Source organism: Microtus pennsylvanicus, chromosome 14 (assembly GCF_037038515.1).
Source record: "Microtus pennsylvanicus isolate mMicPen1 chromosome 14, mMicPen1.hap1, whole genome shotgun sequence".
NCBI classification, from domain to species: Eukaryota; Metazoa; Chordata; class Mammalia; order Rodentia; family Cricetidae; genus Microtus; species Microtus pennsylvanicus.
The window spans coordinates 33943384-34045255 of record NC_134592.1 but is presented as its reverse complement, the minus strand read 5'-3'; the positions used below and the strand labels follow the sequence as shown (position 1 = coordinate 34045255).

General features: G+C 47.0%; 1 protein-coding gene across 2 annotated transcripts; it reads right to left on the bottom strand.

Moving 5' to 3' along the window:
- Positions 1 to 30392: 30392 nt before the first annotated feature.
- On the bottom strand, positions 30393 to 101334 carry Map3k9 (mitogen-activated protein kinase kinase kinase 9). 2 transcript variants are annotated; one of them, XM_075948763.1, is made up of 12 exons: positions 100864 to 101334; positions 93798 to 94211; positions 61730 to 61910; positions 50606 to 50754; positions 49782 to 49957; positions 47600 to 47840; positions 45822 to 45944; positions 45021 to 45174; positions 42570 to 42638; positions 41190 to 41302; positions 39516 to 40328; positions 30393 to 38142 (listed from the first exon to the last, which is right to left on the bottom strand). In XM_075948763.1, the coding sequence occupies exons 1-12, from the start codon at positions 101249 to 101251 to the stop codon at positions 37658 to 37660; spliced, it is 3306 nt and encodes a 1101-aa protein (XP_075804878.1). In that variant the 5' UTR covers positions 101252 to 101334; the 3' UTR covers positions 30393 to 37657. The 2 variants fall into 2 exon arrangements, with proteins under 2 accessions (XP_075804878.1, XP_075804879.1); XM_075948764.1 differs by lacking the exon at positions 42570 to 42638.
- Between the last annotated feature and the right edge of the window lie 538 nt (positions 101335 to 101872).

The following is a 101872-nucleotide window of genomic DNA, read 5'->3' as shown; positions in this document are numbered from 1 at the left end:
CCGTACCCCCAACCTATCACTTAGTTCTTCCTCTCCCTCCCTCCAGGGTAATCCAATCCTAGCATAGGAAACAGCTGCAGCTGTCCTGTGCCAGCCTGCGGTTTGATCGTCTCAGTCGGCCTGTAAATACCGACGTATGAAGTAGTTATTATTTTAGCCTCCGTGTGGGTTAAATGTATTGCCTAAAGCTATGTGATGAAGTAAAAATGCCAAGAGGTGAATCCAGGCTGTTCTCCTCCAAAGTCCAAGTTCTTGACCCACCGCAATATAGAAAGTTGGGTCCTAGAATGTACCTTTTGTGCTCTCTCTCTCTCTCTCTCTCTCTCTCTCTCTCTCTCTCTCTCTCTCTCTCTCTCTGATGACAAAGGGTCTCACTTCCTCTCCTCAACCTAAATTAGATCTGCTCCTAACTCACTCTGGCTGCTTTTCTCTCCCCTTAACCTGGACTAAAACTGCATTAAACTTCAGACATCTGCATAACATGTAAGACTTTTACTTGGAACATCTTCAGCACTTGAGGGGTTGACCAAACCAGCCTCTGAGATTTCCACCCTCTCCTTCCCAAAACTTCCAGGCAAACCCCTCGGGGCTGCCTTGCCACTTCCTCCCATCTGTGGCCTTCCTTTGCTCTCTAAAACTCAAAGGTATTTTTCAGAGAATGCTATGAAACCATTTATTAGTGTCTTCCCATGCACACGGGGCTTTAGGAAGTTGGCATTGTACACCTTATCTCAGGAGCTGTGGTCTGAGAGATAAATGTCTGTTCAGGAAAGGAAGCAGCAGCGATGGGGGTGGAGGTGGGGGATGGGCGTGTTCTGATAGTCTGAAAGAATATCAGAGTTACTCAGTAAATGTTTGCTGATGAGCCAATGAGAGAACGGTACATAGGAGTCCACTAGGGACCCGTGAGAGAGCTCCTGCAGAAGAGCTGGCCTATTCTACTGCCTTCCATGCAACTCTAAGAAAAGACAGTTGAAGGTTTTTTTTAAAAAAAAAAAATAAATGATTCATTTATGGTGTTGTCCTTCCTCTCTTAGCCAGATGGGTTGGTTTTACCTTTGGTTAGATATTTTTTAAAAAAAACAAAATACTCACTCAACCAGATGCCACTTAAAAAGAAATCTATAGGGCAGTGGTGACACACACCTTTAATCTCAGCACTCTGAGTTCAAGGCTCACTTGGCCTACAGAGAGGATTTCAGAAACAGCAAGGCCTGTACAGAGAAACCCTGTCTCAGAGAGAGAGAGAGAGAGAGAGAGAGAGAGAGAGAGAGAGAGAGAGAGGAAGAAGAAGAAGAAGAAGAAGAAGAAGAAGAAGAAGAGGAGGAGGAGGAGGAGGAGGAGGAGGAGGAGGAGGAGGAGGAGGAGAGGAGAAGAGAAGAAGGGAAGGAAGGAAGGAAGGAAGGAAGGAAGGAAGGAAGGAAGGAAAGAAGAAACTTATGGTTGAAGTAACATAGCTAACTGCTTATTCAGACTTGCACAGAGTTCAGAGTTCATCCTTCTGGCACTACTGTGTCATCCTTAGGATCTGGCCTCTGATTCCTGGAGCACAAACAGGAATGGGAACTAGGACCCAGATAACTTATTTTATTGAGACAAAGTCTCTCTGTATATCCCAAGGTCTCCTCAAATGCTGGTGTGACAGGTATGTGCCACCATGCTCAGAAAAACCTAGAATTTTTGATGGTGGGTCGCACCGCCTTATGTGTGTCATGATGTGCCCACAGCTGTCTGTGTAGCTCATTTTCCTGTCTCCACTCTGAAGGTCTTCACTGGTCTGGATTATGGGAACTATGACTTGCTCTTCTAGATGTGAGCAAGCAAGGTAACAGCAAAGGAACTTTTTATACCCTGGGGAAGTCTAAAATTTGAACAGAAGTGAGAATAGAATAGAACAGAACAGAATAGAATAATGTAGGAGAACTCCTTGCAAAGCCAGTGAATGGGGCCAAGTAGCCAATTTTTTCTCATCCATTGAAACATCTCAGTATCTCCTGGAGTGGGAACCAGAGCTTCTTGACTATGAAGTATCTGATTATACACAGAAAGAGCAAGATAGAGGAGCTAGCATGGGTGTGTAGTAGGAAATGTTTGAGCTTTCATACAATAAAATGTGGAATAAGTATGGTAAATGCTCAAGCCCAGTCATTTAACCCGTAGAGCATCATAGGTCAGAGATGTAGCCCAGCTGGTAGCATGCTTGCTAATATGCACCTGGGGTTTAATCCCTGGCACCACACAAGCATGGTGGCACACACTCACAGTCCCAGCATTTGGGAGGTAGAGACAAGAGCATATAAGGAGTTCAGGGTTATCTGTGACCCTGTAGTGAGACTGAGGCCAGCCTTGGGGTATCTGTCTCAAGTAAAACACAATATGGAATTGGGCTAGAAAAAGGGGTTCTTATTTACAGAACATTTTTAAAGTGATCTGGATACAATCTAGGACTCTTTATTTAATAAAATCTCCAGCTGTTCAGTGCTGTGTTGAATATGCAGCTGTTAGTACACGTCTGTGCCCTCAAAGGCTGAGGTTGTATGTGTCTTGCTTACTTTTGCATTCTGGGTGATGAGTCAGTAAAAACCCACGGGCTCTCATCAGTTAGGAGTAAGCATTTGTTTATTTCTTAACGATTTTTTTTATGTGTACGGATGTATATCTGTGTACTACAAGTGTATCTGGTACTGATGGAGGCCAGAAGAAGGTGTCAGATTCCCTAAGACTGGAGTTACAGACAGTCATGAGCTGCCATGTGAGTGTTGGGACTCAAACCTCAGTCCTTTTGAAGAGCAGCCAGTGCTCTTAACCACTCCAGTCCCATAAGCATCTGTAATAAATATGCATCTGTAATAAAGATGAATAAATATGTAATAAAGATGAATAAAGATGTAATAAAGATGAAGGGCAAGAAGTTGGACAGCTAAAACTGTTTCTACAAATCACCTGCCCTAAGTGGCTCCAACGAAAGCCCAGCCTTCCAGGAGCCCACTGATCTGCCTATGCAGAGTTCTACCATCTAAGCCACTAGCTCTACCATCTAAGCGGCTAGCTCCACCATCTAAGCGGCTAGCTCTACCATCTAAGCGGCTAGCTCTATCATCTAAGCGGCTAGCTCTATCATCTAAGCAGCTAGCTCCACCATCTAAGCGGCTAGCTCTATCATCTAAGCGGCTAGCTCCACCATCTAAGCTGCTAGCTCTATCATCTAAGCTGCTAGCTCCACCATCTAAGCGGCTAGCTCTATCATCTAAGCGGCTAGCTCTATCATCTAAGCGGCTAGCTCTATCATCTAAGCGGCTAGCTCTACCATCTAAGCGGCTAGCTCCACCATCTAAGCCGCTAGCTCTACCATCTAAGTGGCTAGCTCTACCATCTAAGTGGCTAGCTCTATCATCTAAGCAGCTAGCTCTACCATCTAAGCGGCTAGCTCCACCATCTAAGCGGCTAGCTCTGTCATCTAAGAGGCTAGCTCTACCATCTAAGCGGCTAGCTCTATCATCTAAGCAGCTAGCTCTACCATCTAAGCAGCTAGTTCTACTGTTGGGACCATTTGGAGTCCTGGCCTCCGGCTGCTCTTCCCTGCTAGTGATTTTTATTTTCCTTCTGATTTGAGCTACTGAAAGCTGTGTAAAAGTTGTTTACCAGCTCTGCTTCCTGAGCACGTGTTGCCTTGGCCTTGGGGATCAGAGGATAAGGTTTTCACCTCCTGGCCCACCTGACTGTGTTGGGTATATAAGCCTCCATGGTGCTATTGAATAAAGGGCTTCTTACCAGTGACTAGAGGTCCGTGTCTCTGTGTGCCTTTGTGTGTCTCAATCTCCAGCCCCTTGCCTGAAGCTCGCAATCTGTATTACGGTAGCGCATAGAGCGCAGACAGGCGTCGTGCGCTGCACTCTCCCATCTAAGCGTCAAGCTTTTGCATCCAAAAGCCAGTGTCCAAGTAGTCACTAATCCTGGAGCTGTAATTCTGGCATAGTTTGTTCACTGACTCTCAGTTGGGGGAAATTAAAACAGAAACAGTATATATGATATTCCCACTGATGACCCCAGAAAGAGTAGCTGGAATAAAATCATCTCCAATGCCTGGGGTCACTCAGAACAAACGGTGTTAAGAACATGGTTCCTGCTCAGTTCAGGAGGCCTGAAGGGGAGCTGGGAACTGCCCCATCTTTGACTCGCAGGGAACAGCTACTGGGCTCTGTGTGACCACAGCAAGGAACCCACAGCTCAGGTCATATTGTTTCTCCACAGGCCCTTCAACCAGGCTAATAGTCCAAAAGGTATAAGTGGGGGGACCTGCTGATGCCCTCAAAATGGGCATGCCCATTTCTTCCCAAATAAAAGCAACACCTTTCCCCAGTCACACATATAGTCCTTCAGCTGACAGAGAAAGTCAAATGGGAACTCTGCAGGTGCCAACTTCCGGCCTCTCGGCTGCTGACTCACTCCCAGCCTTCCAGATCAGTGTCTTTGCTCAGGCTCCGAACTTAGGCCTGGTGACAGGAGAGTGATGGATTCGCAAGCCTTTCCTAGGAATCTAGCTCAAAAGCATCCTGTCCATCATCGTGACATCTCAGGGAAATGCAAGTCATCTATCTTTCTGGATGCATAGGAGACCAAAGCAAAAAGAATGAGGGACACGAAGACTCTGAAGCCCAGGTAACAAAACATGGGGAAGGGGAGGTTTCCAGCAGCTCATAAAGTGTCATGGCCCTTGAATCAACCGGGAGAAACCAAGACTTAGACTCAATTCAAATTTAGACTCAATAAATTTATTATTGTTTGTTTGTTTTGATTTTCAAGACAGGGTTTCTCTGTGCATCCCTGACATTCCTGGAACTCACTCTGTAGATCAGACTGACCTCAAACTCCCAGAGATCCACCTGCCTCTGCCTCCCCAAGTGCTGGGATTAAAGGCATGCACCACCACCGCTCTGCCAAATGAATTTATTTACTGCTGGCAGAAAGGCGACATCCTTCGAGCCGATACAGCTTCTTCCATGTGGAAGGGGGGTTACCGTGACAGGTTTTAAGACGGACATCAGAAAGGCACGTGTTCCAGCTGTCCATGGAACCCACAGCTGGGCAGGAACAGTGTTTTACTCCCCTCAGCTGTTCCCCGCTATAGAGTGACAAAAAGCCCATTTCATCCCCTTTTCATAGCTGCAAGCAGGTTTTACAGAACCAAAGGCAGCTGACAATACCTCACAGCCCATTATCCTATTCTTAGCTCACCTGCAGGCTACTAGGATCTCCAGTCTTTCCAGAGCAAAAGGTCAATGACCCTTCAGGGATGCCTGGCTCCATATTAAGTCTCTTCAGGCATCACAGGACCTGTGTAAATTATTACTTTGGTTTGAGCACTCTACTGACTGGTATAGAGGTGCTCATTTCTGGGCAGGTGAAAACACAGTGCCAGCAGGTTAGGGCTGACTGTCACATCTGCTTGTAAACCCACTGAGGTCCCCGAGGTCAGGGCTGGGAATCCAACTTCAGTGCTCACCTCTGGATCAGAAGCACACTTCTCAATGGGACAGCTCCCTCCTGGCTGGGCTCCTTGTGGGAAGAGACTTTGGAGCTTCCCTGTCTGGGTCAGTCCCATGGGACCTGCAGCCACATCCCTCCCTGCCTGTTCCTTACAGAACTGGCCACAGAGCCTCCTGACCTCAGTAGCCAAGGCTGTGACTCCAAGCAAGTTCTCTCCACAGACACAGGATGGCCCCTGAGCAAATTGACAAAGGCATGCTCTGGGGTTGGGGGTAGCAGGAGGAAGCCAGTGTGTGCGTGAAGTTGTATCTCTGCACCCGGAGTCAAAATTGATGTCACTGCCAACAGGCCAGGGACAAATTCTATCAGTTCTACTTTCAAAATTTATCTAAAATCTGACCTCTAGACAGACTCCTTGACTTCCACAGGTTTCCAAAGTGAACCCATTAAAACTCAATTCAGGCCAGGCAGTGGTGGCACACGCCTTTAATCCCAGCACTTGGGAGGCAGAGGCAGATGAATCTCTGTGAGTTCAAAGCCAGCCTGGTCTACAGAGCTAGTTCTAGGACAGCCAAGGCCACACAAAGAGGCCTTGTCTTGAAAAACCAAAAAAATAAAAAAAATAAATTAATAAAATAATAATCTCAATTCAGCTCATGTCCCTCTTCATAAACCTTCAAATGACATCCTCCTCTCTCAGAGCAAAAGCTGAGTTCCCTACAATTTCACTGCTACAGTGTTCAACATAAGCACCAGGACAGTGTGTGGCCAGCAGATACTCAACAGACACGTGTTCAAAGAAAGAATAAATAAAAAAACCACTTAGGTGCTTAGGTCTGTAACACAGTAGCCCTGACTTGCTCCTAGCTGGGAACTGGGGTTCAGGCCCCAGTCAGTGACATCTCTGTCACCCCAAATGAACCATGAACAGAGTCATTCCCATTACTCACTTCCCTTTGCCCTATCCCTTCTGAGACAATCCCTTACCCACAATGCCCTGCTGCAACCCAGTGAAGCTTGTTTTGAACACAGCAATCGTTCAACAGACGGCAGCACTGGCTGCGTTTCAGCCTCTGTGGAGTTTTTATCTGCTCATATGAGCTAATGTGCACGTGGACGGTACATATATGTGCAGATGCGCTCCCCCAGAGGTAATATTGGGATAGCTTTCTCAATCATCTATTTTTCTACCTTGATTTTTGAGACAGGTTCTCTCCCTGAACTTGGATCTCACCATTTAGGCCAGGCTGACTGGCCCGGAGAGCCTCTGGATTATTCCTGTCTCTACCCACTAGAACCGGAGTGATAGGGAGCTATCACCCACAGGCTTGGATGTGGGCGCTGGGATTTGAACTCAGATCCTCGCATTTGCACAGCACACATTCTCCCCACTGAGCCATCCCCTGGTTTGCTACATTATCCTGTTTTCACATGATCATGTGAACCTAGAGACCACATTGAACATTCAAGTGTCTGTTTTCACTTCTTTGAGGCTCTTCCCTCTGTGCATAAAGAGGGCTCTGCTGGAATGCAGGTACTTGGGATACCTCACCCTCCACTCAGCAGGCCACTTCTGACTGGTCAGGCCAAGGCAAAAACTGGACCTAGTGGATTTGGTCTGTTCCTTTTTACTAGAAAGACAGATCTGAATGCAGATATATGTCCTTGTCTACGACCATACCACCCGGAATATGCCCAATCTCGTCAGATACGTGTCCTCTCCACAAGGTGGGACAGAAGCCCCAATATCTGGCCACAGGTACCCGGGCCAATGGGTAAGAAATTCTCCGGTTTCTGGGAAGACCAGAAGCATCACCTCACAATGCCAGAGAAGACACAACTGTGGCTCACAGCGGCACACCCACCCCAGATCTTAGTCCTTAAGGCCCAGCTGAACAGCCAAGCCCCAGGTTTTATGTGGCCATCTCTTATTCCTCCAGTGAGATGTTCCATTCTGATTCTGATTCTCTTTTGCAAGCTACAGATCAGTCCCAAACCTGCTAATGGGTGTGTTTTACCCCTGAGCTACATCCCCAGCCTGTTTTGAATAAGAAAAGTCAAGTTGCTTTCAATTACTTGTAACTGAAGGAGCTTGACTCAGAGAAGTGAGGTTCTAGCCTAAGACGTGCAGGTGGAGAAGCCTGAAGCTGGGGCTCCTTCATTTCTGTGGGTGCCATTTCTCTAGGGCTTCTCCCACCGCCACACCCGTGGGCTCACTTCCACTTTTTCCACACAGGACATTTTCCTACAGAAAATGAGGTCTTGCTAACATTCACAGCAGCTGGGAAGCTAAGGATGAGGACGGGGGTAAGCCGAGAGAGGCTGGCACCAAGGTTCAGAGTGTCAGAATGAAGCATCACGGGTGAATGCAAATTTTCACTGCGGTCTCCATAGTAACATGGAGACAGGTTGTGACAGACAGGTAAAGGGGAGAGTGAATCGCTTAGTTTTTTAAGCAGGGCTTTATCCACAAGATTCCCAGATCCACATCATGCCCCTTAGCAAGGGCACTATGCCTCTCAGGCTTGGCCCAGCAATGCCATCCAGCCAGGGTGAAGCCCATAGAAAACTGGGTCAAAGGTTTCTCTGCTCAGCTCCGTTTGCCGCAGCTGCTCCCTTGGAACCACTTGCAGGCTGCCGTTCCCGAAGCCCTGGCTACTGAGTCTGTTTATTTCTCTCATTTGTCAAGGACTGTCTGCATACTCCGGCCTGCCTCCTAAGCGCCCAGCTTCTGTTTCACGTCGCAGCCTTCACCAATTCAATTAGCACATTTTATACTCAATCTTTGGAGTCATTAATGAAAATACGCCTGAATGCTGAGTAGAAGCCAGGTCCCTGGGGCCTCCCCTCCGCCGCTTCATCCTCTAGCCTAGCTAACAAGCCTCATTTCTGATCATCTTCACTTTCTGTTCCAGGATTTCCCCCCTCTCTTCTCATCCACTCATTAATTCAATCATTCGTTTGTTCAGTTGCTAGGATGGAGACTTCGCTTGGGATGTCATGGGCGAAAGACTTAACTACTGCCAGCTACTACTATGGTGAGGTGCCTTGGGGAAGCGAAGAAGTACTTGCTGGACAGACTCTGGCCCTCGGCAATAAAAATGGAAGTAAGAATAGCAGAAGCCACGTACAGAGTGCTCTCCAGGTACCTGGCTAATACTGTACAGAGAGATGCAGGCCGTGTTGGACATGACCCACACTAACGAGGCAGCTGTTGGTCAGGACTACAACTGCCAATTCTAAACTCCAAGTGCTTATTGTAGCTCTCTCCCTGGCTTCTCTGCCTTAAGTGGCCCTTTGTAAAGATGCCCTTACCTCATAGGGTTGCTGTGGGGATTTAAATTATTCAATAAGATAATGGAGAACAGATATTTGAAGTACTGCCCGGTACAGAATATGCATTCCATAAATGATGGCGATTATTATTTAATGTAATACAACTGTCCCGAATCAGGAATTACAATCTGTGTTCTGCCAGCGAAAAGGTTGATTCATAGGGTAATTTACTCAAAGTTCTGCAGATGATAATGAGATAATGAAACCACTCTACCAACGCAAGACTGTTTGATTCCATTCTGCTTTGTTTTATGTTGCAATCTGGGAAAAATGAAAACAAGCATCAGTAATTCTTTCCCAAGCTAGAAAAGCAAAGAGGACTGCAAAGCACGGGACATTCTCACCGCACAAAGCAGATGCTCGGCAGAGTACCAGGTGGTAGTGATGAAGATGAGGAGGAGGAAGACAGAACAGTCGTGATGATGATGACAGTGGTAGCGGCGGTGGCGGCAGCAATGATGATGATAAAAGCTTGTCGTATTAAAGTTCAAAAAAAGTTAGGAGTTCTTTATTGTGTGTATAGACAGGGGCTCACTCTCTGGCACAGGCTCAGAAGTGCTGGGATTGCAGGTATGCACCGCCACACTGAGCTCAAGAGGGCTCCCTCCCGAGCAGAGGAATAAGGGAGACTTTCATACAGACAGCAGCATTTGAATAGATTGAAAGAATGGATGGGAGTTAGACACAGCAAGAAAAGAGAGATCCCTACGGAGAGAAAAAAATTCTTGAGCAGAGGTATGCAGACAGGAATGCATAGGGTGTTTAGAAATTTCGTTTTGGATCCAATGTGGCAGGTGAAAGGAAATAGTGAAGAAGAAGACAAAGCTACATTAGTAAATGAAGCCTTGGAAAACACGTTTGGTCAAGGCATAGATATTTCTCCCAGTTTTGAGTCTTCTGGAACTTTCGCTGCCGGAAGAAGGAGGGACAGGGAGACAAGGAATGGGATTTAAGCAAGGCAGCCATGCAGCCGACTCCTGTATAAACTGCAAATGGTTAAAAATACTAAAGAGGGTTTTTTCCAGGCTAGTAAATGGCACTTCCTTGAGCCACCTGAGGCCTCTTGCTCTGACTACAGGACCTTCTTGACAGCCTGCCATAAATGATTAATGTCTGGCACTATTAATGATACTTTTAATTAATGATAATAGTACTTTTGCTAGTATTTTACTCAAGAGTGAAAACATGAATGGGGGGCGGAGCAGGTAGGGCGTTGCTGAGTGTGGAAAAGTCGAGTCGGCCAGTACACACCAGCCTTGGCTAGTGGCTGGGCGAGCTCCCTGCCAACAACTCTCTTCCTGCTTAGTCACTGGGGCTGCAGTCTGCTGACCACACGTCTGACCTGTTGTGTGGAGTCTGTTTCCCTCCTGGGTCAATGGAGAAAGGGTCTACAAGGGGACATGGACATTGCCACCACTTTAGGTACACATCTGACTGTTCTTTTGAGTTCCTCGTTTGTCTGTGGCTCCTGGCATCTGATTGACCTGTTCTTGTCATTGGCCTGGCAATACTGTAGAAGATGCCAGAATACAGGGAAGCTTTTGCTCAGGCATACCTCCTGGTACCTCTGCTCCTCTCAGCACAGCACCCTTGGGCATGAGCTCAGGTGATAGAGAGGGTGCTTCGGGGCTGCTCTAGCCTCCGCTATATTTAACTTCCTGTTCTAAGCAACAGACTTCATCAACCCTGCAGTTGAGCTTGGTGGCTCCCAGTCCCCCTTTACCTTCTCCAGCCCACCCTTCACAAAAGAGAACCATAAGCAGGGAGGGAAGGGTCCCCAAGGCAGAGCAGTGTCTCTGAGGAGAGCAGGGCCCACGGCCACTCTGCACCTATGTGACTCTGGAGACTACAAACATGAGAGATGTCCCAGGATGAATGGCACTCATGAACCCTTAGGTGTGGGCCCTGGGTACCATCTAGTACTCCGCCCTTGGAGAGACAGTCCTACTCTTGAGGAAGGATGTCTGGATCGGCAAATTGGCTCACTTGCAGGGTGAAGATATTTCTTTTTCAAATTATTTTTAAAATTAGACTTATTCGTTTTATTTCACGTACAAATGTTTTGCCTGCATGTAGGTTTGTGCACCCTGTAAGTGCTTGGTTCCCTCAGAGGTCAGACAAAGGCATCGTATCCCCTTCATATAGGTTCCGATTCCACCTGCACACCCTCACACGGGTTCCAGCTCTGCACCCTTGTACACATTCCCAGGGCACCCCATTTCCTTCGCGTCCAGACAGCTGCGCAAGCTCTCGGCTCCCCTAGGTCAGTAGCCTACTGCTCATCCCGCAGCTCCATTTAGACAGGACTTCCTACCTCAGCTGCACTCCCATTCTGACAGTGCCCCCAAGTACCAGCCGCTGTGCTAAGGAGCCATCTGGTCAGCCTTCCTTCCTGGTCACCACTCATCACTACCCGACGGCTGCTAACTCAGCCTGTTGCGGCATACTTGAACGCCCCATGAAGTGTAGTCACCATGGAGCTGTTGAGAGGTCCGCCCGTCTTTCTAAGTCAGGACATCTTCCCTTCTTTTCCACCTTCTAGAGCTACAGCAGACCAACTAATTTTCATGTAGAATTTTCAATTCCCAAAACTTCTCAAGGGCTAGGCCAGTGGTTCTCAACCTTCCTAATGCTGCAACCCTTTAATACAGTTCCTCGTGCTGTGGCGAGCCCCAGCCATAAAATTATTTTCATCGCTACTTCATAACTGTAATTTTGCTACTGTTATGAATTGTGATGTAAACATCTGATAGGCAGGATATCTGATATGTGACCCCATGAAGGGGTCATTTGACCCCAAAGGGATCGTGGCCCACAGATTGTGAAGAGCTGGTCTAAGTCCTTATCCAAACTTTTATTTGCTTCATTCACATAATCCTCTCAGTAGCGCCTAGTGCTCAACTCTGTGAAGTAGACTTTTAGTGCCAATGTATAGGCAGAGGAAACTTGAGTTTGAAGGAGTTTAAGGATGTAGCCAGAGCTTCATGTAGGGAGGAAGGTCCAGATTCCAGCCCAGACTGTTGAAGTCTGGAGTGCTTTGTCTCCCAGAACACCATGTCACCAGGCAACCACAGGTACACAGGACTGATGTCCAATCTTCTCCCCAAAACAGCCAAGAACAGGTCATGTACCAAGCGTGCGTGCGTGCATGCGTACATGTGCGTGTGTGTATGTGAAGGAAAGAAGGTGAGGCATGCGGGTTGGAGGAAAGGAACACCGAAAGGCTAGTTGGAGAGAAGAGGAGGAATGGGTCCACGGGGAAGATGGATGGGAGGGGCTGGCTGCAGGGCTGGCAGGTGGTTCAGAGGTGCACAGCTCCCTCTGGATGGCTGTTCAGATCCACTGTGACAGCTGCAGGTTAAGCTATAAATGACAATAGCAACTGGCTCATGTTTGCAGCCTTCTTCGTTTATTTTTATTATTATTTTAACATAGGGTCTCACGGATCCCAGGCTGGCCTTGAACTCACTATGTTGCCAAGACCTTGAGCTGTTGATCCTCCTGCCTTGGCCTCTGGGGTGCTGGGATTACTGGGGTGTTCCATCACACCTGGTTTATTTGGTGCTGGGATCAAACCCAAGGCTCCTTGCATGCTAGGTAAACACTCTACCAACTGGGCTACATCCGCAGTCCCACTGGCTTCTTTCTGACCCGTTTTTCCTAAAGCCTTGAGACACCAGTGCCCTCTCAACAAGGCTACCCATGCCCTGGGATTTGCAAGGGGGGCCACGCTCCTGCCAACAGGACTCAGGCCTGACTACAGTGCTGGTTCTCTGGCAGATGACAGAACTGGCACCAGGGAAGGCTCAGGGAAGGAGTGTCTTGTCAACAGGCAGTGAGTGCCCTTTAGAAACTGCTCCAGAGAAAACAGAGACAAAGGGTTTCCTTCCCCTCCCTCACATTAGCAATTCCCCTGGGGTTCTCTCAGGAGCCATGGGTCTGCCTTTACCATCCTCAGCATTGGTCTAAGTTCTTAAACTGTAAACAGGAAATAAAGAGGGAAGCAAGTCTAAAAAATATGTGTGAATGTCTGTTGTTGCTGGGGTCTGGGGAGGGGAAGGGGGGCTGGTTTATGACACTGTGGATAAAGTAGAGGAAACGCAGATTTTTCCGTGTTGCATTTGATGGATTTGGGAGCTTGGACCAAAAGCCTGGAGCCCTGTCTCCCTCTGGGAGAGTGGGAAGGGAAGGGAGGAGGGGGAACTTGGAAAATTGGAGTCATCCTGACTTGTCTGCACTTCCCCCTGCCTCTCCCTTCCTCTGCAATCTCCTAGTCAGCAAGTTCTTCCCCATCGCACTTAGGTCTCTCCATTTCCTGAATCCCCACCACCACCAGCATTCCAAATCCTTCCTGCCTCTCCTGGGGCCCATGACTCAGAGTTAAAGTTAGGGTGGTCTTTGTAGCTTCGGTTTCTCCTTCTCCAGCTCACCTTTCTCATCAGCACTTGTAATCCAGCCTCCTAGACGACCCTGCTTAGCTTCACTGTTTACTTTGGTGTAATAAAAAGAGATGAACACTGTTTGGGTGGAAGTGTCACCCCAGTCCCTGGCATCCATATGCCCATAGAATCTGGAATGTTTGGGTTCAGGCTTTACCCCAGCCCCTGGCATCCGTAGGAGCCTGGAATGTTCCAGTGAAAGTTCCATCACAAGCCCCCTCCTCTGGGAGTTGCCTCAGTCCAGACTCTACCTCTGAGAAAGCCCACCAAACGATGACCCCTCCCCAGAGATGCTCAAGACCACTCCCACAGGGTTTTTAAACTGCACCCCAGAGAACAAACATATGGTTTTGGGGTCTTCCTTCCCCGGTTCGCTCTGGGGTGTTGGAAGGCCACCAGGGAGCGTTGGTATCCATTAAACCTGGGCCTTTTCTAATTCAGTTTGATTTGGTTTGAATTGGATTATTGTGTTGGCAGAGAGGCATATCGGGGTGCAGAAACTTTTCAAACTCTTAATAGACTAGATCTCAGTACCTCAGAACAACTGATACTGGAGATAGATACGTAGTTAACACACAGATTAGCTGGCATCACCCCGTGCTTAGGAGCCTTTACCCCTCCCCACCACTTTCACTGTCACAACCCCAAGCTCCTCTAGACATTGGCAAATGTCTCCTAGGGGCACAGATTGCAACTCTGTCACTGACTGAGTTCCCTGAGCTACATGATATAAGTTCCCTGAGCTTTAATTTCTTTACAATTAATACAAGGTTAAATAACACCTACCTTAGGAACCATTGTGGGAAATGAATAAAAGAATTCCTAAATAATTAAATAAATTATATATATAAAAGAATCCCTAGCCTGTAATAAATCATCAAACACAACATGGAAAAAAATCCGTGCTTCCTCAGCTTTACTTACAGTGACTCAGGCCGTGCAAGAGTCTAGCACACACAGGATGAATGAGTGGACGAATGTGTTCGCCTGGAATCTCCAGCTCACTCTGGCTTGAACTGGAAAGCCCCATGCTTCTCTCTCCAAGCCCTGCCCTGTCAGAGAATCTCCAACAAAGAAAAGGCACCAAAAAGCAGCCCAGTTCTGCATTCTCAGCAGCTCCTTCCCTGAAGTTGCTAGTCACCCAAGACCCTGCTTAAACCAGTCAGTTTTTGGCCATCTTTGGGCACAAACCCAGCTTGTGGAGGACACATAATCACCCCCTACCACCACCACCTACAGGGTATCTAAGCTCCCTGCTTTAGTTCGGGCATGTGACCTCTCCTGTTTCAATTTCTGGGACTGGAGAACTCATCTGGGAGTTGCTTTGCTCAAATAAACCCTGTTCTTTTACTTTTTCAGTTTGGCTTGATCTGGCTTACTGTGTCGGTGGAGAAACCTTTACTGGGGTACAGAAAACTATTAGAATGAACAAAGTATAGAATAAATAACCCAATACCAAACCAAAGAAAATGAACATATCATATCTTTTTGTTCATTTTTTTCCCCCTCAGACAGGTTCTCATTTATAGCCCTGGCTGACCTTGAATTTGGAATCCTTGTACCTCCTCTTCCTGAGTTTCGGGGTCCCTCCTTGCCTCCACCCACCACACCCGGCCTCTTCCTGAGTTGTGGGGTCCCTCCTTGCCTCCACCCACCACACCCGGAACAATATTTACTACTTTTCCTACTCTATTCTTTCATCCAAAAGGCCTGGTCACTGTCACTTTGTGTGGTACAAACCAGAGGCTCCACCATGACGTCACCTCACCCTGGGTGTACTCTGTCTACCTGTTATTATAAGAGATAAAACAATGGTACACTGATAAGCTAGGGATTACCAAAGGGAAAGAGACATCCAGTCAGAGGAAACTAGACAGTACTGGGCTTTTTTTTTCCCCCCAAGAATTCACTTCCCCAGGAATGACATAAATCTATTCTGGGGGCTGGGATACTCCTAGGCTTATCATCTATCAACAAACTGACCTCTTAATCACAAGGACAATTAAACTTCAGTGGGTGCTTTGGGGAGGGACACTCATATAGAGAACTTCATCTGAGCTTCTGAAAGTAACCAGGGGCATTGCCCTGCCCGTAACAAGCACAGTGGGGGATACTGAGAAAACATTTATGTAAAAGGCACAGAAAGAGATAGAATAGCCACACTGAACTCAGTGCTGTCCATGGGATCTCTCGGGAACATTCTGACACGCATATTCCTCTTGCCTCTTTTTAGTTCTTTGGATTCTGTATTAGGTACTTTTTTTGTTGACCAGAGCAACTTAAAGGAAGAAAGAGTTTATTTTGGCCTATGGTTCCAGAGGGATGAGTCCATCATGGGGTTGGCGGGGTGGGGTAGGCAAGGCATGGGGACAGGAGGGAGGAAGCTGACTGATCCCGTTTTTGTTGTTGTTTTTTCTCACACACACAGGAAACAGAGAGAGCAAACAGCAGGGTAAGGCTAAACCCAAAACCTGTTTCCATTAAAGTACTTCCTCCAACAAGACTCCACCTCCTCATGCCTTTAATCCCAGGCAGAGGCTGATGGACCTCTGTGAGTTTGAGGCCAGCCTTGACTACAGAGCCAGTTCCAGGACAGCCAGAACTACACAGAGAAATCCTGTCTAGAATAACAAACAAAAAGACTCTACCTCCTGAAGGTTCCATAACCCCCCAAAACAGCACCACTGACTTGGGAACAAGTATTCAAATATATGAGGCTGGGGCAGGGGTGGCAGTGGTGGTGGTAGTGTGTGTGTGTGTGTGTCTGCACTTCTTATTTAAACCACAATAGCTTCTACGACTCCATTCTCCCTTAGTTCTGTTCTCTGTTCTGAGGACTCCCCTCTCTCTCCCTCCACCCGTGGCCCTCCTGTAAAAAGTCAGCATTCCTCAGTGAGCTCCTTAGCCAAAGTGAAATTACCTGGTGCAAGTGAGAAGGAAGCAAGAAACACACAACAAACCCGCTTAGGAGTTCATTAAAGCAGACGGGCACAGGCTTGATGATGTCGGTGTACAGAGAGGGAGGGCTGAAGATGGCGCATCCAGCTTTTAAAGGCCGCCTAGCGCATGCGCACAGGGGGGATGACGTAGCTCACGCATGCACGCAAGGGCTTACATAGCTGCGTCATGCATAGGTGATGCAACCATGCCGCACGTGGGTCACACAGTCCCTGGGGTGGCTAGGTATTTTTGTCTGAGGGATTGTCTGCACATGCGTGGCCCTGGAACCCGGAAGTGCCAGCCAGGTTGGTTGGCTAGAATCATGACACAAAGTTCCTTCCATCGTGACCCATGTACAACCGCAGCTGGTGCTCACCTTCTACCTGAGTCTTTGCTTCTGGATTCTGGGAATTTCCTATGATGCCCTCAGCCAAGTTCGGTGCCATTGCCCAGGTCTCTTGCCCTAGGATTCGGCACTCCTCCCTGTTTTCCTATACTCTGCTCTAGCCCGGAGAGTGATCTCTCAAAGACTCTCTTTACAAATATCATTTCCCTGAGATCACGAACTTTTCTTCCCCAGCAGTCACTGCTCACATTTTCGAGTCAGGACTTTTCTGTTTCTTTCAGTTGCTAGCCAGAGCCTCATTCTGCTTTCTCTGGTACGTTGGGCTCTTTTACCCTTTCTCCGAAGCTGTCTCCCAGTTGCCATTTGACTATTTGCTGATCCCCCCAATACCTATCTCCAAAAGGCCTACGTTTCTCTTCCTTTCCTCCATTTCCCTCCAGGCAGCTTCCAGGTGCTATGGCTTGCCTGCCGTGTGCTGTGACTTTTCTTTTAAATTCTAATATAATTGTTCTCAAGCTTTAAAAAATAAATAAGCTCTCCTCACACTACCAATCGCTCAATTTAAACTGTCAGGACCTAGCTAGTTATGGCAGAGTCTAGCCATAGATGTTGAACAGACAGATGAATGAACACATGAATGGAGGAAAACCCCCCAAGCCTCTAGGCTCGTTTGGTTTATTCAAGGCCTTCCAGCGGAGAACTTGCAACAGAAGTGAACCGACTCCAGGCCCAATAGATAAGTTGGTCGTTAGGACCCTTAGCAGAAGGGTCATCACAGGAATTGGAAAGGGACCAGTGGGCACAGGTCCTTCTAACACAGACCCCTGAGGCTCTTGGGAGACTGGGTTCCCTCCTGGAAGGGTGGGAAAGGTTCCTTATCTTATTCACTCCCTTGGTGTCACTTTAGACGAGATTAGACACGCCTCCTTCATCCTCCCACTCCTGTCCACAGCTGGAAAGTCTAGCTCAAGAGGTGTGGGAGGGGAAAGCCCGGCAGTCCTCCAATCAGGCTGGACAGAGCAGAGTGGTCAAAAGCACAGCCCGGGGTCCGCTGTGAGGCGTCTTGTGGCAGTGTTGGAGCTTGTCGATAGCTCATTGCTGAGTAACACAGAGTACTGCGGGCGGGGGAACAATTGCCCAGATAACAATTCAGGCACGAAAAGCCTTTCTAACAAGCTTCGCATCTCTTCGCCTCTGCACACTGCCTCCTGAGGCAAGGGATGCTTCCAAGATGTTGTCAGTGGAGGGATGGGCTCAAAAGGGGGGAGGGGCAGACAGACCCTGCAGATCTGTTACGGAGATGACTTAAAGAGGCTAGTTACCATGGGTTAAGCTGTCTGTTTTGAGGATTAAGAGTCCTGGGTTTGAACTCAAACAAAAACGGACCTGAATCCTGTGTGACCTTGGGAGGCAATCCAGTTTTCTAATCCTTAACTTCCTTGTTTGCAAAATGGTGATAAAAGGCCATAGAATAAAGTACTCCGCTCGAAGCACCCACTACATTTTGAAACAGACACGGAAGCCCTGGGTTTACAGTAGAGATCATTTTTCTCTGCAGCAGCTTTCCTGGCTGATGTTCACGCCTCCTTTTTAAGCAAAGGACGATATGAACTCAGTTATTTGTGCAAATCTATCTCCATTCACATTTGATCACCTCCTTCCAAGGAGCCCATCACAGTTCTGAACTCTGGGGATGCCACAGCAAATAACGTCAAAAAACCTCTGCTCTCGGCGCTGGAGGGAGGTTAACAGCACATGCCGTTCTTACAAGGGACCTGAGTTCGGTTCCCAGCACCCACATCTGGCAGCACATAACTCCTGCAAAAGCTCTGGGGGATCTGATAACCTTTTCTGGCCACCGTGGACACTGCATGCAACACATAACTAAAAGTAAAAATAAAAAAAAAACTTAAAAAAAGGGAGGGGTAGGGGGACTGGAGAGATGGCTCAGCAGTTAAGAGCACTGACTGCTCTTTCAAAGGACCCAGGTTCAATTCCCAGCACCCATATGGGCTCACAGCTGTCTATAACTTCAGTTCCAGGGGATCTAATGCCTTCATATAAGACATACATGCAGGCAAAACACCAATGCGTATGAAATAAAGATAGATAAATCATTTTTTTTTAAAAAAAACACAAACCCTGCCCTTGTTCAGCTTACCCCAAATTTGGGGGAGCCAGGCGATGAACAGAAAGTCTAAGCAATCATGAGATGCTAGAAAAAAAATGTCTTGAGAGAGCCTCAGAGAGCCATAGGCAACGGAGAGGATGCTTTGCTAGGGGATGCCTGCAGTCCAAGGAAAAACGGTCACGAGAAGACTGAGCCAAGGCCCAAAAAGGCTATGGCACCAGCACATAAATCTTCCAGAGAAAGAACATTCCAGAGAAAGGGAGGCATACGTGCAAAGGCCCAGAGGCATGCACCAAGTGCAGTTAACCTCCATGTTGGGGAGGAAGGGTTCTGCACCCTCAACTGTGGATTCCAACAAGCTCAAATCAAAATCACATGAGGGGGAAAAATGTGACTGTACTGAACTTGTATAGAATTGTTTTCTCCTCATATTCCCTCTGCAGCACAGGTTAACAGCTATCTACACAGCATTTCCCCTGCATTAGGTATTATAAACGAGCAAGGTGATTTAATATACAGGAAGATGCTGTAGGCTGTGTGCAAACGCTGCACCACTGGATGCTGGGACTCGAACATCTGCAGGTTTAGGAATCTTCAGGATGGTCTCTTGTAGATACAGAGGGATGGCCGTGCCGGGACAGAGCCCTGCCAGATGAAGAGCACAGGGAGGGCCAAGGAAGGAAAGTAACACTGCACATTATGGTGTTAAAAGCTGTGATCTGAGCTGGGCATAGTGGCACACGCCTTTAATCCCAGCACTAGGGAGGCAGAGGCAGGCGGATCTCTGTGAGTTCGAGGCCAGCCTGGTCTACAAGAGCTAGTTCCAGGACAGCCAGAAACCCTATATTGGAAAAAACAAAACAAACCAGCCAACCAAAAGCTGTGCTCTGACTCCAGTTCTGCCTCATCACAGCACCCAGCCGACAGGTTCCAGTGTCTGGATGGGCCGTCCAAGAAGGGCTTTGAAGGACCAAAGTTAGACACCCAGAAGGGGCCAAAGAATCCCATTTGTGAATAATTACGGTCGGGCTTATTTCAGACCCCGAGTCAGAATGTAAGCTTGAAAAATATAGGATCAGGTGGACGAGATGATGTGGCGAGTGAAGATGCTTGCCCCCAAGCTTTACAACCCGAGTTCAAGCCCCAGGACTAACTTGGTGGGAGGAGAGAACCAGCGCCTGCAAGCTGTCCCCTGACCTACTGGGGTGGGGGGAGACAGAAGAGAGGGGGGGGAGTAAATAAAATGCAATTTAAGACAAACTCAAGTACATGGTCAAATAAAGTGGACTAAGAGCCAGATGTGCGACACATCTGCACCCCAGAACTGGGAAAGTAGACGCAAGAGACTGTTAAATCCCCAGCCAGCCTGGGTTACGTAACAAGACTAATTCCATACAAAACAGAAAGGGGCGGGTGGGGGCAGTGCTGGCAAATGGAGTATTTGAAACCAAGGCACCTGAGGAACCCAGGATAAATACTTCTTGTCCCCCCCCCCACCAGAGAGTGTCTGTTTAGCTGACTCTGATAGGTCCCTCACTGGCCTGGGGCGGGGGGAGGAGGAGGGAACTGGCCTTCTTGAAAATTCACTACCTGCTAGGGCAGCAACAAAGTCCAAATTGACAGAACGCAGGGTCAGGAGGTGGCCAGGAAGCTCCAGAGACAAGTCCCCATTTCAGGCCAATTTTGCCACCTGCCGTGTGCCTCAAGACTGTCTGTCTCTGTTTCCCTCCTCTGGGAAGAGACCCTCCATCTGGTCGTCCACCCTTGAGGGTGTTCTAGGACTGGATCAAAGAACCTCTTGAAAGGGCTGGCTGCTACTCCGGATAATTACAAGGTAAACACACAGGGTCGTTCTGACGTCATGGGCCTGTGCAGGCAGAGCTGAAGGAGGAAATTGCTCACTTTTGGGGAGGGGCAGACCCGTCCAGGCTATTAGAGTCCACTGGGTGTCTTTGCCAGGGTAAAATGCTTTCCCTATGACTTGAAAAGTGAACTGTCACTTGCCCTTTCACAAGGCATTCGGTTACCTGGGTTACAGTATTACCCCCCCCCCCCCACACACACACACAGTCCATGAGACATGCAGAGCAGGGTCACGGTTCTGACAGAAAGACTGGGGAAAACAGCAAAGGATCACAAGAGCTTGGGGTGCTTTGTTGAAGAGGGAAGGGGTACAGTGTGGCGCTAGAGAAGAAGCCAAATAAGGGGGCTGGAGTTATTCCGGAAAGAGCTGTGGCCGTGGCTTCAGTGCCTCTCATATCTCAACACTCCCCAGCAGCCGAGTACCTGGAGAAGTTCAGCTGATGGCACCTGTCCCCAGATACTGTTGTCTTGTTTGAGTCAGGGTCTTGCTATGCAGTCCTGACTGATCTCAGACTCACAATGTAGCTCAAGCTGGCCTTCAATTCTCCACAGCTATGAGCCACCACTCCCAGCTTGTCCTCAGCAGGTCTTCTACAGAGAGAAGAACATAGTTGCTGTATCCACGCTTGGGGTTAGAATACTACGACTTTAACTAAAAGAGTTTGCAGGGGCCTCAGGAGAGATGGGGAGGACTGCTGATGGAGGTGAACCGAGGGGCCTATGTTTAGCATCAAGAAAATGCTCTTAAACATCTCAGTAGCAAATGCCTTTGAACCCCAGACAGGGTCGCTCCTACACACAGCAGAAACACACTCTAAGGGGCCAGTTTTTGTGCCTGGAACTTGGAGGTCTAGAGGTAAAATACATAAATAGAGTTAGGGACAGAGACAGCTCAGCACCTGAAGGCTAACACCGGAAGACTACTCTCACGAGCTGCAGCAACAGCTTGGGTCCCAGCTGGTCCTATAGAGCCTTCTCATTTAATCACACGTTCACAGACCTACGATTTAAAATCCTGGCAGCCACATTCCGTGCAAAACTAACAAACAGGCTTTCCTCGTGCCCCTAATACTCGGTCAGAGATGGCTTTACTCATGCCCCTAAAGGTCAGAGATTTTCATGACTCTTCACCCAGTTCCCTCTAACATTTAAGGCTCTTACTACGGTGCTCAGTTCCCTTCCCAGATGCCTGTTAGTTACTGTCCAACTTGCGGCATTGTCAGGAGCCATTGGTCACTCGTGGTCAGCTGTTATTCAAAGCAATAAACTGTCTTGTTTCTTCTTTGGTTGTGGGTAACTATCCCATCCCCCCCCCCAACCTCTCACTGAGGATCTTGGGATTCTGGACAGAAGTGGGGGTGCTGACTAAATTTTGTTTGTTTATGTGCTATTGGGCATCACATGCTTGCAGTACCTGTGGAGGCCAGAAGGGGGTGCTGAGTTCCCAGAGACTAGAGCTACCAGTGGCTGTGAACAGCCAGTTGGGGGCTGGGAATTGAACCATGGTCCTCTGCAGGGCGCACCTTTCAGCTTTGAGGATGCTTAGTAAGCAACAGTGGAAAAGAGACAGCAGAGGGGAAACAGAAAGAGTAACCATGGTTAAACAGCATCCCAACATCACTCTCTGTCAGCTTCTACAGCTACAATTCCCAGCCCCATTTGATGTGGAAGGTCAGTCAGCACCGTTTGTGACATCTTAGAGAAAAAGCTGAGTGCACTTTGAAAACTTTAAAAGCTGGGCATGGGAAGCTTGGCATGAAGTCACATATCAGGATAGGCATTGTTTCTGCCAACTTAGGACACAAGGCCGAGGAAAGTCGTGTCTATTTCCGTGGCGGCTGCAGCCTCAGCATCTTGCATAGCGCCTCGCAAAAGTGGTTGTGAATGAGTGCGTGAATAAATATCAGAGAACACAAACTCCAGCTTGCGGGTGCAGCGGTACGCGATGCTCACTTCTCTGGCAGCCTAGAAACTCACTTATTCAGCCAGTCCCCAGTTTCAATTCTCGCTCCTATTACCCATGCCCCCATTTGAAGTTCCTCACACAAAACTGAAGGTAGCTCTGCTATTCTGTCCCCCGAAGGCCTCGCCGATGATCTCAAAGTTAACCTAGCTACTTCCTAGGGCTCCCAGCTTACTGCTGCAGAGCTTTGGGCTGCAGCCGCGGGGCTTCTAAAACGCACTCCTTCCAGGAATGGTTGCTCGCATTTTGCCTTTAAGCCCCAGACATCCATATTATCTTATTAGAACACGGTGGATGAGCTCTTTCCAGCACCTTCCGCTTAATCTGCTTTGTTGCTTGGGTTGCAGGAAGCGTCTTTGTGGAATATGCATAGCGTTTGACAGAAGAAATTAAGAAGAGAGTCCCAAGTCCAATATACCACTTGGCATAAATCACCTAACTTCTCTAGGTTCTGAAAAAGCTATTGAGTAAGTCTCATGTTTATGAGTTTTTTGTTCCCTATGGAATCTACAAATAACATTGCTATTAAGAAATCGACTATAAATGTACCACTTCAAATCCCCCTCTCCCTTACTCCACTTTGACTCTTCTCTGCCCCCCCATCTGCTCTTTAGTCTCGTCAGCTCCATCTAGTGGCATGTCTCATATTTTACTACGTCTAAAAATCAAATGTACCTGCGTTAATCATATGTAAATAGCCTATTATAAAATAAATAAAAATACCAATTCATCTCAAAATGATGATAATATGCCCATTAAACGTTTAAAATATTATTATCAATTACTACTATTGTTATTAATGTAGGGTAAAAGGACCAGTCAAAGAAACCCATCCTAGCCCTGAATCCAAAGCTAGTGAAATAAACACATCCTGGATCTAAAACCAGAGCCAGTGAAAGAAACACTCTAGCCCTGAACCCCTGAATCCAGTGTAAATTTTTTTTCGGCCTGATAAGCCTCTCCACCTATGCAATAATCCAAATCAGACCAAATCAATCTGAATTAGAAAAAGACCAGGTTTAATGGATGCCAGTGCTCCCCGGTGGCCCTCTGGGAAAACATGGAGGAGGGCTTGGGGTGGAACTTCCAGCCAAACACCCAGAACCAAAGAAACACACCCTGACTCTGAAACCAGAGCCAAAGAAACATACTTTGCCCTGGAACCAGAGTCAGTGAAAGAAATATGCCCTGGTCCTAAAACCAGAGTCAAAAAGCTAAAAAGGGCCAGTGAAAGAAACACAGTTGGGCCCTCAAACCAGAGCCAACTCTACCCCGACCAACTAAACCAACCAATCCCTGAGCAGAAAATCTTCTCCCTGGGAAAAGTGCTCCCCTACGAAGCCCTATATAAGCCCCTCTATCTGTTCAGTAGTGGGGTGTCCTCTCCCATGCTGACAGAGGCAGCCACTCTCCGGACTCCTTCCCAAATAAATCTGGGGTGAAGATCTTTCACCAGTGCAGAGTAGAACCTTTGCTGAGACTTCCCGTTAAGGGGGCTGAACAGAAAAAAACCAAGAAGAAACAGTTACATCTGCCGGGAAACTCCCTTGGGAGTGGAGCAGAAAAAGTAAATTTTCATTGTAGCCAGAGGAGATTGCTACATTTCTACAGGGGTTCCCCCTTTAACAGAGTGAAGCAGAAGTAACATCTTGGGCCAGAGCAAAGCTGAAGAAATAGCTAGCTAGCTCTTCTAGGACAAGTTCCCTTAGGGGAACAGAGCAGAGTTCAGCTGTAGTGGCTCTCTCTAGGACAGGAGTAGGATCGCTACCTCCTACGGGGAGACCATCCCCCACTGCACCCCAACTTCAGGTATATTCTGACTTCCTGACGAGTCAGGATAATTTTCCCTCCATAGCTGTCCCTTCACAGCTTCAGGCATTGCCTGATTTCTGGATGAGACAGGATACATTTTCCCCAGTCAAGTCCCCTTGCAGTTTCAGGTATCACCTGACTTCTTAATGAGTCAGGATACCTTTCTCTCCAGAGCTGTCTGTCCCTTGGCATCTTCAGGTATAGCCTAACTTCCAGACAGACAAGTCAGGATATCTTTCCCTCCAGAGCTGCAACACCGGTAATTATCATGGTTGGTTTTTTGAGATGAGGTTTCTCTGTGTAGCCCTGGCTGTCCTAGAACTTGCTCTGTAGACCAGGCTGGTCTCGAACTCACAGAGATCTGCCTGCCTCTGCCTCCCGAGTGCTGGGATTAAAGGCATGCACCACCACCGCCCGGCTATGTGGTGGGATTTGTTGGGGAGGAGGCAAGGAATTGCTATACAGGAGAAAGAAGGAAGAAAAACCCAGACTGATGTTTACCAAACACCCTGGGACAGTCTCAAGGGTCATAATTAGAGAAAGGTGGGTGGTTAAGAAACAGAGTTCCAGCCGGGCGGTGGTGGCACACGCCTTTAATCCCATCACTCGGGAAGCAGAGGCGGGTGAATTTCTGGCTAGGTGATGGCTAGTTCCAGGACAGGCTCCAAAACCACAGAGAAACCCTGTCTCGAAAACAACAACAACAACAACAACAAAAAACAAATCCCACCACTTAATTTGGGGACTGTTGAACTGGGCTCTAGTCTGCTCAGACACCTAGGTAGATAGCAGAAAGCGTGGTTACAAGAAAGACAACACTTTTGGGTATCAGGGACTTGGAGAAGTGAAGCTTTTGCTTTGCAAGCACGAGGGACTGAGTTTAATTCCTGGCATCTATGCACGAGATAGTCAAGCATGCACAAAAGTTGTATATGCTTTGCAATAGCAGGGATGGGAAAGCAGAGACAGGAGAGCTGCTGGGGCTTGTTGGCCAGTCAGTCTATCCTAACTGATGAACTCTGGATTCACTTGAGACCCTGTCTCAAAGGAGGTGGACTGTGTGGAGAGAGTGAAGTCCCGCGTGAATGTGTACTGCTAACATGGCCAAGGATCCAATGCCTCAGATCTAAGGGAACGGCTAAGACTCACTTCCAGCAGCTTTTGAAAATCATTAAGAGTTCATAATTTTTGTGCTTTCTGTGATTGAATGTTTTGTAAACCTATCTTATATTCTAGGTAATTAGTAGAATCTCTGCTTTGTAGTTTTTCAGGAGCAATTTGTAATCCCCAACAAGGCAAAATTTTCTTTACTTCTTCAAACACTTTTTTACTAAGGTATCTGCATGTGAATCAGCTAGTAAAATATCATTCATATAATGGTAAATTATAGATTGAGGAATAGTTTATGGATTATTTCTAATGGCTGTTGTACAAAATGTCGGCACAGGGTAGGGGTATTTAAACGCCTTTGTGGAAGAATTTTCCACTAATACCTTTTAACAGGCTGAGACTTATATGCACTGTAGGCACTGTGAAGACAAATATTTCTCTATCCTGTTCTTTAAAAGGTATAGTAAAAAAGCAGTCTTTTAGGTTAATCACTATAATAGACCATCCTTTAGGTAATAAGGTAGAGGAATTCTGGGCTGTAAAGAGCCCACTGGCAGTATCTCCTTGTTAATAGCTGTTAGATTTGTTACCATTCTCCATTTTCCAGATTTCTTTTCAATGACAAATATAGGAGAATTCTAAGGACTAGTTGATTCTTCAATATGTTGAACATTTAGCAGCTCCTGTACCAGCTGTTCTAGTGTTTGATATCTAGTGATATCAAAGACCATTGTTCCTCCAGACAGGTTTGTCAGTTAACCATTTCAAAGGTAGGGATATTGGTACCTTTGAAAGATCACCAGCTTCCGTCTCCTTATGTAATCTGAATGGTCTGTGGCTGGTCCTGATAATACCTTTTCATATTTTCTCAGAGGCATTTTTTATTTTATGGCTTGTTTCTGAGATTGGAGGAATGTTAATTTGTTTTTCATTATTGTAACAACTCACACCCCATAAATTACTTGTTATGTTAGCCACATATAGTATTAATTTCCCTGTCTGTCCTTCTGGCCCTGTACAATTGACCCACCTTGGAGTTTGTTTTACCTGAGATTAAGTTCCAACTCCTAGAAACTGAATATTTACCTTCTGAAGATGCCAATCTGGATGCCAAGCTTTTGGTGAAATTATTGTTACATCCATACCTGTGTCTAGCAAACCTTTAATTAAAATGCCATTTATTCATATCTTTAGTTTTGGTCTTTGAGCATTTATAGACGTTTGCCAAAAATACTTGTTTTATGGCCTCTTCTGAAATTTTTGTTTTATTTATTGAGGTTTTTTATCATCCAGAGCAGTGTGGTTTTTAACAACAGGCATTAAGTCTTTGAATTGCTCTGTAGAGGAGTTTCCCCAATGTCAACGGTAATGATTGAACCGAATTTGACATTGGGGTCTGTCAGAGAATCTCCCCCTAAGATATTTATCAGTGGCAAAATGCTACCTTGCCTGTTCCTTGTTCTGCATTCATTAGCTCAATGCTGGCCTTTGCTGGGCCTTCTGTTTGGATCTTCTCTAGAATAAATATTGTTTCTAGGAATGCCTGCCTACAATCCCTTTTCAGATGACCTTGTTTACCACAATTAAAACATCTGATGTTTTCATTTGTCTTGAAATTTTTAGAAATTATCTCTCCTATTAAATTAGCATCATAAATATGAGACCTAATATCAGTCATGTTTCTAATCCACCTATGGGTGCTAATCTTGCCTTTAAAAACATAGTCATCCTTTTAAATTCTGAATTAGCATCTTTAAAGGCCAAAGATTCAATTAATATTCATCTGACTTCTGGATCCGATACTATTTTATTTGTAGCTGAAGTCAATCATTGTAAAAAAAAAAAGTCAATGGCCAGGTGGGGGTGGTATACACCTCTAATCCCAGCACTAGGAAGGCAGAGGCAGGCAGATCTCTGTGAGTTCGAGGCCAGACTGGTCTACAGAGCTAGTTCTAGGACAGCTAGGGCTGTTGCACAGAGAAACCCTGTTTCAAAACAACAACAACAACAAAACCCACCACCACTATCAACAACAACAACAAGGTCAGTGAAGGCTTCTTTTTGGCCTTGTATAATTTTAATAAATGAATCAGACTTCTTCCCTGATTCGTCAACCTTGTCCCAAGCATTTAAAGTTGCTGCATCAAGTGATGGGGATAAGCCAGTGGCATTGGTGGCTCTGCATCACTTTGGCATGATCTAAAACCAGGCTTTGGATGCCAGATACTGTGGATTCTTATTTAACTTAATAAATAAACTCTATTTATTAAGCTATATTAAGTTATTAACCCGATAGGTCCACAGAGCGATGGAGAAAAGGATCAGGTGCCCTTTCTCCACCTCAAGCTGAAAAAGACCATGAATCTTTTCAAGTACCTTCTTATGCCTCTCTATCTATCTTCCTCTGAGTCCTCCAGAAAACTCTATGGTTCATTCCAGTCAACTGAATGTGGATTCTTTCTACCCTCTGATTCAAGACCCAACTCCATTGGCGGTCTCAGAGCGATAATACAAACAAGTCTCCTGCAACAGATATGACCTGTTCCATTTCTCCTAGGGCTGATCTCATGTCCCACTCCTCTCTTCCAAAGAAGAACCCAATGCCTCCCACAACAGGTCGTCCTGGTTGGACGACAGAGGGTGACCTGGGTAGAGCAGCAGATACCTACGGTGCATGCCACTTCAGTCCCCTGTGCCAAAACACGTTCTTAACTTCACTTCCCTGTGCCAAAAACATGTTCCCCAACTTCAGCTAGTTAAACTAGACTGGGTGGGGACAGAGGGCTCATCAGATTAGAATGTGTTTCATTCATTCTTGAATGAAACACATTCCATTGTCAGGTAAACAGGGAGGGTGTGGTAGAGGTGGACCCAGCCCAGCTTCTTTCCAGAGGGCTGAGCTCTGTTGTAAGAACTTGCTGTCTACCCGTCCAGTCCCTGGCATTCCTACCCAGCAGAGGCCCCTAGACTGGCCCAGCACCTCTCTTCCTGGAACTTTCTCTGCTCACGTATCCTCTCCAATTCCTGCTTGTAGTTTGTGGGTGACTCACATTCTGGTCACCCCTCCTCTGGGAGGAAGGAATAAAGAAGAGGGGTGGGAGGAATTTCTGCTAGGATTGAGGGCACTCTTGCAAAGCTCCAGTTCTACCTCCTATGAGTTGGGTTTTATCAGTCACCAGCTTACTATTTAGGGCAAGAGGAAGCTTCGAATCAAGAAGTCTGGGTCTCTGGAATATCTGGAGAAGAAGTTAGTTTCAGAGAAATTATCTCCCAGCTACTTTTTTTGTAACTGCTCTACTAAATATAAAAATAACCTATATTTATTGCAAAAAATAAGTTTAGAAAATTCTAAGAGCATTCTAAAATTATCCATGTTACGTTTCCACAAACATCAAAATTGGTTCTTTCCCAGTTTTTCTGGTTTGCCTATAAAAGTGTGTTTTAAAAAAGATCTGAACATGTGTGTATGTACGTGTGTGTGTGTATACATACATACATATACATATGTATAAAAAAGGCATCTTTTTCTTTTTTGTTTTTTTTTTCCCAAGACAATGGTTTCTGTGTAGCCCTGGCTGCCCTGGAACTCACTTTGCAGATCAGGCTGGTCTTGAATTCAGAGATCTACCTGCCTCTGCCTCCGAGTGCTGGAATTAGAGGTGTGCACTATCATCGCTCTGTGGGGCCAATTTTTTTTTAAAACTATTGTTTTCATTTCAATTATTTGAGGCAGAGTTTTATTGTGCAGCTCAGGTTAGCCTCAAACTTGTGAGCCTCCTGCCTAAGCTCCCTTGGCTGGGATATAGCCGTGCACTGCCACACTGGCTTCTGTCCTTGACAGTTTTTATGCCTTGCCTTTTAACTTCCCGTGGACACTTCCCTGTTTCCTCGATTACTCTTGAACAATCTTAATGGGTCTATAACAATCCAGTCAATGATAAAGTAGACTTCTGAGCCAGGGGTGAAGCAGGGTTTGCTTTCAGAACAAAGGGAGGCATGAGCAGGATGCTGTATAATCACTATAATCCTAGTGCTTAAGAGGCTGGGGCAGGAGTCTGAGGCAGCTTGGACTACACAGGAGACTGTCTCAAAAAACCAAAAGAAACAGAGATTGATATGAGAGGGTGCCATTTCATCATTTCCTCCCTCCCTCCTTCCCCCATCCTCACCTTTCTCTCCCTCCCCGCTTCATGTGTGTGTTCATGTACACATATGTACGTGGAGGTCAGAGGACCCTGGGTATTATTTTTCAGGTGCCATCTGCCTGCCCCCTTTTGAGACAGACTTTCTCACTGGTTGGATCTGTGGCTCTCATTGTAGGCTAGCCTGACTGCCCAGGGAGCCCTGCTTACTCCTGCCTTCGTACCACTGGCATTACATGCACACACCACCACGTTCACCTTATGTGGGTTCTGGGGATCAAACTAAGGTCTAATGCTTGCAAGGCACCAACTGAGCTATTTTGTCAGCTTCTCTTCCATCCTTCAGGACTCTTAAGGACATCTCTATGAAACTGTGAGGCCCAAGTCCAGGTTCCATCCGGTCCATAGTACCCCCACAGCATCCCATCATCCCACTATATTTTATTAAATAGATTTCTTTGGACTGGCAAGATGGCTCAGATAATACGGGCACTTGCTGCCAAACCTGATGACCTACGTTTGCTTCCCCAGAACCCCCGATAGAAGGAGCAGATGGAAGCTTTTCTGTTCCCCTGCAATGTGAGCTCCGCAGCCTCTGCCCGACCCTGCCATCCATCGGCATCCCTCTTTTAGGCTCCTGTGGTCAGTCTGGAGTCTCAAGGACCCACAGAGGCCTCTCACCTGTGCCTTTTTTTCTACAGCATCTTCCTTCTCTCCATACTCTTTTCTTATGGGTAATACTTCCCTGGGAACAGCCTGGTTACTTAGGCACGTGGTTTAATTAAAGAGAGTGGGTTACAACAAGTTACACAGGACCAGCAAACCAGGAGTAACCACTATGACAGTTTTATTCAAGTCTCTGAGAGCCCTGGTGTTGGACCAGGCCAAGATCAGCATCACACTGTGATACAGTGGGAGGCTTGGCCACAAAACCAAGCCTGCTTGGCATCCCTCGTCAGCAATGTACAGTACCTCGAAAGAAATGAAAAGAAAAAGCCAAAGGAAAGAACCTGATAATAAGCTTCCTTCAGGACATTTCCATCTTTAAATATTTCTGGCAACACACAATAATTTAAATTCCAAAGGAAATGGGGGCTCAAGGAGGGACTCTGGGTACATAGAGATGGGGAAGACAGACACAGGAGACTTGTAGTTAAGATACCGGAGGACAAAACAAACAGAACTTTCTCTTTCCTTTCTAGACTCAAGGGCCCTAAGGGGAGAAAGCCCTGAGAAAGCTTTTTCAGAAAACCAGGACCCAACCAATGCCTCCCCCGAGACTTTGGACAGAGTCTCAGACCTCTGTGTGTGGAGTTGTGGCTGTGGACAAAGGAGAATGGGGGGCGGGGGAGCAGAAAGTCAGTGAGTTCACCTCTCTGGTTAGCAAGGCTCCAGGTGACAAAGGGGCGGCAGCAGCACTTCCCTAGAGGACAGGAGCTGGAGCAGGCTCTGGGAACAAAGGAAAGTGGAGCTGCAATGACATCAGGGAAGCAATGAACGGGAGTCAGGAAAGAGAAGCCAAGCCTTAGGTGGTGCTGGGAGGGAGGCGAGCTAGACATCCCAGTGAGCTCAGAATCCCCGCAGAACTGAGAGAAAGGTGAAGGAAGAAAGAGCCACCATCAGCAAAAAATGAAGTTTGCTGAGCTCTGGGGAGATCACAGGTCAGCCAGGGGACACAATTCCTTAGGAAGAAGGTGATTTCAGAAGCTACACAGGTCCAAGCTGGGCGAATTTCACCTCAAGGCTTTTCAACAGTGGTCTAGAAATGTGCCCACAGGCTAGAATCATGTCTTAAACAGAGCAGATCAGCAACTTGCTCCCCAGCTCTGTGACTCCAGGATGAACAGCCCGTGTCTGTTCACACATCCAACTGTGGGGCACACTGCAAGAAGACACAAACGTCTGTGCATGTGTCCAGAGCCTCCTGCGTGGAAGATTTAGTGCTTTCTTAAGATTTGCCATTCAACTCCAGATCTGGCCAGGATAAATCCATGTCTCTGACAATAAAAAAGAAAACAAAGGCATACGCCTGTCCTATCAGCAGTTGGGAAGTGGAGGCAGAAGGATCAGAAGTACAAGGTCATCCCGGGCTATGCAGCAAGTTTGAAGCCTGTCTGGGCTACATGAGACCCTGTCCGAAGTAATAATAATAATACTAATAATAAAAAAATAAAAGCCATGGCAGACATGGCCTTCAGTGGAGGTAGAGCAAATGACTCGAGTGAAATGACGACGGGGCAGGGGAACAAAGGCCGTGAACCCGACACTGGTGGGGCTGTGAAGGTATTATTTAGAAGGCTGGCTGGATAGGGACAATGACGACAGAAAAGCGCCCATTCACTCGCTTCTGAGATCTTGGATGAATGAGGTCTATTCACTTCTAGAATTCCCAGAGACGCTGAAGTTAAAGATTCACAGGCTTCTCTCTCTATGACCACTTTCCCTCTCCTGGAACACACAGACACCCAGAAAGCTGCTTCCAAGAGCCTGAAAGATAGCCAGAGAACATGAAGGAAGGAAAAGACCCCCAGCTACAGTGCCAATGTTGAGAACTGAAGGCTTCACTCTTGTATTTGAATGCAAGTAAGTGCTCCCGGGGGTGGCGGACTGCACTGTGCTGTGTGGATTAGCAATGAGAATAAACATAAAGCCTATGTCAAATGCCACAGTCCGATCTGGAGATCCAGGAGAGGCAGGCAGGGCCCATCCCAGGTGGAGGTGAGTGAGGCACTTGTATTAGATACAAACCCCAAAGGCATGTTAAAAAAATAAAATTAAAAAAAAATCAATAATCAAAGGCTAAACCATACTTCAATGTAACTGAATTTTCTAAAATGCCAAAACTAATAAAAAAGCATCCATGATGAGACCAGTGCTCAGCCTAAAGGCTGCCTGTGCGGGTGGCAAGGTGTGAAGGGGTTCAGGAATGAGGGTAACACAGAACTTTTGAAACCTGCCTGGTCTCAAGCGACTACAAAGCACACCATACCCCTCCCATAGGGTCTTCACATCTCAGGGCTTCCACCTGTCCTGTCCCATAGGAAAGGCTGGTCTCTGAATGCTCGATTTGTATTGGGATTTCCCACCCGGAGACACCACCTAGCTGTCATGTCCATACCTGACAATCAAATGTAAGAGCAATCAGAAGGGAATTCAGGGGCAAGGAAACTGGAGCAGTGTGGAGCTCCCACTCAGACAGCCTCATTCAACCCCCAGGATCTTCTTTTTCCAACACAAGACTCAAGGGAACGCAGGGACCAAGGCAGTAAGAAATCAAGAAGGAGCAGTCAGTCCCAGGGCAAAGGCAAAGCTCAAGAGAATCCAGTATCCTAAAAAGGCGGTCTATGACTTCCCAGGAGCTTAAGGAGGCCTGGGTAGAAACGGCCAGATAAGACAATGAAAAGTAAAAGAAACTCACCTGGTCTGCAGAGCCAAGCAGGAACCCGGGTCTGGGTTAGACTAGTTAGACCCATATTAATTAGCCTCAATCAAACAAGATTCCAGCTCCTGGTTCCTGTCCTCCAACTCAGTACCAGAGATGCTGAACCTCCATGCAGCAATGCCAGGAAGAGTCCAAGGAGAAGGGCATTTCCCCTTTTATGTGCAGATTTTATTATAATTTGTGAACTAGGAAAATATTGTATTGCCATCGGGAAATGTTTCCAACAACAGCTGTGTCTTGACAAGAAGTCATTCTCAGGTCGAGGACAATGACAAGTGATACATGATTGAGCCATATGGCCAGTGTTGGCCTTTGACCTCCAATCATACATCCATTCACACTTTTCTCCACCAAGGAAAGCAATCTTGCATGATGGAGCTATCTACGCTGGACTTGGAGCTCTGACACCACACACTGAAGAGACCGGCTCTTGCTGTGCTGCCCCAGGCTGGCATCACACCCGAGGCTGAAGCAAGTGCCTGCCTCGGTCTCAAGTAGCTGGGTTTCCAAGGGTGCATCACTAGCTGAACCTAGCTTTTACAGTTAGAAGGGTTTTTAATACGATAGTGAGCATCACCCGCAGCTCACAGGAGGGCTTCTGAGGGCCAGATATTGGCAAATTTGCAACTTAAAAATGGACAGCTTAAGCCGCCAGGTTCTTGCCACCCACAACTCCCTGAGGGTCACTCTTACCACTGCCCCTGAATCCAGTCTGGACAAGTCCTTAAGACAAAGTCCAGTACTTCACCAACAAGTAGGACCTGCCTCTCTTCCCAGGTCTTCTAAAGGCAATGAGATGGGTGCTTCTGAACCGTCACACCGTACCATTCCCCCAAACCAATCCAAAGGTACATGATCAAATAAACACATGATCAAATGGTCAGGGTTCTGCATCCATGTCCACAGGTGGACACTTACACCCTGAGGTGTCCACCCACAGCCACCCAGGCTTCAGAGCCCACTGTTCTTTTCTCTGCTAAAAGGAAGCTTGATATTGGTTGGTCTTTGCCTAGCATATGGGAGGCCCAGCTATGGGGTTGGTGTGTAGCAGAGGAAAGAAGAACAGAAGAGATGAATTTCATGAAGTAAGAATAACCCTTCTCAGCCGGGCAGTAATGGCACACATCTTTAATCCCAGTACTCAGGAGGCAGAGACAGGTGGATCTCTGTGAGTCCAAGGCCAATCTGGTCTACAGAGTGAGTTCCAGGACAGTCTACAAAGCTACAGAGAAACCCTGTCTCAAACAAAAATAAAAACAAAAGAAAAAAACAAAAAGAAAAAAGAATGGCCCTTCTCATGGGGCAATTAGTGTCTACAACATGGGGGTGGGTGGAGGCAAAAGCTTGGAGAAAGGGGCAAGTCTACACAGCCAGCAATGTCTGTGTCCCTGAGCAACAGCCTGAGGGTCAAGGGGCTTTGTGAGGCGCATCATACTTTGGCACATGATGTCCCATGGACTAGGAGCCACTTTCCCAAAGATTCTTCCAGATCTGGTTTGATTTCAGACTCTTATCAAATCTGACCCTAGGGATGAGCCTAAAAAAGCAGAGACAGCAAGCTGCCACCAAGCTCCCATCTCCTCAATAAAACACAAACGGTAAGGACACCCAGATGACCAGGTTAAGAGGAGAAGGGAATTGGAAAATAAATGATGCTATTGTCACCTGGGCTACATAATCTGGTGGAAGAGCATATGCCGTGCTAAGCCAACCCCAAATCACTCCTCTTCCAGAAGCCAAAGGCTAAAGCTAAGGGAAGACGCCCTGAGGCGAAGGTGGTGAGAACCACACTGCTGGCTTCAGCATTCAGCTGGCAAGGGAAGAAGCTGTTGGCAGGGAGCCACAGCATATCACACCCTCACAAGGGAAGGATATGGTGAAGGGTTTTACAAGGAAACCTGACAGGGGTCAAGACACTGGACTGAAGTCATGCAAGAAAAGCAGAACAGGGGAGTAGGGCCAACTTGTGCTGTCTCAGAGCCTGGGGGCCAGACTCAATCATTCAGAGTCTGTCTGTGTTTTTGAGACAAATGTATCGAATGTGAAGGAAAACGATGTCATTCTGTAAATGTCAGAAGAACAAGCTAGCCCTGTTCTGAGCTGTCCAAAGGCAGGCTATTGTTACTACGATGCCTACCCAATCACAGGATGTCAGGAGCATCCACTACACTTCCTAGAAATAGCGGTAAGGGTAACGCAGGCATCTACTCAGTTCTTAGCCATACAGATTCCCCAAGGGTAAGCTCTGGGAAGTGAAGACCTGAGGAGGAGACACAGCAAAGAACAGTCCCTGATGCTGTTAGCAGCCCCAAGATAACGATTCTGCTCTAAGTAGAAGGCAAGTCTTTGAGGAAAGGGTGGTGAAAGAAAAGGGAGAAGCTGGCTAATGTCACTCAAGTGGGTTTATTCACAGCTACCAGGCCTGTTCCTAACCATGACCACAGATGGAGGGAACCTAAGTCACATAAACTGTGACTTCCTTAACGTGCATCCCATCTCTAGGCTCGCACGGAGCTGAAGAGGAAATCACCCTCACCACGCACACATCTTAATGCATACTCCCAGCCCCGCCTTCTCTTCTCTCAGGTACAATCATTTCTTCTGTCTGAATGTTGGGTGGACAAGTAAGAACTAGAATCCACCTGCCACTCAATGGCAGGTCATTGTCATGCAGTGTACACTGCATCTGTAACACCATGTCTTTCCCAGAAAGCTGGCCACAATCAAACACGGACAGGAAAAAAACCCTGCCTGGGGCTGGAGCATGGGCTGGAGTCGGGTGCAGTCTGCGTCAAAGCCTTAGTGCGTCCAAGATGGGTAGATGTATTTGTAGCTTAGGAACAGGGGTTTTGAAAGATCCAGGGAAGGGCACACAACAGACTATCTAGTCCTCAAGAACGAAGCATCATCACCGGGTTGGGAGGCACTGCTGAGAGGGTTCACAAGCTCTCCTCTCCTAGCTGAGGAGTCAGAGCACAGGGGTAAGGGGAATCACTTACATTCTCATTTCACGGAACCAAGAGGAAAGAGGAGATAGTCAGCAAAACACTGGCTGACACCACCAGCACCGCTTCCTTGTCGGAGACTAGGGGGCTGCAGGGTCAGGCCAAAGGGCAAAAGGGCTCATAAAGAACTTGTGGAAACCAATGTCCTCTCTTAGGTGCTCCCCAGGGCAGGATTTCTATCAGTTACAGAGAAGAGCAGTGATAAAATCTGCCACCTGTCCCATGTGCACCTAGTCCTTCTGGGCATCTAGGCAGCAAAGACAGACTCCAACACCACTGGGGACTGGCTGTTACTGTCACCTAAGGGCCACAGTGCACATACAACACAGGGGGCTCAGAGGAAGTGGACAATGAAGGAAATACATGAGAAATCTTTAGATGAAGCTTAGTATTCAAGTTCAAGAAACAAATACTAAACAAGTCAGCACTAGCCTCATCCGGCTGGTCTCTGCTATCTAGCTCACAGTGCAGGCCCAGCACACACAAGGGCTGTCTGTGCTGAGACAAAGGTGGCCTCAATCAGGTGCCCACCAATGGACCACTGAGGGCCTGAAGAACTGTATCATGCTACTGCCTCCAAACACCCAAAGGTTATTACTAAGGGATCCCTTTTACTTCAAGGGCATCACAAAATGCACAAGTCCAGTGAAGAAATCCCTACAGTTCCACATCCCAAGGTCCGGGACCCACCCCCATATGTTTTCCTGACACACTTCAGCTGTGTCTGTGAATCACCTATGACCTAAAGGCCACTGATTCCGGAACTAGAGGAAAGAACAGAGTCTCAACTAGACAGGTACATGTAGGCACTGTGTCTGACCTCAGACCTGGCATCAGTGAGTGTGTCTCCCAAAGAGCTGTTCCTGAGATGAACATTCTTATATTCAAATCTGGTGTAGCCATGGCCTGAACCCAGGGCGTAGACAGAGCCATTCAATAAGTGTTGATTTCTGCCTTTGTTTCTAAAACCCAAACCCAACCCAAACCAAGGAGTGATTCGAGCACCTTTCCACCCACCCTGACCGCTTCCCTTGACCACCTCCTCGATCCTCCTACCCTGCACTCTCAGCTCTCAGAGATTTGCACAGGTAGGCAGTTCCAGGTCTGTCAAGCCCTCTGGCCCTCATAAGGCCAACCTGTCCCCGTCAGCTGGCACAAAAGGACTTAGGACACAAGACACTCATCGATACCAAAGGAGACACCGAGTCATGGGAAGAGCGGAAGACAAGCCAAATGAACCAATCATAGCGCATCAGTACCAGTGTGTGGACAGTAGAACTCATGGCTGACAAAGGGACCCCAGGACAGCTCTGGCTGAGGAGAAGAGGCAGTGGACAGATTTGGCTGATGACTGCAGTGTCACCCTAAAGATGAGGAAGACTGGAGGGTGGGGACAAGCCCTCCCTCTCCTACACAGCCAGAGCTGACACAGCCCCTCCAGTGAACATGGGGAAAAGATCCTGCAGGGCAGGAGACCCTCTGCAGTGGCTGGCCCTGTCTCCATCCCTTCCATCTTCAAAGTGCATTCTCAGTGCAAGGAGGAGGTCTGGATCCCAGGGGGCCCAACCGAGACAGGGCTGTGCCAGCCAGCTCCCTCCATCTCCTCCGGCGTCCCCCTTGCCCACCCTGACCCTTCTGACACTAAGACCAGAACTCCTGCTGGATCTCGTAGGGGGAAGGCCCATGCGTGTTCAGTTCTGCTCTGCACAGGGGCACCGTGCTATCCTGGCTCTGCCCCTCTGCATCCAGGTCCAGAAGCGTCCGCTCAGCGGGGGGCAGTGGCCCTGCTTGTAGAGGGAGCAGAGCTGGGAGTCCAGGCCGCTCTTCTACGGTGCTGCTGCTGCTGGCAAAGCAGGAGTCCAGGTTGCTGGGCGTCTCCGTGCTGGAGCTGTTGGCTGGGGAGGCGCTGCGGGCATGGCTGGGGGACACAAACCACCAAGGGTCCAGCCGCTGCCGGTTGGCAGAAGGACGTGGCCGAGGCAGAAACTCCAAGGTCTTGGGTCTCTCTAAGGTGGAGTCCCCTTGTGTGTTCCAGCGCCTTGGAGTTGGGGGGAAGACCACATTGGGGTCAGGGAGACGGGGGAATTCACCTGGGTCTCGGCTGGGACTGGGAGTTTTCAACATTCCTGGTCAGGGAGACAACGGGGAAAGACATCAGATGATGGCATTGTATTTCCAGGCAAGATGTGCACCTCCCCCATATGCCTAGGCACGTGGGTCAAAGGAATTAAATGTTTAAAGAACACCTACTGTGTGTCATGCAGTGTGCTGCAAGGGGCTAGGGATCTGGCAGTGAACTAGAAACCACCTTGTCTTGGGTCTAGTAACATATAGGGGGTCACGTGTATAATGAACTAATTTAAAACAGATGCTGGGAAGGACTCTTAAGATGGTCCCCTGTGTTTGTGAATAAAGTTTTACTGGGACATATTTTCGATGTACTCTAGCTGCTTTCCATTTACAGTAGTATGGCTGAGTAGGTTTTATTTTTTTTTTAAACTACTTAACTTTTTAAGAAACTTATCCAAATCCACAAAATCCAAAATATTTACCATCTGGTCCTTTTCCAAAATAGTTTGGGGGCCCCTATTTAATAGAATGCCTGTCGGTCATGTATGTAATGATCACATGGCAGGGAAAGAGCTAGCAAAAAACATAAAGGTGATTTATGCTGTCCTTATTTCTAAAGGGGTCACACACCCAGGTACAACAGACCTAAGGAGCAAGAGTCAGACACACAGTGGGGTAACGACTGTCGTGCACACTTAAGTCTCACCAAAAGGAAGTGACCACGTCTGCTTCTCTGACTAGACTAGGGGCTGCTTCTTAGCCAGACTTGGGTCTTTAAGGGAGCAAGAGATGGGGACAGCAAAGTCCTAGGTTGAAAGTATGAATTCATTGGAGTCTCAGGGGTCAGATGCAAGGCAAGCGTGTGCGCATGGACAGCCACCCACTGGACATGTCTCCAGACCTGAAGGGGCAGGCGTGACTCAAGGATTGGCAATGGAGAACATAATGGGTGGGTGGCAGCTGACCTTAGGTGTGTGTCTGAACTAATGCTGTAATGGCACAGGCCCAAGTATGTAGCAGAAAACACCCTTCCTAGGTGTGGCAAAGATCCCTTCCTTGTAGCTGAGAATCTTCCGGGAACAATAAGCTTGCCTGCTGTCCCTGGATGATGGAATCACTGCCCTGTGCCAGAGTGGATTCTCAGCATGCCTCGGGCCCGCGTCTGGCTCTTTCTACAACCAGCCTGTCTCCTTTCAAGATCAGGAGAAGATGCCCATGGTGCAGGGCAGAGAGAAGTCAGCCAGCTCTGGACACCCTGCCAATCCCAGGTCATATCTCTTGCATGGTTGAGCAAGAGAAGAAATTCAAATTTCTTTGGGGTTATCCAAATCCAGAAGTAGAAAGAGGAAATGAGTCACCTACAAACATCTTTACTCCCTGAGGAGCCACAAAAGAAGCAAAGAGAAAAGAGGAAGTGGCCAGAACTCACCTGTCCCAGGACTGGGGCTCATTCCATTGCTGGAGGGGCTCCGGCTCGCTAGTGCTGGGGGGGCTCCTGTTGGCTTAAGCGCCCCATCAGAAGGAGTCCGCCTGTGACCACTTGACTGTGTAGGGGCTGTGAGGGTGACATGGGTGGGAGTCAGGGACTGATTAGGGTCTCGCTTGAAGCGCTCCACTCGGACATTAACGAGAGGGTTGTGGGTGCACGAGGTGAGGGGTGGAGCTTCAACTGGACTGACTGGCATTTCATACACAACGATCTCATCACTGTCAGAGCGCAGCAAAGAGCGGGTAGAGTTGCATTCGGAGATGGAAGAGAGAGAGAGCAGTGTCAAGGAGGCGGACGGGTCTCCTAGCAACATCATTGGCTCTTCCTTCTTGAAGAGCTTTCGGGAAGGGGGGCTGGTACTCCGACGAGGGCGGCTGGCCCTTTGGAAAAGACCCTCGCGCTTTTTCTTCTCTTCTCGGGCTGGTGGCTCAGGCTCCTCTGGGGGAAGCAATTGGCACTTGCCAGCTTCCAACAAGTCAAACCCTAGGCCTGTGGCTGCCAGAACAGCTCCACAGCCAAGCAGAGCCACTTCGCAGCGCCGGTGGTGGGTCCCACTGCGTTTGAGGCTGTTGGTTGGCGTCAGCTGAGGGGTACTGGTGGCTGAGTTGACTGGGGTGAGCTCCTCATGAACTCCATCACTGGAAGGACCATCCCCATCCTCCCCACGAGGAAATGGGATACAGAGGTAGGACTGGTTGGGCGAATGCTGGAGATGACTCTCTCCATTTCCTGGGCCTTCACCATCTTCATCCTCTGAAAACAAGAGAAACAGCAGAGAAATACGGAATGAAGAATCTGATCCTTCTCCCAGCTCTGGCTTTCCCGACTCTGCCAGAAACTGAGCATGGAGCCAACGGGACCTGTTTTCTGCCACTCAACTGAGACCAGCATGGGAAACTCATCTGCATTCCAGAGCCCATTTCCCTATCTGCAGAAAAGCAGATCTGCTAATTTGCGGCCTCCTTCATAGGGACTCCTCCTTTGAGTGCGGACGTAATGCCAGAGACAATCTCACATACCTTTAGCCCCATGGGTACTCTTACAAGAACATGCAGTATGCATTCCCAGAACACTAGATAAAAGAAACATTTCTAATATTTTTGTATCATAAAACTGGAAGGGCTTTGAATTTCTAGCACAATGCTTAGCAACATGTCTTGAAGTTGGTCTGCACAAGAAGTCAGAATCCTCTACATGGGTGAAGGGCAATCTTTTCAACAGATGGGCCTATTATGACTTGGAAATCTACAGAGAAAAGAAAACTGGAGGAGCTTCTAGAGAACTCAGCCACCATTCATAGCCAGAGAGCCACACTGGAAAGGCTTGGAAAAGGGAAATGTCTGGTTCAAGTCCTCAACCTTGCACACTGCCCTAGGGAAATGACTGCTGAACTCTTGGGGCAGGAAGCCAAAGATAGGTTCCATGGCTATAATACAAGGGAACTGGTTTAGGAAGAGCTAGTAAAATGGGAGCGACAGAGTAGGCGATCAGAGGCAAGGAACAAAAATAAGATAAACCCTACACATAATACTAGGAATCCTTAAACAATCCTGGAAGTCTGGCCATGAATTCTCTAAGAAAACGGAAAAAAACAAAACAAAACAAAACACTTACCTATTTCCATAAGACTGGTGAACCCAGGTAGAGCAGGGCTATTCCTTGGGCCCTTCCCCAAGTTGGGAGCACTGGATGACCACTGTTTGTATCCATCTACCAGGGACTTAAGGCTGGAGGGATGAGGAGGAGACATGTCAACACTGGCTATTCTCTTACTCTAGCCTCCATGGGCATTTGGGAAATGTCTGTCTACTTAATCACACTGAAAAGCCGTGGGGACCAGACAACTCGTCCCGAGCCCACCTATTTCACAAACAAGTGCGCATGCTCTAGGAGATGAAAAGCGGTGGTTTAGCGCAGTCCTCACATGCTGTGGAGCCATGGAAAGATCGAGTGAGCAGGCGGGCAAGCAGAGTTAAGGACTGAGCTTGTGGAAGATCTTGTATGAGCCATTCTTAAGGGAAAAGCATTCAACCCCTAGGCTCTGAACACAATACACTCATAACATTACAAGTATTTCAATGCAAACACCTGCAGTGCAAGGCAAGCATGGTGCAGATGAACCAGCAGAAATGGCCCGGGCCACTCCACTCATAATGTTTCTCAGGTTCTCCTTCCACGCTTCTATCTCGCATGCTTAAGCTTCCAAAGCCATTCACTCTTCAAAAGGAAAAAAAAAAATCAAGCAATAAAGTGGCACCAACCCAGTGACTTGGGACAGAACTACACAGGGAGGACACTATGTGGCATTCAAGCCAGCCATTTGTCTGGGCATGGAGACAAAGAAACCCTGCCGTCAGCCACTGGACAAGCCTGGTAAACCTCCAGAGACAGAATGGATCCCCATCAGCTCCCTTACAAAGAGGGATCTGAGGTCTGGAAGCACTGGTCTTTGCCCTAGAGGGCAACAAAAGGAAGCACTGAGGACTCTTGAATGCTATGGTGGCATTGAAAGCCTAGCATGTCAATCACTGGGGACCCTACCCGTCCACCTGAAGCCTGTCTCTCAGAGTCCCAAGCCACCAAAGGGAGGGAGAAGGATCCCTTTTGCCCCAGTCTCAGAACTCTATTTTAAGTGCTGTCAGAAAGGTGAGGTCAAATAAGACACAGCCCAGACTTGGCTGGTTTCAAATAGAACACAGGGCTGGAGAGAAACAAGCTGCTAAATCCACTGTTTGGGACTCCTATCTGCACGGTTATAACATTTCCTCTAGCAATTGGGGCCCAAAGAAGCCCAGATTAGCAAATAAAAGCCAGTATTCAAGGATATATAGCCAAGTGGCCTTCTCTAGAAACAGCAACTGGGGTGGGTCAACAGAGGGACTGTCCCAAGGTGCACAAAGGTACCGCTCTTAAGAACATAATCAGCTCCTCCCTTGCAGTGATGAGAAATGAACAAATGAAGGGAAGGGCAGCTGCTAACAAGAACAGACTCACCCCAAGTGGAAATGTGCAGACTCTGACGGGGTACTTAAGCCATTAGTTTTTTCCCGTCTCTGAGGGGATCTTCAATGAATAAAGACAATCAGCAACAGGCAGTGCAGACCGTCAGCTCACCCTCTCCCATCCTCAGACTGCCCAGGCTGGACCAGTTAAGTGGTCTGTCCAATCAGCAAACCCACCCCAGGAAAAGAGTGCCATATTGGAGCTGTTTCAGGCCCATGCCCTTCCAATGTAAGGGACAAAAGCCCCCGATGGTCAAAGGGCAACTGTTAGGGGTCGTGAATCATAAATACCCCAGCTGCCTACAGTGAACTATTTTTCTACAGATATACACTGTTGGATAAAAGGGGAGACAGGAATCTTCTTTTCTGAACTCAAGGTTTGTCATTATAAATTTTCTTCAGTCACCAGGCACTAAAGTTAGAAATACTATTAAAGAGAAATCACTAACATTTCTGATATCAAAGACATCTGGACTCAAGTGTGCTAGAAAACACTTTCGTTTCTTCAATAAGAAGTGAGAATAATTAAAAATCAAAGCACATGCTCCCTAATTGTCTCAAAAGTCTGCAAGGACAAATCTACATAAGGAGAAAGAAAAGTGAAAAGTTAGCATTTAGTAGTGTAAAAAAGAAGACTGATCTACTATTAAGACAAAAACCAAACAAAAACCAAAATAACAACAAAAACTTTACATGAAACAGAACCAAAAAATTCACTAGACTCCTATCTGATAAGAGGAAGGGTCTTGTAAGAAAGGGTGGAGTGGGAAGGGGAGAGGGGGAAAGTGGTGAGGGAGTAAGAAAAACTATAATGATCTATCTATATGAAAATGCTACAAAAATCCATCACTTTGTATGTTCAGTGGAAAAAATTAGTTGAAAAAATTCAATTACCAGAATCCATAGCTGGTATGGTTAACCTGAGAATTATACTAATGTCAGAAATAGCAAATGATTCAGGGTGACTGAGTTTCTCTGAACCAAGCCATAAAGGACAGACTGCAAGGTTCTTGCCCCTCCTCTGCTCTCCTGAGTTCTGTAGATTTGCTGGCCTTAAGTTCTGCATTCACACACGGCACACACAGATGGCTTACCCCACAAGTGTCCCTCTTCTATTCAAAGAAACTCCGTGGTGGTTTCAAAGCCTTACTTGGCAGAGTTAGTTCTTTATAAATCAAATTGCTATGTTTTCCCCTCGAGCTCAGACACAGGAAGAGTTTGGACGTGAAATGTTAGTATTCAAATGATTACCAAAGTCAGTTTGACAGGTTTAGAGGCTCCACCCAGTGGCTCATGGGAGGCCACTGAAAGCTGACAGGACTACTGCCGTAACAGATAGAATAGCCAGGGGTATTCTAAAAGAAGTACAAACTATGATGTCCACACTGTGGGTATTGAGTAGATGGCATGAAAGGCAGAGAACCGTCATCCCGACTGATAACTAGGTACATTCACCATGGGCCAGCTAAAGTGATGCACTTCACAAAGAACCCTAACATCCACGCCACACTGTAGGTGAGAAAACATGAGCTCCCACGGTTAGTTATGGGGCTGAGTCTCATGGCCAGAAGTCTCCCTGGCCTGTGGGAAACTGATGCAGAGAATCTGCACCCTGGCCTCAAGCCTACAAGTGAGGACACAGCGCAGTTAAGACACCAAGACCCTTTGCCTGGCAGGGTACTGCACATGTGGTTATGGGTAAGGTACGAAAGAAGGTCAGTGGCCCCACAGTCAGGGCCGATTAATGGTGCCCACCTCCTCTAACAGGTTAACAGGAGAAAGCCCTGCTAACCCTGCTCTTCCTCCCTTTCCGCTCAACAGATGTCTTACGGGTGAAGATTCAGGCGTGAGCAAACCACTTAGGCCAACATCCTACATTTCCTTCCTATCTGGGATAGTTGCTGCTTTGAGAACACCTGCAGGGGGCAGCAGACCAGCAGACTGAGTCCAATCCTGCCTGCCGCTTGTCTTTGTAAGGTCTGATTGTTCTCATTCATTTATGTGTTACCCAAAGTCTAGGGCAGCTTTTAGATGTCTCTGTCACTATGCAGACCCAAGAGCCTAAAATGTTATCTGGCCTTTTGGGGAAAGAGCTTGACAATTCCTGCGCCAAGAGGGAACCCAGGACCTAGGAGGCTGGAAAACTCTAGAAAGGTCAGGAAGAGCTTTGTGGTAAAGCATATTTGTAATTCCAGCACTCGGGAAGGTAGGAAGATAGAGAGCTTGAGGACAGCTGGGGCTAGCCTACCATAAATAAAATAAATAAATAAATAAATAAATAAATAAATAAATAAACAAACAAACAAACAAACCAAAAAAAACCCTGTATTTTCCCAGAACATATTAAAATATACACAAGAGAAACGAAAGTGTTTCCTATCACATTTTAAACTGTTGTGACAGTCTTTCAAGGAGAGAGAATTTCACATCAGCCGGCTCTTACCCTTCATCTCCTGAGGTGAGCTCTTTCTGCCCAAGTGTTCCTGGTCCCCATGTCCGGCCCTTCTTCTTTGGGAGCCTCTTGTCCTCCTCCTCCCCTTCCTCTTTTGGGACAACTGAGCTCCGGCCCCAGGTTTTACTGCTTTCACCTGGTGTCACTGTGAATAACAAAGGTTGAATGAGATAAGTCTCTCCAAAACTGGCAGATGGACCACACAGACACAGATACACACACACACACACACACACACACACACACACACACACACACACACACGCAGACACACACACACACATACAGACACACATACACAGACACACACACAGACACATGCACACACAGACACACGCACACACAGATACACACACACACACACTTATTTTTAAGCAAATACTACAGTAAAAATATAAACAGTCCGGGCCTGGCACATGCTAAAGCTGTGGCAAGCTTTCTTAGGCCCTAGGCTTTAAAAGTACAGACAGAAGAAAGACAGTGAGGCCCAGCAGGGCAGACAGTATGGAGGTCCTCAAGGTGGGTACCAATCTGCATCTACATCATTCCAGTTTGCACATTGCTTTGCAATTCACTAAGGAGCTTCCTCTACCCACGAGCCCCTGTTGAAGGTGGAGAGACAGCAGTGAAGTTAACGGGGACAAGGAGCAGGAAGTCTGCCATGCACATGCATGTATGTACACACTGTTGAGGAAGATGGCAGAAGTTATGGCTGGAACAAGCCTGAATTAGTCAGTGGCTGAGCAGAGCAGGGGACAAGTGTCCCTGGTGTGTTCTGAAAACCTGTCTCACACTGGATGGCTCGAAGGCGAGGGATGATGGTGGGGCTAGCAGGAGGGCTCGATCGGCTGCTGAGGAGACTCTTCCTTTTATCCATGGTTGGGGAGGCTTGCACCGTGAACTTGTGCTGGAAATCTGCTTGGGAAGAGACAAATGTGTGTATTAGGATTGTCACACAGTCAGTTTCATTCAAGAATCTGATGTCTGCCGGCAGGCCTGACGGGTAAGCCTTGGTTTTCTGAAAAGCTTTGTTTATCTGAGAAACGTTTTCTTCAGAGTCATCTTTTTCCCCCCAAAGGGACACATCACAGGATAAACACATAACAAAACGAACACACAGATGGCAGACTTCATAAAGCTCTCATTTAATGGACACAGGTGGAGCAACTGCAAACTGAGAGTTGCTTCTCAGTACACGTCACCTGATGGATTATTCTAGCAAATGTTATTTGAAAGTATGTTTCAGATGATCAGTCACCATCCATGTCCTTTTCAGGTGCCAAACAGGAAGCATTTGGTGCTGCTCCCAAGGTGCAGGCAGAGAGGGTATTAAAACCGGCCCATGGTGAGAATGCGGGAATTCAACAGAAATGAGGAAATGACTCTAATTCTCACACACCTCAAAGGCAGTTTTGGTACTTTTGAAGAACACGAAACTTTCAGCTCTTAGGTTCTGAATTTCAGCCTCTTCATCTAACAGAAGCACTGGGGTCTGCCCACTAGGCTAAACTCTCCCTGCAGATGGGAATGATAGCTTCATATCTGCATTGCTAGTGTACAGCAGTGTCCCAGCACACCCTGGAGGTTCCAGAGGTTCCTAACTACTTGCAAAACCAAAAAACAAAACTGCAATAACAAAACAAAAACACAACGACAGCAGTGTACACTCCCATGAGCATATTCTCTCAATCCGATGACAATTCCCTTGGTCTGTATTTAAATCATCATTCCAAAGCTTAAACACCACCCAGAGCCCCTCGGACTATGCCATTTTTCTTTGCTTCCTTACAGTTCTAATAAACTTGCTACCCAAGGCCTTACAGACTTAGCACACAGAGAACTGTTTTGTTTTTTTTTTTTTTTTATTCTTTTTTGGTTTTTCGAGACAGGTTTTCTCTGTGCTTTTGGAGCCTGTCCTGGAACTAGCTCTTGTAGACCAGGCTGGTCTCGAACTCACAGAGATCCGCCTGCCTCTGCCTCCCAAGTGCTGGGATTAAAGGCGTGCGCCACCACCGCCCGGCCAGAGAACTGTTTTAATCTATAGAAATACTCACCTGCCCCCTTGGGCACATTACACTCCACCAAGACTCTAATCTAGTTTCCTATTCCTTTGCATTTCCCCCAGGTAACATTACCAAATGTATACCTTTATGAATGTACTTCTGAGAAGCTATACACAAATCTTATAATATGCATTTTTACGTTTTAGCCTAATGTTAAGTGCACTGAGGACTAATTATGAAAAGAAACCTGAGATGAGCAGCTTTGCAGGATTAAGATATGTGCATACCCAGAATTCCCTCACCCTTCTCTAGCTTTTGCCTACAGTGAAGTGTGCTTTTGTGATCCGCCATGCTTTGAATGGCTTGGGTCTAGTGTGTCTGTCATCGCTATATGCTCTGCAGTCACTCACAATGAACAGTTCCCCAGGAAACCTGTCCTCCACTGAGCAAGACGGCTAGTTCCAACAGGTTCTACTGAGAGTCATGGTCTATGCTTCAAGCACAGTCTAACTCCCACAAACCCCTGCCACACACACCCCCGACCCCCACTCTCTGGCTGCCACCCACCGGAGGGGAGGCTGATGCGGTTTCCATCCTTGAGCTTCAGTCGGCTCTTCCTGAACTTGCCCTTGCGTTTCTTCACCCGGGGCTTCTCCTGGCACAATTGGTGGATGATGATGTTGAGCTCTCGTTCCAGGATGTCAATCTCCCGCTCAGCCAGCTCCTGCTCCCTGCGTCGCAGCAGCTCCTCCTGGTTCTTCTGCTGGAGCGCAGCCCGGGTCAGCTCCTCCTCCCAGGTGCGGAGCTCCTACCAAGGGGAACCAGCAGGGAGAAGAGTGCGTCTCAGGGAGTGAGACACCAGAGAGCCCAGGGGAGAGGGCGCATGCAAGCCCTAGTGAAAGGAAAGTGCAGCACAGCCATACTGAATACACTGAAGAGCCCTGTGAATACAGCCAGAGAGGCTAATGCCACGGAGCAAGCCTGGCGGGCTGCCCCTTCCTTGAACAGCAGTGCCTCCTTATCCCTGGGGTGTATGTCCAAGACCACAGGGAACGCTTGAAACCACAGATTCTTCTCAACTCTGTATGTTCTATGTGTCTTCCTCTAAAATAAATACCTCCATCATAAAATTTAACCTATAAATTAGGCATCGTTAAGAGATTGGCAGCTAATATTAATAGAGTATAATGATAACAACATATTACACTAAAATCACCACTGTTACTACTCTTGTCTTTTGAAACAATTATTAAGTAAAACCAGGGCTGCCTGAACTCAAAACGTCCATATCACAATAACCGACAAGAAACCCAAGACTACTGTGCTATCTAGCTCGGGCAGTGTGCAGTGTCAGGAGGATGACCGTTCCCAGGAAGGGCAGAGCAAGACTGGATCGTGACGCTTAGAAAAGAATGCGATTTAAAACAAGAAACTGTTTACCTCTGGAATGTTCTATTTAATACTTTGGACAGTGGCTGACAGAAAGCAAAACCACAAATGGTTTGAGGCAGGGAGGATTATTGTAACTACTTATTGACAATTTTCATGTTTCCTATTGGCGCGTGTCACTTATAGATTGTGTTATGATTTTATCAATCCAAAAACAGACAGAGGTGGCCATGACTCGGGGATTCAGCAATCCAACAAAAGGTAATCTCTTCAACTCAGATGCAGAAATTATTTTTCAGTAATTTGCGTAGGGGGATACAATGGTATTACAAAGAACACAGGGCTTACAGTCAGATGGCCCAGGGTCAAGGACCTGCTTCCTCACTTACTAGCTCCATGAAGGTGGAAGCCACAGGCCCTCAGCTGTGAGATAGAAACACCTGCCCCACATACCATGACACTAGCCGGACAAAGAGGTCTCATAAAACTTTTCAAGCGAAAACAAAGTGAGAAAAAAAATTAGATTCTATTATTACCACATTGCTATTTAGTTATTCATTTAGTCCCTGAAACCAAGTTTTAGCCTAGGCTAGTCTTGAAATCACTTGATAGCCCTGGCTGGTCTAGAACTTACAATGTATTACAGTTTGGTCTCAAACTTACAACCCTCCTTTCTCAGCCTCCTAAGGGTTGAGATTATAGGCATGTGCCAACTTATCACAACGCTATTAACTCCCCCAAATTTCCACAGTACAGAGTGAGCAGGAAAAAAAGGAAATTAGCCAAGACTATAACACAACCACCTTCAGGCCTCTGAATTCAGCCCCTTCCAGACAGCACAGGACATACAATTACACACAACCAGTCTCAGCCGTGTGGATACTGACTGCTAGGGTCATACCACAAGAAAAGAGAGGGGCCACTGGAGGAATGACCACCAAACCCAGAAGCAGACTCCAGCAATCAAGAGGTGCCAAAGTCCCCGAGATCATTTCAGCTTGGAACCCTTTCCAGAAAAAACAAAAAATTCTAGTTTCAGGCTCCTATCCTCTTTCTGACTGACTCCAAAAGACAACAGCAAGATGTTCTACTAGCGACTTGAAGTGCTGATGTACCCTTCTATGAAACGGTCCTCCCTCTAGAAGTCCCCTGTGGAACCTGGATACCCTTCCAGAACTGTCCATTTTGAGGTGGCAGGAGGAAACACTTGCTGGCAGCTGCCCACAGCTGCTCCTGGGCTGTGGAAAATCAAGCCGACCCCGAGGAGGCAGGGATTGGTGTCAGTGGTTGGATACACTGAGTCCAGAACCCTCAGGAAGCATCTCTGCTAAGACAAGGCATGCCTTTTCTTCTTCTCTACCTTTTCTTTGGCCCTGAGTTGGTCAAACATTTCCTGAATCTCCTGTTTCCAGTCGTCCTGCAGGCAGTGGAAGGAGTCCTTGGGCATCTCGAAGAAACCAGACTCTTCTATGGTCGTGAGCTGGTCCAGGATACTGGTGAAAGATGGACGTGAGTGGGGGTCAGGATTCCAGCAGTCTGCATAAAAGAGGGGAAAGTGGAGGTCAAAGGCGCTATGCTGTACACTCTGCTGAGTAAGCACATGGAAAGCGAGACAAAGCTTCTGGTGCCTGACACTGACGCTAGCTCACCACTTACAAGTGAATTGGGATAACTATGCCCCAATCTCCCACACATACACAAGCTACCAGCCCCGAGAAAAGCATCAAGGTGAGTCAGAAGAGTGAACTCCACCCAGTAGCTGCCTGGCCACCAGCACGATAGGCCTTTCCCTCTGCAGTTTGCTTGGCTCTGCATTTCTCACAGAGTTATGTTTCTCTCAGTGATTTTTGAGTCCCTTTCTTCCCAGATGACCTTCCGGTCTACACACAAGAGACTCGGGTCTGGGAACAAATGCCACTGTAGCTTACTTGGTATTACATAATAAGATACTGGAATGCAAGATAGCAGGTTTGAGTTACTAATTTCTATAGTCACGGCAGAAATGAACCTGCTTTGGCGGGGCGAGGCCGCTGTCTAGAAACAGCGCTCCCCACTTTTCCCCAGGGTGGCTAATATTTCATCTCCCCTTCTGCAGCAGACCTCGTGGCATTAGGAAACATCATCTTCGTGCCGTGTAAAGAAGGTACACAGTCACCGATTTTCCTCGGGCCAGGAGTTACTTACCTTCCATGAGTTTGGCAAAGGGTTCTGGACATGTAGAAGGGATAGGAAGGGCGAGTTTATTCATGGCCACTCCATAGGCCACTGCTAAGCCATCAATGCCTCGAAAGGGCACCTCGCCAGTCAGCAGTTCCCAAAGCAGCACTCCATAGCTGGGGAAAAAGAACAAGGCAGAAACTATGTAAGAAATAACAGCTACTGCCTCACCAAAATAGCTACAAAGGTTTTTTGCAGGCATCCCACGTCACCCTCAACCCATAGGAAGATGAATGAAATAGAAACACTAACATAAAGGGAAGTCACAAAGCCTACTAGGTAGAAGTAAAGACTCTGGAGCCAGGTATACCTGGTTTAAAGTGTTGTTCCATCTCCCTGCCTATGAATCCACCGGGCAAATCACTACATTGCTCTGAGCCTCTAATCCCTCCTCTGTAGAGATCAAATAACACTATTAGTCTCACAAGGTGTCATAAAATCAAATGCATTTTTTTAGACCTTAAATAAATACTCAATGGCTACAGAAATTTTATTGTTTTAAAACAAGGTCTCACTATGTAGCTTAGCCTTGGCCTGGAACTCCTAATCCTCCTGTCTCAGCCTCCTGAGGGCTAAGATTATAGGCGTGCACCACTATAACAGACTGTTTAGAAGAGACTCTCCCAGATAGAACCTTTCTGTTTTTAGACAACTTCTGTTACAGATACAGTTTTTAAGCTTTAGAAAACCAATGAGCATCTATTTAACATGGATTTTTTTTTTGCTCCTGCAAAAGATTTCTTTGGATGTTATAACCACTAGGTTATACACATTTCTGACTCTAGAGCAGTATAAGTAGGATCTTCACGGAAGCCTCTGTCTAGTTCTGGGGATAAAGTTCCACAGGGTAGACTGGGTCAGCAGGGCAGAGCAGCACAGTAGCTGTGAGAACTTCAGTGTCTCCTGACCTAGTAAGTTCACAGGAATGTGGAGACAGGCACAAGGGAAGGATTAGTGGATAGATCCCCAACCAAAACCAGGCAAAACCACACAGCAGCACTCAGTCCTTCCAAGAATAAGTGAGGACAAGAAAATAAGGCTATGGACACCCAGAAGGCAGGCTCCACTTGCCACTCCAACCTCACACATATTATAACGCTCCTCAGTAGTATGCAGCTGCCACAAAGGCCGCATTAATTAAACCATGATGATTATGATGGATCTAGAGGGATTTCTTGTTACTCTTGCATAGGATTCAGATTCAGTGCCATCACCTATATGGTGGCTAATAACCATCCTTAACTCTAGTTCCAGAGGATCCGACACCCCCTTCTCAATTCAATAGCACCAGGCATGCACATAGTACACACATATACATACATACATACAAAACACTCACACATATAAAATAAGTCTAACTTAAAATTTTTGTAAAGGCAAAATGATAATGAGGACAACTATCAACCCAGTATGCATTTATCAGGACACCTTGTTTGTTTAAAGGACCTTGCTACGTAGGCTGTTTCACACTTTCTATCCTGCCCAGCCTTCCGAGTCCTAGGTTTACAGGTGTGTGCAACACACTAGACTCTTATTTTCCTTCATATTTTCATGCACATGCTAGACAAGTACTCTGACACTGTGCCCCTCCGCCAAACCTACCATACTTTGTTTTTTGTTTGTTGCTTCTTTGCTTGTTTTCTCTGTGTAGCCCTGGATTTTCCGGAACTTGCTCTGTAGGCCAGGCTGGCCTCAGACTCAGAGATCTGCCTGCCTCTGCCTCCCGAGTGCTGGGATTAAGGGCGTGAGACCCCGTGCCCGGCGCCCTCACGACACTTTGTGTGTGCAGGTAGTGTGGCATTTTACAGATCATCCTGAATCTGTGGGAGGACGCAGGCAAGTGAAGACAGTGAAGTCTTGGATGGGCTTAGTGGTTTCTACAAATGCCCAGCTCCAGACACTAAAAAACAGGGTAAAAGACATAGATCTTCCACACAGAAACTAGTAAGAGGCACAGAAAAAACAAAGTCAGGATAGGAGACAGAGATAAGCCACAACAGATATACGAGGGCACAAAGAAGAAACCCTTACATCAGATCAGTGTGGGAAAAGCAAAGGACCTTTGAGCTAATTCCTGGTGGCTAAGTGAAAGAGGAAAGTCAGCGCTCCGAGCATAAGAAGGGGCAGCCGTGAAGACGACTGTGCACAGTTTGCTCACAATCACTCCCCATTGTCTAGCATGACTCCAACAACGCAGCAGCCTATGTACCAGGGCCTACAAACGGCTCCTTGGGGTGGTCCAGCCATCCTGGCTTTACTCTGTTAAGACTTCCAGATACTGCCACTCTCGTTACAAATCTCGACAGGAAATGGCCAGTTGAAAGACTTGTCTCTACAGGAGTTAAATTTTAGTTGGCAGCTCATGAGAACATCAGATACTTATCAAGTCTACCACGGCATCCTATGTTCTAACCGCCAAGCAGTGTAGCTGTTTGTTTGCCGGTCTACGATTCCTAAAGAGTGGGAATACTATGAATAGCGTTTAATCCTTGAATTCTCAGGGCCTCTGGCTCAGGCACAGGTGTCTATAGACACAGAACTGCAGCTCTCACCTCTCAGCACAGAATCTTCTTTTTGCAATAGATGGTGACTATTACAGACAGCTGGTCAAAATACAGAGAAAGTGACTATGGGGTGTCCAACCCCAAGGGGCACATCTCCAGCACAACCCCTACACCTAAGACACACAGAAAATTGTGAAAGAAGAAGCAGAAAATTCTAAATTCAGAGGGCCAGGACACCTGCTGCTAGATGGTACATTCTAAACATAGCAGGGAAGTCACAGCTGTGAAATCTCAGCAATATGGTTGCCTAAACAAGACATACATAATAATATAGTTGACGTGTCAAAGTGGGTGGGAAAACCTCCTGGGTCCCCACTCCTAGATGAAGAGCTACAGACAATGTCCACTGAACAAGGGAGAATAGGTTTTCTTCAGGGACAAGCCCCCAGACAGGTTTTCCAAACTATCAGTCCTAAAAACGTGTATATATAAGCAACATTAAATGGATTCAGGAGGCTGTGTGTGTATAAAACAATAATTTAAAAAGAGGTCATAAATTTGAGAGGGAGGAGGAGGGACGGGGGAGGAGTGAAAGGGGAGAGAGGGAGGAGTGAAAATGATGTAACATAGTTCTTGTGTGCCGGGCAGTGGTGGCGCATGCCTTTAATCCCAGCACTCGGGAGGCAGAGGCAGGTGGATCTCTGTGAGTTCGAGGCCAGCCTGGTCTACAAGAGCTAGTTCCAGGACAGGCTCCAAAACTGCAGAGAAACACTGTCTCGAAAAACCAAAAAAAAAAAAACAAAAACAAAAACCATAGTTCTTGTGTATGAAATTCTCAAAAAAAAAAGCCATATGAGTTGTTAGGCAGATGTGGGAATGAGTGCAAGCATGGTGGGTGTGCTACCACAACCCCTGAACACCATCAAGAATTACACTACTAGAGCTGAGGATGTGGTTCAGTGGTAGAGTATCTGTCTAATATATAGACCACAGCTTCCAGCCTTAGCATGGAGACAGGGAATGAAGGAGGAACAGGATGGGGTGGGAAATAAAGAAAAACTAAACGTCTACCAAACCTTGAGTATGACTTGTAGTCACACTTGGAAGCTTTTAGCAAGCAACCTCAAAGAGCCCTTAGCAGCCTTGGCCAGATTCCTAGGTTAGAGTTATTCCCACCCTCAGTTTAAATGCCCATTTTAGTATAAATACCCATTTCTACACACACACACACACACACACAAAACAATTTTTAAACAAAAAACAATGACCATATACCCATTGACCCGTCCTCCATCCAGGCAAAGATGATTAGTGTCTGAGCCCTACATACAGAGTGTTTCAAAGGCATAAGCATGCCTGGTTTGTGTCCTGGCATCCCTCCTCTGGTGGTTTCCCACTAGGCCTTCTAGGTAGCCTATGAAGAAGTCCAGGCCACCTGTAAGAGGGAGGGAGAAGTCAGGGTTCTACCCTCCGCAGCATCAGTGAGGGATGTCTACTCTATGGGGCTATCGCCTGTGAGCTGTTCCACCTGGAGGCTTAAGAGCTGAGGAGAGGGAGGATGGTGCACAGTAAAAATTCAATAAATGGCACTTGTAAAAGAATCACAAATCAGTTTAGAACCAGCTTTCTACAAGTTCTTCCATGTCCATCCTCACTGGGACCGACCCCTGCTGGATCTGAGCCGCGGTAGGCCAATCAATATGGAAGAGGTTGCTCAAAGCACAGGAGCAAGAGTGCAGAGTTTGTGACCTGCTTCAAGTACCTAAGTGTGGCTGTACAGTGACATGCTTCCAGTACCTAAGGGTTGCTGCTGTATGGTGACATGCTCCCAGTATCTAAGTGTTGCTGTATGGTGACATGTTTCCAGTATCTAAGTGTTGCTGTATGGTGACATGCTCCCAGTATCTAAGTGTTGCTGTATGGTGACATGTTTCCAGTATCTAAGTGTTGCTGTATGGTGACATGCTCCCAGTATCTAAGTGTTGCTGTATGGTGACATGTTTCCAGTATCTAAGTGTTGCTGTATGGTGACATGCTCCCAGTATCTAAGTGTTGCTGTATGGTGACATGCTCCCAGTATCTAAGCGTTGCTGTGTGAATAGCGATGAACAGGTATTTCCTCTGGTAAACATGAGAGATTGTCTGGAGTCATTCAGAGTATGCTTGAGGGGAGAGGGGTGAAGGCCCATATAAAGGAGTCAGTAGGCCATATCTTTAAGAAACTCCCACAGCAGAGGAGAATGCTGGGAAGAAGCAGGCATACTCTGTTTCCATGCAGTCATCCAGACTGGAACAAGGGCTTATGTCCTAGGTAAATTTTTAAAAATTTACTTAATTATTTTTTAATTATGGGGAAAGCATAGGTACACTTGTGAGTGCAGGTGCCTCCAGAGTTCCGGAGAGCCCTGGATCCTCTCCAGGTAGTTACTGGCAGTTGTAAGTTGTGTGCTGTAAACTAAACTTGGATCTTCTGCAAGAATAGTATGTACTTTTTTTTTTTTAAGTTTTTTCAAGACAGGGTTTCTCTGTATAGACTTGGCCATCCTGGAACTAGCTCTGTAGACCAGGCTGGCCTCGAACTCACAGAGATGAGATCCATCTACCTCTGCTTTCCAAATGCTGGGACTAAAGGTGTGCTCCACTATGCCTGGCCAGTATGTACTCTTAACTACTGAGACATTTCTCCAGCCTCCCTGAGAACAATCTAAACTAGAGTCACTGGTTGTGCTGGCTAGTTTTATGTCAACTTGACACAAGTTAGAATTATGTGCAGGAAGAAACCTCAATCGAGAAAGTACCTCCATAAGATCAGGTTATAGGGAAGCCTATAGGGCATTTCTTAATTAGTAACTGATGGGGACGGGCCCAGCCCATTGTGGGTGGCGCCACCCTTGGGCAGGTGGTCCTGGGTTCTATCTGAGCAAGCCGTGAGGAGCAAGTCAATGAGCAGCACTCCTCCATGGCCTCCGTATCAGTTCCTGCCTCCAGGTTCCTACCCTGTTTGAATTCCTGTCCTGGTTCCCCTTCCACAATGGATAGTGTTGAGGAAGCATAAGCCGAACAAACCCGTTCCTCTCCAAGTTGCTCTTTGCTTCATTGCGGCAACAGAAACCCAGCCGAGACACTGGCAGACCATGTGACAATACTCAAGGTATTTTCCCTAGAGATGTTTTCCGCTTATCTGCAGTTCACCGCTAAGCTGGTCCTGTTAGGGAACTGAACGATTTCACCGGATGCCTCTCACAACAGCTCCTGCAAGTGGCTTTCAACAGCAGTGATGTTAGGAACAAGGCTCAAATCCTGTAACAGGGGGTTTGGGTAAAAGTTGAAAGAGTTTGGCCTATTCCCCCATGAAACACAATCCCCTGCGGTAGCCCTGTCTACTGACTGTCACTATAAGACCCTTAGTTAGGTGTTCACACTCCCTTTCCACTAAGAACAGGCACAGAAGCTGGTAAGAAGCTGTCCACATCACAGCAGCAGAAGCGACTGAGTAAAGAACAAACCCCAAGAGAAGTGAGACAGGAGAATAGCACGTTATCCTGTGAAGGGGTAAGGGAAAGAGAGCGTGCCCAGTGGCTGGGACTGAGGGGTCCCTGTTCCTGAGAGAGCTTTAGCTGGACACACAGAAGCCGAAGGTGCGTTTGGTCTCTTCATAGCCAGCCAGGTAAGAGAGCACAGGCAACGGGACACAGAGGCTGTGTGCAAGAGAGCGTAGGCAATGGGAGGAAGGGCTGTGTACAGAGAGCACAGGCAACGGGACACAGGGGTTGTGTACAGAGAGCACAGGCAACGGGACACAGAGGCTGTGTGCAAGAGAGCGTAGGCAATGGGAGGAAGGGCTGTGTACAGAGAGCACAGGCAATGGGACACAGGGGCTGTGTACAGAGAGCACAGGCAATGGGACACAGAGGCTGTGTGCAAGAGAGCGTAGGCAATGGGAGGAAGGGCTGTGTACAAGAGAGCACAGGCAACGGGACACAGGGGCTGTGTGCAAGAGAGCGTAGGCAATGGGAGGAAGGGCTGTGTACAGAGAGCACAGGCAATGGGACACAGGGGTTGTGTACAGAGCGCTGGCAATGGGACGGACGGGCTGTGTACAGAGAGCACAGGCAATGGGACGGACGGGCTGTGTACAGAGAGCACAGGCAATGGGACACAGGGGCTGTGTACAAGAGAGTGCAAGCAATGAAGTAGAGGAGCTGTGTACAACACACAGACTACCTCCACATCAAAGGCAAGTCTCTTGCCATGGATAAGCTTGGCCTCCTTTCCTACAGACTCTAATACAGAAGGAACCGCAGCTCAGACCAAACCATTGGGACAAGGACAGGAAGGAAACCTGGAGAACCTGGGTCTCACAGGGCACAGCTGTCCTGCCAGCCTGGGCCGCCTGAACTACTCCTTGAAGCAGAAATACACTTCGCTTATGTAAGCTTCCATATCAATGGGTCTCCTTGTAATAATAGGTTAATTAATATAACAACGAGGATTAATTAGTATCAGTCTTACCACTTATCATTCCAAGTGTTAAGCCGCAATGAGACTGCTTTTTAGAGATCTATAGCAGTTGACTATCAAGTCAAATATTTTACAAGGAGGAAAACCACTCCCAAGTAGGTAGTTCACTCTGTAGGGCCAGATGAGAATGGACATACAGAGTACTAAATAACTCTGAAAGAAATTAAACAAATCAGAAATCTCACATTTAGGGATTGAAAAAAACTATGTCTATGATGTCCATAGTCCCCCAAATAACTCACAGACTAAACACAATCCCTCTGAAAATCCTAGGTATCAGCCGAGGTGATGGCACCTATAATCCCAGTACTTGGGGATACAAAAGCAGAAGGAACAGGCATTCAAGAGCATTTTGCCTATATATCTAATCTGGAGCTATATGAGGCCAGTCTTTAAAACAAAATCCCAATTGCTTATTTTAAAAAATTAACAAAATAATGCAGTGGATTCAGAATGACCAAAACAATTCTGAAAAGGCAAAACTGGAGGGCTTTCATATCCTAAACTTCAAAACTTACTACCAAGCTGCATATTAACGTGCAGACACAGACACACTAGCAGAACTGTGAACCCAGGAACAAGCCCTCACAGTTCTCCTGGGATGTTTCTGGTAGAGATGACCGAGTGTTTCAATGGGAAGGGAAGTCTCTTCAACGCGAGGTCCTGGCACAGTGAGCAGATATGAAAATATAAAGTTTGGCCTCCATCTCACACCATATGAAAATCAAGTCAACATGGATCAGCAGCCCCAAGGTAAGAACCAAATTTGTAAAATTCTCAGAAGAAAACAGAGCTAAGAATCTTCACAGCCTTGGCTTAAGCAATGCTCCTTAACGACAACAAAATCAGGCAGTAAAAGAAAACTAAGAAACACTTGGGTTTCAGAGTATACTACCGACAATTATCCAAAAAACAGAGTGGAAAAAAATTTAAATCATGTGTTAAAATACATGCAATAATAAACTATTTTAAAACTAAAAAAGAAAAGAACCAAAAAGACAAGCCAGTTTTTAATTGGCAAAAGAGTTGAACAGACACATCTCCTGAGAAGATACACAATGCCCAATGAACACAAGAGGACTCAACTTCAAGAGTCATTCAGGAAATGCACATTAAAAATACTGTAAAGACTGAGAGAAACAATTAATAAAGGGACCTCCTAAAACTGAAAAGCAAGCTGATCGGTAGTGATACACACCTTTAATCCCAGCACTCGGGAGGCAGAGGCAGAGACAGGCGGATCTCTGTGAGTTTGTGGCCAGCCTGGTCTACAAGAGCTAGTTCCAGGACAGGCTCCAAAGCTACAGAGAAACCCTGTCTCAAAAAAAAGAAAAAAGAAAAAGCAACTGAAAAGCTTCTGTAAAGCAAAGGACACAGTCAACAAGACAAAACAACAGCCTAAAGAATGGGAAAAGATCTTCACTAACCCCACATCAGACAGATGTCTGATCTCCAAAATATAAAAAGAACTCAAGAAATTGGTCATCAAAAGAACAAATAATCCAACTAAAATAAAATGAAGTACAAACCTAAACAGAGAACTCTCAACAGAGGAATCTAAAATGGCTGAAAGACACTTAAGGAAATGTTCAACATCCTTAGTCATCAGAGAAATGCAAATCAAAACAACTCTGAGATTGCATCTTACACCTGTAAGAACGGCCAAGATCAAAAATACTGATGACAACTTATGCTGGAAAGGTTGTGGGGGTAAAGGGAACACTCCTGCATTGCTGGTGGGAGTGCAAGCTGATACAACCCCCTTGGATGTCAGTGTGGCAATTTCTCAGAAAATTAGGAAACCACCTTCCTCAAGACCCAGTAATACCAGTTTTGTGTATATATCAAAAGGATGCTCAATCGTGTCACAAGGGCATGTGCTCAACTATGTTCATAGCAGCACTGTTTGTCATAGCCAGAACCTGGAAACAACCTAAATGCCCCTTGACCAAAGAATGGATAAGGAAAATGTGGTACATTTACACAATGGAGTACTACACAGCAGAAAAAAAAATGACATCTTGAAATTTGCAGGCAAATAGATGAGCTAAAAAACATTATTTTGAGTGAGGTAACCCAGCCCAGAAAGTACTCACTCACTCATAGGTGGTTTTTAAACATAAAGAAAATCAGCCTACAAATCACAATCCCAGAGAACCTAGACAACCCTAAGAGAGACATACATAGATCTAATCTACATGGGAAGTATAAAAAGACAAGATCTCCTAAGTAAATTGGGAGCATGGGGACCTTGGGAGTGGACTGAAGGGGAGGGGAGAGGCAGGGAGGAGAGCAGAGAAAAATGTAGAGCTCAATAAAAATCAATAAAATTAAAAAAAAATACAGTGAAGAGCCAGGCAGTGGTGGCACACGCCTTTAATCCCAGTACTTGGGAGGCAGAGGGCAGCCTGGTCTACAGAGTTGAGTTTTAGGTCAGCCAGGGCTACACAGGAAAAACCTGTCTTGAAAAACAAACAAACAAAAAACACAGTAAAATCCTGCTTCACAGACTAGGACGGCTGCAACCAAAACAACAGCACCAAGAGTAGATGCCCTAGATACAGGAGTTAGTGGAGTGGACCAATGGCATTTAAACGGAGCATCTGTGCACGAAACAGTGCGCTAGGACCTCAGAAAGTTAACACATATACATAATGGTATGAAGGCACATGCCTAAGTCAGCAGAAAATATGCAGTCACAACAGAATGTGTGTGTCCATGTCCACGGCAGTCTTATTCATAACATCCCCAAAGAGAAAACTCACTCTCTACCATGTAATGAATGAACGAATGAACAAACATGGCCTGCCTATATCAGGGAATACTAAAAAGCCATAAAAGGAATGAATATCTAATGAAGCTACAACATGGCTGGACTTATGAACACGTTACATCTAAGAAGTGAGTGACAGAAGAACACGCACTGTGTGATTCCCCTGATGGGAAATGGTGATGAGGCTAATCCAGAGACAGCAACAGATCAGACGTGGAGGAAGTATGACAGGCAGAAGGCATAGGGTCTCTCTGAGGTTTAGAACAATCTGGGAAACAGCGATCACAGTGGGTGGGAAGGTGACTCTAACAAATATCTGTTGATGCTCTTGAACTTAGAATCTGTAAGTAGACGGGGGTCTCCTCTGGGATCTTTAGGATGGGGCCCTGCTGTACTTATTTCAAACTGTGGCCTCCAGAGCTATGAAAGATCTAACTCATCTGGTGGGTGGAAACGTGGTACAGCGGCTTAGGAAGCAGGTAACAGTGGCGAGTGACACTCAGTTTACTCATGTATTTAAGCTTGTTTAGGTTTCCTTGGGTCTTTGTTGTTTTTATGAGACAGGGTCTCACCTATCCCAGGCTGGCCTCACCTATGATCCACCCGCCTCCACCTCTGGAGTACTGGGATTACATACCCACACCACCACTCCCAGTTCTCTGGTGCTGGAGATCAAATCCATGGTCACATGCTCACTGCCACATGCCAGGAAGCACTGATCCTAGACTGAGGTGCACTGATCACCCATAGTCTTTTCTTATATAGGACATCTATCTGATGGTAACTTATCCTTCCTCAATGGCAACATGATTTTTTAAAATTCTACGTCCTTGTGACCTCTTGGACTGACACTTGCTAGTAGAGATTGCTAGCCATGTCTATTCTGTACTCCACAGCTCTTAGGGTCTGCCAGATAGCTGGAAGGGACCATTTCCAAGTCATCAAGTGACTCAGGAGCATACAGGGAGGACACCAGGTTAAGTCCACCCGGAGTCTCACAGTAGCAGCCGCTGAAGCCCAGCAACGTGGCAGGGCCAAAGTTACTGCTTGGTGTAGGGTGACTTCCCACCCTTCAGTCAGAGACAGAAGTACATGGTGCCCCTGGACTCTGCTGCCCTTTCCTGAGGAGTGACCTACCACATGAAGTGCCTGCAGAGATGACACAATTGCCGCAGCATCCCTTAGCAACCCAGAATTCAGTAGAGGTCCCTCTGAGAGGTCACACAGACTGACTTGGGGTGTCCACAGGCCACACAGACCTGGGAACTTGGAGGCTGCACTTCTGGATCTTACCTCCACACGTCACTGCCTTTGGAAAACATGGAAGCACGGATGACCTCGGGTGCCATCCAAGCGTATGTCCCTGCCGCGCTCATCTTGGTGGTCCGGTGCCATTCCCGAGCCAGCCCAAAGTCAGTTATCTTCAGAATCTTGTTACTCAGATCTCCATTCTCCACCTTCTGCAGGATCAGAACTGACGAAGACAGCAACACAAAAGAAAACGGATAAGCCTGAATTGCAAGGTCTCCGCCATCCACCTGCCCCCTCCTGCAGGCGCCACTGTCCTGCCGTGGTGCCCTGGCGGCAGAAACACCATTTCACAACCACCCACAACACATTCATTCTGCACCATGGATTTTTGTTGGCATCGTCTCAAGTCTCCACAATGCAGGCATTCCAAGTTGAACATCCCTTATCCAAAAGCTATTTAGAGGTGAAATCTACAAAGGTTCTTGCAGATCTAAAAGGACCCCAAATTCTGACACATACATTTGGGCTGAGGAGCATTCAGCCTGAACTGCCATCTTTGTACCACAAGCCAGGGCTGGAGACCAGGCCCGACTTGAGAGGCTGCCCTCCTGCCGCAGAGTGTCAGGAGAACTGTGCAGTCACAAGGACCCGTCTGAGCAGCAGCCCCCTGGGCTTCCTGCATCAAAGCACATCTAGATTATACCCACTCACAGGCCCTGGGACTGGAGATGCACGTTGGATGTCTAGACAGCATCTGTGACCTCCTCACAAGCCCATCCCACCTACCTTCTGACACGGCGACACTTACATCATCCACAGAGTTCATGTTCAAGAACCATACAACTGGGTTACAAAATAAATACTGCAAAAAACCCATCCCCTACTCCACCCCCAAAATTTGTGTTTTAAATAAATTTGCTATTTTATGTTGGGCCATATTCATAGCTATCTTAGACACATGAGGCTCATATGCTTATGGGTGGGACACCACTGACACGCTGAAGAAAGCCTGTCTGTTGGACCCTGGAGATTTTCTCATAATCCAGGCAGGTCCCGCACAACCAAGTGAGAAATGGCTAATGAACTGGGGAGGGTCAGAGGCACACACACACACATACACACACACACACACACACACACTCATGAGATCCTCAGTGAGCATGCTCAGGGAAGAGGAGCTGGTGCAGGGATGACTCCAAAGCAATGCAGTGTGGGAGGCAGCTGGGCTCTCCTAGGACGGCAGCTGAAATAGCCACCTCACCCATATGTAGTCCCAGCCATAAACGTAACCCAGTAGGAGACAGGCTATCTAAAAATCACCCCAAACATAATGGACTAAGATGCCACACTTAGGGAGCTGTGCCAGTGCCTGCAGGACAATCCTTCTGTCAAGTGGCATGGTTCAAAAGCTTTGTGTCAGCACAGCTTCTTTAGCTGGACACAGCCTTGCCTGAATCTGAGTATGTGGAAGTTCAGAGCAAGAAGGAAGGTTCCCTCTTTACCCTGTGAAGAAGAAACCGGCTGGAGACAATGTAGCAACTAAATTTTAAAAGGGAATTCATCAGCTAGGCCCAGGAAAACAGTAAAAATGATACAAGTTAGCTGTCAGCCCAGTGTGCCAAGCTGGCTTAGAGGTTTCCTATTCTCCAAGAACTTCAGGGCTTCTGAAGTCGGCTGTACAGAGATGTCTTACTCTCACTGCAGACCCTGACAGCAAAGACCCCTCCATAGCTAAAGAACAGAGTCTAGGAGTGCAATACTTGGGTCAACTTGAAGGATAGGAGGAGGTGCTTCAAGACAGCCACACCCCTCTTCTCTACCCCTACTCCAGTCCACTGAACTGTCACATCTTGAAGGGCTGTGGGCCAAGGAGCTCCAGGTCCTATGTGCTTCCCAGGAAAGCAGCAGTATGGCGGATTACCAGTAGCTGTAGAGCTGAAGGCTGAAAAGAAAACAACCCCACCCTAGACCTAATGGACTAAGCCTCCCTCTCCTCCTCCACACCCTCTCTACTCCAGACACATCCCTTCCCACCCTAGCTTCCCCCACCCAGGAGCTTGAGCAGACACAAAACAAGAGAAGAAAAAAACTTCCTCTCCACATTTAGTGGTTAAAACAACAACAAAACAAAACAACAACAACAAAAAAAAAAACAGACCTTCCAGAATCTTCCCAGGCAAAAAAAAAAAAGAGAGAGGAAAGCAGACATTCAAAAGCTAGGCAAGTGACACTAAGGAAATTTCCCAATCCCATTCCAGAGGCCACTGGCCACCAACTATCCTCAAAGTAGCTCAGATACAAGAAACTCAGAGAGAGTGCCTCCCCTACACACAGAGAGTAAGGCCCAGTCACCCAGAGCCCTAAGTGGCAGGGATAGGGTATAACAGGGAGAGAGATGACATTTGATATTAGTCTGTCTGAGGGCTTAAATGAGATGCAAGATTGACAGGGGCAGGAATCAGCCACGGATTGTCTTTCTGTGTGGAGTAGTCCAGCTACCTACAGGTCAGTTCCACTTACTCACCACTGCCCACGCACCTCATACTCAGCTGACCACACACTCACACTGTTTGGACTCTATGGCCTAGGGTCCTACCGTCATCCACAGACAGGGACTATAATCTGAGACCAGTCTGCTGCTCAGAAGGCAGTAGCAGGCCACTGGCTCCCACCAGCGCTTGTACACCTCACATGCTGATGGCCACCCGTTAGCTGAGGTGAAATGTGAGAGATGAAATCAAGCAGTGTACAGCCAAGCATCCAGTGGAGTGCCGCTCACCTTCAGCATTGACAGCTGCCACCTCTATATGTTCTATTTTCACTGCCCCAAAGGAAGTCCTGCAAGCACTATGCAGATATTCCCCATTCGCCTCTCCTCCCATGAGGAACCACCAATCTGCTTTTGATGTACCCACTGTGAAAAGTTCATGAAATAGAATGCTGTCTTATTTTACTTACCGTTTTCAAGGTTAACAATACTCCATTGTAATAAATTCCTGCGATGTATGTAAATAGGACAGCTGCTCATTTGGGATCACGTGCTGAGTAACTGAACATGGCTGCCTACTAACATCTGAGTTCTCTAGTCATCTCGAAGATGCAGGGGATGACTCTCTCTGTTTCATCCATTTGAAAGAGAAGTGTGTCCAGTTGATGAGGGTTGGGGACAGGGACAGAATTCACACCTCTCACTTCCCAGCCTTGTCCTTCACCTCTGTGCCATGTGATCCAGAGACAGAGAGAAATTCTGTCTTTAAGGTTTAACTCAATTTCCTCAATGCTATGGCTGACTGCTATCCCACTGCTACTTCCTCAGCAGCCAACACCAACTGCACACAATTCAACTACCCCTGCTGAGGCATGTAAGTGCCTATCATCTTTTTCTCTAGAATGCCATGGAATGGGACTCCCAGAGGGTAAAAGCTTCATTCTCTTCTAGAATCCATGATATCCTGCTCCAGGAACCACAGGGCCAGGCTCTTGGCAAGAACTCCCTCCTGCCTGGCCAGTTACTGGCTGAGAAGTACCTGTGCATTTTCTCTGACTATTGCTTACCCTTGTGAATGTTGAAACATACTGGGGGATGATTATGCAGAAGGGAGCAGAGTCAGAGAAAGTAACGCCTCAGCCAGGGGCCCCCAGTAACCAGCATATCTTGATGCAATGAGAGGTGTGGGTTAAAGAAGGGATAATTTGGAGATACGGCCTGCAATGTCTGCGCCAGTTACTTCGGCACCCTCTGGCCAAGACACCTGACAGAATCAACCTAAGGAGGAAAAATATTCTCAGGTTCTCTGTTTCAGAGGACCTCAGACCACCACAGTGGTGAGGGCACGGTGCTCACTGCGGAGCACTGAGTGGTAGTGAGTTGCCATGTCACAGTCTGAGCTACAACTTTTTCAAATCCTGCCCTTTGCGACTTACTGACAGCGGGCCTTCATGTCTCAAAGGCTCGACCACTACCTATTAGTTTGGCAATGGGCTTTATGGACTAGTTCTCCAGCCTTAAAAATAAAAAATTATGTTTATTTGTGTGTGCACGTGTACATGCGTGTGTGCATGCATGCATGTGAGTGTTTGTATGCGTGTGTAGAAACACTCATGCTATAGCATGCGAGTACAAGTTGCAGGTCTGCTGCAGGGATCAAACTCAAGCCCCTTCAAACTCTAAGCCGCCCAATTTCCTTCTCTTTCCTCATCTACTTTTTAAAATATTCTTTGCTCTTCTTTTCTTTCTGAGCTACATCACACTGACTTCCTGGTCCTTCAATTGAGCTTTTATTCCCCATCATGGTTTTCTAAATCGGAAAAGTTCTTTCTCATTCTGGAATGAGAAGTACAAACGCCCCTTCCTGGGTGGCAGGGGCTTCTGTATGATGGGTCTAACGTTTCCTCTCTGCCTTTTTGTTTGTTTTCTACCACTGTAGTTTCTCGAAGGGTTTTTCCAGCCTCTGCTTTAGTCTCTGGAGGACTTTGCTGAGTCAGACTCATCCTGGGCTCTCTGATGCGACTCAGCATATAGCTGCGCTTGTCTTCAAAAGGGCGTACACACTGAAACATTTACACAGGAACTGATGGGGTGTTGGTGATTTCCTTCAAAATAATAATAGGTGGGAATGAGTGGGGTGACAGATGGAAGAAGAGCTATGAGGCTGAGTACATTCTCTTCACAAGGGCACAAGTCTTCCTTAGGAAGAGGAAGAAACAGGGAGAGGGAGGAGAGAGGAAGAGAGGGTGGGCGGGAGGGAGACACATCAGAGTATCAATATCTCTTTTACCTAGAGAACTCCCCAGAGCCATAGCAAGACAGGAAAAGAAAACAGCAACAGACGTGGACCCAAGGATAGCGGGTCCCAGCTCCAGCCGTGCGAAATCCTCCCAGGACTCCATTTCTCTATCTCTGACACTCTCGAAGCCTGCAATTCCCTGAACGCATCATCAGTCTCCCCAGAACTCAGACAAGTTCTGCCAACTGTCTTGAGATAAGAATGGAAAAACTCACAGTTAAGGGGGAGTTAGGGGATGACTCTGCACCAGAGGAAAAGTTAAAAAGCCCATGCTCTTGCCGCTGCGGCCTTCGGGGTGTCCATGGTGACATTTGAGAGATTTCATTCCTGCACTACAATGCCTCCAAGGAAGAAGAAGAACGATCCAGAACCCCAGCCACAGCCAGAAGCCGCGAGTGCCCACAGAGCAGCTGCTAACATGGAGCAGCCCCTCTGTGCTGACTCAGCAAGAGCCCAACAGGAGAGCCTGGCCAGGGACCACTAGCAGGCACAAAAGTACAGTCAGGGCATATGCCCCAGCCTCTCCCAGTCTGGCCCTCTGCCCACTCTATCCCTTTAGGCATGGCCAAGGGAGAGCAGACTTGCTTACTTGGCAAATGATTCACTGCCTAGACTCCCTGACTCCAGGCTTCGGCAGAGGTGTGGTGCTGCCTGAGCATGGCAGGGAGATGCCAGCAATCGCTGGGGCCCTGGCTGGGTTCACGCTGTCAGCAGAGTCTCACTGAGTTCCACCTGCACAGCCAACAGAGCTGGGCTTCCCCACAAGCATCCAAACCTACAGAGGAGTGGAGAAAATGAAGACTCAGGGCACTAAAGACCTTGCCCCTCTTCAGAGAAAAGAGGAAATCAAAATGAACAGACAAGTGTACAGCCAAGAAAACTTAATGCAATGGCCTTTCTCTGGGTCTCTGATAAAGCAAAGGTGAACCACAGTGGCCTCTCCTGCATGAACCATGAGGTACTCGATAAATGTGTGTCCTCACTGAGTGTGAGTGTGTGAGTGTGTGTGTGTGTATCAAGCAAACACAGAATGTTTCTCTTAAGTTTCTTCAGGACTATAAGTACTTGTTCTAAGCCTCCATCAGTCACCTAAGAAGCTATACTAATGATTTCTAACTTTTAAAACTATGTCCTTTCTGCTTTAGAAAATGTCTTTACAGTGCTACTTAGTGTCCACTAACTTAGAAGAGAAAACGTAGGCACAGCTGATAGTTATGGAGGCCTTAGAGCCCGGTTCTGCACTAAGTGATTTACACCCATCATCATCTTTAATCTTCTCAACAGGAAGGCAGGTGTATTCCTAAGCCTACTGTCAAATATGGAGCCTGGAATCCAAATAGGCTGGTTCACAAGAAAAGCAGAAGCCAGACATCACTGAGTCCTCAATCAAGGCTCCAGACCACTGTGCTAGAGTGGGCAGCCCGAAGAGAACACTTAAAGGGAATTTACATTTCATCAACACACCACCACCTATGCACATTTGAAAACAAGAAGCAGAAATAGCCATGCTTTGTATAGAAACATCCAGCTGCTCCCTTCGGGGGAAACCATTCATTTCAATGGTTTAACAGAAACTAGGTAAACAGAAGGCAGCACATTCCAGCCTCTAAGCCTGATGCCCTTTCCCACCCATGCAGATATCCCTAGGCCTCCAACTCCAGGGGTGCTAACAAATGAGAGAGATCTCTAAGTAAGGGTTAAAGCAGAAGGTTAGAGTCAGCAGTGAGAGAAGCCAAACTGAAAACAAAGCAGAAACAGACTGCGGCACTAGCGATCCTGGCAGCCTGTCATGGACGGACGGGATTAATGACAGGAAGAGCCTGAAAGCTGTGACCCATTGCTGGTCAGTTGTTCTCTCTCCCCACACTGTAACAGGATCCACCTAGACACAGTTCCAGAAGGCCATGGTGACTTACAACATAACCCAGTCTCCTTGTCCCAAGGACAGCCGGTTAAGTGATGAGTGGCATGCCGCTCAGGGCCTCTGGCCCCAGCCCTCATCCATCCCTACACTGTGTGGCCTGGACGGCAGCTCCCGTCGAGGACCATCAAGCCAGGACCACACCCCGAGCTGGCAGAGTTGTGAACGGAGCAGAGATGCTGCACCAGCCCTGTTAGCTTTCTACTGCTGTGATAAACACGGGGAGCAAAGGGTTGGTTTCATCATACAGCTCACAGTCCCTGATAAGGAAAGTCAGTTTCTCGAGGCAGAAACCGAAGCAGAGGCCATGGAAGGGTGCTCCTTACTGGCTCGATTCTCATGACTTACTCAACCTGCTTTCTTACGCAACCCAGGACCACCAGCCCGGGGTGGCACCACCCGTATGGCCAGCCCCTCTACAGGCCAATCTGATGGAAGAGTTTTCTCAGCTGACATTCCCTCTTCTAAAATGACTCCAGCTCATGTCACGTTGACAAAAACGCTAGGCACAAAAGAAGCATGGCCGGCTGTCTACATGTGTATCTCCACTCTGGTCTTCAGAGCTTCCACCGGAATATCCCCTTAGGTTCTGCATGCGGCACCACAGCCTACAGCTTCAAACTCTGCCACACTGCTCCACAGAGTTCCAAACAGTCGGGCTCATCACGGTGACAGCTCCGTCTCTCGGGACCATCTTCTGCGTCATTACTTTTCTCATTGCTGCATCAGAACACTGGACAGAAACAACTTCAGAGGAGAAGGTTTACTCTGGCTCGTGGCTGGGGGATGCAGTCCATCCCAGTGGGAGGACAAGGCATGGGTTACATAGGATCAGCACTCAGGAAGTGCAGAGCTGGGGCAGGAGCCAGGAGTAGGCTATAACCCTCTAGCCCCAAACCCACGGTCCAGTTTCTGCCATTTACACTCCACGTCCAAAAGGCTCCACAGTCTCCCCAAACCGCACCACCAGCTGAGGACCAAGTGTGCAAACGCATGAGCCTGCGAGGGTCATTTCACATCCAAACCACAACAGACATGGGTTAAAACCCCGTGTCTAAACAGGGGGATCATCCCAGGGAACCAGACCTCAGAACAGAGATCTGCAGAGCCCCTCTGTGCTGCTGTGAAAGGAACCAACCTGAAACATATGCTTCAGCTGTGCACTTATTAAAGTATTGTGTCACATTCTATAATAAGTTTTGATAAGAACCTTTTTACATGGAAAAAAGTCTGCACATTGAAAACCCATGTGAATCAGATACCACACTAAGCACCACGCTAAGAAGAAATTGAACTAGGACTCATAAAGATGTTCAGCTGGCCAGGAAGTCAGAGACCTTTGCTGTCTATTGTAAGCCACACATATGCTTCGGTCCTCCATCTTTCCCTCTGCTTTTGCTTATGCAGATCCCATGTACCCCTGGCCGGCCTTTAACTCACTATGTAGCCCAGGATGGCCTTGATCTTATACGTCTGCCTCTGCTTCCAGAGTACTGGGATTCCAGGCATGCATCGCTAAGCTCAGTTTCTCTCATCCTTTTCTTCTTCTTCTTCTTCTTCTTCTTCTTCTTCTTCTTCTTCTTCTTCTTCTTCTTCTTCTTCTTCTTCTTCTTCTTCTCCTCCTCCTCCTCCTCCTCCTCCTCCTCCTCCTCCTCCTCCTCCTCCTCCTCCTTCTCCTTCTCCTCTTCCTCCTCCTCCTCTTCTTCTTCTTCTTTTTTTAAGAAGGCCATTCACTGTTAACCAGCCAACACAAGCTAGCCTTTAATGCCTCAGCCCATGAAATCCTCCTGCCTCAGACTCCCAATAGATAAGAATACAGGTGCATGCCACTAGATCTGGCACAATTCTGTTTGTGCCTTAAAGAGATTTTGTAGCATTGTACTTTACATCTAATTAGATGGTGTTAGCAATGTGAAAGAGATACCTAAGCAACAGAGACCTGTTTCATCTTTTTAACCTAGATCATCCGCGTGTTACTTAAAATTCTGTTTAGTGTGTACAAGGCCCCGAGTTCATCCCCAACACAGCAACAACAAAGATTATGTTCAAAAGATATAGCAGGGGCTGGGGACATAGCTCAGTGAGTGAACGCACTTCCCATGAAAGTCTGAGAGCCTGAGTCTCAATGCCCAGAACTCAAGCAAAGGCAAAGTACATAGTGTGAGCGTGCGTAATCCTAGTGTTCCTATGGGAGGACAGGAGGCAGAGCCAGGACGACCACTAGCAGCCACAGGACAGCTGACCTGGCCCACACAGCAGGAAAACAACCAAGAGTCCCTGTCTCAAAAAAGGTGGACGGTGAAGACTGACACCTGAGGTTATCCTCGGACACATACATGTGCGGCATGACATGTATGTGCCTGATTCATTCACTCATACAAATGCAACACACATTTATACTCACACATTCTACACACACACAAGATAGAGTAGGCAATTTAGTACTATCTGTAGCTACATTATAATAAAAAGTAGCATGCAAAAATAAATAGTTCAACTTAAATTTTAAGGCTTCTGTCTTCTGTCACATATAAAAATCACTTGACAGACATCTATCAAAATGCTAACACTGGGGAATCTGTGTAACAGGAGTCCAGGTGACAAGTTTTCTTTATGTTCATCCACACTGTCAAACTCATCACATTTCTGCATAGACTCACATTATTATCAAAATTTAAGTCACTGTCTCCACAAGGGAGAGGGAACTGGAATAGGCATGCAAAAAAATTAATTAATTTTTAAAATTAGGTCACTTAATAGCAGCGGCTACAATTTCTTTCATGCCTTCTCTTTCTCTGGTGCGGTATGGAAATTCCACACACATTCCACATGACCCACTCTTTCTGGCATCCCTGCAAGCTGCGTACCATTCCCATTTTACCCATGAGAAAGCTGGGGCTCAAAGCTAAGTGACTTTTCTACATCGAAGACGAAAAGGCAGGCCTGGAACGTCACTCTGGCTTCTCCGTTTAGCTCCCCTACCACCCCACACGGGCTGGACGTCAAGCAGTTATGTCTTCACAATACCCTGTTTCTCCTCAGCACTGGAACCTCATCTTCTTGTCATGGGGCAGTCTCAGATTATAGAAAATTGGGCAGGAACCTCCTCTAATTCAGTGGTTCTCAACCTTCCTAATGCTGCCATCCTTTAATACAGTTCCTCATGTTGTGGTGACTCCCAGCCATAAAATTATTATTCATTGCCATTTTATAACTACAACTTTGCTACTGTTATGAATTGTAATGTAAATATCTGATATGTGAGATATCTGATATGCGACCCCCTAGGGGGTCACGACCCACAGGTTGAGAATCGCTGTTCTAGCCTAGTGCTGACATCTCTGTTGGTCACACCAGCTCTGCAGGTGGCTTTCTGGATAGCACTGTTCAGGGGACAGGTGTTTCTCAATGACAAGACAAAGGAAGAAAACCTGTGTTTAGAAGAAGAAAGAATTAACAGTCGCTACCAAAGCCATCGCCAAGTCTACTTCTACCCTCAAGTGCACTTCCCACTGGAACCCTGGGGTCTTAGCCTAAAAGCAAACGACTTGAGTACTATCCTGTGGCAGCCTGGTCTACCTAGGTTAGAAGCAGGTGTCTGGGACTCTCATGAGCATGAAAGATCAAACCAGGGCACTCTAGCCACACGTGGTGGTAAAGCTTGCTGGTGGACGTTTCTCCTGTTATCCAGGCACAACTCAGGACAAACATGTGCCAAAAGCACCAGGCTCAAGACAGTACATCAGCTTGAGAGTTGGGGTAACAGTGCCGAAAGGCAGGGCAAACAACCTTCTGACACCAGGTTGCAGTCAGTAGAGAAGATCTGCGTTCTGCTGTGAGCGGTGGGGCCAGACCCTGCAAGACATGCTCGATCTGGGAAACCCAGGCAAGCCCTCAGAACAGCAGTGTTGTGACGGCTGCCAAATGCACGGAAAAGAATGAACAAAGCAGAGGACCTGAACGACCTGCTTTCCCCACGAGAATGTGACTCTCGTGATGGGACTGGGCAGCCTGCAGGCCCAACACAACACCATCAATCCAGGACCTCTTGTATTGACTTCCAGAACCTTCTCCTACCAGCTTATCAGACCTTAGGCTATGAGAACTACCAGACAGGACTAACCCATCTCTCATTTCCTGCCAACCTCTCAGGCCCTGTGGCTTCCAAGATCCACTGCCCTTCACCCGTGACAAGTCACCCTCAAATTACCTGTTCTCTTTTCTAAGATGCCGCATCTTACCCAGTGACTCTGCCCAGGGCAGCAGGAAGGGCCTCGGAGAGTGGTGACTCACACACAGCACAAGGCAAAGAGCAGGCATCCGGCTCAGACTTCAGGACTCCAGCCCCACTGCGCACCAGCAGCCTCAGCCAACCCCAAGAGAATCTCACTGCTCATTCCCCCAGAGAGGTTCCATCTGTCAGCTCCAAAAGGCAGAAGGGACATGTGGCTAGCTGTGGTCCCTACGAGTACACCAAAGCTCATGCTGACCTCTAGGCTCCCTCAGTATCACAAGTACCTGTTCCACACTTCAAAGTCCATGCTAGCATCCTAGCCCTTCTCACTCCCTCCAGCTCATGGGCTTCCCTCCACACAGCTACCCATTCTCTTTACAACCCTGCTATTTCGGCTATATACCCTCCCTCTCTTTCTCCCTCCCCCCCCTTCTCTCTTTTTGTTCTCTCTTTCGTAGCTGCAATAAAAACCTTCCTTTAGCCATACCACGCCATCAGTCGACACACCATTCACAAGAAGTGGATTTCCTTACTCCATCCTGTTAGGTCACAGAAACCCAGGACAAATGGCTGCGGTATGTACTTAGTAATATATCAAAGCTCATGCTAGCAAGCTCTCCCAGATCCCTACCCTAAACCTCTCCCTCCTAGGGCCTGGGCTTCTGCTTCCCTTCCCCCAGTCCAATCCCTGTATTTTGGCTATGCCCTCTCTTGGCCTCTGAGCCCTGGGCCACCTCTCTTGGCTATTCTCTTGCTCTCCCTCCCCACCTCTCTTCTCATGGTCCAGTTTAGTCTGCCAGCCATGTTCAGCCTGGGCTCTTCTGACTGCTTTCTCCATTATGTCTACAATAAAAGCCTTCTCCACACTTTAGGAGTAGCCGCATCCTCCCTTCTTATTTCGCTTTTTCATTCATATCCCAGCCCAAGGTTGTCCTAGTCACCCATACTTTTTTTTTTTGATTGTATAGCACTTTTTGATCATGTTTTTTTTCCCCCTTCTGAGATGTCTTCATCAAACCCCTCCCCTCAAGGCTTAGGATCCATGCTGAAAAGGAAGCAGAAAGATTGTAAGAGCTAGAGGAGGCAGATGACTTCAGTGACCCATTCTTACGCCTACAGAAGTGATCGGGTTGGCTGTGTAGAGCCCTGAAGCACAAGGCACTCCCTCTGCCCGGGGAGTCACCTGCCTAGCACACTGACCCTTAACACACTGAGCTTTGTCCTCGGAAGGCAAGGAGCAGAAAGAACATCAAGGCCCCACCCTGCCTAACTGCAGTGTCCATTTGGCTCTCTGGGCAGGAGTCACAACAATAACCGCAGCAGCGCTATTTCTTGCATCTTCTTAGATTCCAGGTGCCGTTTAAGAACTTCACATCCACACTGCCTCACCCACTCCTTTTAGCAACCCTGCAACCTGCATGGCACCCCCAGTTTACCCATGAGAAAACTGGGGCTTGAAGGGCTCTGGGGTTAGCTAAAGCCTCTAAAATATAGTCCCTATCCAAGATCAGCACTAGAACCAGGAGAAAAATCCAGGCTGTTACTCCAAGAAATCAAGGTTCCTCCCAGACAGTACTCATAGCTGAGAATTCACAGATCTTGGCAAGCCAAAGAGCAGCTGCTCTGGTCACTGAAAGGTCAGCAGTCGGCACAGGGAGAGGAGGTGAGAGGGACCTACAGGTGATCCACACAGGAAGGAACGGCCCCTATTCTCACAACCCCACCCCCTTCACACTGTCTGTAAGTTACATCCCAGCCATCACTACTATTTACTGAGCACTTACTCCATGTCAAGTATCTTTAATAATTTCCTCCTGTGGACACTGTGAGAGAAATGCCTCCTGCTCTGTATTTGCAGGTGAAGCAGCGGCCGTTATCCCCTAAGTTTCATGAGAAGGAAGTTGTGAAGTGGGGTGCTCTGTTCCTCCCAAGACATCTCTCTATCTCATCTGCTCATCGTGTCTGAGCATAACAGTGGAAGGTTCTGGGGAGACTGAAACACAGAGGGAGAAGTGCCCGGGAGGAAGACAGAGCCCCTTTCGGAGCTATAAGGATGGGGCTTGCTCCAGGGAGGAGAACCATGAGAAAGCCACTCTCAGCTTTTATTTTTTTATTTATTTTTTTTTTATTTTAATATTTATTTATTTATCATGTATACAATATTCTGTGTGTATGCCTGAAGGCCAGAAGAGGGCGCCAGACCTCTTTACAGATGGTTGTGAGCCACCATGTGGTTGCTGGGAATTGAACTCAGGACCTTTGGAAGAGCAGGCAATGCTCTTAACCACTGAGCCATCTCTCCAGCCCCCACTCTCAGCTTTTAGAGAGAATCATGAGATTCCAGCCCAAAGGGTAAGCTGAGTGTGAAGACATCCAGGAAGCAGTCCCTTGTAGCTGGAGCAGAACGTTAATGGAGAAGAGAGGCTGAGTCAGGGGATGCAGACCTGTAATCCCAGCTACTCAGGAGGCTGGGGTAGGAGAACCACAAACTCAAGACCAGCTGGGATAACTTAGCCTGTGTCAAAATAAAAAGGGGAAAGCAGGCTGGGGAAATAGTTCAGTGGTTGAGTATGCGAAGCCCTAGGTTCGATCTTTCCAGAGAGCAGAGGGTGGAGTGCAGTGAAGGACAGGAGCAGGACTAGAGCAGCGGGAGGTTTTAGGCAGGGAAGGTGTGATAAGATCTGAGTTTTAGTGGAACAACCACGGCAGCAACTGAAAGAGCAATAGACAGGCAGGAAGGGCACAGTAAACAGCCAACAACTGTCCGGATGGAAGACTATTGGAATGGATGTCGTCATTGTTGCTTTGACTGGATTCAGAATCACCTCAGGGTGTTTGGATTCTATAGAGGTTTAACTGAGGAGGAAGACAGAACCATTCCATAGGCTGGAGAGTACTAGACTAGACAAAAAGGCAACTCTTGCTGTCACACCTTCCTCAACGTGAACCAAAAGCAGTCTGTGCTTCCTTCCTCCCTCCCTCCCTTCCTGCCATTGCTTCTGTCAGTCATTTGTCTCAGCGATGAGGAAACAACTAATAAAATGGTTGATGCCAACTACTGGTTGGGAACACAACTAAGAGGAGAAAGAGACAGTAACTAATTCATATACAGAGACCAAGCTTCTCCCCCACCCCCGGAAGACCCAGTCTGGGACTCATGGTATCCAGAAAGGCTAGTTACTTCACAGGACCAGGACACTGGGGCTTCAGTTCAAATACTCAAGGGTTTCAGGTTCCATCCTTCCCAGCTCAAATCTGGTATGTACCAGAGACAGAGAGAGAGAGAGAGAGATCAAAGAAAGCATCCACCTTCATTGTGTGCCACATCTGTGGTTGCTACATGATTCAACAGCGTGACGCGATATCCACGGCCTTTCTGAGTTGGAGGTCAGGAGACAAGACAGGGAACTGACATATTTATAGGTCGCAATTCATCAGTCTTGAAAAGTGACGCTGGCCAGCCCCAGCTTCCCCTGGGGACTTCACTTTCATCTCTTCCCTGGCCACTGTACCCCTTCCCAGGGCTCCCATACTGCTGAGAAAAGGCTGCTTTGTGGTTCAAATAGAAATAGGTGCCAGCACTCAGCTAAGCCTCCCGACACGCACCTCCTCTCTCACACATCCTAAAATATAACTGCTTCAAAGATGTCAATTTAGACATTGACAGTCATGGCCATTTTGTGTGAATTAAGCCCAGATAATACAGCTGGGGCTTCATCCCTAAGACCAGTGAGACACAGACACCACTAGAAAGAAACAGAAAATCAGAAGCAGGTTTTTCAGGCAACCACTGTCTTAAAGGGGGGAAAAATCATGTCAAACATCTTCCTATCCTGCTTCCTTCTCCCACCTTACCAGCTCAGACTGACCAGGGGCAGTCCATCTCTCCAGGTCTGGACACACCCAGCTATAAATAGGGTAAGAATAACCAGGAAAGAGGAAGTAGACTGGACCCTCGATGGTTTTGTCAACATGTTCCTCTTTCCTGACATGATAACACACTGTGTGGCTGCGGCAGAGACTCCCCAGGATCTCCAAGCTGGGCCCCCTTAGTGAACACCGAGGAATGCATTTCGTGTTCACACACATCTCCCACCTCCTGTGCTTTTCTCCGGTGTGACCGTGACAGCTTTGCTGAGGTGGGTGTATCTTCTCCACTGGCCTCTGCTTAGGCTTGAGGCTCCCTGTAACTACAGAGTGTGCAGACGTGGTACCTCGCAGCTTCTAAACGACCACAGAAAAGATGGTGCATTTCCACCCCATTCATGGGTACACTTCTGCTTGCAGACTTGAGCTGTCACAGAAGGTGAAGGGCTTTGAAAGGGCCAAGCCCATGATCCTAGCTGTCAAAGCCTCCTGGTGCAGGCACCAGACATATAGGAAACAATCTTAAGATGGACCATCCTCCCTGTCTCTTCCTGTGGCCTCACGATGAGTCTTCTGCAGCTAAAGCCCAGGACACCAAGAAGTAGGAGGGATAAGACGTCCTACTGAACCCTTTTCAAACTCCTGACCCAAGGTCCCATGAGCATAATCAAAGGCTCTTGTCTTGGAGGGAGATTCTGGAGCAAAGGTAATGAAAACAGTAGATGACAATGTGTAGTCCTAACTGCAGCCACTAGAGAAGCAGCTGCCCCTGGAAATAAACCCTGCAATGGAGGAGCATTCTCTTCGTGTTAGGTATGATGTTAAAAGCTTACGTTCGTAATTTCATTTACTTCTCATTACAATGCTGAGTTAATAGTAGGGTTGTCCTCATTACAGAAAAGGAAATGAGTTCAGAGGTTGAGGATTCTGCCCAAGGCCTGACTGCTTGATTCAGAACTCACAGCACTGAAACAGGCCACATGAAGGTAAGCCTTCTCCATGGAAGATTTAACCTATGTGGAAGCATCATATACATGTCCAGGACTTCATGTTTGGGAATTTTCACTTTTCAATGAACACATGGCACCATCACAGTTAGCGCAAGCCCTCTGCCCTGTTCCCTCCCCACCCCATCACCATTTCCTCCTAAATCTCATTCTGTTTTTTTTTTTTAAAAAAAAAAAAAACGCCTAATTCTTCCACCAAGGCCTTGCTCTGAGTTCTCCTTCTGCCTACTCCTAAGCCGTAAATCTTTGGCTCACTATTTTGTTTTGTGCCACACATGATTTTCTGGCTGTCTGGGTGTGTTTACACAGTATGCCTCCTGAGGACAGAAAGAATGTGCTAGAAGTAATGCCTATGCTATGCAGATGGCAGATGACACATTGCGTGTCCTACAACATCTACACAATAGCAAGCACACCCCATTTTCACAAAGACCTGCCAAGTAATCAAACTGGTTAGGAACCACAGCTCACACAAAATGCAAACGCTTCAGGCTGTCACCTGCACATCACCCAGGATATGGAGAAGAGAAAGGATCCGAGGGCTGAAGAAGCAGTGCTATATACCACAGAGACCACAGACCTCACCGGAGGCCCAGGTCCAAAGGCCTGAAACGCTGGGAGGTACCATTTTAACCACAGTGTATCTTCAATGGCTGTGGGAAGTTGTGACATCCAGAGTAAAATTTCCTATGAATCATTCTCATCCTCTCCATCCAAGAGTAGAAAACCAATCCCAAGCTTTGCTCACTGGATGTCCTTCACACTATGCTATGGAGGCTTTTCTGGTTTTCTCACACCTCCATGCCCACTGAGGAGGAAGATGAAGCTTGTATATACAGAGTTCCAGTCTCCCTTCAACATAACTACAAGCCCTCTTCTCCAAGAGACAGTATCTTAGGGGTTGGGGGAGTAGGCCTTGAGTGTTACAGCCTGGCCCCAGTTGAGGAAGAGCAATCTGCTTTCTGATTGGTGCCATAACCAACATGTCCAACTAGCATGGCTGGACAAACTCAAAACCATACTGATCCTAAGGAGTAACCAGGGCAGAAGGAGGACAGTCTATTCTTTTTTTCTCCATGTGGGAACACAGGTAGACATAAGAAACATAATCAAGACTTGCCAAGGAAATGTTCTAATGCTTTATTCCCTGTCCAAAATGAACCCCCAGGTGAAATAAGAAGGTTTTAAAATATTTCTTTTGTGGGGAAAGGGATAAGGCAGGAGGTGATGTGGATGTTCTTCTGTATATGTGTTGCTTTTATTGGATAATGAATAAAACTATTTTGGCCAATGGCTTAGTAGAGCAAAGCCAGGTGGGAAATCTGATACAAAGAGAGTAGGCAGAGTCAAAGAGACATCTTGTAGCTGCCAAAGGAGCAGACACCAGAGCCTTACAGGTAAGCCACAGCCTCGTGGTGATACATAGATTAATAAAAATGGGTTAATTTAAGATGTAAGAGCTAGCTAGGAATATGCCTAAGCTACAGGCCAAGTAATGTTGTAATTAATATAGTTTCTGTGTGATTATTTGTGTCTGGGCAGCAGGAAAAAGAACAAGCAGTCTCCATTTATAAGCAGAGAGCATAAAACATAGAAAGAAATATAAAAAAAAGTCATAGGGACAAAAGCAGCATAGCATGATATTCCTACAGGTACCCTCATCTTGGTAATGAACAGATGCTTACTGGACTTAAGGCCCACTCAACAGAAGGGAAATCATGCCTGGTACTGGAAACATATTAACTACTTGGGGCTAGTGAGGTTATGGATCTTTGAGGAGAAACTGCTGCCACCACTTTACTAAACCTGCATAGTCTGTAACTATATTCTAAATACTAATCCTCACACTCACAGGTAACTACAGCTCCCACCGCTCCTCATGCTTTCCCTTACCGCAGATGGAGAGCATATTTCAGAAAACCACGACTGGTCAAAACCTAGAGAACAGCAGGGGATGGGGTGTCCAGCCCCAGCGCATCCCGCTGGAGCTCCTGCATCTAAAGCTCGGGGAAGGCCTAGGGAAAGGGGGTGGAAGGACTGTAAGGGCCAGAGGACCAAGAAGGACATCTGCTGTGAGACTGTGCCTCCCAGAAACGACAAGGAAGCTGTACCCATGACATCTAAGCATGGCTGCCTAAACAAGACCTGAACAAGGACACCACCAACAGAGATGCTAACATGGAAGGGGGAATCCAGGGGGGTCCCATTCCAAACAAAAGAACTACAGACAACTAGTAACCGCTGAGAGAGAGAATGAGTCTTTCCCAGGATGTGCCCCCTAATTGGTTATACAGTACCAAGTGGTCAGCCCTGAAACAGACATACAAACAACACTAGATAGACTCAGCAGGCTTTGTATATGTATTTATGGGTGTGCACACATATATACACACATATACAGTTGCTGAACTCATTTTAAAAAATGAGGCCATGGGGGGCTGGAGAGATGGCTCAGTGGTTAAGAGCATTGCCTGCTCTTCCAAAGGTCCTGAGTTCAATTCCCGGCAACCACATGGTGGCTCACAACCATCTGGAATGAGGTCTGGTGCCCTCTTCTGGCCTGCAGACATACACACAGACAGAATATTGCATACATAATAAATAAATAAATATTTTTAAAAAAATGAGGCCATGAATATGAGGTGGGGCATAGGAAGACTGGAGGGAGAAAAGGGGAGTAGGGGCAGATCCATGTGTTTCTATTTTAATTTTTTAAAAAATCCTTTTAAAAACTCATAGGGAAATGTACTATCTTATAACCCAATTTAAAAGATACATATACAAACACACACATACAGATATCCTGAAAGGCTCTCTAACACTGCTTCTAGAAGCTATTGATTATTAGACAGAAATTCTAATGCCAGGTATGGCTAAGGAAGTAAGTCTTAGAGGCTCCTGCCACTCCTCGAGGTAGCCCACCAGAACTGGACAATAAGATCCTATTGCTTCAGACACTACACACCTTGATTGCAAGATAGAAAGAAGTCAAGCTGGCCCTGGAAAGGAAACTTCCTCCGTGCTGTCTGTCTGACTAGTGTCAGGAGATATTAGCAGGCTGCCGGGGGAGAAAAGGTGTCAATAGTCTGCCCCGGCTGCGAACCCTACTGACCACAACAGTGCCTTAGTGTGAAGTATTTCAGATAGGCACTGTTTCAAATAAAAAAGTTTTTGTTTTATTTTTGCCGTTGCTTTGAGATGGGTGTCTCATGTAAGCCCAGGCTGACCTAGCATTCACTATGGCTGAGGATGACCTTGAACTCCTACCTAGAGCCTTTGAGTGCTGGGATTGCATGCAGGTGCCAGTACACCTGGCTGTTTAAGTGAAGTACTAAAGAACCAAACAGAAAAGATGATTATTCTTTACCCCCATCTCCAGGCTATCCCACTTCATGTTGTCTGTATGATGGATAAGCTAAGAAAAATCACATCATCCAAAGGAAAATTCTACAGGGAAAGCCTGCCTCCATATTTGGAGCCCACTGTCAGCCTCTGGATTAGGTCTCTTCCTTTTTTGCCAGCCACTGCACAGGAAAACGGTAAACTAGTCTTATTAACTGTGATTAGAAGGGCAGGCCTCCTATGGCACTTGAGAGGGGAACTCTTTTTTACACAACCATGCCAACAGCTGAGAGAAAAAGTCTTCTGTGCCCCACCATTCCTGCCCCTATGTATAGGTAGCCAGGAGTTCACTGCCCAAACAATCATAACATTTTTTTCATAAAAATTATACTACCCACAAGAGCAACGAACATTCGATCCTTCAACAGAGCACAACAAAGAAAACGACGAAGGACACACACCACTTCAGTCCCCATCATTGACCTTGCCTTACGAGGCCTTATGCATCCTGATTCCTTGGACCAGGCTTGGATCCTCTTTCCACTATCATCTGCGACACTCTGGAATTAGCAAAGTAACAGGACCGTGATACTGACTGAATGGGGCTGAAGAGCTGGCTCAAGCAAAGAGCACTTGTTGTTGGGGGGCGGGGAGAGCAGGTCCCATCACCGGGAAGTCAACCGTGTGAAAAGATAAGAATGAAAACTCCGTGCAGATTGACTTCATCAGCCTGGACCAGGCTTCGGGGAGTCTAATAACAGGCAGTTTATTCCCCACGTAGTTAAGCCCAGCATAAATTGGAGACGAGTTTCCTGGTGTGATAAAATCCCCACTGCACGAGGAAGGGCAACTGAAGGAACAGGGTTCTAGAGATAGGTTACCTGTACTAACTTTGAGCCTAAGGGTCTCTAGCCTGGTCTCTGATTAAACAGATAGCACAGAGGTCATGTGGGCTGTTAGTACTAACTTAAGGACCTAAGAGTCTCTAGCTTGGTTTTAGCCATACAGATAGTATAGAGGTCATGTGGATATTAGCCACCTCTGGCCCTGGTTTGTGGGAGCTATCAGAGGCATTTAGATTACTAGCCACCTCGGATCTTCATTGTAAGAGTTTGATATGGCCTGACCCCACAGATACTGCAGATCACAAAGCTGTTAATCACTTCCCTTCTCAGCATTTTTCATCTTTCCCAGTGGGAAGCCTATGTGCCTAACATTCCTGGTTTCTCTGGAGATCCATGGGCTCAAGGACCTTTGTGCTCTGCTCCCAACAGTTGCTCTTGCAGAGGATTCGGTTTCAGTTTCCAGCACCCATGCTGAGGCTCACTACCATCTGCAACTCAGTTCCAGAGAATCCAACAACCTCTCTTTACCTCTGCAGGCAAAACACACACACACACACACACACACACACTTAATTTTAAAAATAGTTAAAGTATCACCATGAGACTCAGGAATGACAACTGCAAGACCCTGGCAAGCCACTCAGCTTCTAATCACAGCTATAAGACTCGATAAACTCTACTCATTTCAACAAACACAAAAAGTTAAGAATGACCGGAAACTAAAAATTATCACTATTTTCCCTACCATGATCCTTTTTTTTTCTTCCTCCTAAGATTAATGGGATGCAGAAACCAGAAACTCTAAGTATTCAGAGAGCAAGTACAGCATGACTTCACAGGATATGAGGCATGCAGACAAGAATAGGAGAACTGAGTATAAAGATGCAGACAGTTGGGTCTGCCCACTGGATTATATCGACATTTTTGGCTGTTACGTCGCTTTACAGGCACATTTACTTCCAAGCCATCACAAAGATTCATAGACAAAGATTACTAGGATTAGTCACTGAGGGTGCCCTGCTGCCCCAGTGGCTGAGGGATATGTGGATGGTATGGCTGAGAGGCAAACACTAGGCTTAGGACTACATAAGGCAATCCAAGAAAGTCCTCAGAGTCCCAGGTTCCCAAATGGTTTATGAAAAGAGAACCAAAAGCAAAGGCCCAAGCCAGGCATAATGACACACACCTTTAATCCCAACAGGAGGCAGAGGCAGGTGGATCTCTGTGAGTTCAAGGCTAGCCTGATCTACAGAGCGGGTTCTAGGCTAACCAGGACTACAGAGTACAAAGAGAGACAGACAAAGGTTCAAAGAGAACAATACACCTTGACAGAAGCAGAATCTATCCAGAAAGGAACTAGGGCCAAGAGGTGAGAGCAAAATTTCTTAAGGACCCTGGAACTGATGATGCCAAACACCAGGACCCATGCCAGTGGCTACATAATATACACAATACTGGGGGTGGGAGAAAGCCAAGAACGCCTTTGGTGTCAAGAATTCTGATTTTCAAAAATCCTTAAAAGAAGAAAATAACAAAGATGATAAAAAAGAATCCTACTGAGATTCTTACACTTTCATAGAAAAAGAAAACTTGATTGCAATTTGTTTCTTAGGAATAAACTTGGGGTTTATTTAGGAAGGATGGCAAGTGACTTCCTTTGTGTGTCACTGTCTTTTAGCCATGTGTGGATTACATTACACTTTGAATTTTTAAAATCTATAGTGAAACCGAAGAGAACACACCAAAGCACAGAAAGCACATAGAAGACTAAATTCCAAAGGCAGCAGCATGAAGTGTGATCTATAAAGGCTAGGGAGCAAGTGCAGCGGCCAAGGGTCTAGCTTGACAGTCAACGGGGGAAGAGCTCACTGAATGTCAGGGACAGTTGCGAGTTCATCAGGCAGTCCTGTTCAATCCTCACTTCCATCCTGTAAAATCAGATGGGTGCTATCATAATTATTGCTACTTCACATTGGCAAAACTGAAGGCACACAGACTAGGTCCCCTGCACAAGGCCCTCAGCTAGCAGAGCCAGAGGCGAAGCCAAGCCAGGCACGGCTACAGCTCACATAGGTCATCTCCATAGGAAAAGGGGGTTCACCACCTAAGACGAGGCTCTAAGAAAAAGAGTGAGTTTAAAGGATGTCCCTGTGTGAAGGGAGCATGAAAAAACACACAGGAAGAGCTCTGCAGTGCTTACAACTATAAACATTTCTGGGGGAACCTAGGGGATACTGTTCACCACAGACTTGGGGAGCACTGTATAAAACAGAGCTGTTACAGAAATGGAAAGAAGCAAACATACTGGACTTCCCTTCCTGAAAGACCACAAAAATAATGAAAAAGCAGAGAACTTCAGCTCACCCTGAATATCCCCAAGTCTTTTTTTAAATTTTTTTATTAAATATTTATTTATTTATTAGGTATACATTATTCTGTTTGCTTGCATGCCTGCAGGGCAGAAGAGGGCACCAGACCTCAATACAAATGGTTGTGAGCCACCATGTGGTTGCTGGGAATTGAACTCAGGACCTTTGGAAGAGCAGGCAATGCTCTTAACCACTGAGCCATCTCTCCAGCCCTATCCCCAAGTCTTAAGTGAGACTGCAGAACAGGCTTGTATGGGACAGCCAGATGTGAAAGGAGGCATTCGCTTTGACCTCAGCAGCAGACTGCAAAAGAAAGGTAAGGAGGGGACAGCAGGGAAGAGATCCTGCCTTAGTCCTGGAGTGTACGTCAATTATCAACTGAGCGTCCAGCAGAGCCCAAAACTGGCCAGATGTCCCACTCCATCAGACCACAGGTCCTAACAGACAAAATGGGTAGCATTTTCCAGGGGGTCAAGTACCCCGGGTTAAGGCTGAGTACTTAACCCACGAGGCTCTTCCACAAGAGGGGCTTGCACCATCATCAGGAGGTTGTGAGATCTCTAGCACTTTTTCCAGCTCCCAAGGAGACAAATCTATTTGTCTCAGTGTGAAGGTGAACGATACCAGGCCAGCTCAGGAGGCAGGAGGCGCCTGACTTCAGCAAAGCAATTCACAGTCAAGTACAACTACACCTGTGTCTATCTAAAGTCATCAGAGATGGCACCAAGTTCTTTTTCTTGGGGAAAAAAAAATAGAACAATTTACTGAATATGGTACCCGGGTGGGGTTCATTCGGCCCCACATTATCCCACCTCACTGCTGCCGTATATTGTCCACAGTTTTTTATAGGTAGGATTCCTGGACAGCATTAGGCACTTGAGAAGTGAAAAGACTTGATCTGTCCTTGTTTGGTTTCTGTCGGTGTGATAAACACCATAGCCAAAAGCAACTTGGGGAGAAAAGGGCTTTGTCTGGTTACATGTCCTTGTCACAGTCCACCACCCAGGGAAGCCGGAGTAGGAAGGGCTCAAGGCAGGAACTGAAGCGGGAGCCATGGAGGAACGCTGCTTACTGGCTTGTTCTAGCCACAGCTTGCTCAGCCTGCTTCTTACATAAACCAGGACCACATGTCCAGTGGTGGCACAGATGTGCCTAATGGCCATTCTGATAGAGGCGTTTTCTCAATTGAAGTTCCCTCTTCCAGGCAGCCCTGGCTTATAACAAGCTGACAAAAAAACTAACCATGATCATTCAAAGTCTGTCTGACTCCCAAGCCATTGTTCTTTCCATCAAAACTGCCACATCTCCCAAAAAGAGGGTAAAGCCTGGAGAAGTTGGGGTGGGGGTAACCCACAACTCAGTTTACAATATGTCTAATTTCTGTTACTCTCACAGGGCCCCACACAGGGCCCCAGGTCCTCCTGAAATTATGTTGGTGAGGTTACAGAAAAACACAATTAAAACCACACATATGGTCTTGAGCCCCACGAGAAGAAGGCCTATCTGGATTCAGAGTAAAAGAGGCAAGCTGAGCCACCGACGCCCCTTGCTTAGCTCCAAGGACAGAAGTGGCAGACAGCTAACTGTGTCCTGCTTTTAGGATGACAACTGTCCTTGGTCTGTTGTAAATCCCATCGTGATTCATGTGACCGGAGCATCTTCTGTCTCCGAAAGGCCATCTGTCACAGCCTGAGCAGCAATGGGGACAGAGGAGCATGCACAGGTTCCTGTCAACTGTTTCTCCATTAAAGTGCACAGCCCTTTCAGGGGACCTAGACCCTCCACAGAGCCCTGAAGCGGGGGAATCTGGGCATCCTGCAATCTGTTGTGTGGATGCAGATAAACCATGTAGTCACTGCCTGCCCCTGACAACACTGACATTTGCTCTAATCCTGGGAGGGATCTCAGACAACATCTCGTCCAAACCTCTCACTGTACAGAGGAAGAATCTGAGGTTGTTAGGCACATTGCAAGATGCATCCAACAATACCTAGCCAGTTGATGTCAAGGATGCAATTGGTATTCACATTCCTTCTACTATCCCAGGCCACCTCTCAAACAGATGTCCAATTCAAAGTCTCTCTGATGAGGATCGCTTGTGACCACCTCTGACACTTGTATTAATAAAAAACTAAGCTGCTGTGGGATAATGCTCTTGTACCCTGTAAAGATCTGTTATTCTTACTGGCTTAATAAAATGCTGACTGGCCAGTAGCCAGGCAGGACGTATAGGCAGGGCGACCAGACTAGGAGAATTCTGAGAAGAGGAAAGGCTCAATCTGCAGTCGTCACCCAGATGCAGAGGAAGCAAGATGAAAATGCTGCACTGAGAAAAGGTACCAAGCCACGTGGCTAAACATAGATAAGAATTATGGGTTAATTTAAGTTGTAAGAGATAGTTAAAAATAAGCCTGAGCTAAAAGGCCAAAAAGTTTATAATTATTATGCCTTGATCATCTTTCTTATGGTACTAATGTCCCCTCCACCCTTCTTGTCATTGACTAGCCCTGACTTTAAGCTTCTGTGTGAGTTTGTTTTAATCAACATCCTTCTCTCTGACCTCACAGGGAACTCCTTGAGGGCAGGGCTTAACCCCATGTTCTAGCTTACTGCTATAGCCCTAACACCCAAAGAGAGCCAGGGCCTATGGTTATTGCTCAGTGGTAAAGAACTACCCAAGATTCAGTCTCCAAGGCCACCAAAGCAAAAAAGGAAGGGGACAGGGAGGGAGGCTAGGTGGGCTAATAGGTAGGTAGGAGAGAGCCAGGAAGGACCTGGGGAAGGGACTGTCAGCATCCCACAAGACCGGACGCTGTTTTCTTCTGCAGAGTCATGTCTGCTGGCTTGCTGTTTGCCTCACTCTGGCTTTATTCGATTACGTATGTATTTTGGCTGCAGAAAGTACTTCCCATCAACTGAGCACAATGCTCTGGGACATGCCTGGTAGCCACTAACTAAACTTAGACACAGCCTCCAGTGACAAAAGGTAAGTCCAAGGTTTTTACTATCGGCATACTTTTCCCCAGCAAAACCTAAAATATCTAGTCTTTTCTAACTCAAGTCAGGCTTGGGTGGCAAGCACATTTACCTTCCGAGCTATCTTGACAGCATGGGGGTTCATTCTTGAGGCACAAGCAAAGTCACCTGCCTACCTCTCAAGGAAGATGAGGAGCTGATCCCTACAGCTGATCCCTTGCTAAATACCAGACCCATTCTGGGATAGTTTGTGGTTTCTTATTTTAGTCACCCACCTATAGGAAATCTCTGCTTTTTTATTTTTTGGTATTTTTTGAGTCAGGGTTTCTCTCTGTAATTCTGGTTGTCCCGGAACTTGCTCTGTAGACCAGGTTGGCCTCAAACTCAGAGATCCACCTGCCTCTTCCCCAAATTTGCTTCCCCAAATGCTGGAATTAAAGGCACGTGCCACCATCACCAGACTTTTAGGTTTTTGTGGCTAGTCTTCATCCTCTTCCAGGCAAGTCTGAGGCCACAATGCCCCCTTACAGGGTGCCTATGTCTTACCTGCTCCATCTACAGGCAGGAATACGACCTATCAGGAGTATAGGGTGAAAATGCTGGCATCCATCTAGTGTATGAACCATGGAAAATCCTTCACAGAGACTGAGGCAGAGCCTTTGGCTAATGTCTGGCCCATGTACTCCAGATTGAGAAGATTCGAGGAAGAAAAGGTGAGGCCGACGAGAAGATGGCAGTTGAGTCCCCACACTGTAAGAAAACTTGTCTTCGGCTTCCTGAGCTTGTGAGGTGGCACAAGACTGGAGGTGGTGGTGGGCGAACATGAACTCTGAGCTGCAGGAAAAGCTGCAACCAAGTTAACACAATGGAAACAGGGTGGCATGAACAGCAAGCTAGCGGGTCCCAAGTCGGCCTGAGGAGCAGAGGCTGGCCTGAGCAGACTGGTACTTCCGACCAGTGACATTGCAGTAGTAGCTGTTCGGGCAGGTCCTGGCAGCCAATGGCTGACTCCCATGTAGACACTGGGCAGCAAGTTAGCCAGGCTGGCACTTACGAAGACATGGAGACAGGGGGCAGAGACATTCGAGAATGGGAATGAAGACACCGCTTAATGCCACACTCAGGCATCCAGAGCAGGCTGGTGGGCTCAAACAGAAAGGGCCAAGGCCCTGGGGATCACAATGACAATTAAAAGCAAACTCTATGCAAGTGAGATGTGAATGGCATCCTTGAATAAAAGGAATTTACATTTTAAGAACCCAGAGTAATTCAGTTCATATAACCACTCATTCATTCATTCACTCATCCATCCATTCATTCTATATATGCACATACTGAGGGCCACGGCACGCCCCTGGAACCATGCTGGTAGCAAAAGACAGACACCTGCTCTAGGGAGAAAGTCCCTCTGGAGGAAGACAGAGATGGGCCAGCAAGGACCTCAGGAGAATGTCAAGCTGTCATATAAAAGGGGGGCAGGTGTACCTAGCCCCAAATCAAGTACACTTCCATTTACCTCTGCAAGGATTAAAGAATGAGTTGCTTAGGGGCTGGAGAGATGGCTCAGAGGTTAAGAGCATTGCCCGCTCTTCCAAAGGTCCTGAGTTCAATTCCCAGCAACCACATGGTGGCTCACAACCATCTGTAATGGGATCTGGCCTGCAGGCATATACATAGACACAATATTGTATACAAAATAAATAAATATTTTTTTAAAAAATAGAATGAGTTGCTTGGCCTTGCCTACAGAGCTAGTTCAAGGCCAGCCTAGACTATTATAGGAGACTCTAACTCAAAAGCTTGAAAACAAACATCAACAACCTCCTTAAGATTTCCTGAAGGCACAGGCAGGAGGTAAACTAAACTTGAATACAATTTGGATGCTATATGACTCAACAAACAGTCCAATATTATTCATAAATATAAAAAATTAAAAATCTTACAAAAGGGCCATACAACGTAATAGTGAGACACCCAGCTGTCCACAGAGTAACAGTGAGACACCCTGCTTGCTGTCCATGAAGTAACAGTAAGATGCCCTGCTGTCCACGGAGTAATAGTAAGAACCCTGCTGTCCACAGAGTAACAGGGAGACACCCTACTGTACAACAGCAGCAGGCAAGTACCAGTCTAGGGCCCAGGAACATAACAGGCAAAGTAACAGGACCAGAAAGAAAAGCACACACCAAGCAGTGTGTTTATCAGAATACTAGAGGTAGGCATTTCAAAATTCATAAGCACATAGAAAAAACCTAGAAACAGGCCGGGTGATGGTGGCGCACGCCTTTAATCCCAGCACTCGGGAGGCAGAGGCAGACGGATCTCTGTGAATTCGAGGCCAGCCTGGTCTACAAGAGCTAGTTCCAGGACAGGCTCCAAAACTACAGAGAAACCCTGTCTCGAAAAAAAAAAAAAAAACTAGAAACATTATTTTACCCTGTGTTTTTTTTTTTTTTTTAGAAAAGGAAAGTTATTCAATTAAACTGAAGTAGCAACAGTATCTTCTAAGTCCTTATATTTTCTAAAGCTTTTTCATAGCATCTTATGTTATTTTTCTTGGTTCTTCAAGACAGGGTTTCTCTGTGTAACAGTCCTGGGACTCACTTTGTAGCTTTGTAGGCTGGCCTCAAACTCACAAAGATCTGCCTACCACTGTCTCCCGAGTGCTGGGATTAAAGGCGTGTGCCACCACTGCCTGGCTCATTTTACTTTTATTTTGGGCAGGGCTGGGGCTTGAACCCAAGGCATGTTCATGCTAGGTGAGCACTATACCACTGAGACATATCACCAACCTCATAATTTAAAAAAATAATAATTTACTTTATTCTTTCTCTCTCTCTCTCTCTCTCTCTCTCTCTCTCTCTCTCTCTCTCTCTCTCTCTCTCTCTCTGTGTGTGTGTGTGTGTGTGTGTGTGTGTGTGTGTGTGTGTGTGTATACAACATCTGGGAGTCAGTTTCTCTTTTCACCATGCAAGTCCCAGGAACTGAACTCAGCTCATCCAGTTTGGAGCAGATGGCCTACTGGGCCATCTCACCAGCCATACCTTGTAGCTTTTCATGGAACTATTCAACTGTAATATTGCTGAATGCTTTCATACCAAACCACCCACCACACAATATCCTGAAGTCCACCTACTACCCCCAAAAGATGAGATTTCCTTTAACAGATTATCATTCTCCAGTGCCTCTAGTAACAAGTAACTGGTCTTCCCCAGTGGGAAGAACTAGGCTGACACAGATCCGTTTTTATAGGCAGTGGTTTTTTACAAGTACTTTTAAGAGGTGATGTTCAAGTCACTGATGTAATACCGTAAAGTAATGCAAGCCATTAGTTTTAAAAGAGGTCCAGGTCTTCCATCTCAGGGCCTGGCTGACTTCCTCAGCTGTGTGATACTAAACAACTGTGATAAGGGTTTGCCCTGTATGAAGCCTCCACAGCAAGGCTGCTGGCTGCTTCTTCCATGACCTATGCCCACCTGTAGTAATAAGCCTTGATTATTAGTGACATCAAGCTGTTATGAAGTCTTAGTAAAGTGGCTAATTGTTTTATTATGAAGCCCCTCCTTCGGCTAGCACATTCTGCCCAATTAATGTAAGAACATGGGTTTAAACAGGGTCTCTGGGAAGCTACTGGGCATGGACTCAGCTGAGGGAATGTCAGCCCCGACATAAACTCTCTCTCTGGACCAGCGTGGAGGTGCAGGAATAAAGACACAACTCATATGGCTTTATTGGGAGGGAGATTTTTACTAATCCCTCATGAAAACCTGAGTTCACATGTTGAAAATTTCTCTCGTTTATTCTCCAAGCAGCCTTTATACCAAAATGTAAACTGAGGGGAAAATTCATTAGCATTTTGTTTTCTAGGTGACAGGGCGAAAGGCTTTTAGTCATGTCTGCACCATTGACCACACCTTTCTATGTCTCCCTATCTTCCTGCTCTGTACGGTATCACGTAGGCCTGAATTAGCATCTCTATCCCAGGCATCCTCCAAATTACAACGGAGGAGCAAAACAACATCCTGACCCTTTGTTAAGGTAGGGACAGCCTGTCTGTAAGGCTACTTGACCACCTCAGGTGCGCTATGGCTTGAGAGCCTGGCTGCCATACCATGTAGAAATATGGGGCCTGTATAATATTGCCCCACAATTTATTCTCTTAATAATTTTAAAATAAAAACCTGTGTTTTTGCAACAGGTCATAAGATTACGCCTGTCTTGGGCAGAGACTTTTATTATACAGGCCACATATTTCTGGTTACCTAGAAAACAGGATGCCAATAAACTTGCCCCTCAGCTTACATTTTGGTATAAAGGCTGTTTGGAAAATAAACATGGAAAAATTTTCAAAATGTAAACTCAAGATTTCATGAGGGATCACTAAAAATCTCCCTTCCGATAAAGCCATGTGAGTTGTGTCTTTATTCCCGCGCCTCCACACAGGTCCAGAGAGATAGTTTATGTTGGGGTTTGGACCCCAACAAGGGAAACAGGCATTCTATGCTTCTGCTTTCCCTCCTCCTTCAGGCCTGTACCTGGATCAAATAATAGGTACCCTTCATGACCATCCTGGACCAGGAGGAGACTGAGGCTGGAAGCCAAGTGCTGGGATGATGGCATAAGAAATGGGAGTGTGGATCTCTGAATACACTATGCAGCCGCCCCAAAAGCCTCAGACTTCTTTTCAAAGGTAGACTGAGGGTATATCTCGGTTCCTGTCACTCTGTCTGTACACTAAGTCCAACTGACACCCAATGACAATTACATGCTAACAAAGGTTACTCTACCCCATACACATCCCATTGCCAGTAAACACCAAATGGCTGAAACATATGACCAAGATAATAAAACATTTTAATCAATCACTTTTTACTAAGACTTCATAACAGCTGGATGCCCATCACTACTTTCTCTTTTCCATATAGACAGCCGTATTCTTGACTAGTTCAAACTTAATTGACATATACTTTCTGGTATTTTGCCCTCATATGACAGTGATCAAAAATCCAACCTTCCATAACCCCTAATAAAAACAAAACAAAACAGAAGTGTGTCTCCAGTTTACAAAACACGAAGAAATCACAATTCCCAAAATGGAACAATGAGCAAAATGGTGGCAGACTATTTCTGAAATGACTTCAATGAGGCTCTTACTGATAAATGCCTTCCCAGGCACACACTCACCCACAAACTACTGCTCACAAGCCAAATCTACAGCCTATACCAACATTGGCACCAGCGGGGTGGTAGGTAGCACATACATCTTGACAAAGTCCTTTGAGAAGTCTACTCCTTCCCAAAAAGCTCCGCACTGCAAAGATGGATGGAAGCAGAGCCCCACTTCCTGGAAAAGAGACCTGCAGACTCCTGCCTTCTTCTACAGCAGCACAACTTGGCAAGGCAACGTCTCCTTTACAAAAGCCTTGTTTCCACAACAGTAATCTGGTAGAAGGGAAATTTTCTATGCGTAGCACAGATTATGGTCAAAGTTTAAAGTTTTACACTTCCATTACCCTGGCCCAGATTTCTCAATGGGCTAAATTATATAACGTTATTTCACGCTCCCTAGCTCTCTCAGAATAGTAAGGACATAGAGAAAGTTAAAGACAATTCAGCTTCTACCTCACATTTTCTACCAACACATCTGCCTCTGACCCCACCACCAGCAGCCTCTGGGCTGACAGTCAGGAACTCAAAGTCTCAATTCAGTTAATCTATTTAAAGAGCAGAGTTTCGGAGACGGGATGAGAAAACCATAAAATCTCAGCAAAGAGAAAAGAGGAGGTAAGATTTTATCTCATATAATATGAATCTTTCACACCCACCAATAAAGTTATACCTAATTGTTTATATTCTCACAAAGAGGAAGTCTTCTATTATTAAAGGAGCAGAGTACAAGACAGAAGGGATAAAGGAAACAAAAATCACTTTAAAGAAATAACAAAGTATAATCTCTCTCTCTCTCCCCCTCTACACACACACACACACACACAAACAAACAAACAAAAAGCCAAGTCTGAAGAACCTCTGGGCTCACAGCACACAGATGCAGAGAAATACCCTCCTCTCAGGGGCAGGCTACTCAAAATAAATGCAATACCATTAATCACACGTATCCTCTCTGCAGTCAGCCTGAACAAGAGAGAGCACCAGGAAAATTATTCCTAGCTGTTCTGCCAGCCCACGTGCAAGACTTAAGTCTCTACCAACTTATCATTTAATTATACCTAACACTGACTTTACAGCCAGTTTATGGAGTCTGTGTATTTAATACACAGTTACTTCCCAGTTCCCTGCAATTACACACTAGTTATGGAATTAATTAATAGCACCCCTGGGCTAACAGGAGGTCTAAAACACCACCAGTCAGGTCATGCTCTCCAATTGACACTGCCACCTGCACTGGGTCTCAGTTAAACACACACCTCTTCTTCTGATGGTTCCCTCTCTCCTGTGGCTGAGAAGTGGAGGCAGAAATGCAGACAGGCTAAAAGGGTTTGCTTTTTTGCTGCTCCAGAAAGGGGAGATCCTCCTTTGGGGGATTACACACACATTTCCCACAAATAGGAAAAGAAATCTATTTCTGCATATATCAATCCAACACTGACAACGCTCCCTGCTAATTATCAGTTCACAAACCCCTCAGGTGCCCCATTCCTCTCTCCCCACACTGCCACTCCATGAAACCCACATTTACTAAAGCCACAGAGCACAGGGGTGGCTGCTCTCCACACCCAACCCAGCCCAGCTCCCCATACTCACTGTTGCTGGACTTAAGGTCTCGGTGGATGATGGGGACAATTGCCTCATCGTGCAGGTAGTTCATCCCTCTAGCAATCTGTACAGCCCAGTTCACCAGGATATCTGGGGGAATCCTCTTCCCAGACAGCACTCTGTTCAAAGGCCCTCCACGAGCAAACTCCATGACCAAGCAGAGGTTGGGTTCCTTCAAGCACACCCCTCTGAGGGCGATGATGTTCGGGTGCTTCAGCATGGCAAAGAGCTTGGCCTCTTGGCGAACATTCTCTATGGTCTGGCTGATGTCCTCATCGGGGTCATGGCGAGCTGCTTTCACGGCGACCTCGTCGCCTACCCAGAAAGCACGGTAAACTTTCCCAAAGCCCCCAATGCCGATGATCTCCTCCAGGGTTAGCTCCGCAAAATCAATCTCTAACACTGAGGAAGAAGAAAACAGGAAGTCAACCATATCCTTTGAACCATACTTCCACTGGATAGGCAAACACAGCCACAGTAGGAAAGCGGGACCTCCCTGTCTCCCCACTGTAAACTACATAAGCAGTGGAGATAGTGGTCAATATGTGCATTATTCTTAGTGACTACCAAATAGCAGACATTTGATAGGTGTTTACTGTAACGTAAATCCTACTTGGAGAATCAGGAGACTCTTGTACCAAGACCACCCCACTTTAACTCAAGGGAATACTGGGGTGACCTATTTTGAAAATTGATTAGGTTCATTTGTTCTTGGTGGTGGGAGGCACACAACCCAGGGCTAAGCAGACACACAGCAGCTACAGTTTAGTTTGTAAACAGCATTTGGAGAAACAGGATCACCGGATAAAGAAGGGCACTAACTAACTCCCACAGCAGGATGGGGGCAGGGGTGAACGGAAAAGGGACATGTGAAGAAAGGCCTAGAGAAAGAGTAGAGAGGCACTCTCATCACATCACAGACAGGGTAAAGGACAATCTAGGTGGAGAGGAGGGCATGGTGACATAAAAGCACATGACACCTGGAGGACATTAGGGAGTCCGCAGTAGCTAGACTGTTGTACTGGGATAAGAGGTAAGACTTAAGCCTTGTTGGGAGTAACCAGATGGCAAGAAACTTTCAAGCAATTCTGAAGGGCTTAAAAGCACTCATGTACCCTTAAGAAAGGGAGTTCTGTGGCTTAGAAAGGATACCATCTCTGTCAGCCATGAACAACATAATGGGAAAGGAAGTCTGGAGCAAAGAGCCACTAAGGGACCAGAGTGCAGCTCAGTGGGTAGAACCTGACATGCATGAAGCTCAGGGTTTAATCCACAGCACTGCATAAAACAGTGTGGTGGCGCAGGCCAACAACCCTGCACTCAGGAGATTGAGACAGGAGGATCAGGAGTTCAAGGTCAACCTAAGCTTCTAGCCTGTCTGAGGTGAGCCTGCTCTAAACCCTGTCTGGAAAGGAAGAACCACTAAGGAGGCCCTGGCAGTGAGTGATGCAGACCTGCTGAGCCTCAGAGGTACTGAACATGGAAGAACTGAGTCCACGTGAAAGACTTCCAAGACTTGGTTCTATCAGGATCTGGTTCCTGAGACGTCCAGGAAAGGAGCCTCGTGGAAAATATCTCACTCCAGCAGACCTCAGAGCCTCGGGCCCACCCTCGACAGTCACTTCAACCATTCATTGTGCTTCCGAGATCTAGAATCTGAGCCTAAGGAATCTGATTAATTATACCTTAGGCACCAGTTAGAAAAGACAGATAACAGTGGCCACCAGTGATTATAAATGTTGGGCTAGATAGAATATTGAAAACTAACTGAGCAGAAGAGGAGGGAGGGGAGATTGGTTGGTATGTAAAGTAAATGGGAAAAAAAATGTTATTTAAATTAAAAAAAATTAAAAATGCAAAAAAAGAACGAGCATACCGCTGTTTCACGTCTCTCCTGAAACCTGTTCTCTGTTCTCTTTAGATTCACCCTCACATTTGAACTGAAACGTCCATTTCACAGAGAAACCTTAAGACCAAATGAGGGCAAGTTCCCACTAAACACCTTTGCAGCATACTCCATTCCACAAGACTCGTCAAGAGTATGGCTATTTAATTACTCGTCCACTCTTATCATTGTGACACGATGGCAGCCACAGGGCAGAGAGTCTGCCTGCCACCATTGCGTGCTTCGTGACAAATATTTAGTGGGTGACCAGCAAACAAATTTATAACTGTTTGAAAGGGGTGGAAAAGGGGTGGGCGGGGTTTCTGAGAGAATAACCACACTCCACCAAAATAAACAAGCAGACAGACAGATAAACCAAGCAACAAACAAACCCAGGAAGACAAAGATGTATTTCTAGAGTTCGGCAAGAGCAAACTGGATGGCTGTTCTCCCTGATGTGGCCTGCCCCATCACACTCCACTGCTCATTTGGAAGCTGATGAGGCTCAAATTTTTGTTTTTACTTAATCCTAATTCTTCTCATTTTCTCTCTACTTGTATTTTGCAAAGCAGCTGTCAGTCTGCACAGAGAAAACTCTCAGGAGAAGCCAGATGAATGGTCTTTACGTACTCATGAGGCAGAGTCTACCTGGACCCTCAAAGTTCCATAAGGCTAACTTAACCCCTTGGGGATGCAACGGAGTTCCCTGGGAAAGTCCACTCTTAGCATTTGTATAGTCCTGGGTTTAGTCCCTGATACCACGAAATAAAGAAAAGAGGGAAAAGCTATTGCCTCTTGGGGTATGGGAGGTCCCCCTGAAGAATAAATGACATGGCAGAAGCTAGCAATTGACACCCATCCCAATATCCTTCCAGCACCTGACCCTCTTAGTATGAGAGGCTAGAAAGCTAAAAAAAGTACAAAACCCAGAATCCCTTATGGCAAAGGTACTGGATGTGAATTAAGGGACACACAAGATTGGCAAAGCCTAAAGGTGGAGACCATCTTCTGGCTGCCTCCCCTGGAAGGTATGGCTGTCTGCAGCAGCATGCCGGTGTCCAGTCACTAGCTCTACAGCTGTGCAAATGAATGTTCCCTAGTGAAGTGGCTGCCGAGTCTCCAGGCTGCAGATACAACAGGATATCCCGGAAGCTGCCATCTCCAACAGCAGCTCCAAATGCTAAATTTCATCGGTAAAAACAGTGCCAACTTGCTTGCTGGGTCAGCTCTGCAGCGCCCAGAATGCTCCCCTTAAGAGCGGCTTCTCCAAGCCCTCCCAAGAATTCTCTAAGCACCCAATTTCCTGTGCTGAATCTATTTCTTGCTTAAAATAGCTTCTGTTTCTGAGTCCTAAAAATGAATCCTGACTAATTACTAACTTTTGCCTGATGTCATTCACATGAATGAGAAAACATGCCAACATTAAAGAGAGATTTAGAAACCCCTTTGAAAGATATGTGTCTACTTGGTCTTTGGCAGCAAGGAATATTCTTTTTATTTTTTTTTCCTACCAGTCCTTACTCTAGTGAAAAACTCTGTGCCTCATCAATAAACTGTATTGATCGCCTTATTTCTTTAACCAAGTCTTTGAACTAATAAACTATACTATTTCCCTTATGTGCACCCTGGGCTCTGAAGCATACTTGTCAACACACAGTAGGTGCTCGATGTTTACCAGAGGGTGCAAAAGATGGGACTCTGGTCTTGGGTGCTGAAAGGACAGCTCCTCCAGCAGCAGTGCCCACAAAGGCTAGCGGGGAAGCAGTGACCTCTCTCAGGGCAGAAGCTAGGACCTCAGCTTTTCCCTACTAAGTCAAGAGACATAAGAAAGCCAGCCTGTAAGAAAAGTATAGAAGATAACAAAGGACTGTCTTCTTCTTTCCTTGCAGAGAAGTCCCTTCCAATGGGCTTCCAGGGACAGATCTTTAGCTTCAGAGAATTTGCGGGCTCTCCTTTCCTTCTCTGCTCCAGTCAAGACCTGGTTTTAAGCAAGAATCAGGTCAACTTGCCTTCAGTACACTTTTTTTTTTTTAAATTTTCTGTGGGAGGCTATTTCTAGGAATATCAACAGAACCCTATTTCATGTTGGAGTCAGGATGTTATTTCCTCTAGATTGTATTCTTGGAGACCGACTGAACCAGTCAAACTACCTCATGGGCTTGGGGGGGCGAGGGAATGGTATTTTGTTAATTTTAAATTCTTCTACACAGAGCCAGGTGTGTAATACATAGCTGTAATCCCAGCACTCAGGAAATAGATGCAGGAGAACCATAAGTTCAAGGACAGCTTGAACTACATACTGAGATTCTGTTTCAAAAAGGAAAGTTAAAATATGCTAGGGCAGGGGACAGAAAGGTGAGGCTTGCTAGGACTTACGGCCGCCAGTCTAGTTGAAAATGCTCCAGGTTCAGTAAGAGACAGTTTCAAGGCAGACATCTTTAGAGGACTCCCAGCATCCTCCATTCATGGTACAAGTGTGCATGGGTACATGTATCTGCACACACACATGTACACACACACACACAAACACATGTACACACACACACACAAATCTTAAGCTTATCTAAAAATCCATCCTTACACTGGTAGTGAATTCAGGGAAAACAACCGGAACTTAACAAACAGTGCTCTCAGTGCCGTGCTGCAAACAGCCTGACAGCGCCCTAAAGAAACATTTCAATAGTTATGCATCTCCCAGGTGACCAACTGCAGCTTACATGTTTCACCTATTACAAAACAGAGGATGAGAGATCTCGGAGGTTATACAGATTTGTCATTCATGGAGAGCCAAGCCCTGGTACCTACAGTGGCAGGATAAGAGCAGAATATAAAATGGCTTATACTATCACTAGCATAAAATAAAAGATTAATTTCTCCTTCTGTATTGAATAAAGCTTGAAGCAAAACTTTCACTTGAAAACAACACTGTAAAACTAAAGCTGGCTCTCACTGCTTGACTGGGCATAGGTATTCCATTCGCAATCCTGAACATATCACATGCTATATGCCCCAGAGGGGAAGTTTAAAAGGGTAACTCTGGGGAAGAATCATCAGTGGCTTTACTATTCCAAGTCCTGGGGGACAGGCTTTGTCAATCATCTTTGTTTTCTGAGTGACACTAACTCAACTGGTGGACAGTGCTCCCAGGCGAGACATTCCGACCTTTTCAAAGCAGTGACGGAAATTTCGCATTCACTTCACAGTCTACCTGGTGTGCTCAGGAGCGCCTCCTCCATCCTTCCATTCCTTGACTCTTAACATAGTAGCCCCCACTCTGCGCGCACTCAAGAACAAGCTTTCGACTGGAGCTTTGTGAACTGTCAAGAATACTGCAAGGCCAAGCTAGAGCACTTGCCACAGCTTTCAAAGCCAATCTCCTCAAATGAATCTTTCCCCAAGCACAGGGTCCTCCCATCTGGGTTCCAGACTTAGGAATCACTCTACCCAAGGTACCGTCTATTCCAATAAGGTGAGTCCTGACCACATTCCAGGGAATCGTCTCTGAATGCAGCAAGCTGTTGACAAGTCTGGCACTCAGTGGAAAGGTTCTTTTAACCCAAGTCATATTGGCTCCTGACTGCTGTGACCCCCAGGAGCAAAGCTGTTGAGGAACCTGAGCGGCTGCTTGTGAACCTCACATAACTTGTACACTCTCACGTTAGCTGTCCCTAAAAACAATGTCACAGAACTCCACCCACAAAGAGCCTCAAAACCTCTTTCAACGTATGGCCAAGTTTGTCTCCAACAGTAATTCCAAACACCTTTGATTGGTCTTTGACTCACCAGTGTTACCAAATATGCCAGAAATACCTAGCAACCAGAAACATTCTAAAGTGACTTGCCATTTCTAGGCATTGCACATTTCAAAATGTATAAACAAGAAACTGGGGTAGGAAATGGGGGGACAGATCTAAGGAGAACTAGAGAGCTAAACAATTTGACAGTCAAAGGGCCAAAAGGAAAGGAGAAAAAAAGCTGCAATTATATTTAAAACTCATCTTAATGCAATTGTTCCTGTAAAAATAACAGAAAGATTAACTACTGCAGGTGAAAATTTTAAAACTAAGTATCAAAATTAGCCCTTTGTAGTGACAAAAAAAAAAAAACCAAACAAGGTGGATGCAAAGTACATAAAACAAGGAACTAACTACTAAGTATGTAGTAAGAACGTCTTCTAATTGGAACTATGGAAACTTTCAAATACTATAAACTGCACTTGGAGAGATTCACTTTTTCTAAAATAACCAAGTATATATAAGTGATTAAGGAATTACAATGGCAATTTAGCTCCTTTGAAAAATAGCAAAGGAAATTTCGTAAGGGGCATGGAACAGGGGGTCCCTGGGAAACTGATGAAAACCAAGACACAGGGAGAAAGGCCCTGGGAGGGAACTCTGGGCTCTCCCCGCCCTCCCCCCCCCAAGATTTAGCCAATTCCAAATATAGGCAAGGATTTTGGGTGGAAAAAAAAAAATATGTGTTCCTGAACTGTATGGCTGTAAGGTATAGGAACTTGGGCACTGTACCTGGTGATCCTGAACTCCCACGAGAGAGACATACTTTTTCTAATTATTTCTCCACTCATGGCTTTGCGCCCTCCCCCCCCCACCCCCCACACCTTTCCTAACATATTATTTGGTGAGACTTCTCAAGGAACAACTTTGAGATACAGTACGAGAACCCAAGAAACCAACACGAGATTTCAAAGGCACCTGACTCTTGAGTTCCTTCTTACATGCTTCCGGGACTTGTGAGCCTGCCCAGGCAGGCGGTAGACACCTCCACTGCTCTCAGGACAAATACCTTTAAGAGGCGGGGACAAGCGACAGAAGAGGTCCGCCAGGTCGTTGGTTGGGGGACTAAGGTTACTGGTGACATTAGTAACCACCTGCTCTCCAGAAACCCTTCCAGATCTGGAGGGGCACAAGGAGGGGGGAAGGGATTGGGGTTTCAGGAGTTGCTACTAGAGCGAGTCAGGTGAAGGTGAAGAAGTTCCAGGCAGGGCCTGCGGCTCTGGAGCTTCTCGGTGGCACCAGCTAAAACCCCTGCAGCCCTCACACCCACCAGCGCCCCGGCCAATCGCTCCCCACCTCTGACCTCTCCTCGCCCATCCCAGGCCTCACCCTCCCCTCCCCTCTCCAGCGGGCTTCGGTGCCGCCTTCTCCTTACGCTGAATGGGCGGGTAGCAACTGGGGTCCTCGGCGCCGGGCTGGCAGCGGCTGGAGAAGGCGCTGCGCGGAGTCACGTAGTTGCTGGGGAAGATGCCCACCCGCTGGTTCAGCTGTCCGGTCCACCAGCCCTCGTCGCCGGACACCTGCGAGTCCTTGGACAGCACCTCTACCACATCGCCTAGCCGCAGGGTCAGCTCGTCCTCGCCCGCCGCCTCGTACTCGAATACAGCCGTCCAGTAGGGCAGCGCGGCGTGGGAGCCCAGCTCCGCGGCCGCCGCCTCCTCCTCGTCCTCCTCCTCCTCGGCTCCCGTGCCCGTGGCATCCTCCCCCGGCGGGGCAGCAGCGGCGCTCGCCAGGCAGCCGAGAAGCGATCTGGAGGACTCCATAGAACGGCCGGTCCATAGGGTGCGGGGCGGCCGCCCGCAGGAGCCGCCGCCGCCTATTGTTCATGCGGCTCGGCAGCGCTGGGGGCTCCGCGCCCCCGACGGCCGCCGCAGGTAGGGCCCGGGCAGACGGGGTGCGCGAGAGCCGCGGACGCCCGGTGCGCACCCGCGAGCGCGCACCGCGGACAGGGGAGCGGCGCAGTGCCCGCCGCCTGGCGCCCTCGCGGGCGGCCTCGCCCCTCCGCGGCTCCCACCTGCTCGTGCCGCCCGTGCCCGCCGCCCGCTGGCCGCTCCCTCCCCACCCCGCCCCGCGCGCCCCGCCTCCCCGCACGCCCGGGACCACCTGACGCGAGCCTGGCTCCGCCCCAACCCTGCGGACCCGGGGGCGGGGCCTCCGGGCCAGGCCCGCCCCCTTCGCCAGTCCGTCCTCCCATTGGCCCGCTGCTGCTGTCCGTTTCCTGGGAGAGGCTGAGGCCTCATTGGGTGGCTCCCAAAGGTGAGGCAGAACGTGCGCTCGGACTGTGGAGCCGGCTACGGAGCCTGCTCTCTTTGTCTGCACGCCTAGTCCTACGGGCTGCGCCAGTTCCAGGTTCAGATGGCCAAGGTCTTGGAGCTGCTTCTGCC

Bases quoted from the DNA above. Each gene is read 5' to 3' on its own strand.
- Map3k9 (XM_075948763.1), bottom strand. From the start codon at position 101,251: ATGGAGTCCTCCAGATCGCTTCTCGGCTGCCTGGCGAGCGCCGCTGCT. The intron at 61,911-93,797 runs GTGAGTATGGGG...TGTCTTCGTCAG, and splicing joins AGACCTTAAGTCCAGCAACA to TTCTGATCCTGCAGAAGGTG. The intron at 45,945-47,599 runs GTGGGTGGCAGC...CTTCCCAAGCAG, and splicing joins CCGCATCAGCCTCCCCTCCG to ATTTCCAGCACAAGTTCACG.